The sequence below is a fragment of the Eschrichtius robustus genome, chromosome 5 (genome assembly GCF_028021215.1).
Source record: "Eschrichtius robustus isolate mEscRob2 chromosome 5, mEscRob2.pri, whole genome shotgun sequence".
Taxonomy (NCBI): domain Eukaryota; kingdom Metazoa; phylum Chordata; class Mammalia; order Artiodactyla; family Eschrichtiidae; genus Eschrichtius; species Eschrichtius robustus.
Genome location: NC_090828.1, coordinates 122,277,659 through 122,421,837, shown reverse-complemented (window position 1 = coordinate 122,421,837; position 144,179 = coordinate 122,277,659). Strand labels below are relative to the sequence as shown.

The 144,179-nt window shown below is 40.3% G+C and overlaps 3 protein-coding genes across 5 annotated transcripts in view; 1 reads left to right on the top strand and 2 right to left on the bottom strand.

The window, feature by feature from the left end:
* The window catches only part of UBXN4 (UBX domain protein 4), a 32,165-nt gene extending 4,241 nt beyond the window's left edge, over positions 1-27,924 (top strand). Inside the window, exons 2-14 of one of the 3 annotated variants that reach the window (XM_068545200.1) lie at positions 1,817-1,942; positions 3,437-3,539; positions 6,121-6,149; positions 6,817-6,935; positions 7,583-7,757; positions 12,360-12,453; positions 15,562-15,616; positions 16,380-16,544; positions 17,580-17,707; positions 21,919-22,018; positions 23,699-23,830; positions 25,362-25,564; positions 27,254-27,924. In XM_068545200.1, coding sequence (XP_068401301.1) covers positions 1,817-1,942; positions 3,437-3,539; positions 6,121-6,149; positions 6,817-6,935; positions 7,583-7,757; positions 12,360-12,453; positions 15,562-15,616; positions 16,380-16,544; positions 17,580-17,707; positions 21,919-22,018; positions 23,699-23,830; positions 25,362-25,564; positions 27,254-27,392 — 1,568 coding nt within the window. In that variant the 3' untranslated portion in view covers positions 27,393-27,924. Of the gene's footprint in view, positions 1-1,816; positions 1,943-3,436; positions 3,540-6,120; positions 6,150-6,816; positions 6,936-7,582; positions 7,758-12,359; positions 12,454-15,561; positions 15,617-16,379; positions 16,545-17,579; positions 17,708-21,915; positions 22,019-23,698; positions 23,831-25,361; positions 25,565-27,253 lie in introns of all 3 variants that reach the window. The other 2 variants (XM_068545199.1, XM_068545201.1) reach the window with 2 other exon arrangements.
* Positions 27,925-31,635: 3,711 nt separating this feature from the next.
* Positions 31,636-82,339, bottom strand: LCT (lactase). The gene is made up of 17 exons (XM_068544000.1): positions 81,700-82,339; positions 72,744-72,823; positions 69,861-69,944; positions 68,055-68,157; positions 66,552-66,630; positions 63,213-63,939; positions 52,466-53,111; positions 48,303-49,853; positions 47,387-47,655; positions 44,346-44,636; positions 41,860-42,058; positions 40,223-40,425; positions 38,251-38,360; positions 35,580-35,714; positions 33,797-34,020; positions 32,686-32,910; positions 31,636-32,052 (listed from the first exon to the last, which is right to left on the bottom strand). Exons 1-17 carry the CDS (start codon positions 82,337-82,339, stop codon positions 31,832-31,834), a joined length of 5,787 nt encoding a protein of 1,928 aa, XP_068400101.1. The 3' UTR covers positions 31,636-31,831.
* Positions 82,340-91,603: 9,264 nt separating this feature from the next.
* Positions 91,604-134,643, bottom strand: MCM6 (minichromosome maintenance complex component 6). The gene is made up of 17 exons (XM_068545198.1): positions 134,446-134,643; positions 123,973-124,119; positions 122,526-122,636; positions 121,496-121,745; positions 120,002-120,167; positions 119,570-119,715; positions 118,644-118,794; positions 114,937-115,078; positions 112,477-112,618; positions 111,663-111,770; positions 110,638-110,793; positions 108,134-108,262; positions 106,203-106,364; positions 98,380-98,515; positions 97,741-97,896; positions 95,373-95,512; positions 91,604-92,255 (listed from the first exon to the last, which is right to left on the bottom strand). The coding sequence occupies exons 1-17, from the start codon at positions 134,550-134,552 to the stop codon at positions 92,139-92,141; spliced, it is 2,466 nt and encodes an 821-aa protein (XP_068401299.1). The 5' UTR covers positions 134,553-134,643; the 3' UTR covers positions 91,604-92,138.
* Between the last annotated feature and the right edge of the window lie 9,536 nt (positions 134,644-144,179).

The following is a 144,179-nucleotide window of genomic DNA, read 5'->3' as shown; positions in this document are numbered from 1 at the left end:
TGTGGGCGTCATCTCTGGACCCTTAACTCTTCAGTCTCATCTTGTCTCCTGCTCCCTGTTGTTCACAACACTCGTAATCATACAGCCCTTTCCCTACACGGAAGTTCCTTCTGTGTAGTGAACTCTTCTGGCTTGTGGCATGGCTCAGCTCTTTCATCCTTTAGGTCTTACCTTAAATATCACCTCAGAGAGGGCTTCCCTGACCAATCTAAAGAGGTCTTTTTTTTTTTCTTCAGCGCGTTAAACACTAACTACTTAGAGTTACCAAACAAGTACTTTTTTTTGTATCTTTTGATTTTAAGCTCCACTGAGGGCATATAGTATCTCATTTGTTTTATATTTAGTTTGTAGCTCAGTGCCTAGCACAACGTAAATGTGGAATAAAATAGTGAATGTATGAAAGAAAGAATGAATGAAAAAGATCCCTATCACCGCACAGCCTTCTCAAGTTTAGTAAAAATGTTCCTATATAGCTATTTTCTAGGTTGATAATCCTGTCATTTACTTGGAATTTTACATCTCTCCTCACCCCATAGTGTCTGAAGATGTGCTCAGAATGATCTCACTGCAAATGATAGTTTTCCCATTTGCTGCTTCAACATCTAGGGGTCTGCTAATGGGCGTTCTTTTGGTCTAGGTCTGTGGATGCATTCTAGTCCCTGTCTACTTTTCCGTGGCCAGATTTCTCAATCCCCTTATTACTGAATATTCCTGGATCTCATTTCACAAAAAATGTTTTCAACTGTGCAGCATTAGTCAAGTTTTTGTAGGCATGCCAAGATACTATACCAGAAATTTAGCTATTCATTCCACAAAATACTCATTGAGAGCCTGCTATATTCCAGGTGTTTTACTGTAGGCCAGGTTCTGTTGTAGGCATTTGAGTTATATCAGTAAATAAAAAGGAAAACAATCCTTGCTCTCACGGAACATGCATTCTAGTGGAGGGAGACAGACAATAAACAGTAAACATAATAAGTAAAACGCATAGTCTATTAGAAAGTGATAAGTATTACAGAAAAAAAAAATCAGGAAATGAGGGAGCTTTGGGAGTATCTGAAGTGTGTACTTTTATTTTACTTTTTTGCCATGCTGCGCGGCTTGTGGGATCTTAGTTCCCCGACCAGGGATTGAACCTGGGTCCCCTCAGTGAAAGCACCAAGTCCTAACCACTGGACCACCAGGGAACTCCCTGAAGTGTTTAATTTTAAAGTAGTGATTAGGGAAAGTTTGTATTGAGAACATAATATTTGAGCAAGGACTTCAGGGAGTTGAGAGTTAACCGTGTAGGTATCTGGGGGAAGAATATTCCAGGCAGAGGAAACAACTAGTACACAGACCTATAGCAAGAATGTCTTTAATATTTGAGGAATAGAAAGGAAAGGGATAGGAAGGAAAGGGACAGCAAAAAAGTAAAAGGAAATGAGGTCAGAGAGGTAACTGAAGGCCTGAGGTCATTTGTAAGGACTTTTGCTTTTACTCTGAGGGAAATAGGGAGCTATTGTAGAATTTTGATCAGAGGGTTGATGTAATCTGACTTTTTGTTTTATTTTATTTTATTTTTGGCTGCGCCGCACAGTTTGTGGGATCTTAGCTCCCCAACCAGGGATTGAAATTGAACCCTGGCCCTCGGCAGTGAGAGTGTGGAGTCCTAACCACTGGACCGCCAGGGAAGTCCCTGATCTGACTTTTTAAAGAAAGGTGCTTTTAAAAAAAATATATATATATATATATATATAAATATATATATAAATATATATATATATGTATATAATAATTATTATTATTATTTTAATTTTTTGGCCATGCCACACAGCATGTGGGATATTAGTTCCCCTACCAGGGATCGAACCCGCACCCGCTGCAGTGGAAGCGCGGAGTCTTAACCTCTGGACTGCCGGGGAAGTCCCTGGATATATTTTGGAGATAGCGTCAGTTGAAGGCAAGAATACCTAAACTTTTTGGCCTGAGAACTGAAAGGATGGTGTTACCCATTAACAGATAACTGAAATGGGGAAGGCTAAGGGTGGATTAAATTGGGGAAGGCGGGAACACACATGGGAAGAAAGCGGCTTAACAAAAGAGTAGGTATAGAAAGATCTCATTTTTGTAAAGCAAAAAATGTGACCTGAAGCCTTTTTAAGCATAAATTGGCAAAGGTTGCTCACCTTTGAAAAAGCACTTAGCTCTGCTAACCTCAGAAATATTTTTCAGTGACTTAACTCAGGTAAGTTTCCCTTTGCCCACCAATAAGTGGTTATGCCAAAATCTAGATATTACAAGTCTAAAATGGAAATAATCTCTTGAAAGGTATAACTTTTAAAACATTTTGTCCCTGAGGTATGGCATACGGTATATTAAATATATTCAGTGAACAACTAGATGAATTTTTATAGATGAATACACTTGTGTAACTATCATTCAGATAAGATATAAACATTTCCTATCATATGATATTACTTACATGTGGAATCTGGAAAAAAAAAAAGATGCAAATGAACTTATTTACAAAATAGAAACAGATTCACAGAGAATGAATTTATGGTTACCAGGGGGGAACCTGGGGGGTAGGGATAGATTGGGAGTTTGGGATTGACATGTACACACTACTGTATTTAAAGTGGATAACCAACAAGGACCTATGGTATAGTGCAGGGAACTCTGCTCAATATTCTGTAGTAACCTAAATGGGAAAAGAATTTGAAAAAGAATAGATCCAGGTATATGCATAACTGAGTCACTTTGCTGTAGACCTGAAACTAACACAACATTGTTAATCAACTATGCTCTAATATAAAATAAAAATTAAAAAAAAAAAGATATAAACATTTCCAAGACCCCAGAGCCTCCTTCATCCTCCTTCCCAATCAATAGTAGCTCTACCAAAGTAGCCACCGTGCTGAACTCTGTCACCATAGATTAGTTTTGGATCAGTGTAACTTTTATAATTAGTATGCCTATAACAAAAGACAGGTCCAGAACTGCAGACAGGATTGCACCTGCTTCTGTCCACCTTGGAGGAATTCTGGAAAATAAGTGGGGTGTGTGTGGAGGACATTGAACTCAACAGAAAGATGCTGCATAAAGGAAAAGTATTGTACGTTTATTTTATAAAATCATGTGTAGAAAAGCCAAAGTAGTCACATTTCTGCCCATGACTTCTAATTATTGTGATAATATTTGCATCATAATTCGGATGTCTTCATTTAGAAGACACTTTGTATAATCTAAATAGCAGTATTTTGTTTTTCATTACTTTTTATTAATGTTAACAATGCATATAAGTCACACTTTTCATTTATGGAAAATTCAGTTTTCAAATTTCGTAGAAAGTATTATTTGTGAGATTACATTTTATTTGAAGTTCCAGATTTCCAGGGAAAAGAATCAGCAGATACTGGCCTTATGTTTTAAGAATGCTTGAAATGTTTTACAGGTGATGATGAGCAGTCTACACAGATGGCTGCAAGTTGGGAAGATGAGAAAGTGACAGAAGCGTCTTCAAACAGTTTTGTTGCTATTAAAATCGATACCAAAAGGTTTGCTTATGTTTTAATCTTGTAATTAAAATTTTTTTTAACCATTGTCTTTGGTTGTGATTTATGGTGATACTCTTAGACTATAAGAATGTTCATTTTTGTCTAAGACATTTTAGGGACTTAAATTCTGATTGCCATTTTTCAAGTTCATCATTATATCATACTGAAAAACTTATGAATTCTTGGTCTGCCAAGCAGCTCTGTGACATGCACCAGTAATGCAAAGGAACTGTGATCCTCAGATTCTAAAAACTTGGAAGTGACTGTAAACCATATATTAAATATCTCTGAAAGGTTGACCACTCTTTTGGATCCTATTTTTGAAAATGGAACCATTTTGTTCAGTAAGAATAAGGACGTTTATAGGTCCATCGTAGGACCTGATAACCACAAGTCTGTTTTATTAATACATCCCTCTTCCCCCCGTTAATTTTTGTTTTGGGGGGGGATAGAGAATTTCAGACACACACAAAAGTGCTTGAGTAGTGTAATGAACCCCCTTGTACTGTCAGCTACTTTGACAGTTATCAACTCATGGTCAGTCTTGTTCATCTATCCCCTCACCCACTTCAACTCATCCCATATAATTTTGAAATAAATCTCAGTCATCATGTCACTTCATCTATAAATATTTTGGTATGTCTCTGAAAGATAAGGATTCTTAATTTTTTTAACATAACTGTAATACGTCAAAAATGAATCTAATTTCTTAACTTGAAATATCTACTCAGTGTTCAAATTTTCAGTTCTCTCATCAGTCATGGTTTTATTATTAATTTAATTTATTACAGTTTGGTTCAGGATCCATCAAGGTCCACACATTGTGATGCATTGATCTCTCTCAAGTCTCTTTTACTCTGTAGGCTTCGCCTCTATGTCTCTCTGTCTTTTTCTTTGCAGTTTATTTTTTTGGGAAACCAGGTCATTCGTTATGTAGTTTCCTACAGTACGGGTTTTGTTCATTGCAGCTCTGTTAGTGTCATTTAGTTTATTACTCTGTCCTCTATTTTCTGTAAATTGACAGTTGGATTCAGGTTAGGTTTTTTCCCCCTTAAGACTACTTCATAGATGGTTGTAAGTCTTCCATTCTTCCATTAGAGGGTACATAATGCTCTGTTGTCTCTCTTTATGGTGTTAGCAGCAGCCATCAATGATAAATGCCTGGAAACATTAATTCATTAGCAGTTTTAAAGTGGTAGTTCTGTCCTTTTGATATTGGTAATGTCAAAATGAAAATTACTGTCAAGATTAAAATATTCAGAAATTCACCTATAAGTTTGTAAACTTTTCATTTAAAAATTTTCTTTATTAACAAAACATCACAAAGCAAATCATAGTATAGTCTGCCTCACAACAGCAGCAGTTACTGAACTATATATTTATTGAGCTGTAATAGTTTTTTAAAAAGAGTCTGCTGTGTCATTGATATTGTTCATTATCTTCCAGAAGCACCTTTTAGAGTCAGTAATGGCAGAAGGAATGTAGAGGTTTATTGGGAATGTGGAAGAAATGAGAATTTCAGAATTGTTGAGATTTATATACAGACTGATATATCCAGTATTTTTAAAAACAAATTTCTATTAGCAGCTGCAGAGTTACCTGTATATAGTGATGGTTGATATTTGTTTCATTATGGACAGTCTACTAATAGAATCTAGTGTGTCTTTTAAATTATGAAAAGTAAATTTTATTTATTATATAATAATAACAAAGCTACCTAATGTTCTAGGAACGTGTTAGTTTATGTTATGTCCTGCATTGAAAATAGATTGGTAGGAAATGCATCAAAAGTTTACAGTGGTAATTTCTGAGAAGGTAGGATTCTTGGTAATTTTATTCTTTATACTTTTGTATTTTCAGATGTTTTTATGATAATCATGCCTTATATTCAGAGAAAATGAAGCAGATTTCTGGTTCTTGGAAGCATTAATTTGATTCTTGGAATTACTCATCTACATTGATCAATGTCTTTTATTCATATTATAGTGTAAAGTCTCTCTCCCATCCCTGTCCCTGACCACCCAGTTCTCTTCTCTGGAGGCAACCAAATCAAGAAAATATATTTGTTTTCCTCCCCTTTTTTACAAAAATGGTAGTAGTTTGACATACTTTTTTATACCTTTTTCCTTTCTGTAATTGCATGATTCATCAGTTTTTATTGGTGGATATTTAGGTTGTTTTGAATCCTTTGTTATTATAAAGTATTGTCTTATCACTTGCACAAGTAAGTCACAGGTATTAATATATTCTTATTACAAGTTAAGATACTGTATTCAGAAATACTTGCTGCTGAGGAAGCCACGTGGGGCAGATGCTAAGTTGATTTTTAGGTGCCAGATCCAGCCACCAGTTTGTGGGTTGCCATAACAAGTGCTCTTTAATCTGAAAATTATAAAACAAACCAAAAAAGGTCTGTGAGATAAGGATTACGTTTTTCCCCTTTCAGTTGATGGCTATGAAAGGAACTAATAGTTTCAGAAAAATACTTGTAATTGCTACAGTAAATTTTTATAAAAACAACTCAATATTTGGGAAATACTTGTATTCACCTAGTGATTTTCTGTTTGATTTTGTTTTACAGTGAAGCCTGCCTACAATTTTCACAGATCTGTATCCTTTCCATGAAGAATTGGTTTTATATATATTTTGCTTGAGGATTTACCTTTCTTTTGGTTGATTCATGACAATTAGAAATTATTCATTTTTATTTAGGAACTCATGCATTCTTGTTTATGGAAACTTTATATTACTAAGTGTCCTTTGAGACAGTAAGTACCTTGTAGCAAATGGAATCATGGGGAGTTTGTTGGTTTTTTTTTTTTTTCGCTGTACCGTGCAGCATGCAGGATCTTAGTTCCACGACCAGGGATCGAACCCCTGCCTCCTGCAGTGGGAGTGCAGAGTCTTAACCGGTGGACCGCCAGGGAAGTCCCCTCGGGGAGTTTTTATAAATTGTGAATAGCTGGAAAGCAATATGATGCAGTTTGGTTGGAATGTTAGAAGTAACTAGCAAGAGGTAAGATAGATGTAAAAGTTATGATAGAGGGGAATGTAGTGGATGTTTTCCACTTATGTATGTGATATAGATAAATCATAATTTACATATCACATGCACTACAGGCATAGTGATAGGGTAGTTGAAATTATTTTGTGAACATGTTAGCCGATTATATTGTGAAATTCACAAAGATGATTTCTTTTGCTTTGTTATCAATAGTGTTTCATAAAATTATTCCCTTGTTTCCCACGAATTGTTAGACTTAATTAAACTGTACAGATCCTGTAGTGTGTGTTCCATCAAGTTTCTTTATTGGAGACAGTGGAATTCCCTTGGAAGTAATAGCAGGAAGTGTTCCTGCAGATGAACTTGTTACCAGAATCCACAAAGTCCGGCAGGTGAGAAGGAACAGAATTGTTCTTTGTATAAACATGGGAAAATGGTATGTCAGGAACTTGACGTTGGAATATTTTTGGAGCCACTCTGAATATTCAGGAACTAACCATGCTATTAAAAGGTAGTAAATACTGTCTTTCTGGACTGGTTTTGAAAATAACATTATGAAGTTCGAGGTGCCTATACCTAATACATGAGTGACTTCTTATTCTCCCTTCCCTTTTTCTCCCTCAGCCAGCCACATAATGCAGTCACTATTATTTTGTTGCAAAAGGGAGTTGCTGTCACATTAAGGTCCCTAACAGTATATTGCTTGACTTGTTTTAAGGACCTTACTCAATTTCTCACTTGCATCCACTTTGGACAAATGGCTAATGTAGCTTGTAACTTTTTTCCTAGAATTCTAATTGTGAGGAAAATCAACAGTGTGCTTTAAATATCTTTTTATGCTCTTGTCACCTTGCAGTTGAATTCCGTAATGTGATTATTGTCGTATATAGGATTATACATTTTAGATTGATTTACTTGGAAAGTTTAGTACTTCTCCCTTCTATGGAGTACAAATTGACTTGCTCATATTTTGTTCTCATATACCATGGTAAACTTAGATTCTTATCTGTAATTAAGTTCCAATGTTTTTTCTCCCTAGATGCACTCGTTAAAAGGTGAAATACCAGTGTCAAATAGTGGCCAGTCAGGAAGTTCAGTCTCTACTCCATCCACCTCATTTGATCATAACAACACTTCTGAAAACTGTCAGTCCAGAAATGTAGAGCTCTGTGAGACACCACCCACTTCTGATACAAAGCCAGATTCTGCAGCAGGTAATTTTTAATGTACCCTTTTGGGTACACTAAACACTCCACTATAAAGGCTGTGGATTAATATCCTTAAAAATAAGAATACTGTATTTTCCCCCTTCACGTTCATTTAACTTAAAATTTAATATGTTTGTCATTTAGTGGCAGAGGGGATAAAGTCAGTGACTCTGTCCTTCAAACCCAAATAGGCAACAGTCCAGAACAGCTGATAGTAGTCATTTCTGCTACTGTGCTATGGTTCAGGGACTGTCATTATGATACTCATGAGTTTTGTAAATCTCTTCTCAGCCAGAGGATGTCGAAAGGACCAAGTGAACTGATGTGTTTGAAATTGTTTTTATAACATAAAATACTGTACACTTTTTAAGAGAATTGGATTTGCACTTTTAAAATTAGAATTAAAAGTTAATTGTGAAATAGAGTTTGTAGCAATAGGAGGTGTTAACTGCAGAGGGGTTGATAGAAAAGGCAGAGGAGAAATTTTCCACTATATATTGGGGATCATGCACAGTCAGAGTTGTTTTGTGTAATACAGCTTTGTATTAGGCAATGTAGGGTTAGGAAAGTTAAGAAGTTAGAATATTAGTATCCTGAAAGGTGATCCTGCTCCAGCACCCTGGGTAGATAATCACTCATCAAAGCCTCTATTTGGATACAGTTAGTGACAGGAAGCTCAGCACCTTGCTAGGAAGCCTATTCTACCGTCAAAGCCCTAGTTTTTAGAAAAGTTCTGCCTTATATTGAACTGAAATTTGATGCTCTGTAATTTCCCATTAACTTGAGTGCTTTAGTGCTGCTTACAGAGTTATACGTAACACTCTGGATTCTGTTACAGTCCCACGAAGAGTGTTTGTTGATGTTTTTGTTTTAGTAGGCGAGTAATTTGGTTAGACTCAAACTGTTCGACTCTGTCTTATCTGAGGTGAGTAGCAACTCTAATCCTAGTTCTTTGTAGCTTTTTCTTTGTTTTAGCTTCATTATGGAAGATTTCAGACATATACAGAAGTAGAGAACATAGTGTAAGAAATCCCATCCCATGAACCCATTGCCTATCTTCCAACTTTTTTTTTTTTGGGGGGGGGGGCTGCGCCCCGTGCCCTGCAGGATCTTAGTTCCCTGACCAGGGATCAGACCGCGCCCCCTACAGTGGAAGTGCGGAGTCTTAACCACTGGACCGCCAGACAAGTCCCCCAGCTATGTTTGATTCATGGCCAATATTGTTTCATCTATGCCCCCTTGCCTCGTCTCCTTGCCACTTATTATCTATAACACACTTAGGCATTATATCATTTCATCTTTAAAAATGTTGGTACCAGGAATCTCCTGGTGGTCCAGTGGTTAGGAGTCCGCACTGTCACTGCCTAGGGCCCGGGTTCAGTCCCTGGTCAGGGAACTAAAAACCCCGTAAGCCACACAGCACAGCAAAAACAAAACAAAACAAAAAATGTTGGTATCTAAAAGTTAGGCACTTTAAAAAAATAACCACAATACCATTATCCCTTATGAAACCTAGAAAGTTTAACAGTAATTCTTCTTTATCATTAATTATCTAGGCAATATTTACCTTACACTAAGTTTTTCAGTTCGTTTGAGTTGGAGTCCAATATATCATTTTTTTAAAATTAATTTATCGTCTTAATTTTGGCTGTGTTGGATCTTCATTGCTGCGCGCGTGCTTTCTCTAGTTGCGGCAAGCGGGGGCTACTCTTCATTGTGGTGCGCGGGCTTCTCATTGCGGTGGCTTCTCTTGTCGCAGAGCACGGGCTCTAGGGCTTCAGTAGCTGTGGCGCGCGGGCTCAGTAGGTGTGGCTCCCAGGTTCTAGAGCGCAGGCTCAGTAGTTGTGTCACACGGGCTTAGTTGCTCCGCGGCATGAGGGATCTTCCCGGACCGGGGCTTGAACCCGCGTCCCCTGCATTGGCAGGTGGATTCTTAACCACTGAGTCACCAGGGAAGTCCCCAAAATACCATTATTGGTTGATGGTTTTCACAGATTCCCACTGTCACCAGTGTTTTTTTTCTGTAGTTTCCCATAGTTTGGGTTTGGTGCATCCTTATGATAATTTGTAAATATTCCTCTAAATTGGTAGTAAAACTATAGGCTTGTTTTACTTGTCAGAGTCAGGTTTATTCTTTATTCTTTTCTGGCAGGACTACTTTACAGCTGTTGCTGTGTACTTTTATCAGGAGATATGTTATGCCTGATAATCCAGTTGTCTTTTTTTTTTTTTTTTTTTTATCTATTTATTTATTTATTTTTGGCTGAGTTGGGTCTTCGTTGCTGCGCACGGGCTTTCTCTAGTTGCGGTGAGCGGGGGCTACTCTTTGTTGCGGTGCGCAGGCTTCTCATTGCACTGGCTTCTCTTGTGGAGCACGGGCTCTAGGCACTGGGCTTCAGTAGTTGTGGCACGCAGACTCAGTAGTTGTGGCTCACGGACTCTAGAGCGCTGGCTCAGTAGTTGTGGTGCACAGGCTTAGTTGCTCCACGGCATGTGGGATCTTCCCAGAGCAGGGCTCGAACCTGTGTCCCCTGCATTGGCAGGCGGATTCTTAACCACTGCACCACCAGGAAAGCCCTCCAGCTGTCTTCTTAAACCTAAAGACAGAACGTCCTCTAGTAAATTGTTATTGTGTTTGGATTTGGTTTTTTTAATTATTTATTTATTTATTTAGTTTTGGCTGTGTTGGGTCTTCGTGGCTGCGCGCGGGCTTTCTCTAGTTGCAGTGAGCGTGGGCTACTCTTCATTGTGGTGTGCGGGCTTCTCATTGCATTGCGGTGGCCTCTCTTGTTGCAGAGCACAGGCTCTAGGCACGCGTGCTTTCAGTAGTTGTGGCTTGCAGGCTCTAGAGCACAGGCTTAGTAGTTGTGGCGCACGGGCTTAGTTGCTCCGTAGCATGTGGGATCTTCTTGGCCCAGGTATCGAACCTGTGTCCCCTGCATTGGCAGGCAGATTCCTAACTACTGTGCCACCAGGGAAGTCCCTGTGTTTGGATTTTTATCAGTTGTTTTAGCTTATTGCCATCCATTTTTCTTTGTTTATGAGTCATAGATCCACCTAAGTTACACACAGCACTTTTTTTCAGCTTGTCCACAAATTATCTTCAGAAGTTTTCTTAAATTTTTTTTCTGATATCAAGATATAAATGTCCTTGGCATTCATTTTATTTACTAAAGAAAAGTGATTAATTTCCTACTGAACACACACTGGCTGCTAGAGGTTACCACTTCTTATCCAAGGGTTTCATTCAGTGGTATGCTGGTAAATATTTAACAAAAGGTTGTTTTTTGGGGGGAGAAAAAAAGCCCTTATTTGTAGTGTTTGCTAATTTCCGAAGTGTAAATATTCCTACTATGGCTGATTTCAAGTTACGTAGGTGATGCACTGAATGCAGAAGTAAGAAGAGATGTGTACCTTTGGTTCTGCTTAATAATTCTAATATTTCTACTACTGCTGTAATAACTGAAGCACTTACTATGTGCTAGTCCTAGTAAAAGTCTCAGCGTTTTACTTCTATTAACACATACTTCTCATGACATTTCTATGAGGTTACTATCCCCATTTTACGGAAGAGGTACACTGAGAGTAAGTAGCTTACTAAAGTGACAGAACAGGATTCAACCCAGACTCTGTTGCTCCGCAGTCCATGCTCTTCCAAGGCTCTTCTTCATCGAAAATGTAAAGAAGAATTAAGTTGATGGTGAGTGGTAAGGAAGGAAATAGCAGAGGTTCTGAAAGGGAGTACCAGACCATAGCTATCCTCTACAGCAGGCCAGGACAAAATTCTGGCCTTCAGGAGATCCTTAAAAGAATACTAGTGTAGATATAAAAAGCTTTTCTAAGGAATCATTGTGGTGTGCAGAAGCAGATCCCTTGGGTCATCATAAGTCTAGAGTGATACCCAGTGTCAAACTTGGCCTCTAGAATTCCCCCCGCCCCTTTTTTTTTTTTTTTTTTTTTTTTTTTTTTTTTTGACTGTGATGCACAGCATGCGGGATCTTAGTTCGTCGACCAGGTATCAAACCTGTGCCGCCTGCTGTGGAAGTGCAGAGTCCTAACCACTGGACGGCCAGGGAAGTCCCTAGAGCTTCACTATTGAATACCATAACTGCGGCCACACGTGGCAATTTTAATTAAAATTAAATACAATTAAAAGTTTAGTCTGTCACCTGCACTGGCCTTATTACCAGTGCTCAGTAGCCACTTGTCCCTGACTAGTGGCTACCCTATGGGATACCAAAAATATTGGACCATGCTTCTTTAGAGTAGAGCCTACCCCTGGCCAGGCATGCTTAGTCTACTTTTGTTATATCTCTCACTGCCAGATTAATATTTCATGTTTTATCTCAGTGGCTTTCAGCTGGGTAGCTGCCTTATTTCCCATTTATATACTTTTGTATCCAGATCCAAACGTAAGAATTATCACTAGTAATAGCTCATTTTTTATCTCCTACTCCATTCTTAGGGAAAAAATGTATTGTTTAAGAAACAAGATTGTTAACAGACGTTGTAACCGGAAAGATATATATACCTTTTTAAAAATTCGCATTGAATGCAATATTCTTCTTATTTCTTTTCTTTCTTTCTTTTTTTTTTTTAATAATTAAGGAGGAGAAATTTCAGGCCAGGCCACTGTGTCTCAAGAGCCTGGCGGATGTTCAAATCAGAGACCTACAGAGGAGCTCACCGTCAGAGTGGAAAGGTTTGGTCTTGTTTTTAGAAATAGTATTTTGTTAGAAAAACAGTGGTTTTCAGTTATTTCATTGATTTGAATAAGAGCTAAAATTACACAAATGAAATTTCAGAATTCTAGGTTGAAGTTTTTTATTACCTGACCAACTTATTTGTATCCATAAAAACTACATTCTAGAAGTAAAAACTTCTCTATCTCTGAAGTCATTGGTCAGCTTTAGGTCTGATAATTTTAAGAATCCCTTTTTCACTAGTATTTTGGTATATGTGTTTCCATCTATTACTTCTGCTTTTATCTCTCTGTGTCATAGGATAAGTTCCAGATGGGCAAGAACTTCAGCTAATTTTATGACTATGTACTGAGCCTGGGTTCTGCATAAGTGGGTGTCTATTAAGTGTCATGTGTTATTAGTTGGTCTCATAATCAAATTTCTGACTTCTTGTGGCTTCTAGTTTAGTATTTTTAATGTTGTAGTGATTATCAAATCATAGTCTTATACTACGATTCTTAAAAGATAACTGAGTTAATGGTGAATGGATAAGCAGGAATATTTTAAAATCTCGACTTAAAAATCATTCAGTGTTATATGGAAGTTAAGAAAAATTACTTAGACTTGATATTTTCTTGTTCACATAGATGTCATGGAGAACCAGAGTTCAAAATGATTGCTGACATTGGGTATTTGGGTTAGTTCATGATTCAGTAAAAATGTGCTTCATTTTAGCAAAACCTAGATTCTGATTGTTCTTTATGGGAGTTGGGGCAGGGCCAGAATCTGGAGGTGTAAAGCAGGGTAGATCTCTCACAGCAATGAGAAATGGTGTGTGTCTGGAAGAAGAGCAGCAGGAAACCAGAGTTCCAGGGGCTCATCCTCTTCTGTTTCTTTCTGCTTTGCTAACAACAAGCCCACCACTGTGCACCCTTACTTGCATCACCCTGGGATCCTGGGGTGAAGTGAAAATGAAAAATCAGGAAAAGATTTCGAGACTTGGGGGGAGTGTGAAGAAACATGGCAGGTAGCCCTTTATTGTGGGGTGAGATCAAGTGCTATTTAATTCCTGTGGGAAAGGGGAGTTTCTGTTATTTCTTAATAGTTTCCATTCTGTTTTTTTTTTGGCCGCACCGCATGGCTTGTGGGATCTTAGTTCCCCAACCAGGGATCGAACCCGGGCCCTTGGCAATGAGACCTCAGAGTCCTAACCACTGGACAGCCAGGGAATTCCCCCCAATAGTTTCCATTCTTATGTAAAGGGGTGTCTGCTTGTGTCTGCCTGACGGTTCTGCAAATAGAATATGATATGCCATTTTTAATTAAAAAATAATTATATGTACACATATTGGTGTATATGTGTTATATAGTATAATGAGTCCAAAAAAGATATTTTAAGACATGCACCAAAGTGTTTATACTAGTATCTATGAAATTGGAATTCGAGATTTTTTGCTTTGCTTTGTTCTGGGGTTGCCAAGTTTTCTTCATTGAGCATTATTACTTTTATAGTTAGCCTGTCAGGACAGAATGGGTCTGCAGCTGTTTGAGATTTCTTAAATTGAAAAAAACTATAAAGCACTCTTAGAAGATATATATACACAAAATTTGTTAAGCTTTTAAAAAGGGATACTAATGTTGAGATTAGATAAAATGTTGACAAGCTCTTAAAAACGAAACAGTTTTCATTGGGAAGTAACTATTAGCTGCCTAGACAGCATTTCAAACATCCGGGTCATATGATCATATAATTAAAATCGTGTAAGCACTTCAAATTGTTGCTTGTTACTGTATAGCTATATTGACTGTGTATTGACTATACCACAATTTATTTATCCATTCTACTGTTGATGGATATTTGAATTATTTTCAGTTTGGGTCAGTTAAGAATAGAATTGCTATGAACATTCTTTTATTACATGTCTTGGTGAACATATTTTTTGGGTGTATTTTCAGGAGTCTGAATTTCTGGGTCATAGATACTGGCTGAACAGTTTTCCAGAGTGGTTATACCAATTCATAACTTCCGTCAGCAGTAAGATATTTCGTGGGTCCTTTTTTTTAACCCTAATGTGTTACAATTAATTTCTCTTACAATTTTTTTTGATGCACAGATTGCTTCAGATTTGGTTAGCGGAACCTCTTCATCCTGGGCCTTATGTCCTTTTGACATCCTTTTTGTGAAAAAGAAATCTGTAGACATTTTGCTAAATTTTTCCTCTGGTGTTGCTGCGTTCTAGTGCATCATTCATTTTTCTCACCGTGTGCACCTAAACTTCATCATCTCTTTCGGGTTCTAAACCATCATTCTTTGAGCATCCCTTGATTTCTGGCACAAGTTGTTCAACTGAGTTTTAACAAGTGCATATACCTGTGTAACCCAAATCCCTCTGAGAGAAAGTGCCATTAGTTTTTAAAAATTGGGATATAATTCACATACCATAAAATTCAAAGTGTATGCAATTCAGTGGGTTTTTATATATTCACAAGGTTGTGCAACCATTACCCCTGTCTGCTTTCAGAATCATTAGTTTTTAATTGCTGAGTTTCTCACAGTTGAGAATCAATTTTGGAATTACTGGTTTTTATAAATGTTAGCCTTCAGCTTTTTGCTTTTATTTTTTAACAGTTTTCTGCCATATTCCTGTTTACGTCTTTGTAAGAAGTAGAGCATTTGTAAGTCATTGATTTATACATATGTATTTGAAGATGCATATTTTCAAATAAATATTCAGGGAATTCCCTGGCAGTCCAGTGGTTGGGACTCCGAGCTCTCACTGCCAAGGCCCCAGGTTCAGTCCCTGGTCGGGGACCTAAGATCCCACAAGCCACATGGCGCAGCCAAAAAAAAAAAAATCAAGATCTGATAAATTGGGAGGAATGGGAACTAATCTTAAGTAGGAGGTCAGGCACTTAGAGCTGGAGTGAGGCTTCTGATGGTCCCACTGACTTCCTCATGGATTTCCCTAGGGGCAGGGACCAGGTAGGTAAGTTGTGGCTTTGCCTTCAGGAGCTTTTTTGTCTGTCTCCACATTTCCCCAGTTTTTAGCTAAAGAAATCTTCTAAATGTAATTTATATTAATATGAAGTATCTCAGTTAATGTATTTTTTAAACTTTTAAAATACAGACTAACCAAAAAACTTGAAGAAAGGAGAGAAGAGAAAAGGAAAGAGGAAGAACAGGTAAAGTTCGTGTGCCTGGCATTGTTTTCCTCTTCCCTTAAGTGAGGGAGCATTTGATTCCCTATTCAGTTTGGCAAACCTGGAAGGGCTTCCTGGTTATATAGCTCAGTGTTGCAGCACAGTGAGGGGAATTATCTGTCTTCTGTAGTAAGGTCATAGTGTACAGTTTTTTCTGTTCTTTTTATAAATTGCTAGGAATAGGTTGGACCATCTGTTCTTCCTCTGCAATGAATCCTTTACGCTAAGAATAAAGGGACTTGAGCTAAAATTGGTTTGATGCAGTTCAAAGTTTTAGTTCCTTTATGTGAAAAAGAAATGCGTAGCTATTTTGCTGAATTTTTCCTTTGGTGTTGCTGCATTCTAGTGCACCATTCGTTTTTCTCACCTAGTGCACCTGAACTGCATCATTTCTTTGGGGTTCTAATATACGAAGGTTATCAGGTCTTCAAGCTAAATAAATGACTACCATGTTGTCCTTAGAGGGCACCTCAGAAACCAAAGACCGGTAATGTTTTTTTTTTTCAAATGACACTGACCACATCATAATCTTAACAGAACCACTGGCAAAGACTTATAAATTGATAGACGTTTGACCATTAACCCATGCTGTTAATACATTCTACTAGACCCCTAGATTTTGTGAAGTTGTCCTTTTCCTTTAGCTGTACCCTACAACCGGCTTTCCCTGCATACAAAATAATATTAAGGGAAGATTATTAAACTTTGTTTTTGGCTCATAAAACTTACTTCTTCTTTAATTCAGAGAGAGATTAAGAAGGAAATTGAGAGGAGGAAAACCGGAAAAGAAATGTTGGATTATAAAAGAAAGCAAGAAGAAGAATTAACAAAAAGAATGTTAGAGGAAAGAAACAGAGAAAAGGCAGAAGATAGGGCAGCTCGAGAGCGTATAAAACAGCAGATTGCACTGGTGAGTATTAAGTTTATTTTTAATGCTTGACTCTAGAACATTAATGAAATTGTTTTTTCATGCACAATGGTTTTGGTTTACTACCAGACAGGGCCCACGAAAATAGTAGATTTTAGGGACTCAGAGCATACCAATTCTCAGTTTTCTTTTCCTAGAAATTGTGTATTGAATTAAAATACAGTTAAGATTAAAATTGAGATGATTTTTTGGAAGTAATTTTTCTCAGTGTTGTATTATGAATTTTATCAGTAGTCAAAAGATAGTTTTCAAAGATTCCCTAGGAAAGAAGCTAAGAATCTGCAACGTCACAGGCTCTGCTAGTCATAAGCATTCTTTTTTAGGACATTCAAAGGATTTAGACACATCAAGCTTTAGGATGGTTTTGCAACAATTGCTTTTATTTTTTATTTTTTATTTTTTTCAGAATTAATTAATTAATTTATTTTTGGCTGCATTGGGTCTTTGTTGCTGTGCACGGGCTTTCTCTAGTTGCGGAGAGCGGGAGCTACTCTTTGTTGCGACGTGCGTGCTTCTCGTTGCAGCGGCTTCTCTTGTTGTGCTGCACAGGCTTCAGTAGTTATGCCCACAGTCTCAGTTGCTCCGTGGCATGTGGGATCTTCCCGGACCAGGGATCGAACCCATGTCCCCTGAATTGGCAGGCGGATTCTTAACCACTGCGCCACCAGGGAAGTCCCAACAATTGCTTTTAGAATTAAGCAGTTGTAATACATATTACACCCTACTTAATATTGTTTGTTCATTTATTCATTTAGTAAATATTTATTATCTGTTATGTGCCAGACCTTGTTCCAGGCTTTAGAGAGAGAATAGTGACCAAAATCAAGTCCTTGTTTGTTTACTAATAACTCTGGTCCCTGAAAGTTGATAAAACTAAAAAATACCAGAATCAGAGTGATGAAGTTCGTGTATGGCCTTAAGGAATTTCATGCATATTTATGTTCCTTATGTTTGGAAATGTGTAACTAGATCTTTATGGCAGTGAAATATAATTAGTATCTAACAACTGTTTTAAAGGACCGTGCAGAGAGAGCTGCTCGTTTTGCAAAGACAAAGGAAGAAGTAGAAGCTGCTAAAGCTGCTGCCCTGCTGGCCAAACAGGCAGAAATGGAAGTCAAGAGAGACTCTTCCATAAAAGAAAGAAGGTACTTTATTTCCTGCTAAAATGTATGTGTATACATGGCAGCTGAGGAGAAAAGCAGTTGTGGGCTGCTTTTTAACACTGATGTGTTCTGTGGATTAGTAAATAGTTCTTCAAGAACATATTGATCAGTTTGGCAGCTGCCAGTGGTATTTGTCATTGAATGTCAGTGTACAACATAACGGTACTAGATACATGATGTTTAAAAGAAGGCTGAAGAAATCCTTTTCAAAAGACAGAAAGCACATACATCAAAATGATTATAGTGATTATCTCATGTGTACTGGAATTCTTTACTTGTTAGAATATCAAGTCAAACAGGATTAAACAAAAGAGGGAATCCGTTGGCTCTGCAGCTGGGAGTTACAGTGATAGAATTGGTTAGGCATCACCAGATCCAGGGATCTAAAGGATATTATTAGGACTTTTTCTCTCTCCTTTAATCTCTTGGTTTCTGTCTTAGCTTTATTCTCAGAGAAACTCTTTAGATAGCGTCAGGAGATCCTAGGGCCTCCTGGCACCTTCCAGGATCGTGAGCTTCTGATCCTAGAGAGGAAAGACTAATCCTTTTTCTCATTCACTGAGAATTCTGATTGGCCCCGTTTGGGTCATGTGGCCATCTTAATACCAATCACTCTGTCCACTTGTGTAGGCCAGCTGGTTGGGGTAGTAGACATGCCCACCCCTGTGCTGAAGGAGATAAGGAAATATTACTGATAATCATACCCGAATGAATGAATGAATTGGAGGGATAAGGCAGTTCCCAAAACAAAAATGTGGTGCAAAGACAAAAATTTAGATTTCCAGTACATACTGCTAGTAGGATTACTGTTAATATTTGTTTTGTTCTTTGTACTTTTCTGTATTTTCTATATTAGAAGATTAACAAGTGGGACTTCCCTGGTGGTGCAGTGGTTAAGAATCCGCCTGCCAATGCAGGGGACATGGGTTCAAGCCCTGGCCTGGGAAGATCCCACATGCTGCGGAGCAGCTAAGCCCGTGCGCCACAACTACTGAGCCTGTGCTCTAGAGCCTGTGAGCCACACCTCCTGAGCCCGCGTGCCACAACTACTGAAGCCTGTGCACCTAGAGCCCATGCTCTGCAACAAGAGAAGCCACCGCAATGAGAAGCACGTGAACTGCAGTGAAGAGTAGCCCCCGCTCACTGCAACTAGAGAAAACCGGCGCACAGCAATGAAGACCCAACGCAGCCAAAAACAAATAAATAAAATAAATAGAAACTATTTTCCGAAAGTAATAAAATACTTAAGAATATATTTAACAGCAGTGTAAAACTTGTACACTGAAAACTAGAAAACATTGTCGAAATAATTAAAGAAGACCTAATTAAATACGTGGAAAGATATTTTGTTTTCATAGATCAGAAGACTATATTGTTAAGATGGCAGTAATCCCCAAGCTGGTTTACAGATGCAACACAATCCCTCTCAAAATTCCAGCTGTTTTTTTTTTGCCAAAATTTATGCAGGAATCTGATTCTAAAATTTATATGGAAATGCAAGGGACCCAGAATAGTCAAAACAATCTGGAAACTGAACAAAGTTGGAGGACTCATACTTTCTGGTTTTAAAACTTAACTGTGAAACTACGGTAACCAAGACAGTGTGGTGTTGGCATAAGGATGGACATATGGGTTGATGTATAGGCATACCTCGTTTATTGCGATAATACTTTATTGCAGTTTTTTACAAATTGAAGTTTTGTGGCAACTCTTTGTCGTCAGTTGATAGTTAGCATTTTTAGCAAAAAATATTTTTTAATTAAGGCATGTACATGGTTTTTCTAGACATACGCTACTGCACATTTATTAGACTGGAGTATAATATAAACATAACATATGCACTGGGAAATGAAAAATTTCATGTGACTCGCTTTATTGTGATAACTGTGGTGTGGAACCAAACCCACAATATCTCTGAGGTATGCCTGTGATAGGAATTGAGTCTCTAGAAATAAACCTATGCGTTTATGATCAACTGATTTTTGAAAAGTTTACTAAGACCATTCAATGGGGAGAAAATGGTCTCTTCAACAAACGCTGCTTGGACAAGTGGATATCCATGTGCAAAATAATAAATTTGGACCATTATCTCACACCATATGGATCATCTACCTAAGTGTGAAAGCTAAAAGTGTAAACTCTTGGGAGGAGAAGAAATGAGGAAATCTTGTGATCTTGGAATAGGCAATGGATTCTTAGACAGGACACCAAAAGCACAAGTGACAAAAGAAAGCAACAGGTAAGCTGGACTTCATCGAAATTAAAAACTTGTATGCTTCTAAGGATATCATCAGGATAGTGAAAAGACAACCCGCAAAATTGGAGGGACTTCCCTGGCGGTCCAGTGGTTAAGACTCTGCACTTCCACTGCAGGGGGCACGGGTTTGATCCCTGGTCAGGGAACTAAGATCCTGCATGCCACACAGTGTGGCCAAAAAAAAAAAAAAAAATTGGAGAAAATACTTGCAAACCATATATCTGATAACGGACTTGTAACTGGAATATAAAAAGAAGTCAACAACAAAGAAGCAAACAACCCAATTTAAATATGGGGAAAGAATTTGAATAGATATTTTTTCGGAGAAGATACACAAATGATTAATAAGCACATGAAAAGATGCTCCACATTATTAGTCATTAGGAAAATCAAATCAAAACCACACCTTCTAGGAAGCCTAAATTTAAAGTGACCACCAGGACTTCCCTGGCGGTTCAGTGATTGGGACTCCACGCTCCCAATGTAGGGGGCACAGGTTCCATCCCTGGTCAGGGAACTAAGACCCTGAATGCCTCATGGCCGAAAAAAAATAAGTAAGTAACGTAAGTAAGTAACCGCCAAGTCTTGGCAAGGATGTGGAGAATTTGGAACCTTCCTACATTGCTGATGGGATTATAAAATGGTACAACCGCTTTGGAAAAACAACTTGGCAGTTCCTCAAAATGCTAAGCAATTCTACTCTTAAGTATATATCCAAGAGAGTTGAAAACAATGTCCACACAGAAACCTGTACATGAATATTCATAGCAGCGTTCTTCATAATAGCCAAAATGTGCTAAGAACCAAAATGTCCATCAACTGAAGAGGGGATAAACAAAATATAGTATATAGCATACGATGGAATATTTTTCAGCAATAAAAAGGAAGGGAAGTACTGACACTTGCTACAACTTGGATGAACCTGGAAAACATAATGCTACATGAAAAAAGCCATTTACCAAGAAGTCACACATCTTATGATTCCGTTATAGGAAGTGCCAGAAACAGACAAATCCACAAAGACAGAAAGTAGATGAGTGGTTGCCAGGGAAAGGGAGAGGGCGGAGCGGGGACTGACTGCTAAAGGGCTTGGTTTCTTTTTGGGGTGATGGGATGTTCTGGAATTGGACAGCAGTGATGGTTGCACAGCTCTGACTGTATTAAAAGCCACTGAATTGTACATTTTAAAGGGTGAATTTTATCTCAAAAAAGCTGTTGCTAAAAGTAATAAATGAGGTTTGACTGTGGGAAAAAACCAATTTTCTTTTTATTTTCTCTAATTGGAGAAATATTGGACATACATTTCTCTATAAGTTTAAGGAATACAGCCTGATGGTTTGATTTACATATATTTTGAAACGATTACCACGGCGCGTTCAGCTAACATCCATCTTCTCGTACACAGTTGGCCCTTGGACAGTGTGGGGTTGCAGTTGGCGTGCCACCCCCGCGTAGTCAAAATTCCGTGTATGACTTTAAAGTTGGCCCTCCATGTCCACGGTTCTGCATCCATGGATTCAATCAGCCGTGGATAGTGCAGTGCTGTAGTATGTGTTTATTGCAAAAAATCCACCTCTACGTGGACCCGTGCAGCTCAGACCCCTGTTGTTCATGGGCTAAGTGGAGATACAATTAAAAAACCTCTTTCCTTACGATGAGAATTCTTAGGATTTACTCTCAACAGCTTTCCTATATACCATAACAGCAGTGTTAGCTATAGTCGTCTTGTTGTACGTTACATTCCTAGTACTTACTTACCTTAAATTGGAATTTTATACCTTTTGACCACCTTCCTCCAATCCTCCCTCCCCAACTCTCCATAAAAACCTGTTTTCATTACACATTTCCGTTTCCATTTTCTCTTAGTTTTAATGATATCGTTTGAGAAGGTGTATAAGTAAAGATGCTGACTTAAATTTTCATTTTCTCATAGCAGTGTTGCGAGAATTCAATTCCGTCTTCCTGATGGTTCTTCCTTTACAAATCAGTTCCCTTCTGATGCTCCTCTAGAAGAAGCAAGGCAGTTTGCTGCACAGGTAAATTTATGTCTTGAGTTGTAATGAAGGTAGGTGAGTGGGTTATTAGAATGTAGGAGGGGAAGTTTTCCAGGCAGGATTTGAAGAGTATGAGTAAGTCATGACTTATCCCCAGGAGGGAGGCACAAGATGCCTCTGGGATGTTGTGGAGCTTCCGTCATGTATGAGTGCCATATGGGAACAGCACATCTGCTTGTTCTGTAAAAAGACGAATTTGCTGCTATTGTAAAATAGACTCTGGAAACTTTTCTCAGTGCTTAGTACATTCAGTTGGAGGAATGAAAAGCAAGTGATTTTCCAAAAGTCTAATCTGAAGGAGTTGTCCTCTGTAAAAGATGCATTTTTTTCTTAGTCCTCTCTCTGAATTTTCTGCAAGTTGCTTAGAATGCTTTGGGGCTGGCAGTTTTCCCACCATCTGCCAGTTGGTCAAACCTAAAGATCAATAATCTTTATTTGGCAACAAGTATCTTCTTCAGGAATTTACTTCCAGAACATGGCCTTATTCAAGATCTGAATGGTTGTGAAATTGACATCTTAGAAGAGAAGATATGAGTACTTTCCAGTTAGTTTTTGTACTCTGATTGATTACTTTTTCAAAATGAGGCATCAGATGTCCTTTAGGATCTAGGCTTGTTATACGTACCGGTATTTGTTTTATGTATCACTTCAAGATTAAAATTGGGATTCAGACTTTTCTGCTAGACCTCTTCTGCATTTAGTCTGCCATCTCACTTATAGGTCCCAAGAAAAGGATGCCTAAAAAGTTATATGCCTTCTTCCACTGGTGAGCTTGGCTAGACAGTATAAAAAGTTATTTTAATAACCCTTTTCCCCAAGCTTTATAGTAGAATCAACTCCAGATAGCCTCTTTCATCCTTCTTTTGCCTTGGAGCCCCACTTGGGGCCTCCCCAAATGGGGTGCTTCTGCCACAGGTAAGTGAAGAGTGAATCACATGAGTTAAAAAGACAGATCTTTAATTGCATCAGTCCTATTAGAACTTCATCTCAGTACAGTGACCTAATTTTGTGACCTTATGTTGAGTGAGAACAGTGAGAGGTAGTATGACCTAGAGTAAAAAACTACAAAAAACAGAAATTAGACTCTTCCTTTGGAAGATTTTACAAGTATAGGTGATTTAACATTGTGAAAGTGACTGTGATGCTTGCCCACTGTAAATTCCTGGACCTGGGATTATGTGTGTAGGATGGGTTGATTATGGACCATTTACTCTCTGAGACAAGGAGGAGGCAAAAACTCCTATCATATGTATAATATGAGGGAAATTCTGGTCTATTCCAGAATTTTAATACAAAATACCTACAGTCCAAATGGGTGTTTGTGAGATATTAATGTAAGTTTGCCAAAGGACAGTGAAAACTCTAATTGCAAACTGCAGTCATACTTAAGATATATAATTGTTCATTTTTATTCAGTGTATTTATCTAGTCTTAGGAAACATATTCTTGCTATTTCATGGTCATTTTTTGAGCTTTAAAAGCTTTTAAGTACTATTTGGATTTGATAGCCTTCAGCTATTTTTTGAAGCACAAAGTTTTTTGATTTTACATTTAAGTGAACTTTTAAAATTAAAGCAGTCATTTTGGATGCATATGAGTTTGTAATATCTTACTTTAAAAAGGCTCCACTGTAAGGTTTTAAAACTTATTGTTATGTTACAGACTGTTGGCAACACTTACGGTAATTTTTCATTAGCAACAATGTTTCCCAGGAGGGAATTTACCAAAGAAGATTATAAAAAGAAATTACTGGATTTGGAACTTGCCCCAAGTGCTTCAGTGGTCCTGTTGCCAGTATGTATACGCATATGTATTCTTTCTCTTCCTATAGTCCTGTTTGTTCTGCTCTTGATCTCTTCTTACAATTAGAGGAAGGGAAGGTGAAAAGTGTACGGTGGGTAATTAAAATCCAAATTATCAAAAAATGTTAGATCAATTTATTGTTCTATTATCCTGGGCTTTATATTTGTATTGCTAGTGAGACACAATATAAATTTTCAGCTTTTTCCCTCACCTATTTTCATGTACAAAAAACGACCAGTAGGAGAGGAAAAGAAATGTAGGATATCTGCCTAATCTACTGACTTGGTGTCATTTATTTATGTATGAGTATATGAGTACTGTTTACCAATTTTTTAAAAAACATTTTAATCTAAAAATAACATTCACAGAATAAGACTGCAATGGCTTTATCCCAACCAATAAAGACGTTAAAACATAAAAAAAAAAAAAAAAAATAACATTCATTTTTAAACATATTAATCCCATCTGATCGTAACAATATTTTAATCTCTGATTAAAAAAAAGGCTCAGAACCTTAAATAATTTTGCCAAGGTGCCACCTTAAGTGCCAGAGCTGGGATGAGAGCTTGGGTCTTCCATATCTTGGTTAGTATATGGTAGTGCCCCCTAACCCCCAGTTTCTCCTTCCATGCTTTCAGTTACTCGTGGCCAACTGCACTTTCAAAACATTACATGGAAAATTCCAGAAATAAACAATTCATAAGTTTTAAATTGCGGGCCGTTGTGAGTAGTGTGATGAAATGGTGTGTTGTCCCATCTGGAACATGAATCATCCCTTTGTCCAGTGTATCCATGCTCTATACGTTACCTGCTCATTAGTCGCTTTCTGGCCCTCTTGGTTATCGGATAGGCTGTCGAAATATTGCAGTGCTTGTGTTGAAGGAACCCTAATTTTACTTAATAATGGCTCCAAAGCTCAAGACTGATGATGCTGGCAATTTTGCTAGTCCCTTATTGTGCCTAATTTATAAATTAAACTTTATCACAGGTATGCATGTATAGGGAAAAACATAGTATATGTAGGGTTTGGTACTATCCATGGTTTCAGGCATCCACTGGGGGTCTTGGAAAGTATCCCCTGCAGGTAAGCGGGGGGACTACTGTAGTTTACCCAGATCTGAACTATAGCCCCACACCTAAAACAGTCCTCCAGTAATCAGGATTAATTGTATTCATTGAGATCTGGAACCTTTCCCTTTTTAAAAATCATTAAGAAAGACTTTTTAAAATCAAAATTGTTAATTTCATTACAAAAGTTTAGTTCTCTTCAAAATAATTGGTTCATGTCACTGAGAAACTACTTTCTAGTTTCTGTGTTGTGATTACTCCTTTAAAGAAAAAGAGCTCCAGGAGTTCCTAGAAGTTTGTACACTTGAAAAACAGCAAAAGATGGCAATTTTACCTTCTTGCAGTAAACTAAAATCCACGGGACTTTTCCAGGTAAAAAAGTTTATCTAGAACCTTGAGTGTGATGTGGTTGGGCTGATGTAGCCTTTATCTAGGTTTCTTTCTTAATTTTTAGGCAGGAAGACCAACTACATCCATGGTGCATTCTTCCAGTGGTGACTTTTGGACATTCTTGGGGACAGTACTTTACCCATTCCTTGCCATCTGGAGACTGATCAGCAACTTCTTATTTAGTCATCCTCCTCCTGCACAGACCTCGGTGAGAGCAGCGTCACTGGAATCCTCAAACCTTGCATCGTCCAGCAACTCAGAAAAAAGGTATTTGTTTGTATTTTCCCCATTTGCAAAATATGTTCGTAACGCCCAATGCCTTATTCAAAATGAAAAATTTTGTTATGGATACTTTGCCTTTTCTCTGTATAAGGGGGAAAACCCAACATGTTCTGGGAAGCTCAATACCTGCGTTTTCTCAGCCATCTTTCTAAAACCTATTCCATGGAAAGCAACTTCACTGCTACTGATTTTATTATTTCATTTATTGAATTCTCTTTATCCCATAACAAAAGGCGTATTTTTTTCAGGTCTAAACAGTAATATCTTTTCTTGTTACCCATGTTTTGTCTGACAAGATAATTAATTTCTCACAGTCCTCTTGCATGATTACTTTAGAGGGATCATTGTGCTGTAGATAATTTAACTGCCTCCTCTGGGTCAGTCAGAGAAGGACCAAACTGGATGGATGTTCACTTGAAAATGAAATAACTCTTCAGAGAGTTATTTTGGACTAGTTCCTTAACCAGGAGGCCTTACTTTTGTTGGAGATGGCCAAGGTTTGAATGGTAATACTGATAGACAACACTAATGATCTTAGCTCATACCTCTGTTAAAATTCTACATATTTGAAAGAGGTTTACAGGAAGTATTTTCTTAGAATTCGAGATTATACCCCCTTCTAATAATTAATAGCACAATTTATTACAATATATACCTAGTACTGTTCAATACTTTATTGGGTCATTAATAGCAAATCCTCACACCAATCATATGTGGTAAGTAATGAAAATCCTTGCATTTGTCTGCTGAAAGGGGATCCCTAATCTTGTGTCCTGTTGACTCTCTAGATGACAATTTGTGTTAATATTGTGACTGGGCTGATGCAGCTGTTATCTTTATTTCTTTCTTAACTATTAAGCAGGAAGACAAGTACATTACTCAAGTGGGGACAGAAATTGTTCTCTAGTTTTAGAACAGCATTCAAACTAGGTCTTGTCAGGTCTGAATTTCAGAGCTCTTACTGAGCAATGAATGGAAGCATTTCATCCTGAATTACTGTCATATAGAAGAGCTTGCTGTGTGGGTTTCAAAAATTTATTTCCGGTAAGGAAAAAGGTCTTGGGTTGGGGCAAAGGAAGGGATGAATGTATATCCGAGCAGGTGAAGCTTCGTGTTCCACTACTGGCTTTTGTTTTTCTCTCTCCCTTCCCCTCTAGTGTTGGAGAATGTATTAGCGTAAATTTCACCTGTTTCCTTTCCATTTTCAGATGAAGAACTGTTTGTTCTAAATTGTCCATGCAGAAATAAATCACTCTTAAAGATTCTGAAAGAATTGAAAATTGCTAACTGACCATTTCTGTATATTAAGCTATGAATGGAGTTTGGGATAGCCTCTAGGGTGTTGTGTAAGTTATAAATAAATATTTTAGTAGATACATCAGCTTGCATAAATAATAAAGGAAAGATTTAGTTGGCAAGTGGTCCCAGTCTTCTAAAACTTTAGTGAGTCACCAAGAAATACATGGACAACATGATGTGACTAGTTTGGCTTAGAGAACAGATGAAGTTACACCGCCAAAAATGTGTAAAGTCTAGTACTGCGTTAGTAGATATAATGATCTCCATGGACTTTCCTTAAACTATACTAATGGCAGTTTAAAGGAAATGGCTTTGTATTGCTGCTGTTTTCATTTTATATCATCATCTTCTTTCCTCCCTCTTTTGTTATATCAGGGAACCAGTCAGAAAAAGAGTGCTGGAGAAACGGGGGGAAGACTTTAAAAAGGAGGGCAAGATATACAGATTGAGGACTCAAGACGATGGTGAAGATGAAAACAACACTTGGAATGGAAATTCTACTCAACAGATGTAGTGTGACAAGTACAATATGCGCAGTAATCATTGTTTCTCTTATGATTTAATTCAACTAAAATTCTACTGGAGAAGTGGGACTGCTTTATGTTTTCCAACTCATCTACAAAGTGTCTCTTTATTCCTGCTTAGTGGGTTAAAGTTGTTTAACCTCAGACAAGTCAAGAGATAAAATAACTGGCTGCTAGGTCCTTGTATATGGTAACCAACTGCTAGAAGCCTAAAATAACAAACGGTCTGCGACAGCCTCCCTTTATCAGCTTTCTTGTTTAGTATTTCATGTGCCCATTAGCCCTGTGCTCTCAGATGATATGTTTTGTTTAGGGCTGTTTTGCTCCAAAACTCCTCAGCCCACACAAAGTAACTGGTATGTCACTGAATAATTTGATTTTGAGTCAGAGCGTTTTAACTAGCCAATCAGATGATAATTTGGGTTTAACTTTTCTCTTCTTGCTCATCAGCTGCAAGCAAAATCTTGTAGTTTTTAATCTTACTTAAACACTGAATAAAAAAATCTTTTCCAAAAATCAGAATGATCTTATCTTTGCTCTAAGTTTTGTTATCCTAGCATCTTTTTGTTGCACAGGGCTCTGTGGAGGTCATGTGTCTCTGATACCCCCTCACCCCCCTGTACTGCCCTGGAACTATCCCAGGAAAGGAGGTGACCACCTTATCTTAAATATCACTGCAGGAAGAAATTTTCTGACACACACCGATGCTATGTTACTGTCTCTCCTAAGTCAGGGAGGCATCGCTTTGTTTGCATAATGTTACGGTCTTTGTTCCCATCGGACAAAACAACTGCTGGTCTACAACTAGTTCTCTGTCACCTTTATACTGAAGTTTTGCTCTCAGTAATGATAATCACTCTTCAAAGAACTGAAGTGCCTGTATTGTAGGACAAGAAGTAGGGAATTAAGATCTGCCTTTTTTGCTCATTTGGTTATTCTTAAGAATTTTAGGTTCTTAATCTGACTAACATGCTACTGTATGTTTATGGTGGTGGAGACACTAAGAATGTTTGAAAAAGGGAGTAAGTTTGACTGTTCCTCTTCTAACCTTTTGTGTTTAGATTGGAATAGAAGGACTCTGACTTTATTTTGTAATGGGAGGAAGAAATTTTCCCAGAGCAAACTTCGTTTTTCACCTATGAAGTAACAGTGACTTTAAAAAATGGTAATAGTGTTGGCAAGGAAACAGTGAGACCAGGTACGTTGTTGGTAGGGATGAAAACTGGGATAATCTTTCTGAAAAACATTGTCAGAAACCTTAAATATTTCATGCTCTTTGATCTAATAAGTTTTTTGAAGGAATGACCATAAATGCAGGCAAAATTTAGGTATAAACGTGTTAAGTTTTATTTATTTTACTTCAGAATTAGAAACCAACTAAATGCCTTCTGCAGAATTAACTTTTGCTGAGGAGAAATGGCACAATACTAATTCAACAATTCAGTTTAACATATTTATTGAGTACCTGTTATGCGTTCAGGGGAAAAAAGCAGGATACAGAGCTGTAAGTACAGTATGGTATGATCTCAGCTTTATAAACACATTTTATATAGAGGTAGTACTATGTGTTAACATAATGTAAAGAAAAAAGAAAACGCACCAAACGTTAATGGTGGTAAGAGTGGTTATATATAATTTTAGTTCTTTTTTGCATCCTTATATGTTTTCTCAATTTTCTGTAATGAAATTACTTCCATAATTTAAAAAGTGAGCTTGAAAAAGAAACATCTCCAGCAAGCATCCCATTTAAGTAAAGGTTTGTCGTCTTTAAAACCATAGCAATATGTGAATAAAAAACCAAATTTTTTTGGAATAAAAAACCAAATTTTTTGGAATAAAAAACCAAATTTTTTGGAATAAAAAACCAAATTTTTTTTTGAAAAAAAAATCAAATAGAGATTCTTAGAGAAACGTACATAAAAGAATGATTCACAGTCTTTGAGTAAGAGGATCCTTCCTCAATTTTAGATTTTAAAAAGTGTACGTGGTAAATTCAAAACCATATGGAACGCTATAAAATGACATCCTCCTCTTTGTATCCTATCCCCAGTTCTAGTCCCCAGAAGTTATACCTCTAGTAACAGTTTCTTTTGTAGTTTTCAGAAAAATTTTATGCCTACATAAGCAAATATGTAATCTTTATTTTTTAAATAAATGGGATCATATTATATATATACTACTCTGCATCTTGCTTTTTTACGTACACAGTCTTGAAGATCTTTCCCCATTCAACACATAGCTACCTCATTCTTATTAACGGCTGCAAAGCATTTCACTTGATAAACTTACCCATTCTCTGGTTGCGTTCATTGGTTATTACAGTTTTTGTGCTTGTGTCTGTTTTTCTGTTACAAACATTGCTACAGTGAACATCTTTGGGAAGGTGTCTTCTTAGCTGTGGAAATATACTTGAACGTCACTGAGTCAAAGGGTGTTTGCAGTTTGGATTATAAAAAATGCTGGGGAATTGCCTCCTGTAAAGGCTCTGTGAATTTACAGCAGCTAACAGGTAGGAGGATATTGATTTCCCCACATCCTTGGCAGCACTGTATTATACTTTTTCATCTTTGTCAGCATGATAAATGAAAAATTGTATGCATTTTATATGCATTGTGTTGATTATGAATGAAGGTGAGCATCTTTTAATATTATTGGTTATTTTGATTTATTTTCTGAGAACTGCCTGTGTTTTCTTTCATTTTGTGTTTATCATCTTTTTCTTATTGATTTATAACAATTTCACGTATATTAAGAAAGTTAGCCCTTTGTCTAGCATATGCTATAAATATCTTCTCCCTGTTCGCCTTTTGGTGAGTATGTTGATGGTAATTTCTTGGCACAATTTTTATGTGGTCCTGTATCAGCGTTTTTCTTTATGGCCTCTGGGTCTTAAGTCTTGATTATAAAATAACTTTTCCCATTTCAGAAAGTAATTTAAAAAAAAATTCCCCCATCTATTCTAGCATTCTCGTGGTTTCATTTTTTTACATTTACATCTTGTATCCGAGTAAGGGATGTGGCTCCCTTCCCCACGCCTGTGGCTAACATCCTCAAGAGCTAACCTGTGAGCCGCCTCCATTAATGGAGTGGTCCATCATCCACCTGCCCCCCGCCCCCGATTTGGCAGGCCGCCTCTGTCATGCACCCTGTTCCCACACGTGGCTGGTCCGTCTCAGCTCTCTTTTCCTTTGTTGATCTTTCTATTCTCTCTGTTTCAAAACTACTTTTTATAACTAGCTTTATAATATATTTTATATTCTTTTTCCCCCCAGATATTTATCCTGGATCTTTTCTCAAGTTTGTTTCATGTGAAACTTTATATTATTCTTTTTCATGTCCCGCCCCCCCCCCCCCACCCAAAAAAAAAGTTATATTGACTTTAGGTATAATTGACAGCTTATACGAATGTCTCTGATATCACTTTTAGAACCATCTTCACCCCATCTGATAAACTTTTTCTGTCTATTGGTAGGAGAAAAATGCTTGTGCCCCGCAATTCTGACTGTCAGGTTGGGGCCCACGGCAGTGGAACATTTTGATAGGAATTTTCTGTAGATGCAATTCAGGTAAGGAACGCTTACAAGAAGCAAAATTTCGAGTGTGATTGGCCTTTTAAAACCAGTTGAAAACTGCTCTATTTTTAAAAAAACATTCTCCCAGATATCTAGAAAGAATATATAGATTAAACAAGTTTGAGTGTTCCATACTGTGACTGTCTGATTAGCACATCCGAGGGGCTACTCAGCATATGTTTTGTGAATGAGCACACAAATGCAGCAGGTGTGTCTCCTCTGCCCTGTCTCCAAAATGTGCCTGCCAGGGACACTGAGATGTGGCCCTCTAGCCTCCAGAAGCTAACAACAGCAGAGGATTACTGTGGTGAAGCTATACAAGGGGACAGTCATAACTTCTGTGGAACCTGCCTTCTCAAGGAGAAGCACCCATAGAAGATAGATAGGACACAGTTAGTTAATAGCACCTTTTTTAGTTTCTGAGAAACACAAGGTAAGAGTCGGAGGGAGCTTGAAGAGAGAGGGCAGGAGATGACATTGCAGTTGATTTTTTATGAAAAGGATTGCTGTGGTTCTTACTAATGTTTTCACCTTTAAAATCTCTGAAAATTAAAACAGCCCAGTTCAGTGGCTCACAGAACCAGTAGACGCGTTCAGTATCTACTTATTTCCACAAGAGCCACTCGCAGGGTCATCTAATGCCCAAGTGAATTCCTGATCCTGGGGCAAGGTGGGGATATTTCCATTTTAATCAGGGACTTGAAATCCTTCAAGTTTAATTAGTATCTAATAGTGCAGAGACTTTTACAAACTCTGTTATGGGTAAAGTATAAGATCCTCAGTGGTCCGGGAGGTGGCAAAGGCTTCAAAGAAACTAGGCCTATTTTGCAGAACTGGAGGAGGTGGTAACTTGTAGGTCAGAATGAAGAACTATGGCTCAATTCCTGTTCGCCTGGTTGTGTTTGCTTTTGCTTGGAGCGCTTACAGTACTTGTAGGACAGAAACGCCACACCACAGACTCCAAGCAGCATTAGAGCAAAGAGTACATACAGTGCCGTCTGGGCCTCTGCTGTACCCAGCCTGAGCCCCAGGAACTGAACGTCCTCTTCTCTCATGGGGCTGGTGGTGGGCTCAGCATCTAGGAGAAGACAACAAAGGTAGTGTGTGCACCGGTACAGACAGAGTTATCAGATGTATGTTAACCTAGATTAAGCTCGAGCCAGATCCTTGCAATAGAGAAGCTGCAGGGTGAGCGCGTTGGCGGAGGTGACTGTACGAATCCTTTTCACTGAGTTATGAGCCTCTGAAGGAAGTCACGTAGTTTTAGTTTTTAAGCATCCCTCTCAGTGATTAGAGTATAATCTCTACTGGATAATTATCTCTTAATTTGTATAGTAATTTATACTTTTTCAGTCACTCAGCAAACATTGGCCACCTTAACATTGTGCCAGGCACTGTGTTTGATCCTTGCATCGGCCCAGCGTTCGCCTAGTTTCTTGCCTAAGGTTGCACGGCAAGTTAGTGGTAGGGCTGGGACAAGAATCTAGACCTGCTGTTCCCAGACCAGGGCCTAGTTTCTCGATGTAACTTTAACCCTAATTCCTTTGTTCCATCCTAAGAATGTCCGGAGCATTCAAAGTACAGAAATGTTGGTTGAATGAATGAAGGGTATGGAGAGGCAGAGAGGAGGGTAGTAAACTAGAAGAAAATAGAAACAGGCCCCCTTGCCCCTCACCCTCTGGCTTTTGTCCCTCCCAGAGTCACGTCTCACCTTGCTGCAGACAAGGGTGTGGCCCTGCAGCGGGGTCAGGGAAGCCGTTGCACCGGACTATGGAGGCGTAGAACTTGGCCGACGCTTTGGGGATCCTTGGCAGAGAAGTGTCAGTATAGTTCACGAAATGCACACCGAACTTCTCTGCGAAGCCTGTGGCCCACTCAAAGTTGTCCATCAGGGTCCAAACCGTGTATCCTCGAAGGTCCACCTTATCCTGCACAGCTGCCCAAAGACAGAGGCCCCGGCCTGAGCTTCCCTGGTCTTCCAAGACACCTTTCCACCAGGCCTACTGAGGCCGTGCCTGCCCGCAGCTCTCCTACACTCCCTGCGTGCAGGTCAAGGTGAGCTTTTTTCAGCTCTTTAAGAGAGCTGCCCACCCTTTGCGTGCAGGAATCGTTAGCTGGTCCTCCATGGGTGCTACTGCAGAGCCATCTGCATTTTCTAGAAAGGCTTAGCCCTGAATGGGAGTCAGGAACATGGGTAGACTAAATTAATCCTGCTGGGTCATCTATAATCCTCCTTGTCTTCACATGGTGGGGTTATTGGTCTTGGACAGAGCCTTAGAGTGTTAATGCTCTTCCCTATAGAAAAGTGGCCCTTGGAAAAGATTTTATCTGGAATAAGATTTTCTGATCGTTTCTTTTTGCTGCTGCATCACTCATTTTCTTTTACTCAGCATTACTTACCGTTTCCGTGTCATAGTCCCATCCCGAGTTGTTCTGCTGAGCTAAGGGCCTCAGACTTTTGCTTGGGAAACGAAAGATCATACAGACAACCCCTCCAGCCCATTCCACCTGGCCCCTGCCCAGACTGTCCTCAGGAGGGCACTGCTGTTCAGGGACATTGACACCAGAGGATCAAGCAGAGCGAATGACAGGCCAAGAACTCGGGTCTAGCTGTATCAGGCAGCGGGGTTTGCTTGCTGAGCTTAAATCTAGGAAGGAAGAATCTCAGTGTGCAGCCCCAAAGGCTTAAACCCAAAGGGCGCTAGAAGCCTCATCTTTCTCATCTGGGGCTTGTGGATGCAGTACTGCCCTGACTGCAGACGTTAGCATATGTTTCCAGCAGTGAAAGGTGCACGTGGAAGAAGGGCGGGGGCCTGGCATACCTTTGAGCGCCTCGTTGATGTAACTGCGGAGGTAGTAGATCCTAGCAGTGTCGTTGAGGTCTGATTCTTCCCGCTGGGACACTCCATTTTCTGTTACGTAGATCGGGGGGTTGTTGTACTCCTCCTTTAACCAGTTCAGGATCCTCCTGAAGCCGAAAGGTGTCATCTTCAGCCAGAAGGAGCCAGAGTCTGGCCAAGAGCGATCTGTGATGGAGGCAACTCCCCTACGAGTTCAAACGCTAAGGGTTAGGTCTCGATTTGTAAATCCCAAGAGGCCCTCTGCACAAAACGTAAAACAGGATTTACACTAGAAAAAAACCTAGATTTTTGTCTAGACTTGAGAGTCTTAGCTACACCTAGAAGAGTCAAATGGCCTCAGATTCTCTTTTCACTAGTTGTAGTGGCATCAGTCAGTGCTGGTGTAACTTTGGACGGGCCACCTAAGCTCTCTGTTCTGCTTTCTACCTGTACCGAGGAATGGTCTTACTCATGGATCTAACCCCCCATGGCTCTGTTAACAGGCCACACCTCACACTAGATGTGAAAGGGCTCTGAGTTTCCCATACCGTAATCTCCCATGGGATGCGAGTGCTATGTCTTCAGAGAAGAGGCTCCCTTGAGTCACCTACGTCTGGTTGACGCCACCCGCAGGCCACAGGCACAGCCACAGGCACCAGTATTTGGGCCCCCATTCGTGTGATGATGGGGTAGATATGCTGGGACCTGCCTCAAGTGCCCAAGACCCTTCCTCTCTCTCCAGCGATGGGCAAGGAGAGGGCGTCAGGTTGTGCCAGAGGGAGCTCTGCGGGGCGGGGCGGGGGGGGGGGGGGGTGGGGCGCACAGAAGCTCATGCATTTCATTATGAGGAACAGCCATTTAGATATTTCTTAACGTCCAAATCCTTCAGGAAAAAAAACTGTTGCGTTTTATCAGGAGCTGGATTTATTGTTCACCTGAACTGCAGGTGGGGCATTTCATAAGCTTGAGCACAGGTGCCTGGGGAGACAGTCCCAGGACCCATGAGGCAGCAAGAGTCAAGTGGGTGCATGAATGGGGACCAGCAGGGAGGCCTCTCAGCCCTGCTCAGCAAGCCTGACTCTGGTGGTTGCAGGATGTAGTGGGGATGTCAGCGCTTGTTTCCAAAGAAAGAACCCGGACAGAGTCGCAGCTACTGATGGGGAAAGATGCTTGTCAGAAAAGGGACAAAACAGTGTGCACACATAATAATCCTGGTTTTCTTGTAATAAACGTTTCTGTATAACTATATACTATATAAACTATATAATATAAATATATATAGAGAGAGAGGTAGTACACCCATACACACACACATATACTTCTGAAATGACACTCAAGAATTTCCTATTCTTGCTTTCCAGTGTTTCTACTGTGAACATATATTATTTGTAATACAGAAATAATAGTTTAACCTTTACCCTCAAAAGGAAAAAAGAAGCTTGTTATTTTGACTGAAATAACATCTGGTAAGTGAAACAAATCTGATGAAAAAAGAAAACAAAGAAAAAAAAATTTTTTTTTAATGTTTTTAAAAACTCTAAGCCTGTCTGCTCTAAATGGAAAGCATCTTGGAAACCCTAGCCTGAATTAACTATCCGACTGATAGAGGTTCTTTTAGGTATCTCAGGAGATGGGGCTCATCTTGCAAAAACCCCAGGATACACAGCATCAGGAGGCAGTTTCAGAGGCTGTACAGGCCTCTAAGTGAGAGAAGAGGGGCACTTTGCTGTCTTTTCCAAAGATTGTTCCAGGCACCCTTCCTTACCTGTCTGCATCGAAGGAAGAGATCCAAGAGGCATAGTTGAAATCGTAGGCCAGGACAGTGGTGTAGTGATTGAACCCAAAAAAGTCATAGGTGCCGTTGATCCTCCTCTTCTCACTCTCTGTGAACTCAGGGAGCCTGGACGGAAAGGGCCGTTAAGGACGTGGGGTTTGGGAAGAGAATGTGCTGTGGGGTGTTGGGTGGAGGGCTCTAAACTCAGGTACCTGGAGGTGAGTGACTATGGGCAGCTGGCCGGGAGCGAGGGGAGACCCTCCCAGCTGCTGCTGAAAGCGCCTGAGCCTCCTCCTACCAGACCACAGACCTCGCCTCCCTCTGTCGTTGCAAGACCCTCTCTCTTCCTGTTGGAAGTTTTTTACTGTGGTTTGTTTAGGCGTGCTACTTTTCTCCAAAGTTTATCCTCATTAGTAGGGGAAATACTTTTACAAATTGAATTGATTGAACTTTTGAGATTTGGACTTTTCTGCTCACATGATTTCACTGCACTTTTTAAAACATTATTAATTAGTTTATTTTTGACTGTGTTGGGTCTTCGTTAATGCAAGCGGGCTTTCTCTGGTTGCGGTCAGCGGGGGCTACTCTTCGTTGTGGTGCGTGGGCTTCTCATTGCAGTGGCTTCTCTTGTTGCGGAGCACGGGCTCTGGGCACGCGGGCTTCAGTAGTTGTGGCTCACGGGCTCTAGAGCGCGGGCTTCGGTAGTTGTGGCACACGGGCTTAGTTGCTCTGCGGCATGTGGGATCTTCCCGGACCAGGGCTCGAACTCGTGTCCCCTGCATTGGCAGGTGGATTCTTAACAACTGCACCACCAGGGAAGCCTGCACTTTCTTTTTAAACCTCTGGTGGAACATTTTCCTTGTATTCTTTTTTTTTTAATTGAAGTATAGTTGATGTACAGTGTAGTGCCAATTTCTGCCATACAGCAAAGTGACTCAGTTATACACATGTAGACATTCTTTCCATGTATTCTTAGTGAGACTTTTCTGTACTATTCGATCAACATGCACTTGTGTGCAACACTTAGAGGTTCGTCTCAGCCAAATCCTGACTACATGCTGCAGGTTCAGGGTTGCCTAGAGAATGCCCTGCTTAGGTGCCTGACACCTCACCTTGACCTTTCTGCTACCATTAACCTGAGGAAGAACCTTCCCTCCCTGGGGTTTCTGAAATACTGGGGCAAAACTCAGTCCCCGCGCCCACGCTTTTACTTCCCCGCTCAGGAGCCAGCAGGGGCTCCTCAAGTCCCGTGGCATCAAGGCTGAGCCCCTGTGCTCGGCCTCCAGGCCCGCCACCATGTGGTCTCGGCCCTCCCACCGCTACTGGGCCAAGTCTCCCGAATTCCAACTGCAGGTGTCCCACTCATTCAGACCTCTAGGCCGGTGCTCACAGCCCTCCCCATTGGATGGAAGGGCCTCTGCTCTCCCAAACGCTGTTCCTTGTCAAGGCCCAGGCTCAGCTGATGTCCTGTCTTGTCCATGAAGTCTCCTGGGTCTACCCAGCCTGCCCTGATCTCATCTGAGTTTTCCTTGCATGAAGAAATTGGGGAATAGAATTCCTTGGATTGATCTTCCCAGCCAGTGTGTCAGCACTTGAGGAACCATATTTGGAACCCCCTCTTTGTGTGGACCCTGCCGGGCCTGGCCCTGGCCTGGGTACACAGTAGGTGCTCAGCAAGGTTGTGTTAATGGACTGGAGCACTCGCTTATTTGTTGGAGACCAGGGTTGACGGATCAGACCTTTTGGCTCAGCAGGACCTGCCCTAACCAGGCCAGCACAGGCGTGCATTGTAAGGGCCGGGATGGATTATTTCATCCTCACAGGTGGGCTGCATAAGACTCAAAGGCTGTGTTAGGAATGCCTGACTTTTGAATTCTTTTACCCTCTCCCCCTCTTCTTATGGTCACATGAGCTACCTTGGAGCTTGTGGGTGTGTTCCCAGAAGGCCAGGGCACTGCGTCCCCTTCCCCACACCACACCTCTAATCCCCAGCTGGATGACTCTTAAACTGAGCATGGGCCCTGCAGTCAAGACAGCCTGCTCTCAAATCCCAGCTCCATCACTGAACAGCTGGGCGATCTTGCCATAATCTTTGTGCTTCAGCTTACTCATCTTTAAATAGGAGTGAAAGTGCCGACAGAAGATGGATACGTGTTAGCTGTTGCTGATGTTGCTGTTACTTCCTTGACGGAAGTAGGACTGCCTCGGTGCAAACCACTGCCACCCACTGGCCAAAGGACAAAAAGCACTCTGCTAAGAGTCACCCATTGCTACTCACATTCACTCCTAAGGTGATGAGCTTAGGATAGGATGAGCTGGGGAATTTTGTCCTTGGAGTGAGGTGGTGGGTCGCTAAGAAGTAGGTGCCCTGGGGACGGATTTCCTGGCTATTCTGAAGAATAATAACAGGCAACTGCCTTTTGTCTCAACTGCCTGTCACAGCCATGTCAGGTCCTGGGCTAAGCGCTTCACCTAACACACGTGTAATCTTCCCGGCAAGCAAGGAAGCGCAGATAGACACGCCTGAGACATGCCTCTCTGACCCCAACAGCCATGCTCTCATCCCTGTGCCGTCCCCCCCCCCCCCCGGAGCCTCAGTTGGGCACCACAGAGCAGACTTCCTCCCAGCTCTCATGGCTGAGAGCGTGGCGCCAGGACCTACCGAGACTTGTTGAGGCCTGCTGCCAAGCTCCTGTCACGAACCCGTGTCTTCATCACCTCGGGGTAATCCCCATTCTTGAAAATCGGATGTGCGAACCAGCCTCCCATGAACTGCGGGTGGGGTTAGGGGGAGACAGTCAGTGTCGGCATTAGCAGGCGGGCCCACAGGAGACCGCAGCTCCCTGCTCAGGCGTCGCTGACCCCAGGGCCCTTTCTCCCCGACCCAGTCTGAAGCGTGCCTCTCTTCTGCGGCTGTTCCCATATTGCAGCTCAAATGCCCACAGGTCTTGTCACCCCACTGGGAGCTCACTGTGGGCAGAGCGATGTTCTCACCCACTGTAGCTTGAGGGATGTGAACTGATTTGAGCATGGGCCCTGGACTTGACAGATGCGGCTGGCTGCCCTTAGGAGGGTCCTGCAGAAGAGGGGGAGAGACCCCAAGCCTCCAGGCCCTGATTCCCTCTCCCACCACAGAGCAGGTCCTTCCCCGACCTCATGCCTAAGGACCCACCAGAACCTTCTGGGAGGAACCAGGTGTAAGGCTGGTTGCCCAGGCTAAGGATGATTCTTCATGGGCTTTGGACTCGCAAAGTGAGGAACTTTTCAGTCTGTTTCCTTGAATGAGGTCCAGGCCATCCTTACCCTTAGGGGGTGTACATGGCAACCAAGTGCTATGACGCTGTGGGTCCTGAGAGGCTTCTTCTATCTTGACATGGTCCCCTCACCTGCTGGCTACTCCCTGAAACGGGGGGTGAGGACAGCCTTCCATTCCCGGTCAGAGATGAGGCTTGGAACACACTCGGTCTGGTAAAAGAAGCTTCAGTTCACTCTGAGGTGAGAAATTGTTTCCGTGGAAGCTGATTTTATTAGGGGACGTGCGTATCATAGTCCTGAGCTGCGGCATCACAGTTCACGGGTGAGCTGTGATAATGAGACTACAGCCTAACATTTCCTGAGGTTTGTCTTGATTTCAGAAAACAAATTATTGCTCTAATTCACCAGTTCTGTGAGTCTGAATGAGGGAATGAATGAATTTTGTTCCAAGGCTTTCCCCCAGCTGGCTAGCAAATGGGACATTAAGTTCTTGTTTGCACTTTTTAATTTGACCACCTTTGTCAAGTTTGTTTGTGAAGAATTTGGCAAACCAAGGCCGTTGGTGTCCTTTCAGAAATGCCACAGTCTGCGGACTCCTCAGAGCCTTTAAAAAAGCAGGGAGCAATCTGGAGAGAGAGAGAAGCTTGCTTTTCTTTCCTGATGCTGAAACATGGGAGAGGGTGCCTTCAGACCTCTTCAGAGACAGTAGCAGGAGCCAGGGAAAAGCTATGGCATGAAGAGCACCATTCTCTCTCTCTCTCGTCTTTCAGGGGCCCAGGCTGAAATAAGGGTGGGCCATGTTGTTGGGACCTGCTTACTTGTGCCTCCACTTCCCAGGAGCAAAATTCCATGACCAAAAGATGCATGTCCTTATGTGAAGCTCATGGAAAATTAGGGGCGCTAGTGAGTTTCACATAATCTAAAGCCCCCAACTTAAGGTAATTCCTAGGCAGAGTAAGTAAACTCAGATGGTGACACCTAGAGGCGAAATGTGACATTGCAGCCCAGTTCTAGTAGCTCCTATAGTCAAACCACAGATGGAAGAGGCAGAATTTCTTTGTTATTTAGCTTCAAGCCAGTGTTGCATCCAGTAAGAGCTATATGTATAAATGAGTTTTTTAAGACTTGAAAGAAAACTCAATCCCAAAGAACTTTCATCACAGCAAACCTATGAGGTAGTTAGGTCACCTCCATTTCAAAGATGAGAAGACTACAGTACAAAAAATTTAGATGATTTTCCCAAGGGCACAAAATAAGGTAATAGCAACGCAGGGCCTAGATCCTAAATCTTTGTTTCGCAATCTAATTCTGTTTCCATTAGATCATGACAGAAGGGGAAAAGAGCAAGAGTAAGAACAATGCCCAGAGGAAGAACAGACCTGAACGTATCTCCTGGCGGCCTCCACCTCCGCCTGGTTGGAGGGGTCTCTAGGCTCAGCCCAGTCACTGCTGATGGTGATGGAAATCATGCCACCTTGACGGGCACGGTACACATCGTTGTACAGATGCCAGGCCTCAGCGTGAGCCTTTATTAGGTTGTGGCCAACAATGTAGGGACCAGTGCCAGGCCTGGAGGAGATTCCTGGAAATATACACGTAGATGTCAGTGAAGAATAAATGTGGCCAAGAATATCACTTTCTGCCTATAGATGGCCTCTTCGTGTTTGGGAGAAAGGCTGAAGATTTTGGCTTGAGGAAGAATGGAATTCAAATCCTGGCTCCACTTCTTAAAGCTGGCCAGGTAACTTTGGGTGAGTAATTCAGTCTTTCGGTTCCTTCCTCTGCAAAATGAGCAATAGAGAGTTCTTAGGAGAAGGAAATGAAACTGTGTGTGCAGAGCACCCAGAAGTACTGTGTCTGGCAAAGAGAAGGCACTTGATAGGTGTTGGTTTCTGTACCCCTCGCCCAAAGAGTGGCTCATATGTCACAGGCAAAGTACCTAGAAGAGTGTGTGCCTCAGGAGGTGACATCCTGGCACTCTGTGGGGACCCACAGTGAAAGTAAGAGTTGGAGAGTATAGCTGATGGAAGCAGCTGACACAGATTCCTTGAGAGCAAATGTTATGAGAGAGGCTGCCTTATACGTTGAAGGAACGATAAACCAAAGCGTCAACCAAGGACCAATGGGAGATACATCTGGTAATGGGTCGAAGCAGATCTCCCCGTGGCTCTTTCCAGCTTTTACATGTAATCCCAAGGAATCACATAAATGAACACAAATTTACTCTCTAAGGCTCAGAACTCAAGAAAAGGAAAATTGGAGGGTTCTCAAGGGACAAGGACAGGTCCACAATTCCTTATTAAAAACTCTTAGGAACACAGGACTGTAAATCAACTATATACTTCAATTAAAAAAAAACAAAAAACCCAGGGTTTGATGTATTTTGGAATGAAAAGGTTTCTGTGTCTTGGAAAAGTAATAAGCTGCGTATAACATAGTTACATATGACCCCAGCAGGGCCCAGGACAGCTCTCCATGATTAAGGGCATTAATACGTCTGCTGCTGAACTTTTCCAACTTTAGTATATGTGCTGCCGAAACGAGCACTGCTTGTGCAGAACTTTTGAATGTTCACTCTAAGTGGGATGTCACCTCACATTGGTTCAAGTCAGGTTAAGCCCAGGTCAGCCAAATCATATATTGGAAACTTTTGCATTTTGGGAGTTGCAAAAAACACTGTGGATCTGTACAGTCTGATGTATTGTCCTTTCCTATATCGATTAGTCCACACCCTTGAGCTCAGGCAGCTTCCTATCTGAGGCAGATCAGACGTACAGAGAGAGCAATGAAGCCATTTGGAGGTATTGAGACGTGAAGTTCATGTTCAGCAAAAGTGGTGTCAGAAGAGGGAAGCTCTGCTGCCTGCCAGGCAGCCCTGAGCAGAAGGCGGGGATTCTGAAGCACTGCCTTCGGGCTTTCGTAGCCTCCTCCTCCAGGGCCACCTGGATTTCATGTCTTTGTGGTGCTGAGAATGCCACACTCCAAAGAGCTGACAAGGGGGGTCTGGGACCTTTACCTGGAGCTGCTGTCCCATGGCCATAGCCCAGGTTAGCAATGACATAGGGCTCGTTCAGTGTGATCCAAAACTTCACCTTGTCCCCCAGCCTCTGGAAGAGCACATCTGCATACTCCTTAAACCGCTGTACAACCGTCTCATTCTCCCAGCCTCCGACATCCTGGAGTGCCTGCGGCAAGTCCCAGTGGTAAATGGTCACCTGTGAAAAAGCAAGATCAGCATTTCCATCAACCTGCTTTTCATGGGAAGCCAGCGATGCTGTGTGCACCAGCGTAAATGTCTACTGCTAAAGCTGAGGATGAATGATGAGACAAATAAGCCTCAAAGGTTCTCTGGCAGGAAGGGTAGCACAGCAGTGTTGAAGCATGAGAAATTCATACATCTGGATCAGAGAAGCCTGGGTTTGAGTCTCAGCTCTGCCACCTACCAGCTGCATGACCCCGGGCTCAGGCACTGAGACCTCCATGTCCCGGAATCATTGTGAGGCCTCAATCACATGGCAGAGGACATGAAAAGTGGCTGACATCCTGCCAGCTCTTCAGCAAATGTTAGCTATGGTTGTAGTCAAGGATCAGAAATGCTAGAGCTTCAGAACCTCTGGGATAGATTGCACTGAGAGTCTGAGGCTCTGAGGCATTTTGCTTGTAAAGGGGCATCCCCGTGGACATCTAATATGTCTGGAGGTTCTTTCTAAGGACCTGGGAACCCTTTGCTGGAGAGGGGCCCCTATGGCCATGTCCATGTGGTAGCCTTTCCTCTCTCCAGGTCTTCCCTTGATGCTCCTGACACACCCCATCTTGGCCATGCCGGGGGTCTCCACTGTCCTCAGTCTCCACTGGGCTGCCAACCATCTTCAGCTCAGACCCAGTCTCTCCCTTTGCCTGAAATGCCCTTCCCCTGCCCACCCACCCACCCAGACTGTCCTCTTTCTTCAAGACCCACACCTCCTTGAAGCTTTTTCTGGCCACAGCACTTTTCTTTTCTGCGGTGTCTCAATGCCCTTAAGAACTACAGGGAATTCCCTGGAGGTCCAGTGGTTAGGACTCCATGCTCTTGCTGCCAAGACACTGGGTTCGATCCCTGGTCAGGAAACTAAGATCCTGCATGACACGTGGCACGGCCAAAAATAAATAAATAAATTGAAAAATTTTAAATCTATTAAAAAAAATAAGAACTACAAAATCATTTAGCCCTGAGTTGTGTTCCTCCTGATGTTCTGAATTGTTATGTGTAATGGAGCTCGTTTCCCCCCAGATCTTGGGCTCGTGCAGGGCAGCCACTGGTCCTCCCCTCTCCATCACAGCTAGTGCTCACACGCACTGTAATAAACGCTGCATGGATGATTTGTTCCTGCAGTGTTAGCAGTGTGAGAAGTCCAGGTAGCACTTCTATTTGTAAAAATCTCTGCTTTGGGGGCGGGGAGTGGGGGGTTTTTAGTGCGGAGAACATGCTCTGGCTGCAGTTCATAATCTCCAGTCAATACAGCAGAGGAAACACACAGTATCATAGAACTAGTGCCCTCCAGCCCTTTATCGTAAATGGCCCAGGGGAAAAGGAGTATTCTTAGGCTCCCAAGTAAAATGTAAAAGATTTGGTGACAGCAAAGAAGCCCACAAGTGAGCTTCTGTATTATTATTCATAATAACTCATGGCTTAAAAACACGTGCACTTTTGCCTTCGCAGTTCTGCTCCTAGAACCATATCCTACAGATAAACTTCCACCCTAGTGTAATTATGTATCTATGGTTACTCATTGTAGTGTTGGTTATAATGGCAAAAGAGGGGAAACATCACAGGGAAGAGTGTCCATTAATAGGGAAGTGATTAGAGAAGTAAGGTACAATTACCACATAACTAAGACAAAAAAACAAAAAAACAACAAATGAGGAAACTATGTACGGATATGGAAATATCTGTATTGTAAGAACTATTGTTAAACAAAAGCAAGTACTGGGACTTCCCTGGTGGCACAGCGGTTAAGACTTCGCGCTCCCAATGCAGGGGGCCAGGGTTCGATCCCTGGTCAGGGAACTAGATCCCACATGCGTGCCACAACTAAGGAGCCCACTGGCCACAACTAAAGAGCCTGTGAGCTGCAACTAAGAAGCCCACTGCCACAACTAAGGAGCCCGCCTGCCGCAACTAAGACCTGGCACAACCAAATAAATAAAATAAAAAATTTTAAAAAAAGCAAGTATCAAACTGTATGTATCATACCATTAGGAAAAAAGAGGGGAAAAGGCATATACATACACATATACACATGCCTACTGGTCACATACACAAAAGGACATGAGAACCCAGCAAACTTGGGTCACCTGTAAGGAGGGAAACAGATGGCTAGAGGTCAGGGGCAGAAGGAAAATCTTTACTGATCATTCAAAAATTAAATTTGAAAACAGCATTTTTTCACACAAGAAATGTGCTCTCCAGCCCAGCTGGCTCCCAGGGGACTTGGCCAAGGCCCAGTCAGGGCCCCATCTCACCTGGGGCTGGATGCTGGCAGCCTGCAGCATGTCGATGAGCCGCATGTAGTAGTTCAGGCCCGCTTCATTGATGTATTTGGTAGTTCCGTCAGGGAGGATGCGAGTCCAAGAGATGGAAAAGCGATAGTGGGTCACACCCAGGTTCTGCAGGGCGACCACATCCTCGGCAATCTTGTGATAACTGTCACAGGCCACGTCTCCAGTGTCATCATTCCCAACCCTCAGTGGTGTGTGAGAAAACGTGTCCCAAATACTGAGCCCTTTGCCATCCGCTCTCCACGCACCTTCAACCTCAAGATGACAAGACATGGTCTAAGCAAGTCATGTAGTCAAGCCCTTCCCAGTCAGTGGGTGAGTCCTGAGTCAGGACATAAGTTGGCATCACCTTCTCTGCCACCCCCCGATTTCTGAACTCCTACAGCTTCCTGTACATACTTTCTGAACGTCACGGCGCTGTCATGCTGCACTGCACAACTATGCGCTTGCTAACTGGCTTTCTTCCTACAAGACTGAGGTCTAGGCACTGCATCTTTCATCTTGGTGGCCCAGCAGTCAATGCAGCAGTGTCTGGAGTATGGTGGGTGCTCACTAAAAGTTTGAATGAACAATTCCACATGCCTCAACCCCAATCACAGCCAAACAAATCCCAATGATGCCAGATGTAGAGGCAGAGTTTCTAATCAGGATGTGTATCACTGTTTCTGTGCCTCCTTTTCCTCCTCCCACCTAACCTATAAACTGACCACAAGCCACTGGGCAAACGCCTACCTATGGGCTTAGGTAGTCTGAAAGGTGTAATTTCTATAATTTACTTTAAAACGCTTCAGCATATATAGTGTGATACTCTGTGATTGGCTGCAGCTAAGGTAGTGCCGGCATTCTCAGCAAGAATACATGTCCAGGCTTGGCCTGCACAGCCCCTCTGAGAGTGGCAGGCCCTAAGTCAGCGGGAATGCACCCCGTGTGGTCCATCTGGGTAGAGGAGATGGCTTGGTGGTTGGGAGACTAGTTAATGCAGGGGGACTAAGAAAATTAGTGACTATGTTGAAGATATTAGGAACTAGATTTCTCATCATTGGAGAAAAGAGATACAAATATGAAAAGCGGGAAGGCCAGCATTAACCCTGTAGAGTTGGATTGCAATTGGAGGTATCAGTGTGTTTTTTAACATACTTAAAGATTTTGGTGGATGTAGAACTAGATGTATATGCACATATGTGTGTGTGTGTGTGTGTGTGTGTACACACACATGCATTTCCTAGCTCTGTCCACTGAGAGGGCCTAGAAATAATGACACCCCAGTAGCAGTGAGCACACCTAGCACCCAGATCTTGGTTTCTAAATGCCCTTATCCCATAAAAGGAACCAGGCCTCATTAGAGAAATGGCTGATTACAGGGCTGGGGCAGAAAAGATACAAGATGAGCCTGGAACATCTTGCTGCACCAGAAAGAATTAAGAGAGTGCTCAAAGAGTGATGGGCCATGTCAAAAGGACACAGGATCCAGCTAAAGGACAATCCACCAGGCAAAAAATGGACGATTTACGCATCTGCATACATAATAGCAGCAAAAGTATAACCCACTAGAAAAAAAACAGGACTTCACGAGGCCATACTGATGATATATATCAACATATATTTACATATAAGTAAAATGTAAATAAGTAGGAGAAAAGACAAAGCTTGACCTTTCTTTTGAATGCCACCTAATAAATATAAAAGCAATGATGAACTCAGAAAATCACCATTTGTCAACTATCATAGTAATAACTGATTCAGGCCTGCAACCTGTGCCCTAGAATAAGTCCCTAACCCTAGCCCTAGAATAAATAAGTCCAGCTATAAACCTGTGGGGCAGTGGTTCTCACCCAGGGACTATTTTGTCTCTGAGGAGACACTTAGCAATGTCTGGAGACATTTTTAGTTGTTACAGCTGGGGGAGGAGTCTACTGGCATCTAGTGGGTAAAGGCCAGGTTTGCTGCTAAACATCCTACATGTGCACAGGACAGGCCCACAACAAAGAACTATCCAGCCCCAAATGTCAATCAGACCCAGCTGGAGAAACCCTGCTACAGAAGATTCTGTCTCCCTGGAGCAACAGGATCCTGTCTCTGAAATCTTGGCATTTCCTCAAGTGAACCTTTCATGTACAGTGTTGACCAGAGCACCGAAGAGGACCAAGAGCTGAGGTTTTTCTCCAGGCCATGGAATAGGATACATGAATAGTTTCTGTGTTTGTGTGCTTAGTTAACATATGTCTGGATATGGCAGAATTTGGTCTGAGACTTCATTATACCTTGGTGGTCTGGTAGTCTGGGGGTAGCTACCCTCACCTTCCTCAGAAACATTTTCAGCAGCTATGGTCACCTAGAAAAAATCCAAGGGCTGAGCAACCCAGAGTCAAGTCAGCTCAGACCACTGACCCCACCCAGGTTCCACACTGAGAATACAAACCCCTACTCCTGTATCAAAGAAAATAAATGGAGGCAGAAGATGTAAAGCAGGGTCACACCCCTAACTGCCCGGGCAAGTCACTCTTTGTTTTTTTATCTTTCTTTTTTTTCTGATGAAAAGTAAATCCTCATATTTTCTGTATTAGTGAGCTTCATTTAGCATGACTAAGGTAGAGGTATGATGTTACTAGGACATCAGAAAACGCCCAGGCCCATGTGATAGCCATTTTGATCGAACTGTCTGCTGGGAAGAAACTAGGTGAGAAATAAAGGCGTCCAGCTGAGAATCTTCATATTTGCATTTCTTTGCCTAAGTATTTCTTCCAGGCTCCACCTGCTCCATCTGGCCTGCTAACACCCATCTCAGCACAGCCCTTGTAACTGTGACGGCCCGCCTGAATTTGGGGATGTGAAGAAGCCAAGCTTTCTGGGAAAAGGGCCTCCCAGACTCCCCCGCAAGGTACCCGTACTTCCCTCCCACAGGTCTATAAAAATCCACTGCTCCCACCTGCCCTCTCCAGCCCTGACCCCAGAGCCTGGCACATAGTAGGTTTGCTGTAGATGGTGAATTGCCCTGAACGCCTCACCTGATATGAAGCGGTAGCCACACTCCAGCTGAAGCCCTTGGGAAACTGTCCATATAGAAACTCGTCTTCCTTGGGCAGTGGCATGCCGTTACTGATGATGACCTCCGTGTAGTACCTGGCAGAGGCTCTTGCTGTGCGAGGCCTGTTCACGTTGTTGAAATCAACACGGTACAGTCCGAACTTGACCGTGTAGCCATTTAGCCACTCAAAGCTGTCCATCAGGGACCATGCAGCATATCCTCGAAGGTCGACACCATCGAGCCTGTAAGCTGGGAACGTTCCACAGACGGCAGAGGAGAGCTTTACACCAGGAGGACTCCTCACTGCAGGCAGTCCTAAACCACCAACTTGTGCACACAAGTAATGTGTGCCCTGATAGATCATCTTGTCTCTTTCTTTTTGTCAACACTGATGCCCCCATAGCAAGTATTGATGACTGACCTTTGCAAAATCAAATTCTTTTGTTGGGGTAAAGGGACATGTCTGAAATTCAAGAGTCTCAGCCTACTTTAGAAGTTAAATACAGAAATGTGAATTAGAGAAGAGTTGATTGCTCTAGGGTGCATGGAACCCACCAGAATATAAGCTCCATGTCAGCAGAAAGTTGTTTATTTTGTTCACTGCTGTGTCCCCAGCACTTAGAATAGAACTTGTCACATAGTAGTTGCTCAATAATGAATGAATGGACCCATGACAATACTCCTGTGGGACCCTGTGTGTACATTTGGGGAGAAGACCATTGCTTTTTTCAGATTCCCAAAGGGATATGTAACCCCAGACCGGGAAAGAATTATGGAATTAGGGTACAAAAGAGAGACCTGTTGATGATGTGTAATCCACTCTGCCAAACCATTTCAGGCACACGACATGTGGATGTTGGGAGATTTTTGTAAGGGGGACATGAACGCTCACATACCTTTCAAAGCTTCATTGATATAGGTTTTGTGGTAAAATATCCTATTGGTATCTTCCACTTTCGGATCTTTCAGCCCTGCTCCGTTTTCAGTGATGTAAATGGGGACGCCCCCATACTCCTCCTTGATCCAGTTGAGCAGTCTTCGCATCCCCCAGGACGCAGCTCTGTTCATTGCTGTGGAGGGCCAGGAAGAGTCCTCCCTCTCGGTCAGCTCCCGGTCATCTTCATAGGAGGGCGGGTTTAACCTCGGTGTTGCATGCCGCACGATTCTGGAGGAGTAGGTGTTGAGGCAGAACACGTCGGCTGTAGCTGAGATGTACCTCTTCTCTTCCTCAGTGAAGCTGGGCAGGCGGGAGGTGGCTAAGTGCTGCAGTTCACTCCTGTTCCCCACTTTCCACTTCATGGCATCGGGATAGTCTCCGTTTCGGAAGATGGGGTGGGCGAACCAGCCCAGTGAGAACTGCAGCATTCGGTCAGCTGCCTCCACATCCCTGGGGACCCCAGGTGACTGGGGCTCTGCCCAGTGTGCACCAAGGCTCAAAGAGATGACCCCCTTCTGCTCTTGCCTGTACTTCTCATCGTAAGTGTGATAGACTCTGGCATGAGCTTTGATGATTGCATGGCCAATCCTGTAAGGTCCCCAGCCTGGGTCGTTCACGTTTGGGGGAAATTCCCCTGAGCCATACCCCAACCATGCCTGGTATGTGGGGTCGTTAAAAGTCATCCAGAACTTGACTCTGTCACCAAAGGTCTGGAAACAAAAGTCTGCATAGCTGTTAAACAACTCAATCAAGGAAGGATTCTCCCAGCCTCCAATATCCTGGAGGGCCTGGGGCAGGTCCCAGTGGAACAGTGTCACCATGGGAGAGATGCTGCTTGCCACCAAGCCATCAATCAGCCTGTTGTAATAATCAACACCACGTGTGTTGACAGAAGTGTTTCTTCCAGTCGGGAAAATCCGAGACCAGGAGATGGAGAAGCGATAGGCCTTCACCTTCAAAGCTCGAAGCATATTCAGATCAGCATCCAGATGGTTATAGCTGTCACAGGCTATGTCTCCAGTGGCACTGTCTTTCACGTTGCTCCCTGGTGTGTGGGTAAAATTATCCCAGATGCTGGGGCCTTTGCCATCAGCATCCCAAGCTCCTTCAATCTGATAGGCTGACGAGGACACGCCCCACAGGAAGTCATCCCGGAATGTGCCGTGGTAGAACAAATCTCTTTCAAACTTGGGTTGGTTGGAGAACTTTTCCCAGACTACTTTAGCCTTGGAGGGCACCTCGGATGGAAATGTCAAGGCTCTGATTTTCCGGGGGACGTTTGCTTTACTGGCTGGTGGCAGTCTTTTTACTACCTTGGTGAGGAAACCGTTCTTTTCAATCATGCTGGTGAAAAAGTAGGCAGATTTCCTGGGAGTCCTTGGCCTGCTGCTGTCGTTGAAGTTGACATGGTACAGCCCAAACCTCTGGCTGTACCCAGAGGGGCCTTCGAAGCCGTCGATGAGGGAACGAGCAATGTAAGATTGAACATCCACTGAGTCCTCCTTGACAGCTGTGGAGAAAACCAAAATTGGGATTGTTTTAAAGTCTGTTACTGATGTTGCTTTTTACTTTTATTATTTTTAAAATAGAGGTGTCTATTTGGGGTTTGTTAGCACTGCAGCCCGGGAGACACAGAGTCAAGAAGCGCTTGAATTGTGTTCCGCTATAAAATGGGGGAGGCTTATAAAGACAAAAACTGCAAGGTTACATAAATTGTTTGTCGAGAATTAGGATTGGCGCTGGCAAGAAGTAAGGGTGTTTGTTAAGCAAGGATCGGTTGGGGTCTGAAATGATGACAGAGTTGCAAAGGGCTGATGTTACTTTTTAAAGGTTTTCCTTTCAACGTGAAAGTTCGGGAGGTGACCTGGGTTACCCCCAAAATTTTAACCCTTTTTCCTCCTCATAACAAGTAAAAGGAAAATCCATAAGACCCACACAAAACATCAGGCCACATCTATGGCCATAAGTCTCAATCCAAAGGTGTGTCCCTACCTTAAAATGAATAATAAAGAAAAAGTGCCCCATCTGCTAGTGTCAGGACTCCTTGGTTTAATACAGAATACATAAATCATTTAATCTTTAAAAAATGTGCTTTTGTTTTTTCTTCTTTATGTTTAGTAATATTGACATGAAATAATCACGCATTCCGTTTTTAAAGGGAGAAATAAAGCCTAAAAAAATGTATTCTCTGATCCAGTGGCTTGAATGGTGGTCCCCAAAAAGGTATATCCAAGTGCTGACTCCTGGTACTACTGATGTAACCTTATTTGGCAAAAGGGGTTTTGCAAAGATAATTCACTAAGTTAAGGATCTCAAAATGAGACCATCCTGGATTAATCAAGGTGGGTCCTAAATTCAATGACAAGCATCATCATAAGTGACGTAGGGGAGAAGGCCATGTGAAGATGAAGGCAGAGATTGGAGTCATGCAGCCACAGCCAAGGAAGGCCTAGAGCCACCAGAAGCTGGAAGAGGCAAGGAAGGATTCTCCCTTGGAGCCTTTGGATGGAAAGTGTTCCTAGTGACGTCTTGATTTTGGACTTCTGGCCTCCATAACTGTGAAAGAATTAAAAATGTTCTAGTGAGTCAACCAGGAATCAGAGCAATAGCTGTGGATGATTGTGCAAGAGGTAGGTAACGTTACTCATTCACTCAATAATTTAGTAAGCACCTACTTTATCCCAGGCTGTGCTAGGCTCTGGGAACATAAAGATTAATAAAAGCCTCATCGGTTAGTGGGCAGAAGGAAGAGCTGAGCCAGAAACAGAAGGGCCTATGGCTCCACGCACTGGATGTCTGTGCATATCATTTAATCTCTCAGAGCATCGGTTTTCACAGTTGTCCCATGAAGATAATATCTGCCCCTATTTACTGAACAAGGCTGTTTCAAGGATCACTTGAGATAATGTCTTAAAGGGATTCCTTGATACTGAGGAGAGTACAGGTGAAGTGAGGGTGTCTGACCTCACCAACAGTGGGATGTAGGTCTCCATTCCTTACTGCAGTGCCCAGGGCAGGGATCACTTTTTAACTCTTTCTCTTTGATTCTAGACAAGGCCTCAAAATCTTCTCAACACAGCCCTCTAGGCAGACAACTAGCCACTATCAGTTGATTAGGACTGACGTACGAGATGAAACCTATTTGCCGCTCCTTTTTACTTGAAATAAAAAGACATACAAGGTAAAAATGAGACTGTAGATATAGGTTAAGTGGACCAAAGTGAATGATGTGGAATGTAGATTTTTATACCCCATTAAAGGAAATGAAGATCAGGCAAGGCTGGAGCGATGCGGGAAGATTTAATGGGCTGGAGTCCCACCCTGAGTGTCCTCATGCCACCCTGTAATGCCATCATCACCACATATTGCACTTTTCTGTCTGCGCCCCTCTGTAGACTCTGAGTCCCCTCTGGGAAAAGATGGCGTTGGTTCAGTATTGTACCCCTACTGTCTTGCACAATGTCTGACATGTAATGGGCACTCAATAAATATTTGTTACCTAAATGCGTTAAAAGATGATGAGGCTTGGGCTTCCCTGGTGGCGCAGTGGTTGAGAGTCTGCCTACCAATGCAGGGGACGTGGGTTCGGGCCCTGGTCTGGGGGGATCCCACATGCCGCGGAGCGGCCGGGCCCCTGAGCCACAATTACTGAGCCTGCGTGTCTGGAGCCTGTGCTCCGCAACAAGAGAGGCCGCGATAGTGAGAGACCCGCGCACCGTGATGAGGAGTGGCCCCCGCTTGCCGCAACTGGAGAAAGCCCTTGCACAGAAACGAAGACCCAACACAGCCAAAAATAAATAAATAAAATAATTAAAATAACTTAAAAAAAAAAAAAGTTTAAAAAAAAAAAAAAAAAAGATGATGAGGCTTGATGGATGGATAGGACTCAGACAGGCAGAGGGTAGAAGGGAGCACTGTAGGGACTAGGAATATGAAAGTAAAGGCTTGAGGCCTTTGAGGGAGAGAGTTAGGAGGCTGATATGAAGCACTCACACTATTACTACAAATACTACTTTTTGGCTTCATTTCCTTGGGAGAATGTCTTTGTCCCTCAAAACAAAACTCTGAAGACTTGATGAAATACCACCCACGTTCCAATCACCAGCATATCCACGTTCTTACCCTTGAGCACCTCATTGATATATTGATTGAAGTAGTCAATTCTCAAGGAATCATTGATGAGATCTTCACTTTCCCCTATGGGCATGCCATTCCCAGCCAGGTAGATTGGAACTTTGCCTCTTGTGTATTCCAAGGATACAAACTGCAACAGCCTCCTTATACCCCAGGGTACTACACGAATCCAAGGGGATTCGGTCTGGGGCCATGCAGGGTCCACGTGTTGGGAGAAGCCTCCAATGGTATCATAGCTGGGGATGCAGGTATCTCCTTGGGCCTTGCTGATGAGGCGGGAAGTGTAATGGGACAGACCCAGAAAGTCAGCGGAGCCCTTCAGGAGCTGCTTCTCTGCCTCGGTGAACTTAGGGAGCTGGGCCACAGGAGTGGGGCACTGTTTGTTCATCTGTTGGATCTGGGCTCTCAGGGCAGCCGGGTAGTCTCCATCCACAAAGATGGGGTGTGCAAACCAGCCCAGCATGAAGTGCAGGAAGCGTTCAGAGGCTCTCCGGTCCTCAGGCCTCTCTGGGGACAGGGGCTCTGCCCAGTCTGAGTTCAGCACAATGCCCACCCGCCCCTGCTGCTGTGGGCGATGTTGGCTGTTGTAGTGGTGCCAAGCCCTGGCATGAGCCTTGAGGACCACGTGAGCCACCTTGTGAGGAAGAAAGAAGGAAATACAGGTCTTAGTGACAACAACAGCACCCACAAGCCAATAACAAGTCAACAACAACGTCAGCAAGTCGACACCAAAGTCAGTAATGGTAGCAAGTTAATAAAGTCAACAGCAACAATCTCAACAACATCCACAACTGTGTCAACACGTCAATACCACCATTACCACCATCACCAGGTCGATAGCGACAGCACCACAACCACATTAACAATAACAGGTGTCAATGACTTCTCTTGTGTGATCCTCACTTATGTGGCAAGTACAAATACTATTACTGTGATAGAGGTAAGGAACACAGGATCCAGAGAAGGGGAGAGCACAGGCAGTCTGACCTCAGGCCTGGATCATCACCCACAGTTCCTCTGCCTCTGTCCTCAGTAAGTGCTTTTTTTTTTTTTTTTTTTAATTTTTAAAATTTTTGGTTGCATTGGGTCTTCATTGCTGCATGTGGATTTTCTCTAGTTGCGTCGAGCAGGGGCTACTCTTCGTTGCAGCACGCGGGCTTCTCATTGCGGTGGCTTCTCTTGTTGCAAAGCACGGGCTCTAGGCGTGCAGGCTTCAGTAGTTGTGGCACGCGGGCTTAGTTGCTCCGCGGCATGTGGGATCTTCCTGGACCAGGGCTCGAACCCGTGTCCCCTGCATTGGCAGGCGGACTCTTAACCACTGTGCCACCAGGGAAGTCCCAGTAAGTGCTTATTGACTAGTCCACAACTAATTGGCAGGGGCGATCATTTTAGTTAACATACAAAAGAGGGGAAAATTATTTCTAGCCTTCCTGTTCTCCTTTCTACTTAATGAAATCTAGGAAGAGAAACCACAACCAGGATCTGCTGTAGACTTAACTCATGGTCTTACAAATGTCAACATCTTTCCTTGGTGGAGCACCAGGAGAAACGGCAAAGTTGGGGTATCTGGAGTATAACAAGCCTACATTTAAATATTGACTCTATCACTAACACGCTCAGTAAACTCAAACCATCTTCTCTCTTGACTTCAGCTTCCTTGTCTGCAGGAAGTGGGTAATTATGGATCCATCCAGGAGGATTCAATGCAACCGTGTACACAGAGCACAGAGCAGAAACTTGGAGTGCAGGAGGAGGTTTGCTACCGCTTAGCGCCTTTTTCTTTTCCTTTTTATCATGTGAAGATGATGACACCTATGTTTGAAGAATTTTACACCCAAAACATGCTCTAGGAAGAGAAGCTCCTGACTGCTTCTAACGTCCCAAATGTTAGTTCTTAACTGGGTGGGTCCTAATCTCCAACAGCAAACTGTGCTCCTTTCCAAAAGGCAGGAAGGCTTCCCTTCTAAGCTTGCTGGTGTCGGGGCAGGGTGCTCAGTGGAATACTAGGCAACCATCAGAAACAATCACTGTGATCATGTAATGACATGGAAAAGGTTTAATGACATTTCAAGTAAAAAATGGGCACTAGCGTGATAATGTGTCAGTGTATAGGTCATTGTATATGTCCTTGATTGTAACAAATCTGCCACGCAGGTGGGGGATGTCGATAACAGGGGAGGCTATGCATGTGTGGGGGCAGGGAGTAAATGGGAAACCTCTGTGTCTTCCACTCAGTTTTGCTGTGAACCTGAAACTACTCTAAAAAATAAAAAAGCACATGCACCCCTATGTTCACAGCAGCACAATTCACAATAGCCAAGACACGGAAGCAACCTAAATGCCCATCAACAGATGAATGGATAAAGAAGATGTGGTACCTATATACCATGGAATACTACTCAGCCATAAAAAATAACAAAATAATGCCATTTGCAGCAGCATGGATGCAACTTGAGATGATCATACTAAGTGAAATAAGTCAGAAAGAGAAAGACAAATACCATATGATATTATTATATGTGGAATCTAAAATATGGCACAAATGAACCTATCTACAAAACAGAAACAGACCCACAGACATAGAGATCAGACTTGCGGTTGCCAAGGGGGAGGTGGGGAGGGAGAGGGATGGACAGGGAGTTTGGGGTTGGTAGATGCAAATTATTACATTTAGAATGGATAAACAACAAGGTCCTACTGTATAGCACAGGGAACTATATCCAATCTCTTGGGATAAATCATAATGAAAAAGAATACTTAAAAAAGAATGTCCAGGGAGCCTGAAACAAGATGGCGGAGTAGAAGGACGTGCTCTCACTCCCTCTTGCGAGAACACCAGAATCACAACTAGCTGCTGGACAGTCATCGACAGGAAGACACTGGAACGCACCAAAAAAGATACCCCACATCCAAAGACAAAGGAGAAGCCACAATGAGATGGTAGGAAGGGCGCAATCACAGTAAAATCAAATCCCATAACTGCTGGGTGAGTGACTCACAGACTGAAGAACACTTATACCACAGAAGTCCACCCACTGGAATGAAGGTTCTGAGCCCCACGTCAGGCTTCCCAAGCTGGGCGTCCGGCAACAGGAGGAGGAATTCCTAGAGAATCAGACTTTGAAGCCTAGTGGGATTTGATTGCAGGACTTCGACAGGACTGGGGGAAACAGAGACTCCACTCTTGGAGGGCACACACAAAGTAGTGTGTGCATCGGGACCCAGGGGAAGGAGCACTGACCCCAAGGGAGACTGAACCAGACCTGCCTGCTAGTGTTGGAGGGTCTCCTGCAGAGGCGGGGGGTGGCTGTGGCTCACCATGAGGAAAAGGACACTGGCAGCAGAAGTTCTGGGAAGTACTCCTTGGCGTGAGCCCTCCCAGAGTCTGCCATTAGCCCCACCAAAGAGCCCAGGTAGGCTCCAGTGTTGGGTTGCCTCAGGCCAAACACCAACAGGGAGGGAACCCAGCCCCACCCATCAGCATTCAATCAGATTAAAGTTTTACTAAGCTCTGCCCACCAGAGCAACAGTCAGCTCTACCCACCACCAGTCTCTCCCATCACAAAACGTGCACAACCCTCTTAGATAGACTCATCCACCAGAGGGCAGACAGCAGAAACAAGAAGAACTACAATCCTGCAGCCTGGGGAACAAAAACCACATTCACAGAAAGATAGACAAGATGAAAAGGCAGAGGGCTATGTACCAGATGAAGGAACAAGATAAAACCCCAGAAAAACAACTAAATGAAGTGGAGATAGGCAACCTTCCAGAAAAAGAATTCAGAATAATGATAGTGAAGATGATCCAGGACCTTGGAAAAAGAATGGAGGCAAAGATCGAGAAGATGCAAGAAATGTTTAACAAAGACCTAGAAGAATTAAAGAACAAACAAACAGAGATGAACAATACGATAACTGAAATGAAAACTACACTAGAAGGAATCAATAGCAGAATAACTGAGGCAGAAGAACGGATAAGTGACCTGGAAGACAGAATGGTGGAATTCACTGCTGCGGAACAGAATAAAGCAAAAAGAATGAAAAGAAATGAAGACAGCCTAAGAGACCTCTGGGACAACATTAAACGCAACAACATCCACATTATAGAGGTCCCAGAAGGAGAAGAGAGAGAGAAAGGACCAGAGAAAATATTTGAAGAGATTATAGTCGAAAACTTCCCTAACATGGGAAAGGAAATAGCCACCCAAGTCCAGGAAGCGCAGAGAGTCCCATACAGGATAAACCCAAGGAGAAACACGCCGAGACACATAGTAATCAAATTGGCAAAAATTAAAGACAAAGAAAAACTATTGAAAGCAGCAAGGGAAAAACGACAAATAACATACAAGGGAACTCCCATAAGGTTAACAGCTGATTTCTCAGCAGAAACTCTACAAGCCAGAAGGGAGTGGCATGATATACTTAAAGTGATGAAAGGGAAGAACCTACAACCAAGATTACTCTACCCAGCAAGGATTTCATTCAGATTCGATGAAGAAATCAAAAGCTTTACAGACAAGCAAAAGCTAAGAGAATTCAGCACCACCAAACCAGGTCTACAACAAATGCTAAAGGAACTTCTCTAACTGGGAAACACAAGAGAAGAAAAGGACCGACAAAAACAAACCCAAAATAATTAAGAAAATGGTCATAGGAACATACATATCGATAATTACCTTAAACGTGAATGGATTAAATGCTCCAACCAAAAAGACACAGGCTTGCTGAATGGATACAAAAACAAGACCCATCTATATGCTGTCTACAAGAGACCCACTTCAGACCTAGGGACACATACAGACTGAAAGTGAGGGGATGGAAAAAGATATTCCATGCAAATGGAAATCAAAAGAAAGCTGGAGTAGCTATACTCATATCAGATAAAATAGACTTTAAAATAAAGAATACAAGAGGCAAGGAAGGACACTACATAATGATCAAGGGATCAATCCAAGAAGAAGTTATAACAATTATAAATATATATGCACCCAACATAGGAGCACCTCAATACACAAGGCAACTGCTAACAGCTATAAAAGAGGAAATCGACAGTAACACAATAATAGTGGGGGACTTCAACACCTCACTTACACCAATGGACAGATCATCCAAAATGAAAATAAATAAGGAAACACAAGCTTTAAATGACACAATAGACCAGATAGATTTAATTGATATTTATAGGACATTCCATCCAAAAACAGCAGATTACACTTTCTTCTCAAGTGCACACGGAACATTCTCCAGAATAGATCACATCTTGGGTCACACATCAAGCCTCAGTAAATTTAAGAAAATTGAAATCATATCAAGCATCTTTTCTGACCACAACACTATGAGATTAGAAATGAATTACAGGGGAAAAAAACGTAAAAAACACAAACACATGGAGGCTAAACAATACGTTACTAAATAACTAAGAGATCACTAAAGAAATCAAAGAGGAAATCAAAAAATACCTAGAGACAAATGACAATGAAAACATGACGATCCAAAACCTATGGGATGCAGCAAAAGCAGTTCTAAGAGGGAAGTTTATAGCTATACAAGCCTACCTCAAGAAACAAGAAAAATCTCAAATAAACAATCTAACCTTACACCTAAAGGAACTAGAGAAAAAAGAACAAACAAAACCCAAAGTTAGCAGAAGGAAAGAAATCATAAAGATCAGAGCAGAAATAAATGAAATAGAAACAAAGAAAACAATAGCAAAGATCAATAAAACTAAAAGCTGGTTCTTTGAGAAGATAAACAAAATTGATAAACCATTAGCCAGACTCATCAAGAAAAAGAGGGAGAGGACTCAAATCAATAAAATTAGAAATGAAAAAGGAGAAGTTACAACAGACACCACAGAAATACAAAGCATCCTAAGAGACTACTACAAGCAACTCTATGCCAACAAAATGGACAACCTGGAAGAAATGGACAAATTCTTAGAAAGGTATAACCTTCCAAGACTGAACCAGGAAGAAATAGAAAATATGAACAGAGCAATCACAAGTAATGAAATTGAAACTGTGATTAAAAATCTTCCAACAAACAAAAGTCCAGGACCAGATGGCTTCACAGGTGAATTCTATCAAACATTTAGAGAAGAGCTAACAACCATCCTTCTCAAACTCTTCCAAAAAATTGGGGAGGAAGGAACACTCCCAAACTCATTCTATAAGGCCACCATCACCCTGATACCAAAAACAGACAAAGACACTACAAAAAAAGAAAATTACAGACTAATATCACTGATGAATATACATGCAAAAATCCTCAACAAAATACTAGCAAACAGAATCCAACAACACATTAAAAGGATCATACACCATGATCAAGTGGGGTTTATCCTAGGAATGCAAGGATTCTTCAATATATGCAAACCAATCAATGTGGTACACCATACTACCAAATTGAAGAATAAAAACCATATGATCATCTCCATAGATGCAGAAAAAGCTTCTGATGAAATTCAACACCCATTTCTGATAAAAACTCTCCAGACAGTGGGCATAGAGGGAACCTACCTCAACATAATAAAGGCCATATATGACAAACCCACAGCAAACAGCATTCTCAATGGTGAAAAACTGAAAGCATTTCCTCCAAGATCAGGCACGAGACAAGGATGTCCACTCTCACCGCTATGATTCAACATAGTTTTGGAAGTCCTAGCCACAGCAATCAGAGAAGAAAAAGAAATTAAAGGCATACAAATTGGAAAAGAAGAAGTAAAACTGTCTCTGTTTGCAGATGACATGATACTATACATAGAGAACCCTAAAGATGCCACCAGAAGACCTAAAGATGCCACCAGAAGAGCTAATCAATGAATTTGGTGAAGTTTCAGGATACAAAATTAATGCACAGAAATCTCTTGCATTCCTATACACTAATGATGAAAAATCTGAAAGAGAAATTATGGAAACACTCCCATTTGCCACTGCAACAAAAAGAATAAAATACCCAGGAATAAACCTACCTAGAGAGACAAAAGACCTGTATGCAGAAAACTATAAGACACTGATGAAAGAAATTAAAGATGATACCAACAGATGGAGAGATATACCATGTTCTTGGATTGGAAGAATCAACATTGTGAAAATGACTATACTACCCAAAGCAATCTACAGATTCAGTGCAATCCCTATCAAATTACCAATGGCATTTTTTATGGAACTAGAACAAAAAATCTTAAAATTTGTATGGAGACACGAAAGACCCCGAATAGCCAAAGCAGTCTTGAGGGAAAAAAACGGAGCTGGAGGAATCAGATTCCCTGACTTCAGACTATACTACAAAGCTACAGTAATCAAGGAAATATGGTACTGGCAGGAAAACAGAAACATAGATCAATGGAACAAGATAGAAAGCCCAGAGGTAAACCCACGCACCTATGGTCAACTAATCTATGACAAAGGAGGCACGAATATACAATGGAGAAAAGACAGTCTCTTCAATAAATGGTGCTGCGAAAACTGGACAGCTACATGTAAAAGAATGAAATTAGAACACTCCCTACCACCATATACAAAAATAAACTCAAAATGGATTAGAGACCTAAATGTAAGACCAGACACTATAAAACTCTTAGAGGAAAACATAGGAAGAACACTCTTTGACATAAATCACAGCAAGATCTTTTTTGATCCACCTCCTAGAGTTATGGAAATAAAAATTAAAATAAACAAATGGGACCTAATGAAACTTCAAAGCTTTTGCACAGCAAAGGAAACCATAAACAAGACGAAAAGATAACCCTCAGAATGGGAGAAAATATTTGCAAATGAATCAATGGACAAAAGATTAATCTCCAAAATATATAAACAGCTCATGCAGCTCAATATTAAGAAAACAAACAACCCAATCCAAAAATGGGTAGAAGACCTAAATAGACATTTCTCCAAAGAAGACATACAGATGGCCAAGAAGCACATGAAAAGCTGCTCAACATCACTAATTATTAGAGAAATGCAAATCAAAATTACAATGAGGTATCATTTCACACCAGTTAGAATGGGTACCATCAGAAAATCTACAAACAACAAATGCTGGAGAGGGTGTGGAGAAAAGGGAACCCTCTAGCACTGTTGGTGGGAATGTAAATTGTTACAGCCACTATGGAGAACAGTATGGAGGTTCCTTAAAAAACTAAAAATAGAATTACCATATGATCCAGCAATCCCACTACTGGGCATATACCCAGAGAAAACCATAATTCAAAAAGACACATGCACCCCAATGTTCATTGCAGCACTATTTACAATAGCCAGGTCATGGAAGCAACCTAAATGCCCATTGACAGACAAATGGATAAACAAGATGTGGTACACATATACAATGGAATATTACTCAGCCATAAAAAGGAACGAAATTGGGTCATTTGTTGAGACGTGGATGGATCTAGAGACAGTCACACAGACTGAAGTAAGTCAGAATGGGAAAAACAAATATCGTATATTAACGCATATACGTGGAACCTAGAAAAATGGTACAGATGAACCGGTTTGCAGGGCAGAAATAGAGACACAGATGTAGAGAACAAACGCATGGACACCAAGGGGGGAAAGCCACGGGGTGGTGGTGGTGGTGGTGGTGTGATGAATTGGGAGATTGGGATTGACATGTATACACTGATGTGTATAAAATGGATGACTAATAAGAACCTGCTGTATAAAAAAATAAATAAAATTTAAAAATTAAAAAAAAAAAACTGTTGTCTATCAGCTTCAGAATAAAGACTAAATACCTAAAAAAAAATGTCTATATGTGTATAACTGAGTCACTTTGCTGTACAGCAGAGATTGACACAACATTGTAAATCAATTATACTTCAATAAAAACAACAAAACAAGGGCACTAAGCTGAGTGCACACTGTGACTACACTATGAATGTAAGGAAGCCATGACTGGAAGGAAATACTGGTAGAACTATGAGAAAGATCTTTTCTTGGAAATCTTTCCTTAATGGTGTCATAATGTTTTGTAAATAAAAGGAAGAATTGAAAGAGAAAAGTGAGGTGGGGCTTCCCTGGTGGCGCAGTGGTTAAGAATCCGCCTGCCAGTGCAAGGGACACGGGTTAGTGCCCTGGCCTGGAAAGATCCCACATGCCGCACAGCAACTAAGCCCGTGTGCCACAACTACTGAGCCTGCGCTCTACAGCCCGCGAGCCACAACTACTGAGCCTGCGTGCCACAACTACTGAAGCCCGTGCGCCTAGAGCCTGTGCTCCACAACAAGAGAAGCCACCGCAATGAGAAGCCCACGCACCGCAACAAGGAGTAGCCCCCGCTCGCTGCAAGTAGAGAAAGCCCGCGCACAGCAATGAAGACCCAACGCAGCCACAAAAAAAAAAAAAAAGGTGAGGTGGACTTTCTTATAAAAGTCTCTGTAGAAAAGTCTCAGGAGCCACGGCTGTAGGGATAAGAAGCCTAAGGTGAAAAGGCTGGGATGAGTTTTACAACAAAGAGACAAACAGAAAGGTTCAAGCTTTCCCCTTTCAGAAGTGTTCTCTCTCTCCGTGGGTACGGTCACTTGCTGAACAAAAGCAGAATGGAAGCCTTGACTTAAGTGCTATATTTTGGCATTTCATTGAGTCATTTACTCACAGTATTCCAGCTCACTCTCATTGTGGGTATTTTGAATTGTTCTCTAATTTTCTAATGGGCAGTTAAGTGTCTTGATGGCACTTAACATCTAGCTTGGGGCCCAGTGAATGCTCCTCTTTCAGAAGAGGACAGAACCCAGAAGGTGCTGGGGGAAAGCTAGACTAATTGTCTGTCCTGAAGAATGCAGCCAGGGAAGCTGGTAGGTTTCCTGGGAGATTCTGAAGAAAAAGGGAAATGATGGATGGGACCCATGTTAAGCCATTTTAAATTTTGTCTCCAGGATATACATCCCCTTCTTGTTGAAATGATACCCTGATTGCCCTCTGGAAAGACCACCCTCTCCCCTCCCCACCTCCCTGTCTCTCAACCAGTGTGTTGAGGGGTAGAGCTGGGACCTGGGTCAAAACCAATCAGTGCCACACAGTCCCCTAGCCTAGACCCAGTGACTGGTTCAGGGATGGGCACGCAACCCATGCAGAGACCATGAGCATGGGGAGAACTTTCCTGGGAACGCCAGAACAGAGGCAAGCTGTCTTTTCTGTTTTCTGCTGATCTTGAAATATGAGAGAAGGATTGCGGCCATCTGGCTACCAGGCAGCCCAAGAATAAAGCCAGTGAGGGGAGCAAGAGAAGAAGAAAAATCGAGTCCTGGTAACATCATCTGTGGTCTAATCAAGCTCCACTCTGATCAGCTAAAACGAAGACTTTTCATTTTCCAGAACTCAGAACCTCCCTCCTTGTTTAAGTCAGTTTGGGTTGGGTTTTCTGTCACTTGCAATTAAGAGTCCTGGCTGACATGGAAAACTTGCTTTGGAGTCAAGGGACTTGGGCTCAAATGTTGGCTTCCCACTGCTAACCCACTAGCAATGTCATCACCAACAATTGCTTCTCCTCCTAAGCCCCGATTCCCTCATCCATCAGAGCCGTTCTGAGGAGGTGGCAACAATTTTTAAAGTGCCAGAATAGTGTTTGGACAAATAAGGTGATTAACAATTTATGGTTCCTTCCCTCCCTCTGATTTCCTTTAAAGGAAAAAAAAAGGGAAGACTTGCTGATGGGAAGGTAAAATAACATTTTTCCAACCCAATGTCCTTTCTCTTCCAACAAGTAGGCATTGCAAGGATGGGAAGTACCTTAAAAGAGGCCACCCCTGGGCTGGAGATGCCCGGTGCGTGTTGGCCGGTGCCGTAGCCCGCGTAGCTCATCACCCACGGCTCGTGGAAGGTCACCCACAGCTTCACACGGTCCCCAAACGTGGAGAAGCAGAAGGCCGCATAGTCCAGGAAGGCATCCACCACGCTCTCATTCTGCCACCCGCCGCGATCCTGCAGGGCCTGAGGCAGGTCCCAGTGGGACAGCGTGGCCATGGGCTCGATATGCGAGTCCAGCAGCCTGTCGATCAGCATGTTGTAGTAGGCGACGCCCCGGAGGTTGGGGCTCTGCCCCTGCCCAGTGGGGAAGATGCGGGACCAGGAGATGGAGAACTTGTAGACCTGGGCCCGGAGGCCACGAAGCAGGGCGACGTCAGTGTCCACCTTGTGGTAACTGTCACTGGCCACCTCTGGCGTTGCTTGGCCCTTGGCGGTGTTCTGGTGTCCAACTCTGTCCCAGATGCTCGCCCCTCTTCCATCCTCGGCCCAGCCTCCTTCCACATTAAAAGCCCCTGTGGAGACGCCCCAGAGGAAACCCTCAGGAAAAACATCCTGCAGGAAAGCATCCCTTTCTGCCCTGGACTGGTTGGCAAACATTTCCCAGACTCTCTGATAGGCCGAGTGGGGCAGTGAGGAGTCTACTGCTGTCTCCGGGTCCAGCTGCAGGGTAGTCCGGAGGGTCAGGTTGTCAGTCAGAGAACAAGACCTGCTGCAGGAGTGAAGTGACATGAAGGGACATAGTAAGTAATGACTCTGTAAGTTACAAATGCACAAATGTAAGGTACAGCACAGAGTCTGTGCTTTTAACCACATATCACTATGTATGTGTGTAGATGTGTAGACATTTATGTGCATGTTATGTTTTATTTCAGAAATAAATGTATCTGAAATAAACATCAGAAATAAACATAGCTGAAATAAAGCATAACATAAAAATGCGATTCTCATATGCAATGAAGTCTGATATATTCTATTTACTTTTAATCTGTTTTCCTTCCCTCTCCTTCCTTCCTTCCTTCCTCCTTCCCTCCGTCCCTTCTTTCTTTATTGTTTTCTCTATCTGAGTCCTGTCCTGCAGGCTGGAAAGCAGTGCGTGATAACATGCAGCAGTTACAACAGCAGAGGGCAACCTTGAGGAAGGGTTGGTGGAGGTGGGTGTGTTTGACCTGGAGAAGAGAACACACATGAGGAGAGGGAGTGGAGTACAAGAGCACCTCCCTGTCCTTGGGCCATCGAGGGGCTGACACTTATACAAGGTTGGCCCAGAGCACAGAACCGGTAGAAGTGACGGGGACACTGCAGAAAGACCTCCCTCCCGTGGAGTGGAGCCTGGACATTCCAAACTTAAGCTCCTCCTATTTTATGAAGCATCAACTCATCTGCATTTGGTAGAAAAGTGGTGAGGGGAAATGATAGCCTATAGTTGTGGATTACCCAGAACAGATGAATGACTCTGGAGCACACCAGGGACATGGAGGGGTGCCCACTCAGCTGTTCTGACCCAACCCTTCTGACTATGACCATCCTTCTGGCTTGGGTGAGAAGAGGTCTTGAAGAAACAAACTGCCCCTGGATAACACAGAACTTGCCATACAGGCCTTGGAGCTGGGAGTCCTGGGTTTGCCTAACTTGGGAAGAGATTTAGCACAGAAAGTCTCTATGCCCAGCCCTCCAGGTGCCCCTCCTTCAGCCACCCCTCACCCCCCACTCTAAGCCTCCTCAGAGCATCCCAGGTAATGCTCTTTTCCCCTCCTCCGGGGAGCAGTGCTATATCTCCTGCCATACTCTGTGCTAGAATCACTGGCGGGCCTCTCTGTCTCACTTCTGAGGTCTAAAACACTCCGACGAGAAAATGATGTCCATCCTCTCAGAACTCCCTTCCACCTGCCCCTGCAGGTTCTCCATCAACATCCACCTGAGTGAGAACCCCCCGCCCCCACTCTTGGTTTAACGTTAGCCAATGTTGGATCTTCCCTGCAGGCAAGGTACTGAGAGATCAAGGTGTTAGAGAATCCTGGAGCCGGTGTCTCATGTCATCTTGTGGTTTTGCAATCATTGTGATCTCAGGGTGCCCCCTTTCTTTTTCTTTGGCCATGTCATGCGTGACATGTGGGGTCTTAGTTCCCCAAGCCGAGATGGAACCCGTGCCCCCTGCAGTGGAAGCACAGAGTCCTAACCACTGGTCCGCCAGGGAAGTCCCCAGGGTACCATGTTTATTATGACCTCCTGAGTTTTATTTTTCTGAAAAGATAGCCCAGCACTCCTCAGCTGACTCCAAGTGTGAACAGAGAGCAGTTCTGATCTACTTGCTCATCATACTGTTCATACTCCCAGCACAAAGCCTGACATGTGCAGCTGCTTAGGGTCTGGTGATCTGAACTGCTGATTTGAAGTGAGTTGAGAGGATTGAACAATGGAAGGAGACACAGCTGAGGACAGCCAAATGTTGGGAGAGAAAAAGTACAAAGAGGTGGTGGCAACTGAAGTTTATGATCTTGGACAGAGCTGTGCTAGAAATGTCTGAGGTGAGCTCTAGCTGAAGGTCTGGGAAGCCAATGATTGCCTCCGGGCCTTGGTCCTTCCTTGACGCATGGTACATGATGTTCAGGTGTGTAACATACCCCCACGGAGAGCTGAGGGTTCTGGGAAACTCCCTGCACTGGCTTCCACACCAAACTTTTCTCGAGAAGCACATTGGAATATAAGTTCATGAGAATGATATAATTACGGAGATAACCTCAAATCTACTCTAATTTTTTTTTCAGTACGTCACTTACAAATTTTGGTACTTTAGTCATGTGCTAAGAAATTATTTGCAATCCCACAATAATTTAAAACCTTTGTCCTGAGAAACTGCTGAGTTAGGCTTCTGCCCTGCTGCACAGCTGGCTTTCCTATCTATGCCATCTCCTCACGGGTAAGATGTTTCACATTTTGTGTGAGGAATTGGTGCAGAGAACTCACCTTACTTACTCAGATCACATAACTTCAGGGATGGGCAGATCTATCATTAACCCAGCCTGCTCGTCCACAACCTCACAATGCCTCCAACAAGATCTAAACTAGAAGGCAGGGGTTTAAACACCAGCTCTGCTAGTTGTGTGCACCTGGGTGAACTAGAGGAGAACCGTGTGGTGGCCAGAGACACTGCTCCCTGCTTTCCCCTCTGAGCCTTCATCTCTTGTCTCTAGAATGGCCACGAAGGACTCACTGGTCCAAGATGCAGATGACAAGAGTCCCCTGAGTTTACACATGTGAAAGAACAACAGAGTATTCTGCAAATATCAGTTATTGATAGTCCAACGGGAAATCTAACATTACCTTTTCTTGGAACTTGATGAACAGCTCAGGAATGTACTAAGATCAAACCCAATGGTGAGCATCTGTTCTTCACTTAAGGCTGTAAGAGAAGACGTTTAATTCACTCCACCTGAAGCCCAACCAACAATATGCATGACTACTATCAACAGTTTTCCTCATTTATACACCACACCCAAGCCCCAAGCAATGGCTCCAAGCCCCTCTGGAAAATTCCACAGGCTAAAGATTTATAGAAGTCAAAAGTGATAGCACAGTGGTTCTCAAACTTCCATGTGCATCAGCATCACCTGCAGAGCTTGTTCAACACAGATTGCTGGGCCCACTCCAAAGTTTCTGATCTGTTTCTGATCACAGTTTCTGATCTGAGGTGGGCTCTAGAACGTGAATGTCTAACAAGTTCCCAAGTGATGCTAATGCTGCTTGTCTGGAGACCAAACACGGAGAACAACTGACTCAAAACTCAAATATCAGAAGGGGACGGAATTTTTTTTTTTTTTGTAAGAAACTATACATAAACATAAAATTGACCATTTTAACCATTTAGAAAGTGATGGGATTTAAGAACGGAAATCATTATACCATCAAAGATGAGTTAGGGCAAGAGTTATTAGGTGGTATCCGTGGATGCAGTTCAAGAGGTCTGTGAAGCCAGCTCAGCACTGGTTACAGGTGGTAGAAAGGGCACTACCAACTTCTCCCATATTCTGACCTTACAGGGAGACTGAACTGGATATCCAGGCATGCAGGAGCGTGCCCCTTGGCCCTTCCTGCAGAGTGTCTAGTGGTCCTCAGCCCCTGAGGCCTTAGTGGACCTCCTACTTTCCCTTGGCCGGATTGGACCAGGAGCAATCTTCTTCTTCTTCTTCTTTTTTTAGTCGCACCATGTGGCATGTGGGATCTTAGTTCCCCAGCCAGGGATGGAACCCGTGCCCCCTGCAGTGGTAGCACAGAGACTTAACCACTTGACCACCAGGGAAGTCCCAGGAGCAATCTTCTGATGCATGGCCTACCCATCAGATTCACTCTCAAGAATTTGAACTAAGAGACACCAAGGAGATGCTCCATGAGCTGTGGGTCCTATATCTGAAGATTTTGATTAGGTAATGGGGAAATGAACAAAAGTAAGGTGGCTGAGGCAGCCCTGCCAAGGGGGGCAGAGATGAGAGACGTTAGAGGGAGGGGTAATGGAAGTGGACAGATGGGCACAGGGCAGTTGCCATGCTTACACCTGACATCTGAGGCCTGATGGTCTTTATTTCCATGAGACCAAGGCATCCTTACCATCCTCGTACAGAACCTCTCTTCTTTCTTGGGTCAGTGGGAGCTAAGGGATCAAGACCAACAACAAGAAGACAAGGGACACTAAACCCATCTGGGGTGGGCTCTGAGACCACCCCTCCTCTGGTCGCTCCTCCCATTGGAACCCCAGACTTTTAAAATAGCTACCCCACAAGCCAGTGCACCAAATATCACTCCAAACCTCTCCAGTGATGGTCCACTCACCTGTGAGAAGGCTGAAGAACAGATCAGATGGGTTCTTCTTGGTGGAGAGGCAGTCCTGGAGTTTCAGATTGAAGATGAAAACTTTCACTTTTGGCTCAATAGTCTGAAATGATATAGGCCAGCAAGTGAACTGAAGCTGCCTAGAGTAAGTTTTTTGTTAACAGGGACAGATTTTAAAGATGAGAAGTCACGACACTCAATTTGGTTTTGGAAATGACCACTAGCCATCTCAGTTAATAAAGAGAGCCGACTCTAGACTTGAGGGAGAAAAATCTACACTTTTCAATAACATAGACCATTCTCTACACTGACCCCCACCAAAGAGACAGGTTAATTTCTGCCATCACCTCAGGCTACAAGGTACCTCCTAGAACCAGTCACTGTGTTAGGACCAGGAACAAGGCAGTCTGCTCATGTCAGGGGCCTGTGCTGCTACAAGAAGCTCAATCAGGTGCCACCGTCACGATGTTTATGGATGTCTAGGGCTTGCTTCAAAACAATCTGGTTTGAGAGGGGGAAGGTAGGGTATAGATGAAACAAGATCAGCCACGAGTTGAGAGCTTTTGAAGCTGGGGATGGCTTCATTTTACTTTTCTTTCTACCTTTGGATATATCTGACATATTCCATAAAGAAATTTAAATGAAGCTATCTTCATTAAAATTGGAGCAGGTGTAATTTTTCTCCCATTTCTAGCCATTTCAGTGTCAAAAGAAACATCTTTAGGCTGACATGTCGTTTGACCTCACTTTAGGTTACCTTTTTTGGGGGAGGTTGGGTTTGGTCATTTTTCCCACACTAAGTTTTCCTCCTCTGAGTAGTTAACAGCCACTGAGAAATACCAATAGCAACTACTTAAAAAGAAGCCAGGCGGGTTCTTTAATTTCTCAGAGCAGCCAGTAACAATGAGCCTCAAGCCTTAATCTCTGAGAAACCAAGTAAGTCGCTCAGAACCAGTTGGAGCGTGACCCACGTAGCCTTGTTCTTTCCCTGGGCCAGGTCAATGCAGTAAAGCCAAACTCCTAAGGGAACTGAGGGTTTTCCCCTTCCTGAAAGATCCATATGCAGTGAGGCAGCCTGTGGTATCACAGGACTGGAGAGCTGGAGGAGCCCTCTGCTGAGTGGGGAAGCCTCTGGTGAGCAAAGTCTCTTCTGAGAAGGGAACGTGGGACCCCTACATGTACCTCCTGCAGAATTCAGAACCTGTGGATGTGCTGTGGGTCCTCAGGCCCTAAGACACCTGCGTGCCAGTGGGGAGCAGCAGCTGAGGCTCGGAGAGGGGGTGCAGGTGCTCTGAGGAGAGTGGAGGGATAGTGAGGGCTGGCTTGTCAGGGTAAATATTTACATGACCACATCCATGAAATGTCTGTTTTAATCTCAGAATGAGCACTGGAATTTGGATTCTCAGTAGCTTTCTACACAAGAGAGCAGAGTATCCATGTAAATATTTACTTTAACAAGCCAACCCTCATTCCTTTCCAGGGAAGACTATCTAACCTCCAGATGTTCTCTATAGGAATCTCCCCAGATGCAACTCTGCAAGTATGTGGACTCTTTTATTTGTTTACTTATTTTTGGCCACACCGAGAAGCTTGTGGGATCTTAGTTCCCTGACCAGGGATTGAACTCGGGCCCTTGGCAGTGATGAAAGCACAGAGTCCCAACCACTGGACCACTGGGGAATTCCCTGCAAGTATATGGACTCTTGGAGGAAGTTCAGTTTACACATCAGCTGAAGCATTAAATGTCTAATATGCTCTCAGGAAACTTTGCCATTCATCATCAATATGGAAAATAGCTCAAATTACCTGCAATTTACTCAGCTTCTGCCGGAAATCTGCCTCACTTTGGCATTCATAAGATAAATCAAGAGAGAGGAAGTCAACTGCATCCTGGAAATAAGTAAATAGGATCATCAGAGCACAAGGAATTTCAAGAGAAAGAACTGCTCAGAAGTATTCTTTTTTTGTTTCTCCCCTTATTACTAAAAGGAATACTCCAAAATGGGATTTTCCAAGGGAGAAGCAGGATGAGGAAAAGCTGGGGACAAAGTGAGAATGTGTGTGGGGTGTGCCTACGTGTTGTGGGGAATACATCACGTGTGCCCTCAGCAAAGTGCCTGGCACACAGGAAGCTCTCAATAAATGCACACAATTGAATGAGTGAATGAAAGAAGCACCATATGCCAGAAGGGGTGGGTATCCACCAAGTGGATGAGCACGAAGGAAGGGAGTCAGAGGCCAGAGCTGCCCTGAGCAGCACCTCCTCACGGCCTTCCACTTTGCAGGACGGAGGCAGTGGGGCCCTCACCCACACACAGGCCCCTTAGTAACTTCAGCAGACCCTACTGGGGTTTGGGGTTTTGTTTTAATTGTAGGCTATAGTCACTGGCTATGTTCAGGCCACAGTTTAAAGTCCACCCCAGTTGGCCCTAGCCTGGTCCACATTATTATTGGAGAACAGAACTCTCATGGTCCATGGACACCCCTGTCTGTGCTCCAATTAAGGACATACCCCTCTGCCCTGTCTCTGGCCTGCATATACTTTAAGAACTACAGATTCAGAGTCTAAACACATGCAGATACCACGGTGATTCCCTCCCTACCCTCTTCAGCGAGCCATTTCTATCCTGGCCATGACCAGATCATTGCCTGTCTTCTCCCCTTCTCTTCTCTTGGGACAAAGACCGTCACTAATGGCATCTGCTGACAACCCAGTGCACTGTGACATTTGATAACTGACTCTCCTCTGGCTCCCTATGGCTTTCCCAGTCAAGTTATCATCGGTGTTTACTCAACATTCCACAGGCTTGCTCCCCGCTGGTGAGCTCCACTCGAACATTCCCCTCTGCCCTATCAGCGCTTGCTTTGTTTGTCAATTCCATACAGCACATGATCATTGAGTTCATACTCTTGAAAGTCACTGTGCTGGGTTTAAAGAAGAGTAAGATCCACAGAAGCTTACAACTTGATACAGAGTGTTAATAGATGCACTGACTACATGAAGAACAGGCAGAAAGTTCTAAGTGCTATATGAAAAATCCACATCAGTGCTCCTCAAATCTTGGTGGGGATTAGACTCACCTGGGAACTTGGGAAGCCTATGAAGGCCCAGGGCATCCCTCCACATTAAGCCTTGGCCTCTGTGTTCTTTACTAGCTCTCCAGGTGATTCTGGTACACACCAAAGCTTGGGAGCCGCTGATCTAAACAAATGGCTAAGGGTTCCAAGCGGGGAGAGACAACATCAGGTTGAGTGAGGGAGTATTATTAACAGAGGCCTCCTGATGGAGGGCATATTCACACAGATGTTAAAAATAGATAGAATTTTGTTGGAAGAGATTTGAGGAAGGCCAGGAGGATAGGACTTGAGGTAGGGAATGCAGGAGAGCCGCCAGGAAGCATAGCATACACGCTGGGACAAAAAGGTGAGGCCAGAGAGAGAGCAAGAGGGCCTGAGTGAGCCATATTCTGGAAGGCCCTGAGGAATTTCACCAGTTCAGGGGAGTGTAGCTTCTCAGTAGGGAATGAACAAAATTGTGCTTTCGGAAGGTGGCCCAGACGCGTGGCAGGAGTGGGGGCAGAGAGACCAGTTCAAAGACTGCTGCTTGACAAACACTTTCCAATCAGCACTTTGGTCTCCTGAGCTCATAACTGATAGCAATTATCGGCCCTTGTAAAAGAATTTATGGTAATCTGGCCATACAATCAGTCTTGGACCCGGTCATTTCAGAACCTTATCATGTCTGGTTTTTAAATCCCTGAGCTGGTAAATCTGAAATTGGACCTTGGCATATGGGGCCTCCATCATAGCACAGACACCAGTGCTGCACAACTACAGAAATCAGTTGTTTTCTCTGAGGGCATTCCATACCGCCCAGCAGCCAACATTACAAGGGCCAAAGCTGTTAAATTCTCAGATGTTTTAACTTTTCCTATTAAAATTATATTTAAAAGTTGTATTTAGAGGAGGTAAAAACCAGGATGGGCACTCTAGGGAGCACATTATTTTAAAAAAAAACCCAAAAAACCTTTACCCTAGTATCTGTTTTGCTAAAAAAACTGACCTCTCTTCTAAGAAGCTCTTTTAATAAAAAGTCAGAGCAAGAGCAGAGGCATTTGACTTCTTTGTGCAGGCAAAAGCTGACACTTGACCAAGTGAGAGCTGGGGCTACAACAAATAAAGATTTTGTTTTAAAGTAATTATGAGGGCTTCCCTGGTGGCGCAGTGGTTGAGAATCCGCCTGCTAATGCAGGGGACACGGGTTCGAGCCCTGGTCCGGGAAGATCCCACATTAAAAAAAAAATAAATAAAAATAAAGTAATTATGAATCTAGAGAATGCATAACACTCATAAGAGGCACTTGTAAGAATGTCAAGCAAACTATTATACAGAGGATGGATAAACAACAAGGTCCTACTGTATAGCACAGGGAACTATATTCAATATCCTGTGATAAACCATAATGGAAAAGAATATGAAAAAGAATATATATATATATATATGTATAACTGAATAACTTTGCTGTACTGCAGAAATTAACACAACATTGTAAATCAACTATACTTCAATAAAATAGATTTTAAAAAAAGAATGTCAAGCCAACAGACAAAAATTTCTCTTGGTTTTTTAAAATTAAAATAGCAACTTTCCTGAGAAGTTACAGATGCTATTTCTTTGGGCTGTCATTACCTTGGCAAGTGCAGACGTAGATGGCTCTAGCAGGAGCTCGGAGACCGCCTCAGCTCGCAGGACCACAGAGAGCTTTCCGCCTGAAACCAACCAGAGGAAGGGCTGAAGGTGAGAGAGGAAGGAGCCTGTGACCCCAGAAGCCCCTGGCGAACTCATTTCCTATGGACCTTTCTATTCCATGTTCACTGACTTTAAAAAGGATTTCTTAAGAAATCACTCACATGATTTTACCCTAGCTGAAAGATTTTAGAAAACAAGGTAGCTCTTTAAAAAATGTCCCTTTAAAGAGTGTTTCACAGGATGGTGAAGTGCAGGACCCTTGTAAAGTCTTTTGTAAGAATAAAAGCAGTTCCTTCCCCCAACTCTGAGCAATGTAAAAGGCGGAAAGGCGAGAACTGCGTCCTATGTTCCTAATAAGCCTTGGCCTCTGCGTGCTTTACAAGCTCTACAGGTGATTCTGATACACACTAAGCTTGGGAACCATTGGTCCCAAACAGCTAAGGGTTCCAAGTGGGGAGAGACTTTTGAAAGACAGGTCGTTCTCAGGGGACTGCTGTTACCTGTCCTTTTTTGTTGTGCAAATGTCCATTCGACACTTACTGCACATGAAGGAAATATAAACCTGTGCAGCTTGTACCCACTTGCTTTGACATTTGCTCACCTAACAGTGGTGCTTAAGCTTATGTGCATCAGAATCACCTGTCCTTCTCGTCAGCCAACTGGGGTGGGCCCAGGAGCGAGTGCCTTTTAACAAGCTTCCTGGGTGTTTCTGAGGCAGTGATGCTCAGACCACAACTCGAGACACGCTGCTGTGGACTTGGGATTCCTCAGTTGTTAGCAGTGTCATCTAACTCTTTGATGTGCATAAGTCTTTATCTCCTGCTGGATTGTGTGCTCCTTGAGGAGCAAACTTAAACATTTCTCTAGGCCCTCCAAACAGCAAGCTTAGGACTGGGTGCATAGGCAAGTGCTCAGACCTGTGCTTTGGAAACAGTGAACAAAAATTGAATGAAACCAGAGTTTGAGACTTAAACTATAAGACTATATGCCTGACTTCTCTCCTGCATCCAAATTCTATACAGGAGAAAGATCTCCCCAGTCAATGAAACCACCATTAACAACCGCTGCCAACTACCAAAGTGCTTATTTTGATAAACATAATGGAACTTTGAAATCCCCTGAGCAGGGAATATCACTCAGAGACATTTAGTCCTCATTCTGATAAGATAACGATATTTTCCAGTTATTCAGTGATTGTGCCCGATGGAGCCATTTCATCTTCCACAGATTTCCATGCTTCAGTCTATCATCACATCAGCTCACATAGAACACATGTTCTCAGACTGTGCTCAACACTTTAAAATGTACAATTTAGTATTATCTCTGGATCAAGGACATGACACAAGAGTACAGTTAATCCCTAAGCACAATTGACCCACAAATCACTTCTATTTGACTTTACAAGCTGTTTTTAGCATGAGAGTGAACAAATGTACCTGAAGTCCCAGAAATTCTCATATCATACAAAATAAACTTTCCGATATGGTTCCCAACCTGTTTCCAGTGCAAGCACAAACTACTTCTTAAAATAATGTAAAATGCAAATTACTCAAAACTAGATTCTCATTCTAAGCTTGCAGTTTCATGTTTTCTTGGGAATGAAATGGGGGGTAATTGCTCTGGCTTAAGATAATTTATCTTGTAATTTTTGCTGGATATGGTTAAAAGTCAGTATTCTTGTCTACAGAACTCAAAATCAGTATTTGTTGTGGGTTGAGAATTAACTGTTTCAAGGCCATGTAGAAAATCACTGCATGGCACTGTGTAAGTTCATGTCCCTCACAGGCATTACTAGATTTCACTAAGGATAAGCTCAATTCTGTTTCCCCCACAAAGGGAAGTCGTTCCTCCAAAAACCATTGCCGTTGTCCATTAAAAAATAGTCCCTTTCCGTTTGCTCCTTTCCCTTTTGCCCCAAATGCTTCAATAAAAGTAATACGGCCAGTACTGAACTGCCAGTATCAGTGCTTCAAGAGGTGGGTGGGGACTACAAGTGTTGCTGTAGATTGTGTCCCAGTGTTGTACAAGAGGAGGGTGCTGTGTGCAACTCTACTCTTATGTGAGAGGGATGTTCACTCTCCTGCCCTCCCTCTGACTCTCTGCTAAGAATCTTCTTTTGTATCCTTCCCATGGTAGCACATTGAAAACATCAATAGGAGGTTTATAATAACACATATAGAAAGATTAGAAAAGAACTTTTCAGAATTGTGGTAAAAATACGTAACATAAAATTTACCATTAAAAATTTTTTTAAGTGGCTTTAAGTATATCCACATTGCTGTGCAACTGTCACCACCAACTACCTCCCAAACTTCTCCATCATCTCAAGCTGAAACTCTGCGTTCATGATCAGTATCTCCCCATTTCCCCCACCTCCCAGCCTCTGGTAATCATTATTCTACTTTCTGTCTCTGTGAATTTGATCATTCTAGGTCCCTCATATAGGTGGAATCATACGATATTTGTCCTTTTGTGTCTGGCTTATTTCACTTAGCAAAATGTCTTCAAGGTTCATCCATGTTGTAGCATGTGTCAGAATTTCATTTCTTTTTAACGCTGAATAATACTCAATTGTATGTATCTAGCATATTTTCTTTATCCATTCATCCTTGTCTGGGCATTTGGATTATTTCCATCTTTTGGCTATTGTGAATAATGTTGCTATGAAAAATGGGTGTGCAAATATCTGTTCAAGTCCCTGCTTTCAATTCTTTTGGGCATATACCCACAAGTGCTAGATCATATGGTAATTTTATGTTTAATTTCTTGAGGAAGTGCCACACACTTTTCCATAGTGGCTACACCATTTACATCCTGGCCAGCAATGCACAGGGTTATAATTTCTCTCTATCCTCACCAACACTTGGGATCTTCTGCTTTTTAAAAATAGTAGCCATTCTGGTGGCTGATGCACATAAGCAGGAGAATTAATTAATAAAATGTGGCTTAGTCCCACAATGGAATATCAGATAGCAGTGAAAAGAAGATACGATAGCTATATTCAACAATATGAATAAGCTTTTGAAACAGTTTTGTTTGAGAAAAAAGAAGTCCTAAGGACTACAAAAAGTATAATATTCTTTCATGATGCTCAAAACCAAACCAAGCAAAATTGAATACTGTATTGTTTAAGCACACATGCAGTTGGGATAGAAACTATATTTTAAAAAAAGTAATGGAATCTCAATGAGATACCATCAGAATGGCTAAAATAGAAAGGATGAAAATGCCAAACGGTGAGGATGTGAGGCCACTGAAATTCTCACACACGGCTAGTGGGAGTATAAAATGGAACAATTGCTTTGGGAAACTGGCAGTTTCTTAGAAAGTCAAATACATCTCTCCCCTGTAATCCAGCAATTCCACTCCTAGGTATTTATCCAAGAGAAATGAAAACATGTCCATGCAAAAACTTGTACAAGAAGGTTGATAGCAACTTATAGGAGATAAAAACTGGAAATTGCCCAAATGCCCCTCAATTGTGATACATCCATGATAGAACACCACTTAGAAGAAACAAGGAGCAAATTACTAATACAGCAACAAAATGAATGAATCTCACAAACATGCTGAATGAAAAAAGACAGAAACAAAAAAGTACACACTGTATGATTCCATTCATAACTATGCTGATAGAAGTCAGATCAGTGGTTGTTCCTTGGGTAGGGATTGATTAGGAAGGGATAAAATTGATCAGGAATGGGATTTTTGGAGGTGTTGGTTAATGTCTTATATCTTGATAAAGGTATGGGTTACATGGATGTATGTGTTTGTCAAAACTAATCAAACTGTAAAATTAAGATCTATGCACTTCACTGTATGTAAATAATACCCTGATAAAAAAATTCTTAGGAAAAAATCAGAACTGCATTTCACATTGTTTATTTTCTAATCAGCAGTAAATGGGAATTTAATATTTGAACATATTTTTTAAACATGGTGAATTTTGGGGGGCTATAATATATTTAGTAAAATCCCACTTTTTCTGTAATTAAATATTTTTATTTAAAATGTTTGACCTTGTACCTCCATTATGGACACCAAATGGGGAAGAGGGGAAAGTCATAGACTAATAAAAGATGGATGGAATATTTAGCACAGTGGTAACCTGGGATGGGGTGGGGGAGAATGGGAGATGAGATAGGGAAAAATATACAAGTAGACATAAATTGTGGTATGGTCTGTTTTGTTTTGTTTTATAAATCCTCAACCTTCCAATTAATTTTTTAACATTAAAAAATTGAGATATAATTCATATACCATAAAATTCATCACTTTAAAGTATAAAATTCAGTGGTCTTTAGTACATTTACAAAGCTGTGCAACCATCTCCACTAATTCCAGAACATTTTAGTAACCCAAGAAGAAATTACATAACCATTAGCAGTCACTTCCCATTCTCTCTTCTAGCCCCAGATATAGCTGCTCTACTTTAGTGTCTATAGATTTGTCTACTCTGGATATTTAATATAAATGAAATCATATAATATGTGGTCTTTTGAGACTGGCTGCTTTCACTTAGCATACTGTCTTCAAGGATTATCATGTTGTAGCACGAATCAGTACATCATTCCTTTCAAGGGCTGAGTAATACTCCATTGTACTGATATGCCACTTTTTGTTTATTAGTCAATTGATGGACATTAGGGTTGTTTCCACTTTTGGTTATTATGAATAATACTGCTATGAATATTTGTGATGCGTTTTTGTCTGGACATTTGCTTTTATTTCTCTTGGATATATAACTAGGAGAAGAATTGTTGAGTCATATGGTAACTCTAAAATTTAACTTGAGGAACTGCCAAACTGATTTCCAAAGTGGCTGCACCATAATTCATTCCCACCAGCAAAGTATGAATGTTCCAGTTTCTCAGCATCATTGCCAACACTTGTTATTGTGTCTTTTTTTAAAAAATAAATTTATTTACTTATTTATTTTTGGCTGCGTTGGGTCTTTGTTGCTGCGCACGGGCTTTCTCTAGTTGTAGCAAGTGGGGGCTACTCTTCGTTGTGGTGCGTGGGCTTCTCATTGTGGTGGCTTCTCTTGTTGCGGAGCACAGGCTCTAGGCACGTGGGTTTCAGTAGTTGTGGCACGTAGGCTCAGTACTTGTGGCTCTTGAGCTCTAGAGCACAGGCTCAGTAGTCGTGGCACACAGGCTTAGTTGCTCTCCAGCATGTGGAATCTTCCCGGGCCAGGGCTCGAACTCGTGTCCCCTGCATTGGCAGGTGGATTCTGAACCACTGCGCCACCAGGGAAGTCCCTGTCTGTCCTTTTTACTACAGCCATCCTAGTTGATGTGAAGTGGTATAATATATATATATATTATATATATGTATTATATATTATATATAATTTTTTGCTGTTTTCTTGCTCTTTAAAAAATTGAAGCATAATTGACCTACAATACTATGTTAGTTCCATGTGCACAACATAGTGATTCAATATTTCTGTGTTACAAAATCACCACAGTATTCTGTTATATTTTAATTGTTGGACTGAGTGGTCACTCCATGGGTATTCGTTGTTGTGTGGCTGAACCACACTGACTCTATTTTGTCAGCTCCATCTTAGGCCCACAGTCCTACCCCCTCCCCTTCCTGTGTGACTGAGCTTTAGCCTACTCACAAGTAATGCACCCAAGCCAGATAAGTTTCCTATCAACTTTTACCCTTGTCTTCATCTGATATAAGAACTGGAAGAATGCTCTTCAGCTGACACAGATGGTTAATGGTCCACAAGGAATAATGGTCATGAGACCCCCGAGGGGACGGAAAAACTCCCAGTCCCACTGGTGCAGATGTGCTTCTCCCTTAATAGTCAGATTGCATTTTTAGCTTTGGCCCCTTTAAATTCCCTTGTGCCCCTTTTGGCAGTGAGGAATGCAGCTGCAAATGCTTCCAGATCGCTGTTCACCCGATCCTACCCATATGTAAGTTACCCACAATAAACTCCATAATTGCATTTTATGGAGTTGCCTGCTTCACCTTTTGGTCTCAAAGTTCCTCTTCAATTTGGGGGATATTATTCAATATCCCCACCTTCGAAAAGTTATTTTGCTTTGAACCAACATATGTTATATAACTTTTTTTGTGTATATTAAAAATATATTTTACAAAGAACAAAAAAGCTATTTAATTGGACTAAAAAGGGAGGGGAGAATGAGAGAGAGAAAGGAAGAAGGAAAACCACCTTTTGGAATAGTAAAGAGACTGAGAAGAGAATTTATTTTGTGTCCTGCATTATATCAGGGGCAGATAATGTAGTGATGTTGATGAAACATGAAATGAAGGCTGGGAGGAATGAGCAGAAGAAGAAAAGAAGGAAAATATGAATTTAAGAAAGAAATAGTCTTTAGTAACCTGACGGAGATTAAAAATGAAATATATAAAGCATTTTAATAAATGTGTCTAGTTTTATAATTTAAATTACTCTATTATTTAGAATTTTCTAAAAACGAGACAGATTTTCCTTAATTTCAGATGATCCAGTTCAGCCTTGCCTTCTTTCAAAGTTCATTTTACTCAAAGCTTCTTCAGTAGAATCACAGCCAACAAACATTTATTTATTTATTTTCTCACTCACCCCATGATAGGCTTTCCAAAGAATCCAGTTTCAAATCTGGCATCTCCTTCTTCTCCCTCCCTCTACAGTTCATGAAATGGATAGCTGGGCTTCTTGCTGTTCCCTCGCCAGGGGCTTTGCACTCACCCCATGGCCAGTAATCCTCCAGATCCCATGGTTGCTCGCTCCCTCCCTCATTCCAGCTGGCTCAAAAGGTGGTCTGAGGACAGCTTTTTTGACAATCATATATAAAATAGCTCCATCCACACTCACACTCTTTCTGCCCTTGTCCTGCTTTTATTTTAAACGTGGAGAAAATGTTTAACCTCTCTATGAGCACATACATGCAAATAAAGAATATAAGAAGATAGTAGTTTTCAGCTGTCAAATTACCAATGACGGAAGAAAATTTTCACATACTGGGAAGTCATTCTGACTTATACATGATTTAACATAAACTTTATGCTAACTAGAACATCCTGTTTTGTAGCCTATTAAACATACATTGTACATCTGCTTTAACCATTAAAGAAGAGGATGCATTGTTCAGAAGTAAAGAATGTCTGTTTCAAAGATAGACATAAATGCCTCTTTTCCTGGGACATCAATGCTAGTACTCCTTTGATAATAAGGCTCCCTTCCCAGGTGCCAAGCCATACAGACTCGCTGTGTACATGCTAATCTGTCTTTTTTCAAAACTTTGAAGGAATATACCCCAGTCATGGTTGATGTTCTTCGTTCTGACAAAATATAAAACTGCTGAAAACCATGCTTCCCTGGCGGAGTTCCTCAGAGCTATCTGAGAGGCTGTCTCTGAGGATAGAGTCCTCAGCTTGGCTTGAATAAAAGTCTCTTCTACTCTTACAGTAGATCGGTTATTGACTATTTCTGTCTATACCAATGATAAAAATAATTACGTCATTGAAAACAGGCTGAGTGGGGTCAGAAGAACAATTTTATAACTGTTAGTTAAAGTTACAACTTCTCTGGAAAATAATTTAGCAACATCCTTTAAAGTCTTAAAGAATGCACATCTTTTGACCCAGTCATTTCAGTTTTAAGAATCTATCAGAAAGAATTTATCTGAAGGCAAGCATTTATTTATATGAATGTTCAATGCAACATAATTTTTAATAGTGAAAATTAAATAAACTTATATACAAAAATGAAAGAATATTTTAAACTCTATGATCCATTAATATAATGGGAACCTGTAACACCACTGAAAATCATGCTTTCAAAGAGTTTTTAATAAAATGAGAATATATTCATTAAATATGTTAAGTTTCAAAGGTAGAGTATACAAGTATGCAGATGTATTATATACTATGTATAAAAATATACATACAGTATATAATAAAAACCAGAAGGCATATATAACCCAAAATTGGTTCTCAAAATTGGTGTACCAATTTTTTGGTGTACCTAGCCTAGATTCACCTAGGGAATGTATTAAAATCAATGTCTTGATTCTGTCCAGGCCTACTGAATTGGAACCTTAAACTAGCCATGAAGCAGGAATACGGACAATTGTAAGCATGCTCTTCTCACTATCTGTCAGCATATTATTATTTTATCTTTGTATTTGTCTCCCCTGATGGAATGTAGGCTTCAACTAGAACATGTAACTTGCTTTGCATAAGAAAAAGGGGAGGCTCAGGAATTCCCTGGAGGTCCAGTGGTTAGACTCTGGGCTTCCACTGCAGGGGGCATGGGTTTGATTCCTGGTCGGGGAACTGAGGCCCCCCAAGCTGAGGGGCATGACCGAAACACACACACACACACACACACACACACACATATATATATATAAAAAATAAAAATAAATAAATAAATAAATAAAAGAAAACGGGGTGGATGAGAGGATGGGCAATCTTGAAATCTTAGGAAGAGTCAGGGAGGCAGGACTGGAGAAAGAAGGACAGAAAGATAATCGGTGAAAGTGCAGACTCAAGATTGGGCAAGGGGGCTTAAAAGATATTTTTCAAAGGGAATGCTGGGCACCGTACAATGTAAACCACCCCTACCTACCTCCACCAGGAAATCTTCAGTATGGTATTAATTTCTCACTAATAAATAGATATGAGGGGACTTTTTTTTTTTTTTGGCTGTGCTTTGTGGCATGCGGAATCTTACTTCCCCGACCAGGGATGATCGAACCCATACCCCCTGCAGTGGAAGCTCGGAGTCTTAACCACTGGACTGCCAGGGAAGTCCCAAGGGGACTATTGGAGGTAAGTGGAAAGAAATGCTGAGTCCTGCTTTAAGGAGAGTGGAGGAAGGTGGGTAATGAAGGCTGCCGGTGGGTCAGCCACCTGGGTCATGTGTACTCACCTTGAGAAGCATATTTTTCATGGTAAATCTCATTGGCTTTTCTGTGGGCGTCAGTGAGGATCTGGAGACGTGAAGATCTTGATTCCTGGTGCGGAAGCTCCATTATCACTTCCTCCAAGTCACTAAAAGTGAACCAGATCTCAACTAGGTCCCCAAAGGAGTGGAAGATGAAGGAGGCATAGTCAGCAAAGAGATCAGCAAAGGCCTCAGTTCTCTGGACGGTGCTGGCAGGGAGGGTCTGGTGGTGCAGGACCACCAGGGGCTGAAGCTGAGCAGTCTTGAGGGCCTCAAGGAGTTGCCGGTAGCACTGCACTGTTTCCTTGTCTGGGTTCTCGGAGCTTCCTTCTGGGAGTAGTTGTGCCCACGGCAGAAATACTTTGTAATGAGTGATCATAACAGCACGAACACTGCTAAAGTACTCTGGCAGGAAAGAGGGCAGTGGCTGGCGACAAACATAAATTTCTTTGTCTCCTGTTACAAAGGGAGAATCCTGGTTTCCCAGTGGACCCCTCAGGTTGTGTAGCAAGTCGGTGGTTAGAGGACCAGCAGCTGAAATGAAGTTTCTATCAGATTTCCAGTCTAACCCCCAACAAGAAAAACTTAGGAGGACAATAAGGACTAAATGCCAGACTAGCTCCATCTTCAAGGAACTGTTAGGAAGTATGTGGAATACTTACTTTATAACTACAGTTGAGGTTGTAAAATACTAAGTGACTGTAAACACTTAATATGTAACTGGGTTATCTACGATAATAAAATCAGTATGTGATTCACCTATGTAATATCAAAAAATTTTAAAACCGTAAGAGACAACACAAAAACCTTAAACTTCTCACACAATTTATGCCAAGGAACCTGGGAAGTGTCTGAAGAAAAAAAGTTCTCCACATTTTTTCTTACTTACAAATTATTTTAAAACTTATTTACATAGCAGAACAAAAGTGAGTTCCTCGCCAAACTTTTTTTCTCCTTTAAAAACATGTAGGGGGACTTCCCTGGTGGTGCAGTGGTTAAGAATCCGCCTGCCAATGCAGGGGACATGGGTGCGAGCCCTGGTCCGGGAAGATCCCACACGCAGCGGAGCAACTGAGCCTGTGCGCCACAACTACTGAGCCTGTGCTCTAGAGCCCGCGAGCCACAACTACTGAGCCTGCGTGACACAACTACTGGAGTCCGCGCCTGGAGCCCTTGCTCCGCAAAAGAGAAGCCACCGCAATGAGAAGCCCACACACCGCAATGAACAGTAGCCCCCACTCACTGCAAGTAGATAAAGCCTGCTCACAGCAACAAAGACCCAACACAGCCAATAAAAAAAAAAAAAAGGAGGGACTTCCTGGTGGTCCAGTGGTAAAGAATCCATTTTACAAGGCAGGGGACACGGGTTCGATCCCTGGTCAGGGAACTATGATCCCACATGCCACGGAGCAACTAAGCCCGCCTGCCACAACTACTGAGCTCTTGTGCCTCGTCTAGAGCCCGTGTACCACAAACTACAGAGCCCACGTGCCGTGGAGCCTGCGCACCACAACTAGAGAAGAGAAAAAACCTGCATGCCACAACTAGAGAGAAGCCTGGGAGACGCAATGAAGACACCACGTGCCACAACGGAAGATCCCGCATGCCTCAGTGAAGATCCCAAGTGCTGCAACTAAGACCCCACACAGCCAAAAATAAATAAATAAATCTTAAAAATAAATAAATAAAATTAAAAAATAAAAATAAAAATATGTAAGTAAATGATGAACACATTTTGTAAAAGATTCAAACAATACAGAAATATGTATGAAAACTTACTAATTCTCCTCTTCCTTTCCCTTTGTAGGGTAATCACTTTCAACACTGTGCTTCCTTCCAGTTTCCTTTCTCTGTACATATTAATGGCTGTTCAGGAGTCGGAATGCCAGTGTTTAAATCTCATCTGGCGAAAGTTACTAAATTTCTCTGTGCCTCAGTTTCCTCATCTGTATAATGGTGATAGGTTGTGAGAATTAAATGAGGTCATTCATTAGCATATTTAGAACAATGCAACTCAATGATAGCTATGATTACATATATACAATGCAAACATACATGTGTATAACATTTAAAATATATAATATAATTTAACATATATGGAATTATGTCTTATGTAGCGTTCCTCAGTTTTTTTTTTCCTTCACTTAATAGTGCTTGGAGCTCTGTTTATACCAGAATATGTAGACCCACTTCTTTTTAACAGATGCATAGCATTCCACAGTCAGGTTGTACCACAGTTTAACCTCTTGCATATTGAACACTGGTTGGTTCTTAATTTTAATATGTTGCAAATTAATATCTGTATCTTTAGTTATACATCTTTGTCCACATTTCTTTTCTTTAAGATAGATTCTTAGAAATTAAGTTGCTGACTCAATGGCATGCCCATTTGGAATTTTTATTGTAATCCAAAGTCTTCCAAAACAGGCTTCTTCAAATTTAAATCCTACCTACAGTTAGAAGTGTGTCTAAATCTCTCTGGTTTGCTTACACCTGTTATAAAACTTCATATTTTGGACACTTGTTTCTGTTTAGAGGGGTAGCTTTTCATGTTAATTGGCTACTTGTTTTTCTTCTGAGATTTATGTTTATATCCTTTGTACATTTTTATTATTTAACTTATTATTGATATAAGAACCCTTAATAGAGTTTGGATATCATGTATTAAAATGTGATAGAAAAAACATTTCCCCCTAGTGTTAGTTTTAAAATTTGTTTTATAGTGTCCTTCAAAATACATTACTTGGTACCATATTTTTGAAAGCTCTTGTCAAATGTATTATTTAATATTCTTGTTTCTAATCTTTAGATCTTTAGCCCATCTTGAATTTTAACTTTGTTTGTGCTGTGTGGTAGGGTTTATCAATTTCTAATGGGTTACTGAATAGGCCATTCTCTCCCCACTATTTGAAATGACAACTATCAGAAATGAAATATCTATCCAGACATATGTTTCTAGATTTTCTACTCCTTGTCTATCTATTCCTGTGCCAGTACCACAGTATTTTAATTTTTATACCTGTGTAGTACTTTTCACTTTATGATAGGACATGGCCTCTCCTATCATTCTTTTTCCTAGAATTGTCTTAGAAATGTTGTATATATATATTTATTTTAATAGAAACAGTTTTATTTCGCTTAGTGGAATTTTCAAGGTGGCCCTGACAGCTTCATATAAATGTATCATTTTTCAGATTCTTGTGTTTATAATCATTGTTATCTCTCTAAAAGTATATATATATATTAATTATAGAAATATTAAATAAATGCATTCTCATAAATATCCCCCAAATTTAGATAATAGTTCCATTTGCCTTATACCTAATCCCAGCTACTTCCTAAAAAGTATTCACCATTTATTACATGTGTATGTACATAAAGAATATACTTTTAGCTAACAAGTTTACAAAATAAGAGGTACTATAATGTGAGTATTGATCTACAACTGGTATTTTTACCATATAGCACAACCTGGAGATCTTCACATTGTGCAAATATTGATATATCTTATTCTTTTTGAGAGCTGCATTGTGTGACCTTGCATAATCATTATTTTGTTGATTGGGTTTTAGGTTATTTTCCATTTTCAGTGTCACAATGTCACAATGAATGTCATTGTATATGCCTTTTTCTATACATATATAGGTTATTTCTTCAGGGAAAATATTGAAGAGTACAATTGCTGGGTAATAGGGTAGTCAGTTATATTTTAACTTCTAATGGTACTGACAAATTTTTCCCTAAAAGGAGTGTCCTGATTTACACTCCTACTAGTAGTGCATTACAACATCAAATTCCAGACAAACCCACCAATGCTATTATAATATTATCAAATTATTAGTGTTTATAATTTTGAATGATTTTTAAAATTGATTTGTATCAGCTCTGTATCCATTTTGGGAAATAATCTTTTTCCCATTATAAACTGAGAAAATATATAGCTATTGAAACATATATATAGTATATTCTTCTCATCTGCAGCTTATTTATCCTGGACATTAATCCTTTCTCTCGTATATAGGTTGAGAAAGCATTTTCCCAATCTGTAGCTTTGGTTTTAAATTTTTAAATTTTGGTGTAGTCAAATTTATTAATTTTTTTTCCTTATGGCATCTCTGCTTATACATAGTTTTAAAAAGCCTCTTCTACAAAGTTGTAAGAAAAGCACATATTTTTCCTTTTTAAAATTAATTTTTAAAAATTGATACAATTGACATATAACATTATATTTGTTCCAGGTGTACAACATGATTGTATACATTGCACAAAGATCACCACAATAAATCTAGTTAACATATCCATCACCACACATAGATACAAATTTTTTTCTTGTGTGTGGTGAGAACGTTTAAGATCTACTCTCTTAGCAACTTTCAAATAGAGTGTTATTAACTATAGTCACCATGGTGTACATTACATCCCCATAACATTTATTTTGTAACTGGAAGTTTGTACCTTTTGACCACCTTCACCCATTTCACCCACCTACCACCTCCACCTCTGGCAACCACCAATCTATCCTTTGTACCTATGAGTTCATTTTTTATTTTATTAAAAATATTTTTTTAGGGACTTCCCTGGTAGTCCAGTGGTAAAGAATACACCTTCCAATGAAGGGGATGCGGGTTCGATCCCTGGTCGGGGAACTAAGATCTCACATGCTGCAGGGGAACTAAGTCCACATGCCACAACTACTGAGCTCACGCACCTCAACAAGAGAGCCTGCATGCCACAAACTACACAGCCCATGCACCCTGGAGCCTTCGTGCCACAATTAGACAGAGAAAACCCGCACACCACAACTAGAGAGAAGCCTGTGCACTACAACTAGAGAAGCCCATGTGCCACAATGAAAAGATCCCGCATGCTGCAACTAAGACCCGACGTAGCCAAAAAAACAAAACGAATAAATTAAAAATTTTTAAAATTACTCTAAAAATATTTGTTTTAGATTCCACAAGATTATACACTATTTGTCTTTCTCTTATTTCATTTAGCATAATGCCCTCCAGTTTCATCCATGTTGTCACAAATGACAAGATTTCCTTCTTTTTAGGGCTGAATAATATTCGATTGTACATATATATACACTTTCTTTATCCATTCTTCCATCAGTGAACACTTAGGTTGCTTCCATGTCTTGGCTATTGTAAATAATGTGGCAATGAACATGAGGGTGCATATATCTTTTTGAGTTAGTTTTTTCATTTTCTTCAGATAAATACCTAGAAGTGGAATTGCTGGATTATATGGTAGTTTTATTTTTAGTTTTTTGGGAAACCTCTATATGTTTTCCATAGAGGTTCTCACCAATATTACACAAGCGTTCTCTTTTCTCCACATCCTTGCCAACACTTGTTATTTTTTGTCTTTTTCATAATAGCCTTTCTCATGGGTGTAATGTGATAGCTCATTGTGGTTTTGACTTTCATTTCCCTGATGATTAGTTATGTTGAGCACCTTTTCATGTATATGTTGGCAATCTGAATATCTTCTTTGGAAAAATGCTTATTCAGATCATCTGCCCATTTTAGATTGTTATCTTGTATAAGTTCTTTACATATTTTGGATATTAAGCCCTTATCAGATACATTATTTGCAAATATCTTCTCCCATTCTTTTTCATTTGACTGATGGTTTTCTTTGCTGTGCAGAAGCTTTTTAGTTTGATGTAGTCCTATTTATTTTTGCTTTTGCTGCCTTTGCTTTAGTGTCAAATCCAAAAAATCATTGCCAAGATTGATGTCAAGGAAGCCAGCACCTGTGTTTTCTTCTAGGAAGTTTATGATTTCAGGTTTAATCTTCAACTCTTTAATCCATATTAACTTTTGTGTATGGTGTAAGGTAGTGATCTAGTTTTCCCAACACCATTTATTTAAGAGACTGTCTTTCCCTATTGTATATTTTTGGCTCCTTTGTTGTAAACTAATTGACTATATATACATGGGTTTATTTCTAGGTTCTCTATTCTGTCCTACTGATCTATATGTATGTTTTTATGCCAATACCATAATGTTTTAATTACTATACCTTTGTAATACAGCTTGAAATCAGGAAGCATGATACCTCTAGCTTTATTCTTTCTCAACACTGCTTTGGCTATTCAGGGTCTTTTGTGGCTCCATACAAATCTTAGGATTGTCTGTTCTATTTCTGTGGAAAATGCCGTGGGAATTTTGATAGAGATTGCATTGAATGTGTAGATTCCTCTGGATAGTATGGGCATTTTAACAATATTAATTCTTCCAATCTGTAAGCATGGAATATCTTTCCATTTATCTGTGTCTTCTTCAATTTCTTTCACCACTCTTATAGTTTTCAGTGTACAGGTCTTTTACCTCCTTGGTTAAATTTATCCCTAGGTATTTTTTTTCTTACTATGCAACTGTAAATGGGATTATTTCCTTAATTTCTTTTTCTGGTAGTTTTTATTAGTGTATAGAAATGAAGATTTTTGCATATTGATTTAGTATGCTGCAATTTTGCTGAATTCGTTGATCAATTCTAACAGTTTTTTGCTGGAGTCTTTAGGGTTTTCTATATGCAACATCATGTCATCTGCAAATAGTGACAATTTTACTTCTCCTTAATTTGGATGCCTTTCTTTCCTAGCTCTGGCTAGGATTCCAATACTATATTGAGTAAGAGGTGAGAGTGGGCACCCTTGTCTCATTCCCAAGAGTATGATTAGCTGTGGGCTTGCCATTTATGGTCTTTATTTTTATTTTTAATATTTGGCCGTGCCGGGTCTTAGTTGTGGCACATGGGATCTTTGTTGCCGTGTGCAGGATCCTTAGTTGCGGCATGCAGGATCATTTTTTAGTTGCAGCATTTGGGATCTAGTTCCCCGACCAGGGATCAAACCCGGGCCCCCTGCATTGAGAGCACAGAGTCTTAACCAGGGGACCACCAGGGTAGTCTCTATGGCCTTTATTGTGTTGAGGTACTTTCCCTCTATATTCAATTTGTTGACAGTTTTTAAAAATCATAAATGGATGTTGAATTTTACCACATGCTTTTTTCCCCATCTACGGAGATGACCATGATTTTCATCCTTTTTTGTTAACCTGGTGTAATACATTAATTGATTTTCGGATGTTGAATCTTCCTTGCATCCTGGAATAATCCCACTTGATCATGTTGTATGATCATTTTAACATACTGTTGAATTAACTTTGCTGAAGTTTTGTTAAGGAGTTTTGCATCTATTTTGTACATCAGGGATATTGGCCTATAATTTTCTTTTCTTTAGGTGTCCTTGTCTGGCTTTGCTATCAGGGTAATGCTGGTTTCATAAAATGAGTTTGGAAGTGGTACCTCCTCTTTGATTTTTTGGAAGTGTTTGAGAAGGACTGGTATTAATTCTTCTTTAAATGTTTGGTAGAAGTCATCAGTGAAGCCACATGGTCCTGGACTTTTGTTTGTTGGGAGGTTTTTGATTATTGATTCAATCTCCTCACTACTAACCAGACTACTCAGATTTCACATTTCATCATGATTCAATCTTGGTAGGTGTGTTTCTAGCAGTCCACTTCTAGGCTATCCCATTTGTTGGCCAACAATCATTCACAGTAACATCTGACTCTTTGTATTTCCATGGTACAACTTGTAACACCTCCTCTTTCCTTTCTGATTTTGAGGGCTTTTTTTGTGAGTCTAGCTAAAGTTTTATCAATTTTATCTTAAAAAGAAAAAACCCAGCTCTTAGTTTCATTGTTCTTTCCTTTCTTCTACTAACTTTGGGCTTCATTTTTTTTTTTCCCCCTGAGATATCAAGTTAGGTTGCAATCTTTGTTTCTTGATGTAGGCTTTTATCCCTATATACTTCCCTCTTAGACTGTTTTTGCTGTATCCTTTAAGTTTTGGTATGTTGTTTCCATTTTCATTTCTCATTATTTTTAAATTTCTCTTTTGATTTCTTCTTTGACCCACTGGTTGTTCAGTAGGTTGCTTAATTTCCACATATTTGTGAAATTTTCAGGCTTCTTGTAGTTGATTTCTAGTTTTATACCATTATGGTCAGAAAAGATGCCTGATATTGATTTCAGTCTTCTTAAACTTATTAAGACTTGTTTTGTGTCCTAACATATGATCTATCCTGAAGAATCTTCCATGTGTGCTTGAAGAGTCTGTATTCTGTTGCTTTTGGATGGAATGTTCTGCATGTCTGTTACATCCATCTGGTCTAAACATGTTATTTAAGGTCAATGCTTCCTTACTGATAATCTGACTGGATGATCTATCCTTTTGATGAAAGTGGGGGTACTAAAGTCCCCTGCTATTATTGTTTTGCTGTCTATCCTGTTAATATTTTCTGTCTATCTGTTAATACTTGCTTTATATATTTAGGTGCTCCACTGCTTTATTTGCATTTTCTTTTCCATGTGTCCTAGAGATATTTCCATTTCAAACATCTTCATTTCCCTCATTTTAGTTTGCATAACTCAGAGCATTGCTATATCACAATTTATGTAGTCATTTCCTTATTGATGGACATCTGTTGGCATTTGGTTGAAAATACATTAAATTTATGGATCAGTTGACAACTTACAGTATTCAAGATGTCCTATTCAGAAAGAAGTTACATCTGCTTACTAAATACTTGTCTAATTTTCTTCATAAAGATCTTGTATATGCTCCATCATCCATTAGCCACTTCATTTCCCTGACAAGTAACATGTAGAGAAAGGGGGTGTGTGAAAATGTAAACACACTTATTCAGATGGGTAAAAACTGATTTTAGTTGTATTAATGGCCTCACTTTGCTTTAGAGCTCCTACTTTCACTAATGACACAATTGGGGAGGAGAAGACAGATTCACCATAAAGGAACTCATCTTCCCTGGGCTTCACACTTTGCTTTGGTTCAGTATTTGATCAAATTGAAGTTCAAATTTCTGTCAGGCTGCTTCTCTTTTCAGAATGTCCTCACCCCATTTTCTTTATCAAGTTGGGCATCAGTGCATGGAAGGAACTCTTTCTTGCTGTCTTCTGAGTTTTTACTCATTGTTCTTCCTATCACCTGTTACTGAACGTCCTGCCTTAGTCCATGCCTTATCCTAGACTCTCCTGTCTCAACAGGTAGTCTGAGATCCTGTACACTGAAGTTTCCTTGTCCCAACAGGCTCTCCTACCTCCATTAATTAGGAACATAGTTTTCACAGGAGCTTATACCCTGCATCTGCTAACTGTGCAACTTCTCTATCCATTTCCAGTCTCCCTTACCCTACTGTACGCAAACCAGTGGAGAGAGGTTTCTATTAGTGAACTCAAATACCACATATAAACATTCCCCAACTGGCCCTGCAGTCCCCAGAATGCCATCTGTTGACAAAAGCTGCAGCAAAAGGAACCGCTACATGATGAACATACTGATCAAAGCTAAGCCTCAGGGACTATTAATGTCATAAACAGCAATAAGTCTTTTCCTGGAAAAATGCCATAAAATTTAAGGGTGGTCTGTAATATAGAAAATGACATATTGGGGACTTCCCTGGCGGCCCAGTGGTTAAGACTTCGCCTTCCAATGCGGGGGGTGTGGGTTTGATCCCTGGTTGGGGAGCTAGGACCCCACATGCCTCGTGGCCAAAAAACCAAAGGAAAAAACAGAAGTAATACTGTAACAAATTCAATAAAGACTTTAAAAATCGTCCACATCAAAAGAAATCTTAAAAAAACAAAACAAAACAAAATGATGTATTTCCCTTAAAAAAGCAGTTAGAAAATAATTCTGAGACCTTACTCTTAGGATATATAAGTTTAAAAAGTTATTAAAGAGTAATGAAAAAAGTATAATAAACTTTTTATTTTCATAAACTCTCTTTAAAAAAAACCAAAGAGAACTGGAATTAACCTTGGAAAGTCATCTCCAAGGCCTCTTAGCTTTCACACTAACAAATTCTTATAAGGACTCTCCTCACAGGAACCTACACCTAAATGTTTACCATAATGCCGTATTTCCACCCCTTTCCCCAGGAATCAAGCAAAAAGGGAAAGACTCATATTCATGAATAAATGGAAGCAATAATTTATAATAGAAATAAATCCAATAGACAAGTGCAGAAAAAGTTATTTTGGTGAAAAAACGTAGTTAGCAATTGAAAAAAGTTATTTCTCCAGTAAGACACCACATAACATAAAAACAACAGACCTTTTCCTACACATGAAAACAAAGGTCTTAGTTATAGAAATGACACACTATTGCAATCCAACTTTTTTTAGGCAAGAAGCACACTAAACAAAGGGATAAAACCTGTGTTGGTATAAAAGGAATGTGACATATAAGACAATCAACTTGATTCTTCTTCCTCAGAGTAAATCTTCCTGAATCATCACTCCCAGAAGCACTTCTCTGGCTAGTAGAGCTCCACCCAGACTCCACGCCAGAGGTGGAGGGCCACAGTTTCTCTGGTTACTTTCAATAGCTCAATCTTCAAGCAAGTAGTTAGGGTTAACTACTAAGTAGGGATCTTCTTCATAGCTCTCACTTCCTTCTGTGGAGCCTTTCAATCCAGCTTGGGTGAGCTCAATTAGAACATGATCCTATGAAACACAAACGTTTGTCCTCAGTTCTCCAGCAGTATTATAAGAATGCTAAGATACACAGGACTTGACCCTTCTTCTGAATGTTTGTGACTAACATTTTCTTTCATTTCCCCCCAGAAACTCTCTCAGAAAAAGGACTATATCTTAAAGTCAATATCAAGTTTCTGCTAAGTCACCTTCCCATTAGGATATAGACTTTTTCATACCATAAACTTCTTTTGAAAAATTAAGAAATATATCAGTAAGATTGACATTGTGATTTTAATCAGGTTCCCTAGCATATTACATCAACTACTTATAAATATAACTTCAAAAAAGAACATATGAATTTTACAATCATGCAATTATATAAAATCCTCTGATAAGTATGTTTATGATTCTGTTTATCACTCTGATAAAAGTGTTTAATTTTGCTTAATATTATGTTAATTTTTAATTATTGGCCACTGAACTCTTTTATATACCATCCATTCATAATTCAGTTAGAAGTAGAATCTAAAGATAATTAACATGAAAAAATTTTCACTCTGACCTATTAACTAATTGAAAAAAAGCAGAACATGCCATGTGGCTTAATAAACTTGATGACAGATTTGAAGCCATGATGTAACTATAAGTCAGTCTAACATGTCCACAAATGAGAAGGACTCCTACCGAAGGCCCATACAGAGGAACTCAGGAAACAGTGATTTGATCCTAAGAAGGTGGAAAAGTCCCACAGTATAAGCACTAATTCCACTAAGAGGGACTGGACACTTTCAAGCACTCACTCTATGTACTAACACACCTTCATAGGAAGCACATTTGATTAGCACAGTATAAGTTCCTTAGTCTTCAGTATTGAGTTGGCTCAGGTGGTGAGTCAAACTTAAAAAGGTAAGTCCAATTTAGATCAGTTAATATCACAATGTGTCCGAATGTGGATTTCTTGTGTGGACCATTTTATCTTACACTGATCTCAGGGCCACAAGGGAGGGAAGGGCTGGCCTGATGCAAACACATTGCCCACCACTAACTAGACAGATAACTCTGAGCACAACGCCAGCCCAGTTCAGCTTTATTTTTATACATATTTTTCATTAAATTTTGAATGGAATAGTTCTTCCCACACCCCCATACCTGTAACCATAGACTCATCTAGTTCTATAGGGAAATAGTTTTTCAGATGACAAACCCTGATATGTGACAACTATAATATTTATATAGTGAGCACTGTGAAGTCAACTGCAATCTCTGCCATTTGAACAAAAAAATTCAATCATTTAACAAGTATTTGAGCCCTCTATGACTTAGGCACCACTGTAGATTCTGGGGACACAGTGGCTAAAGAAACAAAGTCCCTGTCCTCATGGTGCTTGCATGTTAATAAGAGAGACAAAATAAACACCCAAATAAAGACTATACTGCCAGGCAATGATAAGCACTATGAAGAAACAAAGCAGGGTAAGGGGGTGACAGCAAGGAGGAGGCTATTTTGACTGGCCAGGCAAGAAGAACTTCTCTGAGAAGGTAACATCTGAGCAGACATCAGAATGGAGGACGGAATATGGGCAAAGAAACAAAGGGCGTGTACAAAGGCCTTCATGCTTGGTGTGTCTAAGGAACAGTGACAAGGCCAGTGTCACTGAGCAGAATGGGCAAGGGGAAGAGGCTATGAAATGAGGTGAATGAGGTGGGCAGGGGCTTGCTTGTGCAGGGTTCTGCAGGCCGTGGTATGGAGACTGGATTTTATTCTAAATGTGAGGGAAGGACTAGAATGAAGGGCACTAAAACAATTTGATTTGTTAAAAGATCTGTCTGGCTGCTGGGCAGAGAGCCACTGCAAGGGAGGACAGTTAGGAGGCACCCATGGAGGTCCAGGCATGGTGGCTTGGGTAGATGTGACAGTGGTGAGAAGAAAACAGAGAATACTGATACTGAAGGCAGGGCACACAGGATTTGCTTATAAAAGGAGAAGTTGTGAGGGGAAAGAGAAATCAAGGAATCAAGGATAATTCTAAGGTGCCTGGCTTAAAGCAATTGAGTAAGTGGAACACTGCAAGGAAAAACTGTTTTGAACACATTAAGTGTGAGATGCCTATTAATTTGCAAGTAGGCAGCTAGCTACATACATTAGCAATTTAGAGGAGAGGTGAGAGCTGGAGATATAAATATGGGAGTCATCACAAATGGTTTTCAATTCATAGAACCAAATGAGATCACTGAGGCAAGGAATATAAACAGAAAAGAGGTCTGAGGACTAAGCATAATACTTCATTTAAAAAGTGACAAGAGAAAGACTCAGGAAAAGAGAATAAGAGGAAATAACCAGTGAGAAGGAGAAGACCCAGGAGAACATGGTGACCCAGAAGCCAAGTGAACAAAGTATTTCTAGGAGTGATCAACTTTGACAGATGCTGCTGACAAGTTGAATACTGAAAATAATCAACTGATTGGAGTAGTGAGAAGGTATGCATAATGGTCCTTTAAGAGAGTGGGAGAATGAACTGCCTAGGGAAAAGTAATAGCATCAGGCAGTGCTACTGTGAGGTCAGTGCTACTGTGACGTCGATAAGACAGAAGTAAAGAATTGTCCATTTGAGATTTGTGGTCATGAATTTAAAATAAGAGTTGGCACATGGTTGTATGCTTTTCTTCAGATACTTTTAACTGCTTAGATATAGGTATAGAAAACGAATTAGACTGAACCAAATCTGGAGTTTTGCCAAGCAAGTAATATGAAAAGAGAATGAAGTTGAAAGTATAAGAAAAAAGTGATCATGGGATAGATTTTAAGCTGGGTAATGGGGGAGATAAGAACATGAGGAAGGATAAAATGCAGAAAATAGGTGACAGTGGGCAGGACGCTCGAAGGTTTATGGTAAAGAGAGTGGAAAACAAAGGTTAAAAACACACAAATAATAAGACCCTAAATTCACTTTACCAGCTTTAAGTTCTGCTTATTTTAGCAGAAGAAATAAGTCAATTAATTGTTAATAATTCTCTCATTTTATACAACTCCTAATTCTGACTAGATCCTAATGATTCAAAATAAATGAACATCTAATGAACCTACACAGATATGAGGCATGAACTCCCTCCGTAATACCTCAGCAAGCTTAATTCTATACGTACATAGTGGGTGAGTCGATAAATGACTTTCTCTATGATTCTCTTTTTATTTATCAGCTCCTCTTCAGAATCTATTTCTGATTCGATTTCCTTCAAGTACCAATTAACAAGCTCACTCCTCTTTAATGCCGACTCATCCTCTTCTGCAACAACAAAAAATATATTTAAAAAGGATTAAATTATCCTTGTAGCAAACTGTATTGCCAATTCTTGGAGTCTGCATGCACAAGATAATGTACAGAATAGATAACTTCAATCTGTCAGAAAACATATCTGCTGAAATAAGATTTGCAATCTTCCAGCATAAGCCTGAAATAACGTGTTACATTACTTGAATTAAAGTATGCCTTACTTTATCCTGAAAAGAAAAACCTAAAAAAATAGAGATTATAAGAAACAAGTTTCTTAAAGCTATAACGATTTCAAAGTATGAAGGTGTTTCCTTCACCTTCTCATGCTTCACCACCTATGACAATCTTTCAACAGCAGTTGAAAGCATAAATTAGGAATGAAGTCACAGCAAGCAAAACTGCTTAAATACAAGTATTCCTCTTTGGAAAGGGGAACACTTTAGGGAATTGAGGTCAACCAAGGAGTGAAATCCATAGACGTTCACTCAAAAATAAAAAATTACCAATTGATTCCAGCAAGGTCTATCTTTATCGACTGAACTACCTGCCCTTTAGAGCCCAGAACTCTAAATTCACAAGAAAAGTTGGAACCTGGCAATATTTTAAACTATCACAGATATAAAGCATAATAAAAGAAAACTTCATTTGTCTTGATTTTAGAAATTGCTAATAAAATACAAAATCAAAATAGGAAAATTTTAGCTTTACTGATGATGCCTCTGAAAAGTTTTATTATGGTTGTACTCAAATTTCAGTGGTTTGTCCAAATGCTTTTGAGTAAGTAACCTCCTTGGTTTACAGTTTAAAGTTTTGCTAGGGGACTTCCCTGGTGGTCCAGTGGTTAAGACTCTGCACTCCCAATGCAGGGGGCCTGGGTTCGATCCCTGGTTGGGGAACAAAGATCCCACATACCGCAACGAACCCACGTGCCCTAGAGCCCACAAGTGGCAACCAGAGAAGCCTGCGTGTGGCAACAAAGACCCAGAGCAGCCTAAATAAATAAATGAATTAAAAAAAGAAAAAAGTTTTGCTAGAAAACAGCTGTCTATCTGAAGACTGCAAATTAATAACTTACCGGGCTGGGTGAATAGTGTCTTTTTTCTTTTTTTAGGGAAAGGAGGAAGACCTAGAATTTATCTGTGGAATGAATGTGTGGGTGCTAATCATATCTTTGCTCCACTGATGGCTGGCCATGTTTAAAACTTAGTTGCATGAGAGGGAGAAAGAATAATGAAGTACAATGTGAACACAGGAATGTTTGCTCCCAAATCTTTTTATGTGAGAAGGGACTGGAACTAAAACCTGTCTGTCCTAGTGGCCTCTTTACTGCCTTCTTCCCTCCTTCCCACTGGTCCACAGTTCCCAGGGGAATGAGGGCAGAAACTAAAGGGCTTAAATCTTTTAGTAAGCTAAGAAAATCTCTGGTGTTCTCTTCCTCCATCGCAGTTAGGACACTGTGATGAGAATATGTCCGGAAGCCAGCATACTGACAGTCAAATAAGAATTTTCTGATGGTTAATCACCAAATTGAAGTTTAAGTTCAACCCCTTGATTTAATCACTTTTCCTCTGCCTTGTGGCTAATTATAGGTTGAGAAAACTTGGATAGCATGGTAAAGCAGTTAAGAACAGGAAGGGTACTAATGTTCAGATATCACACTTTACCTACAGAGAAAAGAGGATTTTACTTCATTTCTAGTCTGGAGGTACTTGTGCTAATAGTCTTTTGAGTTCAATTACTTGTCTATGAAATATAAATACCCTAGGAGTCCATCCATTTTAAACAAACCCATTGTAAGGAAAAGTGACTTTGCATCTGTAAAAACATTTGTTAAGTGCATCTTTATATATTATCAGATCCCAAATTCGGCTTCACAAATATTAAAATAGGCCAAGGACATTAATAAGAATGAGTCATAAACCTTTGACAATGAACTTGTGGGGAAATGTCTAGGCTGGTAGATATGCTGACATTCCCTAGTAGATTTTGTTTGCCAAAGTGAGCTTGTCTAACAGTTTCTCATCTCTTCTGACAAACTAACACAATCTTTAGGAATCAGAAGTTGTTAGCTGATTCACTTTGTTATAAAGCAGAAACTAACACACCATTGTAAAGCAATTATACTCCAATAAAGATGTTAAAAAAAAAAGATTTGTTAGACAAAAAAAAAAAAAGTTGTTTATGTGAATACAGCTTATGTAAATGACTCAGCATGTGAGCAGCACTAAGTATGGCCTCACCTTCTTCCATCTTTCTGAGGTGAAGCACAATAAGGTTAGAGATTCGGCAGTATTCGGAGAAGCCCAGCCTTAAGGAGGCTTTCGGAACAGAATCTTGGTTCATGTCTTCACTGTGGCCGTTAATTCCATTCACAGGAGCAGGGCTATCAGCACGACCTAAGTGAAATATTAACTGTTTGAATCTTGTTTCTGTGCCTCCAATACTCCCCTATTAAATGTTTATAAATATACTACTTATACTTTAATACTAATTTTAAAACAACCATATAGTTATACTCAGTATTTAGTAATTGTACAAATAAATTAGAAACTTTATAAATGCTACCAGTGAAGACAAAAACCCATTTGGAAGGGATGGGAAGATTGGGAGATAAAAGGATTTCATGATCTGAAAGTGCATTTGCAATATTAAGTCCACTATCTCCATTTTGGTGTTTTTTCTCTGTCTTTCAAGCATATATATTTTATATCAAGTATTTAATTATATTTTAACTTAGAAACAGTTAATAAAATTCAATACCCATTTTTTCCCCTTTTGCTACATAGACTTCACAACCATCAGTAAGTGCACTTTTACCATGACATCTCAGAGAACATTTTGGTCCTTAACTCTAGAACAGTCATGAACAGACACCTCACCATGGATGCCATCTGGGCCCTCATCTACCTCCATCTGGGCATCTTCGTCTTGATCTAGATTGACATCAGGTGTTTCTACACGGATGATTGATTTATTCAGTAACCTGAAAGCTTCCTTCACATGTTTAGGCTGGACCTAAGCCAATCAAGATTAAGTAAATCAGTAAGCCAGTCTTTTTGACATACCAAACAGACTTTCTCCATATGAAATTACAGTGGCGTTTTGGTTTTCTCACACTCTCCCTCTACACAACATAAAGTATGAGAGAACACCATAAATTCACCAGAATGGTTAAAAGGACCGACAATATTGAGAATGTAGACAACTTTCATTCACTGCTGTTGGGAATATAAATTGTTACAACCATTATGGAAAACTGATTTTCAGGCTTTACTAAACTGCACACACCTACAATCTATGATCCAATGATTCCACTCCTTGGTAAACACCAAACAGAAATGTACATATAAATACACCAGATGAACTAAAAGACCTGCACATCCCATAAGAACCCAAATTGGAAACTATCCAAATGTCCATTAATAGAAGAATGAGCCAATCACTGTGATACATTCACTGATAGTTATGTGTATTTAACCACAACTGGGAGGGGAAAAAAGGTTGAAAACAACCTAACTAACCATCAGGAAAAGTATGGTTAGACTACTATATAACCATAAAGAAAAAAAAAAAAGGTTATCCTCAGAGAATGGTAGCAGTGACTGTAAACAAACTGAAAGGGTAGCTCTTAGAGAGCTTCCTGATCTGGGTATAGATTACATAGATATGTTCACTGAAAGTTAACAGAACTGTACACTTGTGATTTGTGCACTCTTTGTACGTATGATTTGCCTCAAAAAAAAGCTTACTTAGAAGAAAAATTACAAGTCTATTTGGGGGCGGGGGAAGATTGCTTTAAGTCCTTGTATAAATAACCAACAGTCTCTCTAAATCTACTCCCTTCCTAACGAGCTGAGCCCCTAACAACAGATAAACCTAGCAGAGCAGCCTTTTTTTTTTTTTTTCTTTAAACACATTACCACCTGCAATGAAACTTTAAGCCATTTGAGAACAGTCAATATCAAGACATATCCTAGTAAGCTTACTGGTCTATAAAAATAAGAAAGAATACTTTGGAAAGAGAAAAATATCAAACTACTTATGGAGGAAAAATTAATAATCAAGGGCTGGCCTCAGATTTTCCCAAAGAACAAGTGATGTCAGCATACAGTAGAAAAATTTATAAGAAAAGAAAATATGAGCCAGAGGTTGGATGTCATTCAGGTAAAGACTACAAATAACCCTGTTGAACATAACACTCAGGGAATATTATTCCCATGAACTCATCTTCTTCATCAAACCCTTGAAAAAAGGCCAAATTTCAATCAGCAAAGTGATAAGTTAGAAATCATAACAAATTTATCTCCAATGATCATGCCTTGCACATATTTAGCTACAAAACTAAGACTTAAACAAACGTGGGAATTAAGAGTGACAGAGCAAAATGTAAATGGTATATGTCCTGAAGATGGAGGGGTACAGGGAGACCCGAGAGATGGGAGTAAATTTGCTGACAGCCCAAAAAATGAGAGGAAGATGTAAATAAACATTTCTCCAAAGACATACAGATGGCCAAGACGCATATGAAAAGATGCTCAACATCACTAACTACTAGAGAAATGCAAATCAAAACTACAATGAGGTATCACTTCACACCAGTCAGAATGGCCATCATCAAAAAATCTACCAACAATTAATGCTGGATAGGACATGGAGAAAAGGGAACCCTCTTGCACTGTTGGTGGGAATGTAAATTGATACAGCCACTGTGGAGAACAGTATGGAGGTTCCTTAAAAAGCTAAAAATAGAATTACCATATGACCCACCAATTCCACTACTGGGCATATACCCAGAGAAAACCATTAATTCAAAAAGACATATGTACCCTAATATTCATTGCAGCACTATTTACAATAGCCAGGTCATGGAAGCAACCTAAATGCCTATCGACAGATGAATGGTTAAAGAAGATGCGGTACATATATACAATGGACTATTTCTCAGCCATAAAAAGGACCGAAATTGGGTCATTTGTAGAGGCGTGGATAGACCTAGAGACTGTCATACAAAATGAAGTAAGTCAGAAAGAGAAAAACAAATATCATATATCAACACATATATGTGGAATCTAGAAAAATGGCACAGATCAATCTTTTTGCAAGGCAGAAAGACATAGAGAACAAACGTATGGACACCAAGGAGGGAAAGGGGGGGTGGGATGAATTGGGAGATTGGGATTGACAAATATATACACTAACTAATAGGTATAAAATAGATAACTAATGAGAACCTGCTGTATAGCACAGGGAACTCCACTTTGCTGTACAGTAGAAACACAACACTGTAAAACAACTATATCCCAATTAAAAAAAAAATTTTGCTGATTGCCTCTCATCTGTAACAGATGATAAATCAAGCCATGGATAAGCATATCTGACTGTGCAAAGGTAAACAGTAAAATATTATTTACTAAAATCAGGTGGTTGGGAGGGAAGGGAAGAAGAAAGAAGATGAAACATGCTAATTTTATCACTTCATAGTAGAGAACCAACAGAGAACTAAGGGTACAATATAAGTTATAATAATAAAAGTAACCACTAAAATAAAATAACTTTCTGAGTCTCAGAACTACACACACAAGCAAAAGCAAAGTGACCACAAAATGAAAAATCATGTCAACTATAAAAAGAAACAAAAACAAAAACAAAAACCCAAATAAACCTATCTTTCATACCAATAAATGTAAATGGGTTTAACTTACATACTAAAAAAAATTTTGTTTGCATCACAAAACAAAATCCGACTCTATGCTGTATATGTATATAAGACACACTTAAACTTACTCAGAAATGCCGAAAAATAGTAAAAAGTTAGGCAAAGGGATACCAAAGAAAGAAAGCAAGGTGGAGTTCAGGCCAAAAAGCATAAATGAGACAAAGTTAGAAGGTACAAATCTCAATGAAAATATATGTATCAGTTAAGAGAACAACAATATCAGTAAAATAGAAATTACAGGAGAAAAAAGGATAAATACAAAGAGACAATAACTATGTTGGTAGAGAAATAAAAACTATTCATAGGAGACTTTTCTTTTAATTAAGTAATTAATTAATTAATTTTTGGCTGCATTGGGTCTTTGTTGCTGTGCGCAGGCTCTAGTTGCAGCGAGTGGGGGCTACTCTTCATTGCGGTGCCCGGGCTTCTCCTTGTGGTGGCTTCTCTTGTTGCGGAGCACGGTCTCTAGGCAAGCGGGCTTCAGTAGTTGTGGCTCGCGGGCTCCAGAGCGCAGGCTCAGTAGCTGTAGCTCATGGGCTTAGCTGTTCCGCAGCATGTGGGATCTTCCCAGACCAGGGCTCGAACCCGTGTCCCCTGCGCATTGGCAGGCAGATTCTCAACCACTGCACCACCAGGGAAGTCCCCATAGGAGACTTTTAACTTTCAATCTAGAGAAGATACAGTAGACCAAAAAACCCCACAAAAAAATAGAAAACCTATGTAACATAATAAGGTAACCTCCCCCTTCACAGATATATATAAAATTATATACACTGTAAACAGAGACTAGGCCTTCCATTGAAGTGCTCATGGAACACTTATGGAAATGGGCTCTGGGCTACAAAGCATCCAAAAAACCAAATTCCAAAAAACCAAAAAACTAAATGAAAAACATAGACATCATTTTCTAATCACAATGCAGTAAAATTAAAACAAGCAACCAAAAAAACACATTCTAACTGGATATTATTAAACTCTGAAACAACTCTTGGTAGTGGATACTTTTCTAGGAAAATGTAGCTTACCAAAACTGACCCAAGAAGAGATAGAAAATCTAAACAAGACTGACTTCCATGGCAGAAATTAAGAACCATGCACCCAAATTGTATACACTAGACCCGGAGAGTTTTACTTGAGAATTCATATCAGTAAAACAGCAGATAATTTTAATGCAATAGAAAACCATTCTAGAATAGAGAAAAAAGGGGAAAACTTTCAAAAATTTAAATGAAATAACCACGATAATAAAACAGACTGCAAAAACAAACGGAAATCAATGTTTTTTATGAGTACTGCTTTAAAAATTCTAAATAACAGCAAACAGAAGCCAAATGCATTAAAAAAGTGGGATTTATTCCAGGAAGGCTTGACATTAGAAAGTCTATTAAATTATTTTTCATTTTAATAGATCCAGGAGAAAAAAAAATCATGATTAACTCTATACACACTAAAAAGACAACTGGCCAAAAAAAAAAAATCTTCTTGATAAAAATATTCAAGATATAATAATAAATGTATAGTTCCTATTGATAAAAACACATCGTATCTCAGCCACAGAGCCAATTAGGAACAAGAAAAAAATATCCAATGTCATAATTATTAGACATTGTATTGCCAACAGCAAAAGTAAATTAGTGGAGAATATGGGAAAAGATTAAGTTTACTTTTCAATGAGAATAGAAAGAAAAACATACACCATTTATCATTTGCAAATAAGAACAAAAATCTGGAAAATCAACAGACTCAACTGAAACACTACTACAAACAAAAGGTATCAGTATGGTACAAAACTAGCATACAGAAATCAATAGTTCATATATACAAGCAACAACCAGTTAAAATATAAAATGAAAAAAAGTCTACCTTCAATACCCACAAAAATAACAATATCAAGAAATAAATTCAAGAAGAAACATGCAAAAATCATACGAACTTTAAAACCTATTGAGTGAAACAAAAGACATAAGTGGAAAGATAATGAGGTCTCTGGTACTCAGAACTGTTAACGAATGTTTGTTTTTCTCATTCTAGACACCTGAAAGGAAGGCACTGCTTTAACCTCTTGAACTTAGGTATGGCCATGTTAATTCCTCTGACCAATGAAATGTGACCAGCAGTGTCACGTCATTTCTAGACAGAAGGTTAAGAAATGGCATATGATTCACCTTGTCTTTTCTCTATCTTCTGTGATCATAGAAGTGTATGTCAAGAAAGCCTTTACATCAGGCTGAATTTCTGAGCGATGTGAAGCGGAGAGCCTCTGGCTAACATAAATGAACATGAAGCACGAGCAAAAAAATATAATTGTTTCTGTTTTAAACAGCTGAGATTTTTATAGTGGCATAATCTAGATTCTAACCACTATTATGTTTTCTTAGACAGGAAAAATCATCATAAAGAAGTCAATTCTCCATATTAACATATAAATTTAACATACTCTCAATATCAATAATTTTTTGGGGGGTGTACTATTTTTATTTTATTCATATTTAATTTCACCTCAAATACTGAGCTCAAGTATATGCTGGCTCTATGTTCAGATTTTTGAAATAAAGATAAATGGACAGATAGCTTTAAGGGTGAATGTATTTCACATTTCACAATATATTCAACAATCAGGGAAAATCTAGGGGGTGGTATAATTATATACCTTTATACATTTAGTAGCACAAGTATAGGGACAAGCCATGCAATTGGAGGAAAAACTCATTTCAGGGCTGAACAGAGAGGTCCTTGAATGTCAACAGAATCTGCCCTTGACTTCAGACAAACCAAGGAGTCTGTCAGTATACAAAAACCACTGAATTCAGGAGCAATAGGATAGGTATTAAGGAATTGGTTCTTGCCAATCAGGATTATGTGGGCCAGTCTGAAGTGAGCAGAGGTGGCTGGAGGCTGGAAATGTTGTAGCTCAAGTTCAGAATCTGTAGATTAGAACAGCAGTCTAGAGACAGAATGGTTAGTGCTTTGTTCAAAAATTCCTGGGTTTTCCAAACAAGTTCCTAGGATGCTTTCCTCAAACAGTGAATATCAATAATCAATAAAAACCAAAACAAAATAAAGCCAGCTGGCTATTAAGTTCACAACAGCCAAAAGAGAACAATGCAGTGGAACAAAAGAGAACATTTAAAATATTGTGGTACTAATGCAAGAGGAGGCTGAGACAGCACAGGAACAGAATTCAGAAAAAGATCCTAACAAGCACAAGAATTTAATATATAATAAAAGTGTACCAAACCAGTATGGAAAAGATGGATTGTTCAGTAAGTGGTGTTGGAACAACTAGGAAACTAGCTGAAAAAGAATCAACTGATTTACACCTCACATCTTACAGCAGGATAAATACCAAATGTTTGAATGATTTAAATACAAACAATGAAACCATATAAATGCCTGAGGAAATCCTGAGAAAATTCTTTTATAATCTTAGAGTGGGGGAGGCCTTTCTAATAAAACAATAAGTAAAAAATGAACAAAGAATATGATCATAAAAGGAAGTAGAAATGGCTCTTAAATATATGCAAAAACACTCGATTTTATTCAGGAACTGTATCTGTGTATATATATATGCATATATATGTATATTTATTTCATATCATGTGAATTTGCTACCTACTGAAAAACCAAAAAAAGGAAAGAAAAATCTGTTAGAAATTCTCCAAGACACGTCAGTTCTGTGAAACTCATTTTAAGAAACATTACAATGAAGAAAAAAAAAAAGGTACAAATGTTAGCATGGTTTTTAAGAATTCCCCTCCATCATGGCCTATTCTTTCTCTACAGATTCCACTACATTCCTCCCAATACCCTACACTCTTGCTAAACTTTCCACCTTCACTCTAAAAATGCCTACCAAAATTCTATACACCCTTCAGTGATTCAGTTTAAATGTTGGCATCTCCCCAAACCCTCCACCTTTGTTATGAAAGAATTCATTGATCTCTGTACTCTTTGCTGATGACACTCTATCATAATATCCTCTCTCATATTTCACATGCTTAATTAAACATATGTCTTGCTCCCACCAAACTATCAGCAATGGAAGACAGGGGCTCTTTTATTCATCTCCTAACTTACAAAGATGTCCATTAAATGTCAGGAGAATCAAAGAATAACAAGTAAGACAGTGTGAAAGTATTTTGTAAACAGTAAAGCACCACATCAGAGAATTTGAAAAATTAGACAAAAGGAAAAAAGCCAAAAAATGAAATCTATGGGATAGAAATGGTGAATGAAGTAAGAACAGTGGTTACTTCTGGGGAAGGAAGGGTGCAAGGGAACTTTCTAGGATGATGTAAACCTTCTATGTTATGAGCTGAGTGGCCACAAGGGTGTATGTAAAAAGTCAAAGCTGTACATTTTCCTCTATGTGAATTATACCTCAATCATACTATTAAGAAAAATAGCCAAACTCCTTCCTCAAACAAAATCTTACACCGTCTAAAATATAAAGCTAGATAAAAGCAGGGCTTATTCGCCTGAAGCAGAGATGAGGGCGTCCTTCCATTCTGCTAAACATTTACTCCCTAAATACCCACTGACATGTACCTGTAGAACCCAGGGCTCAAAGAACAATTTAATATCCACATGTTATACAAAGGAGGAGAATTCCCTTCCCTTCTGGAGGCTACATTATCATATCTGTATCCCCTGCCCACAGGCCTAGCACATTGTAGGGTTTAAACAAATTTTCCTTGAATGAATGGCATTAATCTTGAACTCACTTCTATATGTATGTACTCTATAATCTATGTCATGATTATCTCATTATCATTAATCTAACTAGTACATTCAATAAATGGTTGACAGCAACATTCTTCAAGGGAAAAACCCCAGGGTCAGGGGTCATGTATCCTATGAGCACTCAACAGTTATATAAAAATAAATCTGCAGCGAATGCTAGTATGTCCTATACCAAACATAAAAACAGCTTGTAAGCCAACAAATCAATTTCTCTTTCCCATTATGTTAGAGTGACTTTGATACCTCATCACAGCAGTGCATCCGAGCCATTGCTTCAGAGAGACGGATCATGCTCTCAAGCTGTCGCACTGTAATCCTCCATGAAGACTTGGTTACTCCAGAACCATCCCTCTGGCGGAGGCGTTTATACTGTTCCACAATGAAGTCCTCTGACTCTTTAGAAATCTGTTTCAGAATATCAGTGAAGTCAGAGCATTTCTCTACTTAATGGGAGTGGCTTTAAACATTAAGTTTAAGAGCCTCCCAGGTGAAGATACTCTGGGGGAACTGAGAAGGTCCAAACTTTGAAACCAATGACAAGGAATTAATACTGAAATGCCTTTCAAAAGAAACTAATACAAAGGAGGACTATGAATTCCATGTACTAATTTTATGAATAGGAAGACAGTAGAGTTAGTATTTAAGCAAATGACCATTTCTAAACAATGTATACTTTTATACCCAAGATGCCAAAGCTCATTAAACAAATTACTACTCAGGCTATTCTTGAGGCTCAGTTAATTAACTTATGCAGTCTTTGGGAAAAAGAGAAGTCAATATATATAATACTGCCCCCTATCAGTGGCTTCACGTTCTGTGGTTTCAGTTACCTGCGGTCACCTGAAGTCTGAAAATATTAAATAGGAAATCTCAGAGATAAACAATTTCATAAATTTTAAATTGTGCACCATTCTGAGAAGTGTGATGAAATTTTATGCTGTCCAATGTCCCACCTGGGATGAGAATCATCCCTTTATCCAGTGTATCCACACTGTATATGTTACCTGCTTATTAGTCACTTAGTAGCCATTTTGGTTATCAGATCAATTGTTAGGGTAACACAGTGCTTGTGTTCAAGTAACCCTTATTTTACTTAATAATGGCCTCAAAGTGCAATAGTAGTAATGCTGGCAATTCAGATATTCTCTTATTATGCCTAACTTATAAACTGAACTTTATCACAGGTATGTACGTATAGGAAAAAACATCGTACATATAGGGCTTGGTACTATCTGTGGTTTCTGGCATCCACTGGGGGTCTTGGAACATATCCCCTACTGTATATATACCTTATTATTAGTTAAATAATAACAACCTTATTATTAGTTAAATAATAACAACAAAATGAGGCATACTAAAGAATACTGTTTTTCAGAGCAAGGAACTAAGCATATTAAGGAAGCATGCCAAGGTCAAGAGGGACCAGCGCAGTCATGGAGAACAAATGCCTCTGCAAACAAAAGCGCTTTACCCTTCCCTTGGGACAGTGAGTCAATCCCAATATTATGGATAATCAAGTGAAGGTGATAGATAATTAAAATCTAAGCATAACTCCCAAAAGTCAAGCCAGAAAGAGTGTAAAAACCTCAACCAGAATCAAACAAATTTTTTTTTTGTACTCTACTTTAGGAAAATGTCAAAAAAATATGCATTTTGGAGGTTTATCTTAAAAATAAACGTCCAAGTGAGCACCCTGGATCTTGTACTGTTAAAGAGTTACTCATGTTCATTACAATAACCTAGAGGAATCCAAGCTTTCCTCAGAGACAGATTCGAGAGCATTCAGTAGACTACTGATTTAAGCACATGCAGTTTTAAGATTCTTAGGAATAATGGTTGAAATAAAAGGGTATCCTACTTTACTTGGTTATTCAAAACGGTTCACCCATAAAAATCTTTTTATTGGTACCTAAAAAGTAAAAGAAATGGAATTTTTCAGACTTTTAAAAAATTCCCTTTTCTCAAGTCTCTCTGAGGAAACAAACTGTTCTCAAAAAAACCAAAAAGAAACCAAAAAACCCAAACCGAAATCAAACCAACCAACCAACCAACCAAACGACCTTAAAGAAACACCCAAACAAGTCAGGTTCAGTTAATTTCCATACAACGCTTTTGTTTAAATGCCACTTTCATATACTCATTATGCCCAATTACAGTACAAAAGGGCAGGTTACCTTGGGTTTAAACTGTCTTGCAAAAAGAAGATACCTCCTGATATCATCAACGGAATACACACGATCAATTGAATCTTCAATTCTTGAATGCAAGTCTACTATTCGCCTGGCAATAGCATAATCTGTAACCTAATTCAAAATAAGAAAATCATTTTAATCAGTTATAGTAATATCCACTCCAGACTATCCCAGGCATTAAGAAATTTTTTATAGCTAACAACAAGCTCTAATATGCCACTGTAAGATGTATTAATGGGTTCAAGTTTCTGACGAAAATTTAGTACCACATCCAAAATCAAAAGTTTAAATATATACCTTTGCCCTATTCTAAGACTATTCCTGAAGGAATTTACTGACTTTAATATGGCAGAAATAAGATTTCTAGGGCCCTAAGTGTGTCTAGAAGCATTAATTCATGCAACCCTCACAAAAAAATTTATTAGGTAGATAATATTACCCCCATTTTACAGATGAATAAATTGAGGCCTGGAAAGATTAAGTAACTTGTCCACACAGTTAGTAACAGAGCAAGGATTTGAAGAGTCTAGTTTCAGAGTCCATCCTCCTAGCCACTACATTACATTGCCGCTTATGAACATACGAATGATGATCATCATAGAACCGTTAACATTGAAAAAAATAAAATCATACTAAAAATATGCAATTTACTCTCAAATAGTACAGAAAAATAAAGTAGAGATACAGAGCAAATGGTAAAGCAAACGGGGCAAGAAGTTAATATGTGAACTGAATAAAGGGTATATGAGTATTATATGCACTATTGTGTTTCCTGCAACTTTTCTGTAAGTTTGAAATTATTTCTAATTAAAAAGCTAAAAAACTAATTTAGTAAATTATGTATAGACAGAAATGTATGAAAATCAGACAATGCCCAACAATGGGGGGGAGGGGACTGGGTTAAACATTTATATAGATTTGTGAAGGAAAAGAACAAAACCCAAACATAAAAAACGAAAACCCTTTAAACATTCACATTAATGGAAGGCAAATTTTATCTAGATAAATTTAAAATTTTGCTGTAAGCAAGAGGTATGCATTGTACCTAATGTAACGTAGGACCTCCAAGCTCAGCAGTTAAAAGTACAGTACAACATGACCTTCTACAGAAGGTCACTTTGTACTTCTGTGCACATCTGAGATGTGCAATGTTGTTAAATATTTAAGTCTAAGTATAAATAACTCTAATACTAACATGTTAGAATGTAAGTAAATCTGCAGTTTAAAAAAATTTTTTTTCTTTTATTTACTTTTTTATTTATGGCTGCATTGGGTCTTTTTTGCTGCGTGCAGTCTTTCTCTAGTTGCAGCGAGAGGGGGCTACTCTTCATTGCGGTGCACGGGCTTCTCATTGTGGTGGCTTCTCTTGTTGTGGAGCATGGGCTCTAGGTGTGCGGGCCTCAGTAGTTGTGGCACACGGGCTCACTAGTTGTGGCTCGTGGGCTCTAGAGCACAGGCTCAGTAGTTACGGCGCACGGGCTTAGTTGCTCCGCGGGATGTGGGATCTTCCTGGACCAGGGCTCGAACTTGTGTTCCCTGAGTTAGCAGGCAGATTCTTAACAACTGCGCCACCAAGGAAGTCCCTAAATCTGCAATTTTATATTCAATCTTAACACTCTTACATAATTAGGAAAAAAAAATGTGACACATGCAATAATTTGATAGGAAGACAGAGGAAGACAAATGACTCAATTTGAAAAAAAAAAAAAAGAAATTTGTTTGGTACCCCAGTTCTTTTCAACCTTAATGAAAGAACAAAAACAAAAACAAAAATCTAATAAAAATCTTAAAGAGTATGGTTGGGAATTAACTGAAATACTTTTTATTTGAGAATTAAGAAACAGTAACAAGGGGACTTCCCTGGTGGTCCAGTGGTTAAGAATCTGCCGGCCAATGCAGGAGACACAGGTTCGATCCCTGGTCAGGGAACTAAGATCCCACATGCCATGGAGCAACTAAGCCCGCGCGCCACAACTATTGAGCTTGCACGCCACAACTACTGAACTTGTGCGCCTCAATTAGAGATCCTGAGTGCCACAAACTACAGAGCCCACGTGCCCTGGAGCCTGTGCACCAAAACTAGGGAAGAGAAAACCTGCATGCCACAACTAGAGAGAAGCCTGCGCAACACAACAAAAGATCCCGCATGCTGCAACTAAGACCCAGTGCAGCCATAAATAAATAAGTAAATAAGTAAGTAATAAATCTTTAAAAAAAACACACAAAAAAACCAAAACAAAAACAAAAACAGCAACAAAACCAAAAAACTTGATATTCCTCAAAACAATTAAGCAGAACCAGCAATTCAAGTGATTTTCAGTTGCTTAATAAACCTCTGTCCAATCCTGTGCCACTCTGACAGAAATGAAAGGTCAGTGCCAACACATGCACCAGTTCTTCAGGAGTACATCCTCCAGGCTTGTCTCACTCAATTACTCAAACTGGAAATAATAAAGGAAGCTCAGAGCGATAGCTCATGTAGTTACCTCATTACATTCATCCACAAGTATAAAGAAGAGATCAAATCGGGACATGATAGGAGCTGACAAGTTTATATTCTGTTTCAATGATTTTGATCTGTCATAGTGTCCACCGATTGGGTTTGCTGCTGCCAAAATGGATGTCCTGGCATTTAGAGTAGCCTGACCACAAAAGGAAAAATTGTGACAGGTTTAAAAAGACAACTGTAATGGCATATGACAAAATGCTCAACCTCATTCATAATTAACTAAATGCGAACCAAAAGAGTAAGGTATCATCTTTCACCCAGTGAATCATCAAAATTAAAGTCTGATAATATATAGCAACAGGTACTCCCATATGATGTTGATGGTATGATGTGCACACCCTTTAAGCCAGCAATTTCTTACTAAGAATTTACCTTGCAGCTAGGTACAGGAAGATTTGTACAAGGATGTTTACAATATTGTTTTTAATACTAAAGGCTGGAAATGACCTGAATGTCACTCTTCCTTATAAGAGTCTAATGAGCCAAACGGGGGTATGTACAATTGAAAATCATGGAGTAATAAAAAGACAAGTGGATCTAATATATACTGGTATAGAAAGATTACCAAAATAAAATTATGAAGCTAAATGAACAAGGAACAAAACTGTATGTGTATTATGCTTATTTATGATAAAATATTCCTAAAAGGGACATAAACTCAGCAGATACTTCTGAGTATCTATTGGTGCTAGGAGTTGGAGGGGAAGATTTCTCTTTTTAACTTATGTTTTAATGTATTGCTTACATTTTTCTTAACTATTTGAATGTATTACTTTTATTTTTAAAGTTTGATTTCTCTCTAATGCTAGTTACAACATTGTACTTATTGTTTTCATTTAAATAATCCATCAACTTGATTAATAATCCTCAAGGCTGTGTTTTCCGTTTCAGTAAACTGCATTTCATGTTGAAGTAATGCATTTTATCCAAGTGATCATCTAGAGCTACATTAATCTACAAGGCTAAGGCATGATGCAATGGAACAGAAGTGGACACACATACCTTCACTCCTGCTTTAGTGATGGAGATGGTCTGCTGTTCCATAGCTTCGTGAATAGCAACTTGATCCCGCACCTCCATCTTATCAAATTCATCAATACAACATACACCCTGTAACCAAACAAACCTAGCATAAGAAACTGCCTTTCAGATGTCAAACGGCAAGGAAACTCAAAGTTTGCTACCACAGAGACCTTTCAGTTCTTTTAAACAACTAAGATAGGTAAGTAAGCAATCCTAACTCCCTCTACTAAAGATAGTACAATAATTCCCAGAGCTCGAGGGAACCATACTCTTTTGACTCATTTTAAACCAAGAGTGAAACTAAAAACATGCAGTTACTTACTGCACTTTTATTCAACATAAAAACCTAGTGTAAATCTCAGGGTCAAAATATTCTGGGTTACCTCAGTGTTGACTTTAGACTGGGAAAGTGAAGGATGGAGTTGGAACATAATGTTTATAAGTATATATAGCTACAATTTACACGCATTCACAGAGCTAATTGATCTGTGACAAATACATGCGAAATGCAATAGATATACTCATAGATGTGTCACAGTCTAGAAAGGAAAACTGCTCAGAAGTACTAGTCACAGCAAACACAAGCTCAGGGCACGTAATACGTTCTAGAGAAGTTCAGAAAGTGCTGATTAATGATGACAATCCCAATTTCTAAATTAATAAAACCATGAATTATTTACTAAAGGTACTTATTAAAAAGAGGACATCTCCTTAATGGGAACTTATAGGCCTTTACTGATAGGGTAGGGGATATTCTGATTTCTTTATACCCAAGAGGGTAAAATGTTCTTACATTATCAGCCAGCATCAAAGCTCCAGCCTCAATGACAAACTCATGAGATTCTTCATCTCTCACAACAGCTGCTGTTAAGCCAGCAGCACTGGATGCTTTGCCACTGGTGTAGACAGCTCTGGGACTGAATTCCTCCACGTGCCTGTTCAAGGTTATCATATTCATTAACATATGACTACAAAGCATCCTTTTCAGGATTATCAGCTGGTTATGGCTTATGTCAGGTAAGAATTTAAATTTCTAAAAGAACATTTGAAAGAGGCATTAAGAAAAAAAAGCAATTCATAAAGACACATGCCATAGACCAAACAGAAAGCCTTTTCTCCTTTGGTCTTTTAAATAGGTCAAATCCATTCCTGTTAAAGGAAGATGAAGTCCATACATGGCAAAAACAATCGATAATAAAGAGTTCAGCAAAAATGATCTATTAGAAGGCCTTGCACTTAAAATGAAAACAAACAAAAACAAAACAAAGCAAACAAACAACAACAACTACAACAAAAAAATGAAAACAAAACAAAACTAGATGGGAGATTTATTCCAAAAAGGCAAGGCTGGTTTAACATCTAAGAATCAATAACGTGCCATATTAAAAAATGATAAGAACCACCTAACAGATGCAGAAAAAGCATGTCAAAAAATCTAACACCCATCATGATAAAAACTCAACTAACTAGAAGAGACTTCCCCTCAATCTGGTAAAGGGCATCTATGAAAACCCACAGCTAACATCATACTTAAGGTAAAAGGCTGAATGATTTCCCCCTAAGAGCAGGAACAAGACTTAGGGGTCTGCTCTTGCCACTTCTATTCAACATTATACTGAAAGGTTCAGCCAGGGCAACTAGGCAAGAAAAAGTCACCCAGATTTGAAAGAAACAACAACTATCACCATTTGCAGTTAACATGATCTTGTCAACAGAAAATCCTATGGAATCCACTAAAACAGTTAGAACTAATAAGTCAGTTCTTGCAATGCTGCAAGATAAAAGATCAATAATTGTATTTCTACACACTTGTAATAAACAACCCAAAAATGAAACTACAAAAACTGTTCCATTTACAATAGCATCAAAAAGAATAAAATGCTTAGGAATAAATTTAATAAAAGAAGAGCAAGCTTATACCCTGAAAACTACAAAACATTATTGAAAGAAATTAAAGAAGACCTAAATAAATGGAAAGATATCCCATGTTCATGGATCAAAAGACTTAATATTGTTAAAAAGCAAACATAATCGTGTATAATACCGCTCAGAGGCAACAATGCAGTACATCTTTCTGTGGTGGTGGTGGGAGAGGTGGGAGGCAGGGGCAGAGGAAATGAGGAGAAAAAAAAGAGAATTCTCTTAACACAGGACTGTTACCTTCAAATCTAGAACTCAGTCCCTGATATACTTGAAGGAAATAGTATTTAGTTACAAAACTTCAACTAAAAATGTTTCAGGTTCTAGAACATTGCCATGTTAAAAATTTCCCAAACAAATAAAGGAAAGGCAGCTTGATATAATATGAAGAACACATGCTTTGCAGTCAAAATGCTGAGTTCTAATATTCATGGCTTAAGAGTCACTTGTCAGCTCTATGAAGTTAGGGAAATTACTGAGGCTCAGAGAAGTTTTGATTGCCTCCCTAAAAAAAGAGAATAATATTACATGCCTGTCTGGATGCTGGTAGGATAAGACATAACACACACACACACAGCACCAAGAACACAGCAAGTGCTCAAAAACTGGTTGCTATTATCTTGACCTCTAAGTTTCTTAAAAGTCTGAAAGTAAGCAAGTATTTTATTATAGCTTTTAAAAATAAGCAAAAATTGCTAAAGTAGTACTCATACTGATAAGTTTAGCATAAAATGTCTCATCTTTATCACACTGTTTTTGGAAAGACTGTCTTATTTAAGAACCTTAAGGATGTTTGTATTCTTAATCTCAGCAATCCTATGCCTAGGAATTTACCCAAAGGAAAATAATAAAATAAAAACTTATACACATTATGATGTTCACTGTATTTGACCATTAAAATAAATTACTGTTAAATTGTCTAATATCAGGCTAGGGGAATGATTTTGTAAGTTATACCAACAAAAAACAACAATCGTGAAAATAAAGAAACATGGAAAAATATTTAGGGTAAATTAAAATTTAAAATATGCATGCTGTGACTTATAACCATGAAAATATATATTCATATATTCAAAGACTTTTACACAAAGATTAAAAGAATTCTATGTGGGATTGGAATTACAATTTTTCCCTAATCCAAAAAATTGTAAAATGTTGTTACATTCTACTTAGCAAATTAAGGTGTACTTAACCTAAGAGAGTTATATATTCAACAGTCATAATTTATACTCCTGCTCTGGTAAGGGCACACTGACTGCATTCTTGGTAGCACAGAAAGCCTGGAACTACGCATATTGTTTTCTCTGCTGTACTATCTCAGGCGAACACTTACTTGAGAAACTGGCTCTTAGCTGTACTTGGGTCACCAACAATGCAAACATTTATGTCCCCTCGAAGAGAGGTTCCTTCCCCTGTTGTCTTTGGAACACCACCAAAGAGCATCAGCAAGATACCCCGTTTTACTTCGTCATTGCCTGAAATGAAAACCCAAGGTATTTTTCAACATGAGGTTAAACAATTTCACAGGAAACTACAAAGGCATATTTACCAACCAAAAGAGCAGAGACAGCTGAAGCAAAGCTAAGACTAGAGTAAAAATATCTGGTTCTTGTCCTGTGAACGTAAAGTCACCCAGTCACTGTCCTAATGTCTTCACCTTATCATAGATGCCAATGCTCACCATTCTAAGAGCCTCTCCTTGTCCGTAAGTCCTACTTCCTAAACAAAGCCTTTCCCTATGTCACAGTCCTCAAATATCTCTCCCCATAAATAAACTATGTCCACTACAGCCTACCACATTTACTAGTTCTTTCTAAAGGCAAGTCTTACAGCTCTACCAAGAGTTTGAGGAAATGGTCCATGACTTACTTCTTTTGTATCAGGTACAGTGACCTGTGCTGAATATAAATACAAGCTAATTGAACTGATATGGATTAGATAAGATGCTGAATGTGATTTACAGCTGCTTCTAAGAACTGTTTATAAATGCAATATAAGAAGGAAATGCACAATTTAAAAAAAAGACAACACCAGATTTTTAGAAATGTGATACGGGAAGAAACATTTTTCCGTTTTAATTATTATGACTTTCTGTGAATTCCATCAACAAAGTGCTAGGTACATTTATACAAAACACTCCTTAAAAGCAAAAAATTAAAAATCCATTCCATAAACAAAATTTCTCTGACTCATAACCTATATGAAACAAATGTGTTGGAGGTGTGGTAGTTTTAAAATGGTCCACAAATTATTTGATAATCCTCTTTTCTAGATGGGGCTTAATTCTCCTCTCCTTAAGTGTGGCTGGGCTTAGCAACTTGCTTCCCACAAATAGCCTATGGTAGAAGTGAAGGTGTGTAACTTCTGACACTAGGTCCTGAGAAGCACTTTGCTTCCTCCTTGCTCTGCTCTCTTGGATTGCAGGCTCTGGGGGAAGCCAGCTGCTGTGTTGTGAGGACACTGAACCAGCCCAATGGAAGAGACTCATGTGGCAAGGAACTGAGGCTTCCAGCTGACAACTAGCACTAACATAAGCAGTGAGTGAGTTCCCTTGTCAGTGGATTCTCCAGCCCAAGTCAAGCCTTCAGATGACTGCAGCCCCAGATGACGTCTTGGCTACAAACTCATTAGAGACTGAGCCAGAACCACCTAGCTAAGTCTCTCTCAAATTTCTGACCTATATTCTGTATGAGATAATGTTTGTTGCTTCAAGCCATGACGTTTTGGGATAATTTGTTATGTAGCAACAGATTAATTTACGGGGGAATGGAGCAACATAAAATTTGACACCTACTCATTATAAGGGAGGACACTCTAAAATCCACAAAGGATTATTAACATAAAGAATTTCAGTTCAATTTCATTGACCAAATATTTAAGTAGAAAAAAAGGTTAACTTTCAATGATTAAAAGTATATACCTAGGGACTTCCCTGGTAGTCCAGTGCTTAAGAGTCTGCCATCCAATGCAGGGCACGCGGGTTCAATCCCTGGTCAGGGAACTAAGATCCCACGTGCCGCGGTGCAACTAAGCCCGTGTACCACACCTAGAGAGCCTGCATACCACAACTACTGAGCCTGCATGCTCTAGAGCCCGTGTGCCACAACTAGAGAGAAGCCCGTGCACTGCAATGAAGAGCCCGCACACCACAATGAAAGATCCCACGTGCCGCAACAAAGACCCGATACAGGCAAATAAATAAATAAATAAATACTTGTAAAAATCCCAATAGCTTAAAAATATATGTATATACCTAAGAGAAATACCCATAATCTTATGAATTCTTGCCATAACTCCAACTGAAAATGGAAGATAAGGATGGAAAAAACAAGGGTAAAGCATGAGATCTGAAAATTTAGTCAAATCCTCAACACACAAGGGAATTTAATGACAGTGAGCAGCTAGTAACCAAGAGCTAAGAAAATATGAAAGAAACCACAAGGTATAGGCATAGTACATATAACCAAAAAACATCAAGAAATCTCTCTCCACCATGAAAACTAAAAAGAAAAACAAGATCAGGATATTAATCTGGCATATATACTTAAGTGCAGTTCTATCCTAAAGCCAGAAAAAAAGAAGACTAAATGACCTTTTTTTTTTCTTTTTAAAAAACATTGTGGTAGAGTGACGGGGGCTCGGTGATGGCCGCCCTGCAGGCGCACAAACGGCTGTTGGGAGGCTGCTGTGTGGCGGCCGCCCAGACCTTCTCTGTCTGAGCCGCGGTTCCTGAGTCCGGGGTCCCGTTTCCTGGAACCTTCATATTTAAAGTACTATATGAAAACGAAAAGAAAGGTGATGAATGCCGCCGGCAAGCTGAGATTGAGTCCTAATGAGGAAGCCTTCATTTTAAAGGAAGATTATGAAAGAAGACGAAAACTAAGATTGCTACAGGTTCGAGAACAAGAAAGAGATATTGCTTTACAAATAAGAGAAGATATAAAACAGGAGAAATCAGCAACTCACTCGTTTGGCAGAAGAACTAAGGACAGAATGGGAGGAATCACCAACTCAGAAAATAAAGAACTTGGAAAAACTGCATTTGGCAAGTTTAAGAAATATGGGAGAGGGGCATCAACAAGCCAAAGAAAATGTAAGTGAGCACTTATTTGACTACCTGCCTGTGGTAGTGATACTTGTTAAAAGTAGATTACAGTTGTTAGACACTTATAAAAATGTTTTCATGTATAGAATTTGCTGTGGGCAGTCCGAACTTTTTTGTAAATTTAATATAATTTAAGAATTCTGCTAGGTTCATTTCCTAGTAAGAGTCATGTCAAGAATAATCTATTTCCAATGATGTTTAAGTTAACATTATTCTCTAACAAATTTATGGTTACCAAAGGGGGAAGGTGGGGAGGATAAATTAGGAAGTTGGGATTAATATATACACAGTACTATATATAAAATAGATAACCAACAATGACCTAGTAGATGGCACAGGAAACTATACTCAATATTTTGTAATAACCTATAAAGGAAAAGAATCTGAACAAGAATATATACATGTATATAACTGAATCACTGTGCTGTATACCTGAAACTAACACAACATTGTAAATCAACTATACTTCAATTAAAAAAAAACAAACATTATTCTCTTCCAGTCCTTAACTATCTGTGTAAATAAAATAGTAACCTTCAGAAAAAAAAAAAAATTGTGGTAAAATATACACAACTTTTAAGTGGTTCAGTGGAATTAAGTACATTCACTATCTTTTATAACCATCACCCCTATCCATTTCTAGAACTTCATCATCCCAAACAGAAACTCTATCCATTAAACAACAATTCCCTATTTCCCTCCCCACCAGGTAACCTCTTTCTACTTTGTCTCTGTGAATTTACCTGTTCTAAGTACCTCATTTTAAGTGGAATTGTATAATATCTGTCCTTTTCCAAATGACTTTTTAAAACCCCTTCTAAACCCACTAAAAAACTTTCATAATCTGATTTGTGTGTTTTAAGAAGTCACATGTTGCTGTTTTATAATCATTATTTTGATTTCAAGTTTATGCCACAAATGGATAGAACTCTTACCATGTATAGTAGGGAACAGGCTTGTACAAAGATTGTGGTATAGATTTTTATCTTGACTCATTTCAAACACTTTCTCCCATTCCTTCACAGTCATTTGGTTCTTAATGCTCTCAGCTGTCTGTTCCTCATCTCGGAGCTCTTTTCCTCCGAACTGAGGGGTGGAGAAGAAAGGAAAAAAATAGTAGTATAGAAATAGTCAAAATAATGTGAAAGAGAAGAAACATCACCACAAACGAAATATAGCCTGGGAGGTCAACTTCAGAATCTGCTGACTGTAAAGGTTTTTAAAAAAAATCTCCTAACCAGTACGGCCTAAGTTAAGACACTGAAGAGCTTGTCATTTGTCCAGTGATTTAAAAATAACAAAAAAAGCTACCACCATTGTTTTGTATTGCTATCTAAATGAATCTAGATGCTCATGAGATGAGCCATAATAAAATGGTAATCACTGATATGAAGATGAAAATGAAGAAACAGAATATTATGTTCACCACTCATTTTCCAAACTGTTCCTCACTGCTTTCCCCACCTGGAACAAAATCAAGCTCTGAACAACTACAATACCAGGGGTCAATCACTCTCAGAAAGAGCAATATACTGTACTTCCCAGATTACTAAATTTTTCTACTTGTACTATCTCGAGGAGCGTGACAGAGGAACTTTAACAATTAAAAACAGAAAAACCACCATGAATAATAATGCTCTTAAAGCATTGAGCTCTTATGTACAAAATAATGCTCTTAAAGCATTGAGCTCTTATGTACAAAAATAAGACTTTTCCTTAAGATCGGGAAGACAGATGTGAAAAAAATCTGGTTTTAAAACTAAAGAACAAATCTCAACCCAACCCCATCTTTAACACTGAGTTTGCGGCAGCCTCAGGGGATGCCTTTCTTAAGCTTTGCCATTCTACTAAGAAGACTCACCCTCGGGTTGGTTGGTGCAACACAGCAGGCAAGAAAGACCAGCCTGTATGAAAGATCCCTAACACCAAGTGCCCGGAGCCCTCGAATGCCTTCTGTCTCATATCCATCAACACCACTGACACGGTAATTAGTTTCTGCACGTGCTCCTGAAACATTGAATGATAGATTGTTTCACAGCTCAAATACTGAAGGTGCTGAGAATCAAAACTGCTCAGATAAACGAAACCTATAAATGCAAAAATTTCATTTAGGCTTTGAAATTTTTCAGAACAGTAGCTTTTATAGCAAACCAATTTGTTTTTATTCTCATCATAGTTCCTCGCTCACCCTCTGATTGGTAGCCAAAAATAAGACAAGGAAGATGCAAGAAGCTAGATACTCTGCAGTTCAGGTAACTGAGAATTTGTTAAATTTGAGCCACAGATTACCGACCTGGTATGCTAAGCTTAGACACGTCAGGCACAACAATCAGCGTCCCTGTAAAGTCACACTTGTCACCAGCTTGAGCTGACTCCACAGCTTCAGCCCTCAAGATCACTTCTAAACTGCGGGGGATACTCCCTCGAGGAAGCTCAGCTTGAGTCTCTTGAATACGAACCTATAACAAAGACAAATAAATGTGTTCCATCTTCCTCTAAATTGTCAGGGAAATTTTATGAAAAATTTCACATCTCTTATACCCTCCACCTCAACACAACTGTTAACATTACTTAAGACACACATATTTTTACTGTATTATTTGAAAGAAGTTGCAAAAATCAAGATACTTCACCCCCAAATATTTTAGCACTCACCTCCTAAGAATAAAGACAATCTCCTATGTAACCACAATACCATCAATCACACCAAGAGATTTAAATATTTAATTCCATAATGACTTCTTTATCTAGTCCGTCTTCAAATTTCCCCAGTTGTCAAGAATGTCCTTTATTACAGCTGTTTTTTTTTTCCCCAAACCAAGACCCAACCTGAATTCATATTTTGTATTTGGTTGTTATATCATGTTCTTTATCAAATACAAAGCATCTTTTACCCAAAGTTTTTGGTAAGAACACATGTTTCCTATAAACCAAGTATCAGAATAAAACAAGAAAACTAAGTAAGGACTAAAAACTGAATCTAATATAAATTATTTATTTTAGTCCGGTACTCATTCTCCAGTGCTTGAGCTGCTGCAACTTTTCTCTTTGCATATACCAGAGTTACTAAGCCCTGAAGAGCTTTAGCCCCTTCATTCTTACTGCTACCATGCAACTCTTGCCCAGTTAACTACAACTACCTATTAGTCTCTTGTTAAATACCACGCACAGTTGTCTCATCAATCTTCCTTTAACAAGAAAAATTCACATCATCTGAAAACGTATTCCCCTTGCTTATCAAGATAGGTCCAAGCTTCTCAATCTGAGATTTAAGGCTCCAAGTACTTCCATGCCTCATACCAAATCATCTCTCAGATGATCTCCAATTTGGTTACTCTACTTTAATCATGATAATCCTCACTGCTATTGACAAGCATGTTCATTTTCATCTGTTCTTTTATTTATGCCTTCCTCCCTCCTAACCACCAACTCCAAGTCTTACACCAACAAGTCTCTACTTCTTCAAAAATCTTCCTAACTCTAGCTTGTAATAATAATAATAACAGTAATAATAATGGTTACTGTTTATTCTTTGACAAATACATTTTATTTGCCTGAAGGAGCTTCCAATCCAAGTTATTAAAGGTTAGAACACATTTATATACTGATAATTGAAATTTGCATTACAAATTTTTAGCTTAAATCTGTAGTCACACTTGACGAACCTTGACTTACATAAAAACTGAGTTTAACATTGCCTAAGTAAGCTTATAATAATAATTACAAGTGCCTAGAAGTGAATTATTAGCATAGGCTGAATCTGACCTAAAGAGAAATTAATAAGCACCTTTTGAAAATCAACGAATCTCGATTTATTTGTATCCAGCAGGAATCTCCTTCTGTTGGCACAAACTGGATTCCGGCAGATGTTTGGCTGGGTGTATCTGAATTGCTGTTCTACATCCTTGATCACTGTCTGACAGTCCAAGCACAGGAAAGTTCCGCTCACAAGCTCTGGATGAACTGGGTGAGTCCGTACCACCTGCCCACTGATGCGAGTGAGCAAACCAATTCTGGATGAGTTGAGTTCTCGAATTCTGTTTAAAGACAGATATTGCATTAGTAAGGTATTCTTTGGACTCTCCTACAAGAATAATTTAATCAACATGCCCATTCCTGAAGTATAATGTACATGCATCCACAACAAAATACATAAATGAATAAATAAGAAAAACTAAGTAAAGGACATGAAAGAAATGCAACTACAATTATAAAACAGAATGATCCCATTTTTGTTTTATATGCAAATATATTTTTTTCTTACCTACATTTCTAAATAAGCATTTTCACAGTAAAGTTATCCTTGGGAAAAATTATCGGGACAAATTTTTTTCTGAACTTGAAGGTTTAGAAAACACTGTATTTCACAAACCCATTTTATATTAAATAACTTGTAATTTTATAAGTAATTTTAGTAGTTTAAGTTTTCAAAATATCACTTCAATTTCCTCCAACAAATTTATTCTTTAAATAACTGCTAAAGAGGAAAACAGTTTAAAAGCTATGCTATTTAAGCTCTTGACAATTCATTAATTTTTGTGACTGTTCTCAGTTTTCATATTTTCTCACTGAACTAACTTTTCACCTCAACATCCCTTAAAAGGTTTCCTAAAATACTATAATCCCCAGAAATTGCTTCACTTAACATACTTCCCATCCCGTTTTCCTGGAAATACATATTTTCCAAAACTAAATCTTCTGGATAACTGGATATAACTCTTTATAGACCTAAGACTACAACCTTCTGAGCTTTCTGCCAATTAAGTGATGCCTATACTATTTGGGGAATTTTTTTTTTTCCAAGAAGGGTTTCTTACTTGTGTCTGGTCGGAAGATCTTGGAATGCAACATAAAAATCCTTGGCAAGAGGGATCTCTTTACGGTCTTTGACAAAGGTTTTCAAGGCCCGACATAGGTAAGGGTAAACTCTGAAAAACAAACAAAAAGTAAATCAACTGACAACTTCAAGAGGCTTACCAAGGGCTCCTTCCCCTTATGCTTCCCAAAAGCTGAAACTAAGGAATTTCATCTGGTTACAACCAAGCTTTAGAATTTAACTCTGCAGGACACTTCTATCATCTGGTCTAGGTTTAGAGCATCTTCAATCCTCTCCTATTCCACCATAAATACATCTAAGACAACAGAAACACCAAAGATAAAATGCTATTCCTGAATACCTATTATTTTTAAATAATCATTTAGCATGCACACGGCAGGTCACTCCTCTGTCCAAGATGACTCTGCCTGAACCACCTGGGCAGTATACTACCTAGCAAGGCAGCCTCCCATTTGGTGTCAAGGCCTACTATTTTCTTCCAGGTTTAATTCTTGATTGATAGGAAGTAGATAAGGGCAGGGAAGGAATTTGTGTACTGATTTGAGAGCAAGTTGGCAGAAATGTTTCACTTGACTGGTTAGATGGAAGTGTGCACGTTCTCTTAAGTTTTAAATAGCTGAGGCAGCTTGGTTTAAGTGGTAGGATCTGGAAGACCTCTGAAATATCAGCTAGTTTCAGGACACAGAACTGCGGCACGGTCTGTGCATGAGGTACAGGCATAGGTGTTTCCACCAACAGCCCTGACTTTCTACCTCCCTCTCACTTGTCAGTACAACTTTTCCTGCTACATACTATCACAATAAACTCTGCTGCTTATCCCTCCAACCATTCTTGATAGCTTGATAGCCATATATGACTAGAAACACCGAGACAAATCCTCCATCTCCCAGTATACCAGGTAAAAGAACAAGACTGTGACTGCTTACTCCTGGGTCTTCATTTCTCTTTCGTAACAGTCCACAGTGTTTATTTTAACCTGATTTTATTTAAACTAAGTTTTGTGTAGAAAGATATTTCTGGCTTTATATAGCAATTGAAAGCAAAACAAAAGCCTAATGTCTAATTTCTGCCAAAAAAATACCATTCAGCTTTTAAAATGTTTCAAGGGATTTTATATGATATGGGGAGGGGGAGTGGATTAAATGAATGACATAGCAATAGCACTGAAGCCTGACACAAAGTAAGCAATCCTCTTAACACCTGGAAAAACTACATAGAAAACAAAAGTTTTCAACATTCGCATGAGAAAAATAGTCAACTCCACAAAGGCCTAAATTAGTTCAGAGCAGCAATAAAATGACCACTGGCTGTATCAAAGGGCCTCTGTGACAGCTGCCTTTTTGCCTCACAAATGAACACTTCCGTTCTAAGAAGAGCTGGCTTCCTGGGGTCCATGTCTATTTAAAGTAAAGATTAATACACCAAACCTATAGAACTCCTCTTGAATGGTGGTGGAAAGTTGCTGGTTAAATTGCTCCAGGTCCAAAAAACTCACAACCAATGTGTTTCTCTCGGGACGAATTAACTCCTCAGCTAACTGCAAGTACTTAATTTCTCCATCGCTGTTCTGGAACCTGTAGATACATGCAAGTCAGATTAAACCGAAGCATTAGGCAGCAAAAAGAAGAATGTGAATGCCTGATAATTCAGCATATTGGTTAAAGACCATCAGCTTTAGGGTCAGACAGGCCCATTTTAGTAGTTGTATAACTTGGGGCAAGTTACTTACCTATTCTAAACCTGTCCCTCTTCTGTTTGAAAATAATAATAATAAAAAAGATTAGAACATCATCTTATCTCCTAAGATAACTGTGAAGATTAAATGAGAGAATGCCTTTAAAATGTTTTGTACAAAGCTGGGAACACAGGAAAACCACGTCTTAAGATTTAAATCTGAATTTCTTGATTTAACACTTTCCAATCTGAACTGTACATACCAACAATAAAAGAATAGTTAGTATTTGTTGATTAGAAAATATTAAATCAAGAAATCCAGGTTAGGAGATTGTTTCAAGATGGCGGCGTAGAAGGACGTGTGCTCACTCCCTCTTGCGAGAGCACCGGAATCACAACTGCTGAACAACCATTGACAGGAAGACGCTGGAACTCACCAAAAAATATACCCCACATCCAAACACAAAGGAGAAGCTGCAATGAGACGGTAGGAGGGGTGCAATCACAATAAAATCAAATCCCATAACCGCTGGGTGGGTGACTCACAAACTGGAGAACAATTTTACCATGGAAATCCACCCACTGGAGTGAAGGTTCTGAGCCCCACGTCAGGCTTCCCAACCTGGGGGTCTGGCAATGGGAGGAGGAATTTCCAGAGAATCAGACTTTAAAGGCTACGGGGATTTGATTGCAGGACTTCCACAGGACTCGGGGAAACAGAGACTCCACTCTTGGAGGGCACACACAAAGTAGTGTGTGCATCGGGACCCAGGGGAAGGAGCAGTGACCCCGGGGGAGACTGAACCAGACCTACCTGCTAGTGTTGGAGGGTCTCCTGCAGAGGCGGGGGGTGGCTGTGGCACACCGTGGGGACAAGGGCACTGGCAGCAGAAGTTCTGGGAAGTATTCCTTGGCGTGAGCCCTCCTGGTGTTGCCCACCAAAGAGCCTGTAGGCTCCAATGCTGGGTCGCCTCAGGCCAAACAACCAACAGGGAGGGAACTCAGCTCCACCCATCAGCAGACAAGTGGATTAAAGTTTTACTGAGCTCTGCCCACCAGAGCAACACCCAGCTCTACCCACCACCAGTCCCTCCCATCAGGAAGCTTGCACAAGCCTCTTAGATAGCCTCATCCACCAGAGGACAGACAGCAGAAGCAAGAAGAGCTACAATCCTGCAGCCTGTGGAACGAAAACCACATTCACAGAGAGACAGACAAAATAAAAAGGCAGAGGACTATGTACCAGGTGAAGGAACAAGATAAGACCCCAGATAAACAATTAAATGAAGTGGAGATAGGTAACCTTCCAGAAAAAGAATTCAGAATAATGATAGCGAAGACGATCCAGGACCTCGGAAAAAGAATAGAGGCAAAGATCGAGAAAATGTAAGAAATGTTTAACAAAGACCTAGAAGAAGTAAAAAACAAACAAAGATGAATAATACAATAACTGAAATGAAAAATACACTAGAAGGAATCAGCAGAATAACTGAGACAGAAGAATGGATAAGTGACCTGGAAAACAGAATGGTGGAATTCACTGCCGCAGAACAGAATAAAGAAAAAAAAGGAAAAGAAATGAAGACAGCCTAAGAGACCTCTGGGACAACATTAAACGCACCAACATTTGCATTATAGGGGTCCCAGAAGGAGAAGAGAGAGAGAAAGGACCAGAGAAAATATTTGAAGAGATTATAGTCAAAAACTTCCCTAACATGGGAAAGGAAATAGCCACCCAAGTCCAGGAAGCGCAGAGAGTCCCATACAGGATAAACCCAAAAGAAACACGCCAAGACACACAGTAGTCAAATTGACAAAAATTAAAGACAAAGAAAAATTATTAAAGGCAACAAGGGAAAAAACGACAAATAACACACAAGGGAACTCCCATAAGGTTAACAGCTGATTTCGCAGCAGAAACTCTACAAGCCAGAAGGGAGTGGCACGATATATTTAAAGTGATGAAAGGGAAGAACCTACAACCAAGATTACTCTACCCAGCAAGGATCTCATTCAGATTCGAAGGCGAAATCAAAAGCTTTACAAACAAAAGCTAAGAGAATTCAGCACCACCAAACCAGCTCTACAACAAATGCTAAAGGAACTTCGCTAAGTGGGAAACACAAGAGAAGATAAGAACCTACAAAAACAAACCCAAAACAATTAAGAAAATGGTAATAGGAAAATACATATCCATAATTACCTTGAATGTGATTGAATTAAATGCTCCAACCAAAAGACACAGGCTTGCTGGATGGATACAAAAACAAGACCCATATATATGCTGTCTATAAGAGACCCATTTAAGACCTAGGCATACATACAGACTGAAAGTGAGGGGATGGAAAAAGTTATTCCATGCAAATGGACATCAAAAGAAAGCTGGAGTAGCAATACTTCTATCAGATAAAATAGACTTTAAAATAAAGAATATTACAAGAGACAAGGACACTACATAATGATCAAGGGATCAATCCAAGAAGAAGATATAACAATTATAAACTTATAGGCACCCAAAATAGGAACACCTCAATACACAAGGCAAATGCTAACAGCTATAAAAGAGGATATCGATAGTAACACAATAGTGGGGGACTTTATAACGCCTCACTTACACCAACAGACAGATCATCCAGACAGAAAATTAATAAGGAAACAAGCTTTAAATGACACAGTAGACCAGATAGATTTAATTGATATTTATAGGACATTCCATCCGAAAACAGCAGATTACACTTTCTTCTCAAGTGCACACGGAACATTCTCCAGGATAGATCACATCTTGGGTCACAAAACAAACCTTGGTAAATTTAAGAAAACTGAAATCATATCAAGCATCTCTTCCAACAACAACGCTATGAGATTAGAAATCAATTACAGGGAAAAAACCGTAAAAAACACAAACACATGGAGGCTAAACAATACGTTACTAAATAACCAAGAGATCACTGAAAAAATCAAAGAGGAAATCAAAAAATATCTAGAGACAAATGACAATGAAAACATGACAATCCAAAACCTATGGGATGCAGCAAAAGCAGTTCTAAGAGGGAAGTTTATAGCAATACAATCCTACCTCAAGAAACAAGAAAAATCTCAAATAAACAATCTAACCTTACACCTAAAGGAACTAGAGAAAGAAGAACAAACAAAACCCAAAGTTAGTAGAAGGAAAGAAATCATAAGGCTCAGAGCAAAAATAAATGAAATAAAAACAAAGAAAACAATAGCAAAGATCAATAAAACTAAAAGCTGGTTCTTTGAGAAGATAAACAAAACCGATAAACCTTTAGCCAGACTCATCAAGAAAAAGAGGGAGAGGACTCAAATCAATAAAATTAGAAATGAAAAAGGAGACGTGGGCTTCCCTGGTGGCGCAGTGGTTGAGAGTCTGCCTGCCAATGCAGGGGACACGGGTTCGAGCCCTGGTCTGGGAGGATCCCGCATGCTGCGGAGCAACTAGGCCCGTGAGCCACGGCTACTGAGCCTGCGCGTCTGGAGCCTGTGCTCCGCAACAAGAGAGGCCGCGATAATGAGAGGCTGGCGCACCACGATGAGGAGTGGCCCCCGCTTGCCGCAACTGGAGAAAGCCCTCGCACAGTAACGAAGACCCAACACAGCCAAAAATAAATAAATAAATAATAAAAATAAAGAAATTCCTTAAAAAAAAAAAAAAAGGAGACGTTACAACAGACACTGCAGAAATACAAAGCATCATAAGAGACTACTAGAAACAACTCTATGCCAACAAAATGGACAACCTGGAAGAAATGGACAAATTCTTAGAAAGGTATAACCTTCCAAGACTGAACCGGGAAGAGGCAGAAAATATGAACAGGCCAATCACAAGTAATGAAATTGAAACTGTGCTTAAAAATTTTCCAACAAACAAAAGTCCAGGACCAGATAGCTTCACAGGTGAATTCTATCAAAGATTTAGAGAAGAGCTAACACCCACCCTTCTCAAACTCTTCCAAAAAATTGCAGAGGAAGGAACACTCCCAAACTCTTTCTATGAGGACATCACCCTGATATCAAAACGAGACAAAGATACTACAAAAGAAGAAAATTACAGACCAATATCACTGATGAATATAGATGCAAAAATCCTCAACAAAATACTAGCAAACAGAATCCAACAACACATTAAAAGGATTATACACCATGATCAAGTGGGATTTATCCCAGGGATGCAAGGATTCTTCAATATATGCAAATCAACCAATGTGATACACCATATTAACAAACTGAAGGATAAAAACCATATGATAATCTCAAAAGATGCATAAAAAGCTTTTGACAAAATTCAACACCCACTTATGATAAAAAATCTCCAGAAACTGGGCATAGAGGGAAACTACCTCAACATAATAAAGGCCATATATGACAAACCCACAGCAAACATCATTCTCAATGGTGAAAAACTGAAACCATTTCCTCTAAGATCAGGAACAAGACAAGGATGTCCACTCTTGCCACTCTTATTCAACAGTATTGGAAGTCCTAGCCATGGCAATTACAGAAGAAAAATAAAAGGAATCCAAATTGGAAAAGAAGAAGTAAAACTGTCACCATTTGCAGATGACATGATACTATACATAGATAATCCTAAAGATGCCAGCAGAAAACTACTAGAGCTAATCAATGAATTTGGTAAACTTGCAGGATACAAAATTAATGCACAGAAATCGCTTGCATTCCTACACAGTAATGATGAAAAATCTGAAAGAGAAATTAAGGAAACACTCCCATTTACCACTGCAACAAAAAGAATAAAATACCTAGGAATAAACCTACCTAGGGAGACAAAAGACCTGTATGCAGAAAACTATAAGACACTGATGAAAGAAATTAAAGATGATACCAACAGATGGAGAGATATACCATGTTCTTGGATTGGAAGAATCAACATTGTGAAAATGACTATACCACCCAAAGCAACCTATAGATTCAATGCAATCCCTATCAAATTACCAATGGCATTTTTTCCAGAACTAAAACAAAAAATCTTAAAATTTGTATGGAGACACAAAAGACCCCGAATAGCCAAAGCAATCTTGAGGGGAAAAACAGAGCTGGAGGGGCTTCCCTGGTGGCGCAGTGGTTGAGAATCTGCCTGCTAATGCAGGGGACACGGGTTCGAGCCCCGGTCTGGGAAGATCCCACATGCCGCAGAGCAACTAGGCCCGTGAGCCACAACTACTGAGCCTGCGCATCTGGAGCCTGTGCCCCGTAACGAAAGGCCACGATAGTGAGGCCCGCGCACCGCGATGAAGAGTGGCCCCCACTTGCCGCAGCTAGAGGAAGCCCTCGCACAGAAACTAAGACCCAACACAGCCAAAAATAAATAAATAAAAACAAAAAAACAAAAAAACAAACCAGAGCTGGAGGAACCATACTCCCTGACTTCAGACTATACTACAAAGCTACAGTAATAAAGGCAACATGGTACTGGCATAAAAACAGAAATATAGATCAATGGAACAGGATAGAAAGCCCAGAGATAAACCCACGCACCTATGGTCAACTAATCTATGACAAAGATAAACCCACGCACCTATGGTCAACTAATCTATGACAAAGGAGGCAAGGATATACAATGGAGAAAAGACAATCTCTTCAATAAATGGTGCTGGGAAAACTGGACAGCTACACGTAAAAGAATGAAATTAGAACATTCCCTAACACCATACACAAAAATAAACTCAAAATGGATTAAAGACTTAAATGTAAGGCCAGACACTATAAAACTCTTAGAGGAAAACATAGGCAGAACACTCTATGACATACATCACAGCAAGATCCTTTTTGACCCACCTCCTGAAGTAATGGAAATAAAAACAAAAATAAACAAATGGGACCTAATGAAACTTAAAAGCTTCTGCACAGCAAAGGAAAGGATAAACAAGACAACCCTCAAAATGGGAGAAGATATTTGCAAATGAATCAACAGACAAAGGATTAATCTCCAAAATATATAAACAGCTCATGCAGCTCAATATTAAAAAAACAAACAAGCCAATCAAGAAATGGGCAGAAGACCTAAATAGACATTTCTCCAAAGAAGACATACAGATGGCCAAGAGGCACATGAAAAGATGCTCAACATCACTAATTATTAGAGAAATGCAAATCAAAACTATAACGAGGTTTCACCTCACACTGGTCAGAATGGGCATCATCAGAAAATCTACAAATAACAAATACTGGAGAGGGTGTGGACATAAAGGAACCCTCTTGCACTGTTGGTGGGAATGTAAACTGATACAGCCACTATGGAGAACAGTATGGAGGTTCCTTAAAAAACTAAAAATAGAATTACTATATGACCCAACAATCCCACCACTGGGCATATACCCAGAGAAAACCATAATTCAAAAAGACACATGCATCGCAATGTTCACTGCAGCACTGTTTGTGACAGCCAGGTCATGGAAGCAACCTAAATGCCCATCGACAGACAAACGGATAAAGAAGATGTGGTACATATATACAATGCAATATTACTCAGCCATAAAAAGGAATGAAACTGGGTCATTTGTAGAGACGTGGATGGACCTAGAGACTGTCATACAGAGTGAAGTAAGTCAGAAAGAGAAAAACAAATATTGTATATTAACATATATATGTGGAATCTAGAAAAATGGTACAGATGAACCATTTGCAAGGCAGAAATAGAGACACAGATGTAGAGAACAAACGTATGGACACCAAGGGGGGAAAGCAGGGGGTTGTTGTTGGTGGTGGTGGTGGTGGGATGAATTGGGAGATTGGGATTGACATATATACACTAATATGTGTAAAATAGATAACTAATAAGAACCTGCTGTATATTAAAAAAAGTGATAAGTAAAAAAAAAAAACTAAATAAAACCCAACTCTATTAATGATATAAAAAAAAAAAAGAAAGAAATTCAGGTTAAAATCCAAAGATTTAATTTCTAAAGGGAAAACTGACAGATTAGCTGTTGATTTAAGAACCAGAATACAAATAAATACACAGAAATGAGGTGCTTCAGCACCTAAGACCTCAGGAAAATGGAAACATACACACAAAGTAAAGCTGGTGTGTTTTTTCCAAAAGCGTATCATATGAACAATATTTGATTTTTGTTCTTCTAACATAACCATGCAGATTAGTTTTGAGAAAAAATCAATTTCTCCTTCAAATACAGCATGTTCTGTTAAATACCTAACGAACAATACTTATCTGCAAAGCACTATGCCAGAGGTACCACAGGCTGGAAATGACAGCATTGTTCCTCTGCTAGGGTTGACACTCTCATAGGAGACATTTCTACTAAAGAGAGGGACAAGACATCTAAATGTCCATGACAAATGAATGAACAAAATGTAGTATACACATACAACAGAATATTATTCAACCTTAAAACAGGATATTCTGCAATGTCTCAATATGGATGAATCTTGAGGACATGGTGCTAAGTGAAATAAGCCAATTACAGAAAGACAAATATTGCATGATTCTACTTATATGAGGTATCTAAAATAGTCAAATTCAGGAATTCCCTGGCGGTCCAGTGGTTAGGACTCCACGCTTTCACTGCCATGGGCCCGGGGTTCGATCCCTGGTCAGGGAACTAAGATCTCACAAGCCATTGGGAGCGGCCAAAAAAACCCCCCCAAAAGTCAAATTCATAGAATCAAAGAGTGGAATGGTGGTTGGAGGAAGAGGAGAATGTGGAGGTACTACAGGCATAAAGTTTCAGTCAAGCAAGATGAATAAGCTCTAACAGATCTACTGTATAACAATAACACGGTACAGTTAAAATTTTGTTAAGAAGGTAGATTTCATGTTGTGTTCTTTCCACAATAAAATAAAAAGGAAAAAGAAAAAAAAGGAGGTAAAAGAAATGTGACAGGGGAATATAAACTAATTTTGCCTAACAGGAACATCTAGAAAGGCTTCATGCATATAAAAGGTAGTACTGGAATTCGGCGTTGAAAGAGTTTTAAAATTTGAAAGAAAAAAAATGAGTGGTGGATAGATTGGCTACAGATGTTCGAAAGTATGTGGCAAAGTCAGGAAGGTATGGGAGGAGTGTGGATAATGACAGAATGGCTGTGGAAGATCAAACTGGAAAGAGCAGCTGTGAAGAATTTGGATCTTATTCCATAAGCAATGGCAAATCAAAGTTGGTATTTTGAGAGGGAGTTAACATTTTTTCCCAACAAATACAGGGATTATTTGCCTTGTTCATCATTGTGCCCAGGAGTTAGCTGCATGGCAAACTGCAAGGAAGCAAAGGCAATTACATTATTTGTTAAAATCAAACATAATTGAGGACCTGTGTAATGTGGTGTGGTGGCTAGGTGGGATTAAGGATGGGATTTACATTCAGATGAAATGGCTGACAGGTAGATATATTACCAGACATGACAGAAAATGGCAGGTTGGGAACATACGGGAAGAAAGGATTGGTGCTGCCTGAAAGGTTTATAAGGTTTAACAAATGAGGTATGAATCTTTAGCTAGGCTTTGAAGGATGAAGAGCTGTCAGGCAGAGAGTAACATTGCCAAAAGTAGGGAAATATAAAGTAAACTATGGTTTTAACTCTATCAGAATTTCGTAAGACAGCAGAATTATTCACAGTAGTAAAAGCGTGAAAACAACCTACATATCCACGGATGGATGAAGAGACAAACGAAATGTGGTATAGACATACAATGAAATACTATTCACCCTTAAAAAGGAAATTCCGGCACATGCTACAGCATGGAAAACCTCAAAGACACTATGCTAAGTGAAGTAAGCTGGTCACAAAAGGACAAGTATTATATGACTCCAAGTCTGAGGTACCTAGAGTAGTCAAGTTCATAGACAGAAAATAGAATGGTGGTTGTCAGGGGCAGGAGGGTGGGGGGAATGGTTTATCATTGTTTAGTGGGTGCAGAGTTTCAGTTTGGGAAGAAAAAAAGTGGTCTGGAGATGGATGTTGGTGATGGCTGTATAACAAGGTAAATGTACTTAACGCCAGTGAACTCTGCGTTTAAAAAGTTAAAATGGGGACTTCCCTGGTGGTCCCGTGGTTGAGACTCTCTTCCCAATACAGGGGGCATGGGTTCGATCCCTGGTTGGGGAACTAAGATCCCGCGTGCCACAGGGCACGACCAAGAAAAAAAAAAAGGTTAAAATGGTAAAGGTTTTACCACAATAGAAAAAAAAAAATTTCCTGCCATGTTATGAGCCTTAAAGACGTGGAAGTCATTAAGGCCCCTGAGAATAGCTAAAAGGAATTTTAAGGATGGGAAGCATTTTCGTAAGACATGTGCTAATCTTTTAAAGCTTCACTATAACTAGTGCTAACAACTTAGTGGAGTTTCTAAATATTAGTAAAACCGCATAAGATTTTTTTTTTTTTTTTTTAGGACTATGGCAAAGAGTCTCAGGCCAAGATGTCATCGAGGAGAACTTCAAATGCAAGAAATGATCAAATTTAAAAACTGAGCTCTTAAAAAAAAAAAAAGAATTTCCTAAGACATTCCGCAGTGCTTCCACTTCTTCCTGGAGGCGGTAGAGTCCATACTCAGGGAAAGCAGAGCTATATCTGCACGATCTAAGAAAAGTAACTGGTGGCAGTGGCTGAAAGCCAGGGAGAGGGGGTTTGAGATGGCTGCAGCCTAAAAAAGGCAACAGAAAAAAAGAAAAGTGGGGTTTGGAGGGTTGGAAGGATAGGAAGAGACGGAGGGAGTGCGTTCAGCGCCATAAGCAGGTCGGCCCCTCGCCCGAGCATCTGTCAACCACGGGGTTCACTCCGGCCCTTTCAACTCCACGGGCTCCAGGGCTGCCATGCCCTCGGTGGACCCCAGTCAGACCCCCGCCAGGATTCATACGCCAGTTCGGCCTCCCCCGCGACCCCGCGGACGCGCGGCCTAACTGGACGAGTTACTCATCCCCACCCAGCCTCAGGGTCACCGGGGGCTACGCGACCACCAGCCTTACAGGCTGTGAGAACTGAACGACGGGCCTAAAGCGCTCGGCCCAGGGCACTGCGCACGGCAGGAGTTTGCGGAAGGGCTCCAGATGGATTTCACCCCCGGAAACCAGCCCAGCCCGGCCCAGCCTCCTCCCCGCGGCCCGCTCTCCGAGGCGCGCGACCCCTCAGTTCCCGAACACGCGCGGGGCCCACGGCGCCCCCGGGCTCCGGAAGCCGCGAGGGGCGGGAGGGGAAGTTCCGCGGGTAAGGGGCGCCCTCTGACTCACTCCTCCAAGAAGTCCAGGAACAGTTTCTGGCACTTCTCGGCCACCTCGTCGCGGACTTCCAGGTGCTGGCTGCCGGCGCCCGGCTCCGCTGCCGCCGCGAGGTCCATCGCTGCCTAATGCTGAGGGACCGCCGGCGCCACGCTGGATGCAAGCAGAGCGTTGCTTCTCCCCGGACGCTGCCGCTCGGCGCGCACCTCCTCTGCCCCGCCCCTTCGCCGGAAGGCCGGAGCCAATCGTGGCGCAGGAGCTCGGGGATTTCGCGCCAAACCTGTCTAATGAGCGCGGCCTCTCCCTCAGCCCCGCCCACGGAGCGGAGATTTCGCGCCAAATGCAAAGACCCGAGAAAGCCGGGTGATCGGCCTCTGCGCCTGCGCAGTTGGTCGTGTCCGGGGGAATTTTGCTGCTGGAGCGAGTTAAAAGATAAGATCTTTGCCCGGGGGTGGTTTTTCTAATATTCTTCAAATCGTTTCACTTATATTAATTGAGCAAGAGGCGTAATGCCTTATGGAAGAGGAAAGTGAGTAAGATTCCGACCTCCTGCTTGAACCATCTAATTGGAGGACATAAACTGTAAACCACCGGCTGAAACCCTGTAAGAGTCAAAAGTGACGTAGTAACAGTACTAGGGGGAAGGGAGAGAGGGGAGTTGGCAGAATTATTATGGTTGGTGCTGACCGGGAAAAATCAGCGAATATTTGACGCTGTTGATTACTTCCTCTCTCAAACGCACTCTTGGCTTGCGTCCTCTTGACTTCCCCTCTCTTTGGCCATATTTTCCCGGCTTCGTTTCACTTGATTTTTCTCCTATCTCTTTGGTCATTCCTGGTTAGCCTCCTTTGTAGGCGCCTCTTTAGGGAGTCCCTTAAATGTTCTGGTCCCAGAGCCCTCTTTTCCCAGGCTCTGGGCGATCCCCTTCACTCACTTGTTTTCAATTCACCAAGGCCTTGGTGCTGATGACTTCTGAATCTGTATCACCAACCAGTTCTGTTTCCTGGGGCTCCAAGAAATTACAAGAAGCCTGGATCAATTCCATTTTTTGAGGCTTCCAAGCACATTAAAAAAAAAAATTTTTTTTTTAAATGCCGAACAGGATGACAGAAGCTACAGTAATTCTTTTAACACACACACATAGAGAAAGACACTATTCACAAAATATTTACAAGGTTTAACCAAAAACTCATTGCTTGTGTGCTGTAGTGTATTAGTGTGTGTATTGCCTCATTTGAAGGGGATGGGAACCCTTGCAGGCCTGTACCCCTCAGCCCTTCACCAGCTCCAGATCTGCCTGCCTACAGGACATCACCACTTGTATATACTTTAGGAACCTCAAACTCACCTGTTTGATGATATTCACAGCCCTTCTGCACTGGCACAAGAATGGATCCAGGAGCTATCTAGGAGCAGTTTGCTGACCAGATTCTGTCTCATTCTCTCAAAAGGCCTCCTTCTTTTCTTTCCCATTTTTCTTTTTCCCCCTTCTCTTTCTCTTCTATCCTCAAGGTAGATTTCCCAGAACTAAAGCACCGTGTACAGAAGGAAGAAAGCAAAGAACAGGAGTGCAGAGTTCCAGGCTAATTTACGGCTGTGCCCACTGAGAAACTTGGAACTTGCTCTTCTCGGCTGTCTACACCTCACAGGCCCTCCCTTCCCCCTTCAGACATGCACCTCTGGACCAGAATAGGAGATGAGGTCTCCTAGTGAGGGTAGTGGAGGTACCTTCCATAGAAGAGGAGGATGTGAGGTATGAAACATATCTGAGCTGTATCCCAGAGAGCAGTATGCCTCTGTATGTGTGTAAGCCTGAGACTGCTATCCTTAGAAAAGCCTGCTTGCAAGGTTGGCCTTTGGCTGGCATTTGGGAACTTGACTGGTAAACAGTTCCCTACACTGATATTACACTTTCCCTAAATGGTAAGGATGGCTCACTGTGCCTGAAATGTTTTTACAAACAACGTGGTTGATACTGAATATCTTCTGAGAGTCTGGAATCTTGACATGTGCTCAGTAGACAGTGCTTATGTGACCAGCCCCCAGTGACAACACAGGCTTCTCTAACGAGCTTCCCTGGTAGACACGTGTGTTATTACAGTTTAATGCTGGGAAGGAATTAAGTGCATTCTGTATGACTCCAGAGGGGAAGGACTCTAGGAAGCTTGTGCTTGGTCTCTGGATTTTGCCTCCTGTGCCTTTTCCCTTTGCTGATTTTACTTTCTATCCTTTCACTGTAATAAATCATAACCATGAGTATGATTATATGCTGAGTCCTGGAGTCCTCCTAGCAAATCATTGAACCTGAGGATGGCTTTGAGGAACCCCCAACACAATGTATGTATTTTTAAACCTTATAATAGAGAATTTCAAATACGTAAATGTAGACAGAATAGTATAATGAACTTTCATTATGTAACCCCGATAAGCACTAAAATGTGGCCAGTCCTGTCCCAACCACACACCCCATCTGCTTTTCCCTCTCCATAATGATTATCTTAAACTTTTTATTTTAGAATCGTCTTTTAAAATGTCTTGCAAAAGGTAGGATAGAGTTGTCATATACTCTATGCCCATTTTTCCCTATTGTTAACATCTTACGTTACCACAGTACATTTGTCACAATTAAAGAAGGAACTTCAGTACAGTATTATTAACTAAACTCCATACTTTATTTCGATTTCAGTAGTTTTCCCCTAATGTCCCTTTTCTCTTCCAGGATCCCACCCAGGATACCATGTTACATTGAGTTGTCCTATCTCTTTAGTCTCCTCTGGCCTGCAGTTTCTCAGAATTTTATTGGTTTTGATGACATTGATAGTTTTCAGGTATACAGCTCAGGTATTTTGCAAAATATTGCTCAGTTGGGATTTGTCTGATATTTTTTCTCATGTTTAGACTGTAGTTAGGGGGTTTGGGAGGAAGACCATAGAGGTAAAGTACAGTTCTCTTCACTCCCTTATGATTTTGAAGCACATCCTAGATATCATATCATTTCATCTGTAGATATGTCAGAAGGCATCTCTAAAAGATAAGGGCTCTTTTTCCTGAGACATATCTTTGGCTGGGCTGTAGCAGTACAGGTTGATGATGCTGATTCTTTTAAAGCTAATTGTAATATTTTCCTGGATTACCAACACTTCAATATATTTTGAATAAAACCAGCAGATTAAATTTTTACATGGTTTAGGTGGTGTACAATATTCAATAATATATTTATCACATCAGATTATGAAATATTTTCTTCCAAATAAAGTCAATCCTCTTCTTATAAAATATGTAATATAAATTACCTCTTATTAACAAAACAAGAGAATTAGATGTTAGCTGCTGATCACTTCATTTTTAGCAGTACATGATTAAATGCCTTTTTAGTCATTTGCCTTCCACTTTAGTTACTTACATATGAGAAGTTTGGTCATGATGTGTAGCAAAAGTAGTGGAGAGGGCAGTGGTAATGATGGCAGTTTTTACCTGTTTTTATATAATACTTATTTAATTTTTTCCAAAGGTGAATGCCATAATTACACACACACACAGAGTTACTGCAAAAATATTTAAAACTTTCATTATATTTCTCAATTTATTATAACATCATTTTGACTATACTTACATTACATTATTATACTTCAAGAAAAGAGGAACGGCATATAAATTTATTCTTGTTTTTATAGCTATTATGAAAATGGGTAATTTAATTATATTGGTATTATTTTAATATCAATTTGACTGCTTTTAATCATTAATTTTACAAAATGTCTTCCGGATTTTCTCTCCCAGTGGTTTTTTTTTTTTTTTTTTTTTTTTCCCAGAGGCCTGATCTGAGCTATCATCCTTCTTTTTTTAAATTTTATTTATTTGTTTATTTATTTATGGCTGTGTTGGGTCTTCGTTTCTGTGCGAGGGCTTTCTCTAGTTGCGGCAAGTGGGGGCCGCTCTTCATCGCGGTGCGCGGGCCTCTCATTATCGCGGCCTCTCTTGTTGCGGAGCACAGGCTCCAGACGCGCAGGCTCGGTAATTGTGGCTCACAGGCCTAGTTGCTCCGCGGCATGTGGGATCTTCCCAGACCGGGGCTCGAACTCGTGTCCCCTGCATCAGCAGGCAGATTCTCAACCACTGCGCCACCAGGGAAGCCCTCTCCCAGTGGTTTTTAAGACTATTTCTTGAAACAATATTAACATTTTTGTTTGAATTGAAAAACGAAGTTGGATTTTTTCTAACAGAACAGTAAGTGTGATTTAGCTGATTCATTTACAATGAGGACAGGCTTCGCTAAGTGTTATGGGGTGGATATTTCTGGACATTGAATGACCTAAACCTTGAACTCTGAGGTTTTGGCCAACATGTATCTAAAGAACATTATAAAATGAAAGCAGTTTATTTTAAAAAATTGTATAAGCAAAGGTTTGTTGAAATTAACTTTTTTTTTCTTCTCAAGTTTAGGAAAGATTTGGACAGCAGAAACAGAGTGAGGAATCCTCAGAAGAGATGGTAGGGAAGCCTTAGGAATAGATGTGATCACCCAGAGAGCATCTGAAGAAAGAGAAGAAGGTAGGTCCAAGCATGAGACCCTGCGGAATATCAGCATTTAAAAGGAGGCTGAGGGGCATCCTAGGACTTCCCTGGTGGTCCAGTGGTTAAGACTTCGCACTTCCAATGCAGGTGGCCTGGGTTCAATCCGTGGTCAGGGAACTAGGATCCCACATACCGCAGGCCATGGCCAAAAAAGAAAAAAAAAAAGGAGGTTGAAGAGGAAAATGCCATGGGAGAGACTGGGAAAGAACAGCCAAAGAAATAGGAGGAGAATCTGAAAAGCCAAAAGAGAAGACTCTGGAACTAGTCATTGTCAGTGGTGAAGGCTGCAGAGTGGTCAAGGACAGAGACTAAACATGGCGGAAGGAGTTTCAGTGATGTGGAGGGGTGGAAGTTAGATTGCAGGGGAGTGAAGAGAGCAGAGGAAGCAGAGTGAGTGGCGACCACTCCTTACTAAGTTGGGCTACAAAGACAGAGTGGATTGTAAGGGACGTGCTCTGCTCTGTCTGGGTTGAGAGGCCCTTGACACAAGCTTTGGTGCTTTTGAAACAGTTGGCTGTTGGAGCAAAGGTGCAGGGAGAGAGAGCCAGTCAGCAGTTACTCTCTCCCTCTGGCAAGTGAGGAGAAGAGGGGAGACTACGTGGCCCCCAACATTTGCGATGGAAGGGGTTATCTCACTCCACAGAGGCCTCCTGTTACACCCTCTTGCGCTCGTACGGCCAGGGTTACCACCTATGGTAGCAAAGCTGCAGAAACCCAGTCAAACTCAACCAGCCCAGCCAATGGCCCTGGTAGAGAGCTTTGTTCCAGATTGCACAGTTACTAGATGGGCTAGCAGTTTCCCTGCATATAGCCCTTCTCCAAGAAAATTGGCCTTAGCTAATCCTACTTGTCCTCCCCGAAAGGCAAATACGGGGAAGTCTTTTGCTCTACAAAAGTGTGTACAATAAAGGAGTACTCACTCAGAACCTTGCACCAGAATCCAGTTGTACCTGGAAGGACGTTTTGTATGCCGAGTAATTGGCATAGCTTCCACAGTTAAGCACATGGGCTCTGGATTTGAGTCCTGGCTCCACTACTTAAGTGATCTTGGTTAAGTTACTTAACCTCTCTGTGCAATAGGTTTTTTATCTGTGGGACAATAATAGAACCTGTTAACAGCACTATCGTTATAAAGAGTAAATAAGTTAATATGTATAATGAGTTTTTAGCTGAGGGGTAATAATAGAACCTGCTAATAGGGCTGTCATTGTAAGGATTAAAAGAGATAACATGTATAAAGTGCTTCATAATATGTGCAAATATGCCTGGCACATATTAGATATCATACTCATATTCTATTTAGCCCTCCTCAGTACTGATTCATTATAACGCTATTTATCTCTGAAATATTTTCCATGAAAATATATTTGTAGGGGAATTCCCTGGTGGTCCAGTGGTTAAGATTCCGTGCTTGCACTGCAGGGGGCACGGGTTCGATCCCTAGTTGGGGAACTAAGATCCCGCATGCCACGTGGTGTGGCCAGACCAAAAACAAACAAACAAACAAAAAAAAAATATATATATATACAGGATGACATAAATACACTACGGTATAACATATGTGTGTGCTTGTGTGTGTGTGTGTGTGTGCGTGTGTGGTGTGTGTATCCTTCCTTTGAGTGCTCTTATGAGTGCTCAGCCAAAGAGAACCACTGTAGCCCGCTGTACTGTGTACTCTGTACCAGTAAAGGTTGGTTAGCCCACCACACCGCAGAACTGCACATCGCCATCTGCCGAAGTGAGTGTGCTCTGCAACTCACCGTATTAGGACTACCAGCTGGAGATGGGTGGAAGATGGATGTTATGAAGGGCTTCATAAACATCACTGCCACTTGGGAGGAAAGACCAAGAATGGTATGACATGTGCCTGGGAGAAACTTTGGCCCAAGGCATGTCTTAACTTCAGAGTTATTGAGGAGATCCAAGAGCAAATGCCAGTGTTCCAGGAATGCATTTCCCTAAGGACTGTGCTATGAGGACCCAAGTAGGGCTGATGTGGCTGGCATTCCCATTTGCAGGGACCCAGAGACCCCTTGGCAACATGGGATATGTGTCCATTATGATTAGACCTGTCTCCTTACTGTCCCATCTCCGCCGTGAGACTTTCTGGCCTCCCAGCCTACAGTTCTCTCTCCTTTCTCTGAACTCTGGAAACATTCCATCTCCCAGTTGGCACACGTAGTTTTCTGCGTGATTAGGTTGGTTTTCTTTTCAGGCTGTTATCTTTTAGCTTGATATCAAACATTTTTATTTACTGATTAAAACTGGGAACTTGGGAAGAGTTAACATCTCTAAGAAACCAAAGGGCACATTTTCTTAAGAGAAATTTTTATTATAGAAAATTTCAAATATATTAAAAAGTAGAATAGAATTATGCACCCCTATGTATCCATCACCTAGTTCAATCTTATTGGATCTATAACCCCACCATCTTCTCCTGACACTAAATAATTTGGGAAATTTCTGACGTTGTATAATTTCTTTTGTAAATAGTCCAGTATGAATCTCTAAAAGACAAGCATTCCTGTAAAAAAACATACAGCCACTATATCAGATGCTCTTATGTACCCCTTCAGGTCCTCACCTGTCTCTTGTTCCAGTTCCATGAGGGCTCTGAGCCACTTGATGGTATCTGCTGCCCTCTGTGTCTCTCAGGTTTCCCTATTGTCACCACAGAGGAACTGGCTCATGTGTCTTAGAAGCACCCTGGAGGAGAGAGGGAGGCAAGGTCACAGAGAATCTTTGATCAATGGGAGAGGAGAATCAGTGGTTAAATTGCTTTCCCCTAACCAATCCCCTACATATGGGTATGTAGGTTAGGTTAGGGTTTTTCCCCCTCCCTTCTTCCCCTTGCCCCCCATTAGAAACAACAGTGCAATAAACCTCTTTGTATGTGTGTATTTCTGGAGGATAAATTTCTGGAAGGGCTGGTCCTAGGTGAAAGTGAATGAATATTTTCAATTTGCCTAAACTGCCAAATTGGTTTTCAATAAGGTTGTACCAATTTATTCTCTTACCAGTGCACAGGGCATTTTCATTTTAAGTGAAATAAGAACCTTAAGCCAAATGGTTAAATTCTGAGCTTAGAATTACAGGTTGTGGTCTGTCAGTGAGAAATGATTATTTGGGTAATAGAAGCTACCTGGTACCCCAAAGTCTCAGCAATCCAGAACTTTGCTCCATTCATTCATTTATTCAATCATGCAACAAATATTTAATGAGTACCTACTATGCATCAATACTAAGGTACTACTGATACTGCAGTGCCTGTCTGTTGTGTAGCTTACATTCTAGGGGGCCAGGCTGAAGTGGAGCACACTGAAGACTTGGATAGAATTCCTTCCTTCTTGCTATTGAGCCTCAACCAGGTAAACTGTTTCTGTTACAGTTAGCCCAATAATTACCCAGTGTTTTATAAAGAGATAAAACCCATCTTCTTGGCTTGAAATTGAAAAAGGAAATTTTACAACCCATTCTTCAAGACAAAAAGAGATTCGCACTTTTCACGTGCAGTTGTGGCAGGCTGTGCCGGCATCAGGGGCTAATCATCCATCTTTTATCAGCCCCAGAGACTCATCCTGGGCCTATAAGACTGGTGGGTTGACAGGCAGCTCAGAAAAAGAGGCACTTAAAAGCAGCTCAGATGCAACCAAATGAAACATTTTTCTGATCTGAATGCAAGTCCACCAGGTTATTGTGAATAATTAAATGAAACAAAACAAAAAAGAAACACAAAACCAAAAAGAGCCCGTGCTCCTTTCAGCGGTTATAGAGGACTGTATGACTGATAGTGATGTTTAGAAAGCATTGCATTGCACAGTTATGTGGGAGGCAATAAGGACAGCTAGTGTGATTCCTAGCATGGCTTCAACTAGAATATCTGAGAGTGTGTGGCATGTGTGGGTTTTGTTGTTGTTATATTATTAATTAACAGGAACAAAGGGCTGTAGTGCTTCGTGCTGCTACTGGTTCTTTCTGTGCTACAGCTCAGTGTATGAATCCTGTCCTTCAGTCATCAGTGTGTTGGGGTATCCTTCAATGGGCAGACATTTCTGTAGATAGGGCTCTTAGAAACTTACCTAATGATGGAGGCAGGATATGAATACAACTACAAATTGCAGAAAAACGCAAGTATACCAAAATACATAAAATATAAAGTGATATGAAAGTAGAAAGTTGAAATGGAGGATTCTAATTAGGATATTTTCTGTAAATTGAGATAACCTATGGGGAGGCAAAAAAAATCTTTCATTCCTTATTTTATAGTAAATTATAATTTTAACAATTGCAAGTAATACATATTCAGAAGGATACAGATACATAAAGGCAGAGGGATACAGATAAATGAAAAGATAATAAAAACCACCCCAAATTGTATCACACAGAAATATTATTGGTTAATATTTTGATAGATATTGGGTGGGCCAAAAGGTTCGTTCAGTTTTTTCCGTGAGATGGCTCTAGTAGCACTTAGGTGTCTTTAACTTCATTCGAAACAATTTTGTTAGATTGTATGTGACAGCTGTCATATCAGCGTGCATTTAAAAAAAGACTTATCAGAATTGGTGAATTTTTTTTTTTTTTTGGCTACGTTGGGTCTTCGTTGCTATGCACGGGCTTTCTCTAGTTGCAGTGAGCGGGGGCTACTCTTCGTTTCAGTACGCAGGCTTCTCATTGTGGTGGCTTCTCTTGTTGCGGAGCACGGACTCTAGAGCACAGGCTCAGTAGTTGTGGTGCATGGGCTTAGTTGCTCCGCGGCATGTGGGATCTTCCTGGACCAGGGCTCAAACCCGTGTCCCCTGTATTGGCAGGCGGATTCTTAACCACTGCACTACCAGAGAAGTCCTCACAATTGGTGAATTTTTGTGTAGCCATTTTAATATTGAAGATGGAAGAAAAAAAGCAACATTTTTGGCATATTATGCTTTATTATTTCAAGAAAGGTAAATACGCAACTGAAACGTAAAAAAAAGGTTTGTGCAGTATATGGAGAAGGTGTTGTGACTGATCGAACATGTCAAAAGTGGTTTGCGAAGTTTCTTGCTGGAGATTTCTCGCTGGACGATGTGCCACGGTCGGGTAGACCGGTTGAAGTTGATAGCACTCAAATCGAGACATTAATTGAGAACAATCAATGTTATACCACTCGGAAGATAGCTGACATACTCAGA

Bases quoted from the DNA above. Each gene is read 5' to 3' on its own strand.
- LCT (XM_068544000.1), bottom strand. From the start codon at position 82,339: ATGGAGCTAGTCTGGCATTTAGTCCTTATTGTCCTCCTAAGTTTTTCT. The intron at 66,631-68,054 runs GTGAGTGGACCA...CTTCTCTTACAG, and splicing joins GTTCTTCAGCCTTCTCACAG to CCTTAAGTGAAGAACAGATG. The intron at 34,021-35,579 runs GTAAGGAAGGGT...TTGAACTCGTAG, and splicing joins TCTTCCTTCGATGCAGACAG to GGGAGTTGCCTCCATCACAG.
- MCM6 (XM_068545198.1), bottom strand. From the start codon at position 134,552: ATGGACCTCGCGGCGGCAGCGGAGCCGGGCGCCGGCAGCCAGCACCTG. The intron at 98,516-106,202 runs GTATCAAAGTCA...TGATTGGCTTAG, and splicing joins GGATGCACTGCTGTGATGAG to GTCCAGCCTAAACATGTGAA. The intron at 92,256-95,372 runs GTACGTATAGAA...TGTGTTTCATAG, and splicing joins TTTATCGACTCACCCACTAT to GATCATGTTCTAATTGAGCT.